We start from the raw sequence: 124,004 nt of genomic DNA on the forward strand, positions 1-124,004 counted from the left end.
ATATTATTAGTTATCAGCTTCTTCCCCCTTCAGCCAGGCTTGCCTCCTTTGGTCAGAAAAAACCAGAGAGCCAAAATCTCCTTTCTTGTCAGTTACCCCCAGAGAGAGCATTCAAGTCCCAGTTTCTCTCCCTGGCCAGCTTCAACTGCCTCCTCCTGGGAACATTCCGTTTGGAATCTTTGTCCTGATTGCCAGACAGGTCCCCAGCCTTGTTTCTTGCATGACCTGGCTTGCAAGTCCTCTCTCTCCATGCTTCTTCCACAAAGGGACATCCAGACCTAAGAACTGATAGAAAAAATTATCAGTTTAAATGGTTGGAGGGGACCCAAGCTTAGCACAGTCTTAAGCCAATCATCAGAAATTCACAATTAACCCAGAATTTAGTTCCCCATTAGTCACCATGGTAAAACTGTATTCACAATCCAGGAAGTTACCAAAAGACCTATCTATAAAGCAAATAATACCTCTGTGTCATATGTGGAATGAATATAGTGATGGAAAGCTGTCATAAGGGGTATTGACCTTTATTAATTATTGCTATTGGTATTACCAATAGTTGATACTGACATGGACAGGCTCTTGAGTTGATCTTGGGTTTTTCAGTTGAGGAAAAATAGCTGCTCAAGCAGCTGAAGAAAAACCAGGCCAGTTATATAAAACCCTATTTATTATAAATATTAAAAGTTTGTATAAAAGGGAAAGGAAAAGGAAAAATAAGTATTGATAAGAAAATATTTCCTATAACTAATAAATTCTAAATAAATCCCCAAACCAATCTTTCCCGCGAGGGAAGTCTTCATGATTACTAAGAGTGATCCTCCTTACTCTACACTATCTAACTAAATTCCCCAAATATTTACCTTTCTATCCTAAATCTAAAATATAATTTTTATAAACAAAATAGAATAAACTGGATTTCTTCTCTCAGCTTAGATGTAGCACAAGACAGACTGTCAGTATTTTTCCAGACACTTCACTACAGCACTATACTGCCACCTATTGGTGAACACACTGGAACTGCAGCACCATTCTTCTCTTGTCTGCTAAGATGTTTCTAGAAAAACCAAGATTTTCTTCAATGCACAGAACAGGTTCCTTAAACCACCTTCCTTAGGAAAGTTCAAAGAGTGAATTCTTGGTCCAACTGTTTTTCCCACGGCTCCTTGAGATCATTCTCTTCCCATCATACCTCTTTGAGATTCTGCTCTGTCTTAAAGAAATCCAGTTCATTCAAACTCATCCCTCCATTCATCTATTACCTAACCTTTCAATAATTTTTTTTATTGCTTGCTTAATTAACAAACACTCATAACAAAGCCTAGTTAACAAGGGCCAGATGATAGAAGTTTCTATGCTGAGAAAGCAATTTGATTCATAAGGGTTTATGGAAATTGCCATTTTAAACAGGGCTATTGATATCTTTAAAGAAGAAAAAAGAGAGAGGAGGAAAAAATGGCTGAGTTTCAAATCTTTCTAAAAATATAAGATGGAAGTCCATTTCTTTTAGTTGAAAGAACTTTAATCTTTGTAAATTAATTAGACATCGAGTTTATGAACTAAATGGAAATCTGCTGTGCATCTCCAGAATTGTGATAGAATGTCAATTTGAAGGCTTTTAAAAAATAAATACTCAAATATCCTAGTAGATTTGTTGGCAGTTTATAACCCCCTATAAATAAGGTACATAAAATAGCATATTCTCCTGTCATTCATTTCCCTAAAGAGTGACAGTTTTATTGTTGAATGTAAGGGAAGAAGATAATTCCACTGATCAGAGAATAAAGCAAACTATGAACTTATTTGAAAGTATTGTCAAAGTTTAAAATCAACTAGAAAAAAAGGTTTTGCAATCAAAAATTAATCTCCTGCTTAAAATCCCTCTACTTCTAATTTTTTCTCCACCTTGGAAAGGCAGAGACTTTCTTAAAGCAGGAAGCAAATTGAGAACAAGTAAAATTTAATTAGGAAGAATGTTTGCTTTACTACTATATTTTCTTCTGAGTGATTTTTTAAAGTTAAAAAGGAATTTATTAATGTACCAAGCAACAGCCATTTATGCATTAGCCCCTGCCATGGGATTCAAACTTAGAGCTGCTTTTATAGGCAGGAGTAAACATCTTCCATATAAAGGCAAAGGTATTTTTATTGGATTATACAATCATGAGAAGACAAGATTATTGTCCTTTTAGCTTCACCTTAAGTATCCTCACACACACCCCCACCCCTCACCAAAGAAGGAGATGGGGTTAGTGAAAATGCAAGTGGCATGTAGTCATTATGAAGAGATAGGTTATTGGAATTAGAGTATATGTGTGTTGTCCTCTGCTACACCACTGCCCTCCCCAAAGTCAAGCAAGGTTAAAACATAGGGTCACTTTAGAATGACTGCATTAGTGACTGATTTTACTTAATATTCCCCCTTTGGTGATAACCTTGTTCATAGTGCCTTACCACAATCAGATCTTTATTGTCTCTTGTAAAAGAGAATTCTTTACTCTATTGCCTATCCTGAGTTAACACTAAGTACCTCACTAGATTGTGAAGACAGGATTACTTTTCCTTTGTCTACCTTTTGACTGAATTAACACAAGCCTGAACTAGGTGGAGGAGCTGTAGTAATTAAAATAGTTGTAGTCATAAAATGTAGTGATTAAAATAGTGGAAGACATAAATTGTAGTAGATAAAAGAGTGGATGAGTAAATTGTGACCGCAGAAATTATGGTTCAAGACAGTGTCTTGTTTTAATCAAATATAAGGTGGTCGCCAGGGGAAAATTCCCAATTATTAAAATATACCCAAGTCAGCTGGGTTTTATAGAGATTTTAATTAATACAAATGAGGAATTAAAGAAGAGGAGAGAGATAAAAGGGGAATAATGAGAAAAGGATAGGCTGGCCCAGGGCAGCCCTGGCCAACCCAGGCCTAAGCCCTAAAAGAAAGATCAGTCAGTCCTTAATCACTCACCACAAGATCTGTTCAAGCAAGGATTCTAGTGACATCAGGCCAGCTTCATCTAAGCTGACTCCACCAGCTCAATTCTGAATCTGAATGAATGTCTCTGAATGAATCTGAGCTCCTATTTAAAGGGCATTTTCTCCTATGTCACCTCACCTAAGTCCTTATATCTACCAATCACAGTAGACGTTTTTCAAAGGACAGATCATGCTTAGTTCACACCTGAGTAGACTAATCTTTTGAGTAATTCACACCTGAGTAGACTAGAATCTCTGAGTAAGTTTTCACCTCTTTGTTCCTTGTAAGTTCACAAGTTGCTTGACCTTTATAGGTACTTAGCACCCTTTTGTATTAGTCCTAAAATAGGCATAGCTTAAGTACTTTTGTCCTTATTATAAGTATGGGTTTAAGTACTTTTTTTTATTGTTCAGCAAAGAGTTTATAACTTTATCTTCCCCTAAGGCATGCTTAAGTATGGTGAAGTAGAGTTCTCACATTCCTGAAATAAGTAGAGTTCTCACATTCCTGATCTAAGTTACTTCATTGTTTAAAGTGGGGAATGGTCTTATCCCAACCTTATGAAGTAGGGTCTGGGAATTTTTTAAGGTTTACAATCCTAACCTTATGAAGTAGGGTTTGAGAATTTTTAAGGTTCACAATCCCCCCGATTGATCATTGGGAGACTAGTCTCCCCATTGATCATTTAACATAATCATCTTATAGTTCTAAATGCACTTCTAACTACAGATATATACAATATTCAATTTTCTAAGAGGAAATTAGAGTAGTGAGGGAGGAAATAGAAAAGAAAGAAAGCAAAACCAATGTTTTTCTTGGCGCATTGACAGAAAGCCAAATTAGGGGCAGTCCCTTTTGGCATAAGTGTTTACAATTACAATAAATGTTCAATCAAAGTTCAGTTCAATCAACCATATCCAAAGTTCATTCTTGATCTTCTTGATGAAGTGTGGGTTTTCCAGCATCTTTCTGCAACAAAATCCAAGAGTCCTTTTCTCCAACCTTTATAGATGTTGGAGTAGTTAACAATATTTGGAATGGTCCTTCCCATGATGGCTGAGTTGCTCCAGTACGCTTGAAATTCTTAATAAACACTTTGTCTCCTGGGTTCAGGTCATGAAGAGAAAAATCTAGTGGTCCGGCTTGTACTGCAGCTCCGGATTCATGAAGCTCATGTAGTTTATGCTGTAATTCCTGTATATAGGAGGCAATGGTAGTATCTCCCCCTAATAGTGAGGTATGTGCAGGGGGAAAAGGTTGGCGGATGTCCAAAAAGCATCTCAAATGGTGAGATGTGTAGGTCTCCTCTAGGCCTGCTTCTAAGGTAAAATAGGACCAGAGGGAGAATTTCAGGCCATTTTAAATGTGTCTCAGTGCGTAATTTTCCAATCATAGTTTTAAGTTCTTTGTTCATCCTTATCTACTATTTGGAGTGGAGACAAAACTGAAAAAGGTTAATTAATATCAACAAAATCAATAGAGTCTAAGAAGAATCACCTTCATTATATTTGGGAAGTTCCTTGGGCACCCTCCTGAAGGGCACCTCTCTGAGGGTCATTAGCACCTCAAGTATTTTTTGGACGAGCACCATTTCTTATATATTGTTGTTGAGTATTATCATTTTCTTCATTTTGAGTCATCATTTTCCCAATTCCTATTTCTATAATTTTGGTTTCTAATGTTCTTATTTCTATATTCATTATAGTTATTTCCATAATCATTATTATAATTTCTAAAATTCTGGTTTCTATGACCATTATCATCATTTCTGTAGTTATCATTTCTAAAGTTGTTATTAAACTGTATATTCTTTCCAATCATCTTAAGAAAGGTTCTACATTCCATCATTTTGTGGCCCTTCTTCTCACAGAAGTGGCAAGTTACTGATTTATTTGTGAATTCCCGCAAAGGGGCTATAGTCTCTCCCTTATTTTTCAATTGTCTCTTTAACATTTCAATTTCTTTCTTTAAATCTTCCACTAAAGTATTGTCTTCCTCAGGTCTTTTTACACGACCCTTATAAACATAGGTTGCTACTCTCCTCAATTCTTCAAGGTCCATAGAGTCCCAATTAGGACAGCTAGTTTTAAAGTAGTGTTTTACCACTGAACAACAATTCTCAACGAATTGCGTACGTATTTGTCTAATGTCTCTTTCCCTGGATAAATCAAGGTTCATATATGTATTTCCTACGTCAATAAGTCTGTCCATAAACTGGGAGGGTGTTTCATCAATATCTTGTCGGGTTTTTTCAAATTTTGACCATTTTTCAGGTCTATCCGAGCATGCTCTCATGGCTGTCAGTAATGCTTCTCTGGCCTGGTTTAGTTTTGTGTGATCTAGTTCAACATTGGGGTTCCAATGTGGATCTTCAGTTGGCCAATAATGTCCTCTTCTACCTCATTTTTGATTAGCCAGAGAGACAATATTATTTTTCTCTCTCTTTGTCAAAAATGCTTCTAATAAATTCTCAACATCCATCCAAGTGGGGTCAAAAGTTCTGAATATGTTCTCTAATTTTTTTTATAATTAATATTAGTACTTCCTCAAATAATGGCATATCTTCCTTCAATTTATTTAAATCCTCAGGGCTAAAAGGTGTATGATGTCTCACAGATACCAAGTTTCCATTTTTATTAAAAGTGAGTACTTCCCTTAAAGGAAATAAGCTATCTGAATTATTTGGTACTCCTGTTTCAAGGCTTCTTGTTACATTCTCAGTGGGGTAACTATGAGAAATAGAAGAGTTGGGCACACTAAGGGAAAGGTTTTGTTGTTGTTCCATAGTGCCAGAAAGATCAGAGGTAGGAAAGGTCTGAGAATTGAATTGAGCAGGGTGGGAAGGAGGAGCCAAGAAGTGTGAAAGGATACAGAGGTATTAGGATTGGAGGAATCAGTAAGGTGTGAAGTGGAGGTATTAGGATCAAAAGTATGGGTAGGATGTGTACTTAGAGTTGAGGGTGTGGGGTCAAAAGCATGAGTAGTGGGAGCAGGGGGTTCTAAGGCCCCTTCACTGCCCAAATGGGGAATGGTCTTAACCCAACCTTATGAAGTAGGGTCTGGGAATTTTTTAAGGTTTACAATCCTAACCTTATGAAGTAGGGTTTGAGAATTTTTAAGGTTCACAGAGCTCACAAACCATTTAGTGAATTCACACCCTACTTCATGCTATGTGAGAAGTCAGCAAGATACTTGGAGAGCTCCACCCTTTTTTCTAACTTAAATAGTCAGAAACTTGTAAGCGTTCACATTCTCAGAAACTGTGAACCCTTTTGATGAATATTCACCCCTCCAGAAGGTGAACTGGTTCCCACAAACCATGCCCCCTGGGAAGGGCTAGACAATTTGGAAGCTGTGATTGGCCCCTGTGAAGAGGGGAGGAGACAAGAAGCCACTATAAAAGGCCCTGAATTTCTGGAGCTGAAGGTAAGTGGACTCTAAGAAGGAAGTCAGCTTCAAGAAGGAGCTGGATTTCAAGAAAGAAGTCAACTCAAGGAAGAAGGTTGGCTCAAGGGAAATAGTCGGCCTCAGGAGTCACCTTCAACTCCAGTCATTGTCTTGATCTGCCTCTTGGAGGGAACTTGGGTGAATGGATAACTGGCTTTCCCTTCCTGTCTTCTGGAAAGAGTTTAATTCCAGTTGAAGGTTAATAAGTCCTGGCTAAGTCAAGCACTGGAACAATATTTAGTTAGGTTAATGTCTTCTCTACCCTTTTGTATTTTTCTACTTTCACTCTTTCCACCTCTTTTGTAAATAAAAGGTTTATAATGTTCATGTATTTAACCAAACCAATATTTTTAATACTTATACCCTCTATTCTCAGCTGCATCATCCTCATCTCTGCTCCTGGGGCCAAATCAATCTAAGTAAATGTCAGTCACTATAAACTAGGGGACTGAAATTTATGACAGAAAACAAGTGTAATGTGAATATGAATGTTACAAAAATCATAATTCCATATTTTCCTTCAATGTCATAAAAGTTAAACAAATTTAGTTAAGCAGATATCTCATATATCCCTTAAGGAGACAAACCTTACTAAATAGGCTCTAAGGTAAACTAAGTCAGGGTACAAATTAAATGGCTTAGAGACTAATCATGTGCTAATTTGAGAGGGGAGATTTATATACAACCAAGGTCACCCAGAAAACTCAATAAATATAAACATCAATAAACATAAATAAGCCCCCAAAAAGCTGAAGTAATACAATTATGGTCATCAATATTAATAACATCATCTCAAAACAGTTTAGTACAAACTCCTAAATCTGCTTTTCTGGTAATTAGTTATTAAAAGTAAAGTATGAGTCTAGCCATATAATTAATTAATTTTTTTCATTATTATATATTATATTACATTTATTATATTTATTATATTATATTAATAGACAGAAAAAGGAAAGGGAGATGGGAGACAGAAAGAGAGAGGGGGTGGGAAAAGAGAGCAAGAGAGAACAACAAATTGGGAACCTCCTAATTCACTTGAAACTTTGTAGAATTTCCGTTTTTACATACTATTTTCTCTTTCTATCCTTACAGAATCCCTGTATCTGATATGGATATATCATCCATGGGCTGAAGGAAGAAGGAAAATGAGCCCTCTTGTCCCCTAATATTATCACAAATATACTTTGAAATTAGAAAAAGAAAGAAGAAAAGATTTTAAATCCTTTGCAATTATTAATGCAATTTTGTATGTAAAATTCTTAATCCAATTATGAGAATTTATTACTAAAACATATTCAAAACCAATATGTGTCATTAGAAAGCAATCAAATATATGTCCTATTTCTTAAATTTCACAGTCTAATCTTACTGCTTTCTCAAAGTTTAATAATAAAATAAAGAAATAAAACCTTTTAAGCCTTTCTCTTATTCCCTTTCAAATATATATATATAATATAATATGTATATATAAATATAATCCTCATATCATCTATAAAGAATGAGATAATTTAAGGATAATAATCTTATACGTGAATTTGCTGCGTCGCCATCTCAGCTGTTGAACCTTCTTGTTGGTTTCTTCCGCCTGTTCCGCCGAAACAGTCTTTACATGCTGGGTGAGCAAAGCCTTAGTTCATCAGGGGTCTACGACCTGATGGCTACTCTCACAAGGTTTGGCAGGCCTGTCGAAGCCCTTGCCCGGGGTGTGGCCACTGCCGCATGCTGACAGCTACTGGGAGCCACAAGTGAGAGCTGGGTGTCAGGTGAGGGTCAGAGGCTGGAGAGCTGCCCTAGGAGGGCACAACAAGCCCTCCATACCAAAGATATTATTACTCCTCCCTGAGCACCCCATACACCCGTACACCCATCAAGCTATATTACCTACAAAATGCAGCAATAAGAGAGAATAAGAAAAATTCCACTTAAAATAACCAGAGAGTATACAATTCTTTGGAATCCACCTGCAAAGAAACATAGAGGAACTATATGAACACAATTGCAAAATGCTTTTCACACAAATAAAGACGGATCTAAGTGAGTAATGAAATATGATTTGCTCATAGTAGTCTGAGTCAATATAAAAAAATGAAAATATTTTCTAAATTAATTTACTTTTTCAGAGGTATACTAATTGAACTATCAAAAAATAATTTTATTGAGCTAGAAAATATAAAAACAAAATTCATCTGGAAGAATAAAAGGTCAAGAATATCAAGAGTCAAAAAAAAAAGTGAACGAAAAGTGGCCTATCAGTACCAGATCTCAATTACTCTACAAGGTAATAATTATTAAAACAGTTTGGTAATGGCTAAGAAGGTTTAGGAACAAGAACTTATTATCTGACAAAAAATACTTGGGAAAGCTGGAAAGTAGTTTGGCAGAAACTAATAGTGTTGGCAAAGATGTGGCACTCATTGTGGGGTTTTCCTTAATGGACCTCCCTGACCAGCAGGGTCCCACAAGGGAAGGGGCTCACCTTTGTGATGGGACCGAGGAGAGGTAGGAACCGAGAACCAGGGTGGAGAATGAAAGACACGGACAAGTCAGTGTTTGAATAGGGCAGGCAATCCCTATGATACTCCCTTTGATAGGAGAGTATGAGTACAAAGGAACACGAGGTGGATGAGGAGATCAAGATAGGAAATGCAGGCTGAGATGGTTACAGCCTCAGGGAAGGAGAAGGTCAAGAGGAGAGAGATAGTCATTGAGGAGCCCAGTGGAGCTCCATGGAAGGGGAGAAAGGCCAAGAGCCAAGAGGAAGTTCATGGGATTGCCTCTGAATTTATTCCTGTCCTGCTTGGGCGGTACTCCCAAGCACGTAGTAACCACATCACAAAGTATAGACAATCAAGATTGGGTGGCAAGGTAGAGGGAACACCTTTGGGCGTGTAGATTGCAAACTGTGGTGCTTTCCCGGGGAATTGAGTCCGAGCATGTTAATGAGTTTGTCTTAGCCAAGGGCCACATGGCCAGTTCAAGGTTACATTCACAAGCCTCATTTTTATAACCTTATGCTTGGAGACACAGTGATCATACAGTCATTTATATTTCATAGATGTGAATATGCTTGGGATGCTACACTCATGGAGGGCTGGCACTTGGAGAGTTGCTCCATTTCCCCTCTTCCTACTGCCTGAGGACATTTTTTGCATGCCCTACCCCTCTGTACAGTCACCCAAAGCAAGCATATTTTCGTGCCAATGAGCCCAGGCTTCCAATGCTGAGAGAGTGGGACTGTCTCTGTGCATCAACTTTTCCACTTAAATCTTCATGCACAAGTGTCTTTGTGCACAAAAATGCACAAAGTCAATGGTCATCCTCGGTTACTGAGAGACTACTACATAGCTTGATGATTTGTGTGGATTTAATTTATTTCCTACAACTTTATAAAGATGTTCAGTGTTTCAACTAGTTTTTTTTGTTGTTGTTGATTCTTTAGGGTTCTCTAAGCATGCCATGATGCCATCTACAAAAAGTGCTAGTTTGTTTTATTGTTGCCTACCCTTATTCCTTCAAGTTCTTTTTCTTGTTTTATTGCTATAGCTAGTATTTATAATCCAGTATTGAATAATAAGGGTGATGATGTGTATTACTCAGTGTTATGGAAAGTATAAAAGACTTTGTAAATTCTCATTATCCTATAAAGTTCTTTGGAGATTTACCAGATTTTCAGTACCCTAGACCTTCAGCCTTGGGGAGATCACAAAATATTCTGTGGAAGAAGTTGCTGGAAAAATGTTGTGAAACTCTTAGATAGAGAATTGGTTTACTGAGAAACCAAAGCCTCCTCCCCAATTCTGTCACAAATACTCATAGTTATAACAACCCAGTCTTGCGGTTGCTATATACTTTTTACCTGTGGGTAATAACCTGAGAAGGAGAAGGGAGACTAAGGGAAAATGGGTGAATAATAATGACTCAAAGACAAGTTAAAAGATATGGGGAGAGGCGCTTTCTCCTTAATGTCTTCCTTGGATAATTAATTAAAGGAAAACATGAGAAATAAGAAAACACGTGGGGAGTAAGAACTCCTAGATAGAAAGCATGGGGGTGACAGTGTCCCGAGGAAAGATAAAGATCAGCAGGAAATGGTTAAGAAAGAGAGACTCTGAAGATCCAGGGAAGTAAGAGGGAGATCAGTGCTCTTTCCCCAGTATTTATTGGTAGTTCCAGGAATGTGGATTGGGAGGTGATTAATGAATATGTAACACGACATAGGTTTTAAAATTGGTTGAATTGACAATGATGAGATCAAAGAGGTGGAGATTAACCTGACATGTGCCTTTCAAAGGAATGTAGTTTGATAAGGTGAGAGCTAGGCCTTTGTGGCGGTTCAGGAATTTTCCTGCCCTTTGGACTGTCTATACAATGATTATTAACTGATCTGACCATGTATCTGGTAAATGAGTATATATGCAATACATCAATTATACTTCCCAAATGTCAACATGCCTGGTATGCTACACATAGTTAAAGGAGGGAGGGGGCTTACAAGTTTGATTTTAGTGAAGAAGAGATTTATATGATGATTTTTCTGATTACTCATTATGAAAATTATGAAAGTGCTTCAGGAGTACTATGTATTGAAGTTATGTCTTTGAGCTGGTTTAGATTTGATAGACCCCAGGTTTAAAGGGCTTTGGGTTTTTTTGTTTGTTTGTTTGTTTTTTGTGTAAGGGTTTAATATGCAATACCTTAAGATATGGCTATATTCCTATTCAAACAAACAAATAAAACACTAGACAGCATAGAAAAAAATGGAGCTTTTCTCAAAATGATAAGTAATATCCATCCAAAACTAAGATCAAACATTTTCAGTAATGGGGATAAACTAGAAGCCTTTCCAAATAAATCAAGGGTGAAGCAAGATTAACATTCAAGCATATTCTCCCTCAACTCTCTCTAGTAATTTGGGCTCACAAAGAGCTTGAATTTGCCCTCTGGGCACTCAAACTCAGAAAAGGTTTACCAACCAACACCTCACATTGTATGTCAAGATAAGGTCAAAATGGATACATAATTTAGGCATGAAGGTTTATCATAAGCAAATTATGGGAGCATAGAAAGTCATACCTGTCAGATTTATGGATTAGGAAAGAATTTATGATCAAATAAGAGACAGAGAGCCTTATAGAGGATGTGGGAAAATTGGGATACTAATGCACTATTGGTAGAACAGTAAGCTGGCCCAACCATTCCAGAGAGAAGTTTGGAACTATGACCAAGGGGCTATAAAAACTGTGCATGACCTTTGATGGGGAGAGAGAACTTGGAAATGAAAATTTTTTAATGAATGTTAAACATTTTTAATTTAATTGAGAAATATTTAACATATTAAATTAAAATATATTGGGGGAAACAATCTGGTACTGGATAAGAAATAAAGTGGTTGATGAATGGAATAGATTAGATCACAACTTGAAAAAGGAAATAATCACAGTAACCTGGGATTTCATAAATATTGTAATAATTAAAATAGGTTTGACAAATATAAGAATTTAAAAATTATCATGGTCACTGTTTATAAAAGTTAACTCTTAAGTCATGTGGCTGTTAGTAGCTTTATTAGCTTTATTACAGCAAGGTAGAAATAGTAAAGGGGGAAAGGTAGGAAGGAGGTAGAAAATACTGCCTAGCTAAATACACTATAATTGCTGATCCAAAGAAATCCAACTCAACTCTGATAAAGGCTCCTTCAGGTCCCAATCTCCATGGTCATGGTAGTCTTTTCAGCAAGATCTTACCAGTGCAGAATCAATCTTCAATGTAGAAGTCCAAGGCAGAAGAATCCCTCCAACACAGAAGACCCTCCAACACAGAAGTGGTCCAATGCAGAGACACCCACGCAGCAGAATCCCTCTTTTATAAGCAGTTTTCTCCACATCACTTCCTGTCTCTCTGGTTTCTACTTCTTTTCACTGTGGGTTGGACTATCACATATCAGGAACCAATCATAGTTTCTTAATTTTCCTGGCACTGCAGTGCCTGTGGGGTCTACCTCCTATCCTCTGAGAGTATGAACTTTTATCAAAAGGATCCTTAAGTTTCTAACTGATTAAGTTAAAAAGGATGGAGCACTCCAAGTACTTGACTGATTAAGTTAAGATAAAAAAAGTTCACAATCCCCCCCCCCCAATTCTATTGGGACCTGAGCATGCTGAAATCTTCCAGATTTACATGCCTAGTCTCCCCAATGAATCATTTCAAATAACCAGCTTATACCTCTAAAGATCTTCTTACTAGAGGTGTATAAAATATTGTACTTTCTAAGGGTAAATTATAATTTGGGGATAAGAGGGAGGGAAAAGAGAAAGAAAGCCCCCCCCCAAAAGTAGATTCTCATCAATCCCACAGGGATTTTTGGTCTCTTTGAGCTTGTGCTTCTTGTCACTGTACAGTGGCTCTTTTGTGATCCCTTCTTCTAGAATCAGACACAATTATTAGTAGAAGTCCCATAATATTTAACAATCAATTGCAGGTTTCTGTAGTCTAAAGCTTTTTGGTATGCACTGATATTAGGGCTAATGGATATTGCAAACTTATCCATCAAAATAAAAAAACATAAATACTTATTCCATATACTTCAAGTATAAAAAATAAAAAAGGAAAAAAATCTAGGTGGAGCACTCCAAGTGCTTGATTGATTAAGTTAAGATAAAAAAATCCCTTTCACAATATTAAGATCTCAGCTTTTGAAATAAGAACTCACTATGTGACAAAAACTACTGAGAAATCTGGAATATAGTCTAGAGAAAAATTAGGCATAGATCAGCATCTTACATTATATACCAAGATAAGCCCATGAATGTGTGATTTAGACAAAAATGGTGATATCATAAGTAAACTAGAGGGAAATGGTGGTGGGGATACCTGTCAGATCTATGAGTAAGGGGAAAATTCATCTCCAAAGAGGAGATGGAGGATCATGAGAGGTAAAATGGAGAATTTTTATTATAGTAAATTAAAAGACAGAGACAAAAAACAATGCAGCCAAAATTAAGAAGAAATCAGGAAACTGAGGGAGGGAAATTTTACATTAAATTTCTCTGATAAAAGTCTAATTTCTCAATGGCATAGGGAACTGAACCAAATTTCTTTCAAAGGAACAGTTATTCCTCAATTGCTATATTGTCAAAGTATATGAAAAGGCAGTTTTCAGATGAAGAAATTAAAGCTAGCCATAGTCATGTAAAAAATGCTCTAACTCACTAATACTTAGAGAAATATGAATTAAAACAATTGTGTAAGGTACCACATCATACCCTTCAGATTGGCTAACAAGTCAGAAAAGAAAAATGACAAATTCTGGAGGGGATGTGCAAAAATAGATACACTAAGACACTTAGTGGAGCTCTAAACTGGCCCAATTGTTTTAGAGAACAATTTGAAACTTTGCCCAATGGGTATAAAATTATACATACATTTTGACCCAACAATGTTGGGGGCCATCAGTCCATGATGCCTTGACAGAGTCACACGTGGTAGCTGGGGAGACCACAGAGTGGTCCTTGGAGAGATGTGACTGCCCACTCTATCCCCCTTGCATGACTTCTTTCATCAATGCCCCTTACCTATGAATTGACATGATTATTATTCCCTCTAGTCTCAAAAGAAATAATGCAAGAGCAAAACACATGTACCCTTATTCCCCAAAACATCACCAAAAGATCAGACCCTCAAATCCATCCCAAAAGACTATGATGGGTTAACTTTTACTTAGGTACATAATTCCCAGCAAAACTGCAGCTACAGACCAAGCCCAAAACTTTCTCATGCAGCCAGCACACAAATCAATCATAGAGGCTCATACAATACATACAGGTACAGTACAGGTACACTAAGCTTCAATATGCCTCAGTGACTCAATTACACAAATCAGTAACTCATACTCCCTGTAAGCCACCTGTGATGATATCATTTATCTTGTATTCTGTCTGTAATCACAATAAAAAAATATAGAATGTTAATCAAGTGATTTGTTAAAAGTTAATATATCACTTTTCCAATTATCTCTCTTTGAACATGTGTGTTAGGTAATATAATCTGCATGCCAAGAAAATGGGCATAAAAATAAAGATCAGACATCGGGATAGTGGAGCAGCTGAGATGCAAAGCAATTCCATGGCTATTATGATTAAGCTGTCTTCTGTTTGTTATTTATTTTATTTTATTTATTTTGACTGATCGTTTGGCATCTGTCGGGAACTCTGGAGTCGTGAGTGAGGCTGGACCCTGACTGCAGCACAATAGTTCTACTAGATCTGTACCCCCAAAAGAGCAAAGGGAAAGGAGATATGTGTATGTATGTATGTGTATATATATATATATATATATATACACAAAAAAATATTTATAATAGCTCTTTTTTGTGGTGGTAAGGAATGGAAAACTAAGGATAAATCCATATATTGGGGAATGTCTAAACATGTTTGTTTAGATTAAAATTGTGAGGCTGGCCATGGATTTTATTATTTTACTTATTCAGAAAGGAGTAGGGGAAAAGGATGAAAAAAGAGAAGAGAGAGAGAGAAACTACTTTCCTTGCTGCTCCATTTGATTTGCTATTCTGTAGTCTAGTCACACTAACATAGAAGTTTAACCAGCACCAAAAGAAGAGAAGACCCCAAATTGGCTCTTGCCTTAGTTTATCAAACTTTTTTGCCATCCACAGACTCTCACACCTCACACCTTGGGAGCCAACTGAGGTTTTTCTATTTTGCCTGGGTTGCTTAGAGTCAGTCCAGGTGACGTCCCTCATAATCCCTTATCTCTATTGTTGACTTTTCCAACTGACTACAGGGGGGCACCAAAGGTTCCACTCCATTCTGGAGATCAAAATCCCCTCAACAATTTCCTTTTTTTAATTTTATTTTGATAGGATATTGTTTGGCTGTCAGTAATAATTAAGGGGAGGTTTTAGAAAAGTCTGGGAAGACATGATACAAAGTTAACTGAGCAAAACTAGGTGAACATTTTACACAATAAAAGCAATAAAATCAACTATGAAAGTCTTAACTACACTGATAAATACAACAATCCATGACAATTTCAAAGGATTCACAATGAAAAGAGAAAGAACTAATGAACTCTGAGGGAATACTGAAGCAATTTTTTCCTTTATTTTTCTGATGTTTTTCCCCCACAACATGCCCAATGTGGGAATCTTTTGCATGACTTCATCAATATAATGAGCATCTTATTTAGTGCCTTCTCAATGAGTATGAGAGGTGGTGGAGGGAGAGAGGGAATTCAGAACTGAAAATAAAAAATTAAAATAAAAAAGGTTGGGTTTTTTTTGAGGTTATAATGGCCAGTGTTTTTACAGGTTTTTTCCTGAATGAATTGTGATGTCATGTGAAACTCCAGAATGTGATAATTTTTTTTAATTTGGAAATTTTTATTTAATTAGTTTATTTAGAATATTTTTCCATGGTTACAAGATTCATATTCTTTCCCTCCTCTCCTTCTACCCCCTCCCATAACTGACAGGCAATTCCACTCCGTTTTAGGGGTCACTGATCAAGACCTATTTCCATATTATTGGTATTTGCACCAGGGTGATCATTGAATCTACATCCCCAATCATATCCCCATCAACCCATATGATTAAGCAGTTGTTTTTCTTCTGCATTTCTACTCCCACAGTTCTTTCTGTGGATGTGGATAGCATTCTTTCTCATAAGTCCCTCAGAATTGTCCTGGATTATTGTATTGCTGCTAGTAGAGAAGTCTATTATATTTGATTGTACCACAGTATATCAGTCTCTGTGTACAAAGTTCTCCTGGTTCTGCTCCTTTCACTCTGCATCAATTCCTGGAGGTCATTTCAGTTCACCTAGAATTCCTCCAGTTCATTATTCCTTTGAGCACAATAGTATTCCACAGAATGTGATTATTTTTAATTTTTTCTAATGACTAATTTTTATACCAAGATGTATTTAAACTAAAGGGGGGGAAAAGTAAAATGGTGATTGAAGTATTTTGTTTTTTTTTAAACCCTTACTTTCCATCTTAGAATCATTACTGTTCCGAGGCAGAAGAGTGGTAAGGGCTAGGCAATGGGGGTTAAGTGACTTGCCCAGAGTCACACAACTGGGAAATGTCTGAGGCCAGATTTGAACCTAGGACCTCCCATCTCTAGACCTGGCTCTCAATTCACTGAGCCACCTGCAGCTGCCCCCTAAAGTATTTTAAATATTCCTTGTATTATTTAGTAAATACTGAAGATAAATATTTTTATTTGCAATTATTGTTATCTGTTATTTCAACATAAAGACTCCCAACTATATCTTGATCTAAACTAAGAGAAGAAGAATTGCTGTGTGAGACAGAACTTTGAGAGCTGAACCAATGGTCTCTCAGAAGGTAAGGGTTCTCTGCCCAAGGGTGAAGGTCCAGTTGAATAATGGAGTGAGAGACACTGTATGCTCAATCCTACATGTGTAGGCATCATACAGTGTTAGAAAAGTCACACAGAGGGGGTTTAGTGGGGGCCTCATTTTCTGGGGGATGCAAAGCAGCCCCCATATCCCCAGACTGTGACTCTGTCAGACAGCAGGAGTGATGACTTCCCACAATGGAAAAGTTGATTAAAGGAAGGACTAGTTAAGCAAAAAATGAAAATAAAAAGACTGAGTGTAAAGAAAATATTTAAAATTTTTTGAAGTGGAAAATATTTAGAACATTAAGGCAAATAATGAAAGGGGAAATAACAATTCCTGTCTTCAAACTATATCATAAATCAGTAACCATGTGGTGTTTGTTAAAAATAGATCGATGGCATAGACTAGGCAGGGGAGAATCACAAATAATAGAACTCAATAATTCAGTGAGGAAAAAAATCTTTGCAATAAGTTTCTCTAATAATAGTCTTATACGGAAAACACAAGAAATTGATAGAAATTGATAGAACTAGGGGTAGCTAGGTGGCTCAGTGGATGGAGAACTGGGCCTAGAGGTCCTTGATTCAAATCCAGCATCAGCCATTCCTGAACTGTGTGACCCTGGGCAAGACCCTTAATCCCAGTTGCCTAGCCCATATCATTCTTCTGTCTTGGAATGGATACTTAGCATCACTTCTAAGGTAAGGGTTTAATTTAACAAGAAAAAAGAAAAGAAAAGAAATTTATAAGACTAAGAGTTATTCAGATCAAAGGATATGAAATGTCAGTTTTCAAAAAAAATAAATCCAAGCTATCCATAACTTTATAAAATAAATACTCCAAATAGAGATATATAAATTAGAGCAACTCTGAGGCTTTCCCTCATCCCCATTAGATTGGTGAAGTTGGTGAAAAAAGAAAACTAGAAAATGTTGTGGGGGGGCGGTGCTGTGAAATTGTCTAGCCATTCCAAAAGGTAATGTGAATATTTGCCCCTCAAATTTACTAAACTGTATCAATATCCTTTGGTCCAACTACATTATTCCTAGACCTATTCCTCCAAAGGCACCAAAGAACACAGGGAAATGAATTGTCTATATAAAAATGCCCCGGTCTCAAATCCAGCCAAGCCCAGGGGGTCCTTGGCAGGTGGAACAGCTAGGCAGAAATGAAAGATGGAAGGGAGGTGTATATGATAGTTTCAGAGGAAACTGGAAAGATTTATATGAATTGAAAAAGAATGAATAATGAGCAGAACTAGAAGGATTTACACACTATTATGAAGAAAAATTACTTTAAAATGTTTTTTTTTTTTAATTCTGGCAAATGCAATAAAGAAACTTAAATCCAGAGGATTAAAGAGAAATTACCTTATTTGCATCCAATGGCAACTTGTTTGGCCATTCCCCCAATTGATTAATATCCCCATAATGTTCAATTCTTTGCTATCAATAAAAGAACTGCTATAAACATTTTTGTACAAATAGGTCCTTTTCCTTGCCCCCCCCCTTTAATTTCTTTGGGATATAGACATAGTAGGATTATTGCTGGGTCAAAGGCTTTTGGATATCATTCCAAATTGCATTCTAGAATAGTTTATTCAGTTCACAACTTCGCCAGCAACACATTAGTATATCAATTTTCCCACATCCCCTCCAAAATTTATCATTTTCCTTTTATGTCATGTGAGCCAACCTGATAAGTATAATATGGTACCTCAGAATGATTTTAATTTACACTTCTCTAATCAATAATAATTCTGAACATTTTCAATATGACTATAGTTTTGATTTTTTCATCTGAAAATTGCTTTTTCATATCTTTTGATTATTTATTTGGCAATTGAGGAATAATTTGTATACTTATAAGTTTGATCAGTCCTCTATTTGAGAAACGAGGCTTTTATCAGAGGAATTTGCTGTAAAAAAATTCCCCCAGTTTTCTGCTCCCCTTCTAATCTTATTTGTATTGTTTTTATTTGTTCAAAGATTAAAAGCATATTTTTTAAAATCCTTACCTTCCATCTTGGAGTCAATACTGTGTATTGGCTCCAAGGCAGAAGAGTGGTAAGGGCTAGGCAATGGGGGTCAAGTGACTTGCCCAGGGTCACACAGCTGGGAAGTGTCTGAGGCCAGATTTGAACCTAGGACCTCCCATCTCTAGGCCTGGCTCTCAATCCACTGAGCTACCCAGCTGCTGCCTAAAAGCATTTTTAAGAGTTCTAACTATTGTATACATAACAGCAATATTGTGATGATGATCAACTGTGAAAGATTACTCTGATCAATACAACAATCCAAGACATTTCCAAAGGACTCATGATAAAAGAATGTATTTCCCTTCAGGGAGACAATTTGAGAACTCTGAGTACAAATTGAAATATAATTTTCTCATTTTCTTTATCTTGATTTGCATTATTTCATATGTATAATTGATACATTGCCTACCTTCTTAATATATGGGGGAAGGGTTGGAAAGAAGGAGAGAATTTGGAACTAAAAATTTTTTTAAAATAATATTTTATTTGATCATTTCCAAGCATTATTCATTAAAGACAAAGATCATTTTCTTTTCCTCCTCCCCACCCCCCATAGCCGACGCGTGATTCCACTGGGTTTCACATGTGTTCTTGATTCGAACCCATTTCCATGTTGTCAATATTTGCATTAGAGTTTCGTTTAGAGTCTCTCCTCTGTCATGTCCCCTCAACCACTGTAGTCAGGCAGTTGCTTTTCCTCGGTGTTTCCACTCCCATAGTTTATCCTTTGCTTATGAATAGTGTTTTTTCTCCTAGATCCCTGCAGATTGTTCAGGGACATTACACCACCACTAATGGAGAAGTTCATTAAATTCGATTGTACCACAGTGTATCAGTCTCTGTGTACAATGTTCTCCTGGTTCTGCTCCTCTCGCTCTGCATCACTTCCTGGAGGTTGTTCCAGTCTCCATGGAATTCCTCCACTTTATTATTCCTTTTTGCACAATAGTATTCCATCACCAAAATGTACCACAATTTGTTCAGCCATTCCCCAATTGATGGGCATCCCCTCGTTTTCCAATTTTTGGCCACCACAAAGAGCGCAGCTATGAATATTCTTGTACAAGTCTTTTTTCCTTATTATCTCTTTGGGGTACAAGCCCAGCAGTGCTATGGCTGTATCAAAGGGTAGACATTCTTTTGTCGCCCTTTGGGCATTGGAACTAAAAATTTTTAAATGAAAGTTAAATATTAATAAGTAAAAGTATTCTTTTAATAGTAAGCTTCATGTCCAAATACAATGGGTTTGAGTACATTAAAGTTAAAAATGATTTTTAAAAGCTAACAGAAATGGGAAATGTTCTACTTGAACAAAAATATTGATAGTTGATCTTTTTTAAAAAATGTTTTTCCATATTTACGTGATTCATTTTCTTTCCTTCCTCTGTTCCTTGCTCCCTCCCAGAGCTGACAAGCAATTTCACTGGGTTGTACAAATGTTATCACTTGATATTTATTTCCATATTATTCATTTTTGTATAGCTGATCTTTTTTGTGGTGTCAAAGAATTAGAAACTAAAGAGATATCCATCAATTGGGGAATGGCTGAACAAATTGTGGTATATGATGGTGGTAGAATACTATTGTGCTAAAAGGAATAATGAACAAGATGATTTCAGAGAGAGCTGGAAAGACCTATATGAACTGATGCAGAGTGAAATGAGCAGAACCAGGAGAACATTGTACACAGGAACAACAATAGTGTGGAATGATCAAATGAGATAGATTTAGCTACTCTCAGCAATAGAGTGATCCAGGACAATTCTGAAGGACTCATGACAAAGAATGCTATCCACCTTCAGAGAAAGAACTGTTGGAGTCAGAAGCACACCATTCTCATTCTTCACTTTGTTTCCTCCATGAATTTTTCTTTAGTGTAAGTACTATGTGTCTTCTTTCAAAACATGATGGATGTAGAAATATGTATTATATGATAACATATGTACAACCTATATCATATTACCTTCCTTCTTTGGGAGGGGGGAGGAGGAAAAGGGAAAAAGAATGAGATACTGATTTTTTAGGCATAGCTAATATGAGAATTTGTTTCTCTTGGGTAGGCGTATTTATTACAATCTATTATATGTAACAAATCACATGTATGTTATTGTTATGCTATATGTTATATGAAAAATAAAAATAAATGGTAACTGAAAGACACCTATCCCTCCCTCCACCCCGAGGACTACTTGAAAAGCCCCGAATCTTGTTCTCTCTCCTCCATGGGCGAGGCGGATGGCTATCCCGGCACTGGAGACGCGGTGAGCCAGAGAGGTCCCCAACTCTTCCCGGGCGCTGGGGCCGATATGACCAGCTCCTGCAGCCGGATCGCTTTCTCTGGAAAACTCAGAGTGGACCTCTGCAACCATTCCTTATGGCTCAAGTTTTATAAGGAGGAGAAGAAATGATCGTGAGGGAAAAAGGTCGGTAGGTGGGAGGCAGTGTCCTCGAATGTCTGAAACCTCCAGGAGCCCAGGAACCATAAAGGGGTCTCTCTTTTTCTAAGTCTCCCTCAAGTTCATTCGAAACTGGCATTTAGTATGGAGTGCTTGGCGTCCTTTTTAGTGGGAAGTATGGGGAAAGGAGTGAAACGACCTCTGGGCTACCAGCTCCCCACTTTAAGAGTATATGTCCCAAAAAAGGGGGGGACACGCAGTTATGTAGGAATATAGATAGAGTGCCAGACCCTGAGTTGAGGACCTGAGTTAAAATCTAACCTCAGACACTTCTTAGCTGTGTGACCCTGAGCAAGTCACTTAACTCCGTTGTGGGGGGTGGAGGGTGTGTGTGTGTGTGTGTGTGTGTGTGTGTGAGAGAGAGAGAGAGAGAGAGAGAGAGAGAGAGAGAGAGAGAGAGAGAGAGAGAGAGAGAGAGAGAGATTTGGAAAGGAAAAGATAACAAAGGGAGCCAAGGATGCTCTTCAGCCAGAAGGACAAGGGCAGATAGGTGAAATAAGCTCAAAGATCCAGGAGCCTACAAAGCCTGTCTCACTTATCTTTTGGGATAACTTCTGAAGTATTATTAATTACCTAGAAATGCTCCATTCCCTCTTTTTCCTCCTGGAGAGAAATGGCAGTGAGTGGATGCTAACTACTAACTGCCAGGTGGGCCATAGCATTTGAGGCAGACTATGCTGCTTCCAGTTAGGGGCCTCTAATATTACCAGAAGAAAGTGAAACTTGCAACCTACTGGCAATTGGCTAGTAAAAAACTGCTGAACACAGATTTTTGCCACTGCTATTTGACCCTTTGGGTTATTTGTTTTGGGAAACAAATTCAGGAATGGGGAAGTGAATAAGCATTTATATAGCTCCTACTATGTGCCAAGCATTATGCTCACCACTATTAAAAAAGATAAATGTTATTTCATTTAATTCTCACAACAAACCTGTGAAGTGCAGTGTTGTTAATATCCCCTTTTTACAGTTAAGGAAACTGAGGTAAATAGATAGGTTAAAGGACTTGCCCAGAGGTACACAGCTAAGTATCTAAGGCTGGATTTCAATTTGGTCTTCCTTATTGTAGGCCCAGCCAATTATACTCACTGTGCCAGCAGCTGGTAAGGATTAGATATAATTAGATATACTCAATTGTTGACTATTCTGCATCTTTCTTTGTATGTTCTTTAAGCTTTAATCAGCTTATCATGTTAGGGTCTGAGTGGAAGACCACCCCAAGGAACACACAGAGACAATGCAATTCAGGCAAGGGGAGGTTTATTACTAGCAATGCTAGGGGAGCCCAATCAAGGGGTTCCCAAAGAGGCAGAGGCAGAGTGGAGTTTATATTGGTTAAAGCAGTCATAGTTGAGTTACTTGATGGGGAATGACAATATTTTTAGAACATTCTGTTAATGATGTTGGCTAGGTTAGCATAATAGGTGGGTGATGCCAGGCAGACATGAAAGGCAGGCATATCAGGTGGGCCCTTGGACAGACATGAAAGGTAGGTAACTACATGCCTATTGGCATACTTCAGGGGTCCTGTAATTCCTGGGACCTTGCCCAGAACATTCTGCTGAGGGACATTCTGTTGTCCCTTACAGAGTGAGGGTCAGTTGATTTTTACCACATAACATCACCCACTTCTGGTTGTTCATAATGAGGAATCTTACTCGTGGCTATATCGTTATTACATAGATTAGGGGGTTGGTACTGTTGCCTTAGTACCACGAGCTGGACAATGTTAATGTGATCCTTCACAAACCAAACCAAGTGGTTAAGGATACAGGGTCCAAAGGTCAGAAGAAGAACAAGAATCACCAAGGATTCCAGGAGGGTGGAGATGAGTGTAATAGCTGCTAGTACCATGGCTGGCCTGTTGCTCAAGCCTTTTCACTGGAATCTAGGCTCCTTTTAAGTTTGACCACTGATTCTCTGACTATGCCAGTATGGTCTGTGTAGAAGCAACACTCCTCCTGAAGGGCAGCACAGAGACCACCCTGCTGAAGGAATAGAAGATCTAGCCCTCTCCAATTAAGACCTTTGAGTCTAAGGAGCCTTTAGCTACACAGGGGGCCAAACCTGAAAATGCACACAACCATTGGGCACCTTCAGGTGGGAGAAGGTATTTACTGTTACTAGGAGTCACAAGGATGTAAAGGAGCAGAAGAATTTCCCTGACAATAGTCTTCCCAAGTTTCTGGGTGCAATGCCCATGTCATCTCCCCCTCTCCAAATATCTAGGGGGAAGGGGGTGATGGTCTCAGTCTTCTATAGTTTCTTCAGAGCTGAGAATAGTTGTAGAGTTGTCCCTGCTTATTGTTAGGAGAGAGAGGTATTGACAATGCAAGGTTCACATCTCCCACAGGGGAGTGGCCAAAACTTGAACAGGGAGGGAAAGGCTGCAAACACAGGGCCTTTAGGGGCATGTCCGATGTAGCAGTCCACCCCTAGATATGGGCAAGGGAAACTGTTGGTATGTACAGATTGTCTTAGAAGAGAGCATGCTCAGTCTTGAGCATGCTCAGTATCGCAGGTGGCTGGGGAAGCCTCTGACCCTTGACCCCAGCTTCCCCCAGGTTAGGCGGGAACACAGGTTTCTTTGTGCTCACCTGGTTAAGAGAAACCACACCTATACCTTGTCATTAACCAATGAGAATCATCCCTATGTACTGTGTATATTTGCATATCAAAGATTATATTTAGCCCAGCAAGCTCCGCCTCTCTCTCTCTCTCTTTCAGGCTAACTGATGGCTGAACCTTCTCCATTTCTAATCTTTCTCTATCATCTCTCTAACCTGTGTGGTATTAAATGTGGATCTCTGGACTGGTAAAAGCTTTCAGAAGGGTCCTTTGATCAGAGCTTAGCTGTGGCTCATGGAAAATTAATAAAGACTCATTCCTGCCACCTCATATCTCTAATTTGACTCCGTCATCCCCCTTGTGGTATCTAAAACTTCTATCCTGTCTCTATCTTTCTACCTTAAAGCTTCTTTCCCCTCTGAGGAAGCTTTATATAGTGCCCACCTGACCAGGACTCACACCTGGCACTTTCTCGTGGCATTCAACCCTTTTATTTCGCACAGCTGGTGAGAGGACACGTCCCTTCACACGAGGGTGAGGAGGCTTGGTGGTGGCTGAATCTGAGGGAGTTTGCACGGTTCTCTTGGCCAAGAACAGTAAGTCTTCCTCTGCTCGAGGTGGTTGATTGGTTCCTGTAAACCCTGCTCGACTCTTAATGTCGTTGCTTGATGGGGGAGGAAGGGAGGTCTCAAGAGCTTAACTGCCTGAGACTAAGATTGGAAAAATATCAGGATGAGGAAAGCACATGGTCGGTCAGAGCATGATTCTCAAACTATCTCTGTGGGGGAGTGCCATTCCCCTCCCCCACCTGGGCCTGCTAGTACAATGCTATGCTGTGGCCACCTCTCCCCTACCTGGATCTCCAGAGGTTAAGAAACACCTGAGGAGTGGTCTGAGGGGGAGGGGGAGAAAAAAATCTGACCTAGCAAAACCCTCACCAGGGGCGATTGGTAACTTGGGAAATCTCGGTCTGAAACAGACAGTTGCTAGAGCATAGTGAATTTCGAAAGGAGCAACTGGGAAAAGAAAAAGCAGGAGTTAAGATTTCATTAGGAAAGTTCAAAGTCAAATTTACCGGCTCCTAAGACAAAAGCTCAGAGAGCCAGGCTTCTATTCATAGGCAAAAACAGTCAGTTTAGCAAAAGTGGGAAAGGCTAGCAGAAAAGAGACAAGGAGCAAGCTAATCTTCACAAGAAAATCCCTGAACCTTTTCAGAAGAGGTCTGTCTCGGATGCATTTGAAAGGCTTAGCAGGAAGTGGTTGCTTTGACTCAAAGCAGGGCACTTAAAGGATTGGAATCACTTGGCAAAAGGGATAAAAAACAAAAAAACTTTTTCTAATAAAACTGCAGGTTTCAGCGAAATTAATGAATCAAGGTAATAATCCTGAATCATCTTAAATTCAGAACACCTAGGTTGTAAAGATATATTGCCATTCTGTAACCAAAGGCACAAGATTTAAAAAAAAAAGAAGAAGAAGAAGCAAGCCTCTACACTCGTTTAGCATTTGAAAAAGGTCCTAGGAATTCTTTTGTTTGAGGTCCGGCCAGGTAAAGGCAGACTTTACCTGGGTGATTGCAAATGATAAGAAACACAGTGAGGTGAGATCTGGGAATTTGAATCGTTTTAATTTGGGTTGGATACAAGCAAAATTATAAAGGAATGTCTGCTTATATTTCTTGATAGAAGGAGTTAAAAAAGAGAATTAATGATCTTTCTCTGACTTTTGTCATATGTCACAGAATATCAGGACTAGAAATGTTTTCTCTGTAGAGAAATTTTGGTATAAATCACGAGGTAATTAAAGTGCAAACAGAAAATTTTTAAGGTTTGGACTTAAATCTGAAGCTGCTTGAATTTTTTCTCTCTACTGTAAACCTTAAAATTTCTTAGACTTATAAATGTTGGAAATTTCACCATTGGGAAATTTCATACTTGAAAAAATTTCCTACTGATAGTCTATTGGAATGTGAACCCCATTGGCATGGGAGGGTCCTTCTCCTCCCTACTTAAGATTACTTTAGGACAGAAACCTTTTGCTGAACAATGGAAAGGGCTTTGACCTATGCTGAAGCATAGAACAGGAAGTTCTTTGAGTCATGATTGATTTTAGAATTGATACAATAGAGATACTTGGAATGACAGAACCAGGTCTTGGAACTTCCAATCTCCACCCTGCTCAGGGTAACAGGATTTAGGAAGGGCTGCAGCAAAGGATCAAGATTTAATTATTTGAGAAAATGACCTTCAACAGACATGTGCAAAGCCACAGACCTCTGGGCGGTCCTGGGTTAAGCTAGAGCCACCATTGGCACAGGGAAGACATGGACAGTGATTGGTAGATGTGAGAACTGAGGGAGGGAACTTGGATGGTTTCCTTAAAGATAGCAGGGTCTGAGGACTGAAGGAGGTTGGAGAGGTTTTGCTCTGAGAGGTTGTGCTCTGAGAAGCTTGCTCTGAAGGAAGCTGGAGGTGGAGGCCCCTGAGACTGTTTCTCCATTTTGGTCACGTGAGTGATAGGGACTGATCTCTTTTCTTTGCCTCAGCTATCTAAGGGCTTGGGCCTTTTGGCCCAGCCTAAACAGAGGGGGTATTTAAGCCCTATTCCCTTCTCTCTCTCTCTCTCTCTCTCTCTCTCTCTCTCTCTCATACCTTTCTTCCTCCTGTTTGTAATTAAACTCCATAAAAGGTTGACTGCTGACTTGAATTTTCATTAAGGAATTACATAGCTGAATTCCTTGGCGACCTTAAATTAATATATATCAGTCTTTTAAAGTGATTTCCTTGTCACACTACCGGCCACGTGACTTGAGCCACGTGGAAGATAGCATCATAGCAACTGAGGTTCCAAGTTTTTATCACTAACGCTGTAATTGGCTAGAAGGAAAATTTAATACTAAGATATACTAAGCATGAATTGGAATATGATTTAAAGGAATTTCTAAGGCTTTCTAATTTTAACTATGGAGGAATTATTAACAATTTTCTAAGCAGGACATAAAGCAACAAGATAAATATTGAGCAGAGATTATTTAAACAGCCTGTATGCAGTTCAGAAACTTTTTAATAGGCATATTAATATGCCTGTATCCAGAAAGCAAATGATTTATAACTAGAATAGCTTTTACTATGGAAAAATAAGACACATGCTCAGCAGAGTGAAAGCATGGTTAGAAGGATTCAATCTGTTTACCAGTGGTTAATTATTAAAGTTATCAAAAAATTCGTTACTCAGTACAGTGATTTATTAAGGATTTGAAAGAGGCAATCCTATCATTTATTTAAATTGTAGATATTGAAGCTGATCATGATATTGAAAAGAGACCTATGATGATAATGCAAATTCAAAGGTTACTGGCACAATTTGATTTATTTCTGCAGGGAAGATTTACAGAATTAACAGATAAAAGCAATAATTCTAGTCACAGTATCAAGATCTTTTCAGTTATGAAGTTAATTGCAGTAGTTCAGAAATAACATCTCCTGTGCAACTGTTTGGTAATTCTGTGCATACTTTTACAGCATAAGACAATGCTATAATTTTAATAACTGCATAATGTGAATTTTTTTAAAAAAAGCAAAAAGTGTGTGCAGACAGACAAATGCTTAAGATCCCAGCACACATGGGTCAAATCATACGTGATTTATAGAATGATGTTTTTATGATTATGGGTTTGAAAAAGCAAATATTTAAGCATCTATACATGCTGTTTTGCAAAGGCAAAGGTGAAACTGCTGTTTTGAGGAAACAGCTGCTAGCATTCTCTGCTCTAGCAGAGGGCCAGATCTATTCTACATCTATATCCTGTACAAGCATGTGATATTGCTTATCAATGCAAACTGTTGTGGATTAATTTCACCCCTGATAGATATCCACTGTATATTTTGGAGCAAAGGATGCACTTCAACATGCTCCTGGCATAAAGGTTGAACTATGAAAAGTGATGGGAGATACTTACTCTCCTGGTTTATGGGTTCAAGCTCAAATGAAGAAGTGAGCAAAGTGATTACAGATTCTATAAATATCTGTGCACTACTGTCTATTCCAAATAGCTTGGAATAGCAGGGCTTTTAACAGCAATGCAAGGGCTAAATTGCATAGCTCATGGCTTACATGCAAGCTATGGTAAATAGAGATCAAAGGAATTCATGAGCCCCAAGGTTCAAAAACTGAAGGTATATATGTTCTGTCACTTTTTAACTTTCTAAGACCCAATGAGGCTTTCATTTGGGGTCGAGGTTTTCTGTTTATTTTCTCGGATACGTGAAGTCCATGGAAGATGACCAAGAGCATCTGATGGCAAGAAAATCTGCCCAGAAGAAGGACAGATGGCAGAGGTGTCTGGCACAGGACACCAGAAATGCAGCACATGCACTGTAAAGGCAATAACATAGCCTTATAGGCAGGTTTAACACACTATCCACACAAATGTACTTGAATGAAAAACAATTTACATGCAGAAGAGTATCATTAAGTCATGGACAGATATTCTGTTCTATGAATATATGGTTATTTGGTAAAAGATCTAACTTTATTACATGCCTGAAAATTTTAAATGGTATTGGTACAATATGTAACTTGCAATCATTTTATTGAAATTGTTCCATGTTAGCCAAATTTGATCAAATACCAAAGGGTATAATTGGGAATGTTATGACAGTATAATGAATGCTGTCCACTTGCAGCACAAAAGGGTATTACTATCCAAAATGTAATTATGATTATTGTCTTAAAGGGTACATTATATTTGCAAACAACATGTCTTTATTAGAATCAGACTTATCTAGAAGTCAATGTTGTTAAGCTGTGACTGTTCCACTTTCATAAGAAAAAGGGGTGGATATGGTATCACTAATCATCTATCTCTTCTACACCCCAGAAGGAATATAAGTTAAAGCTATGCAATAATCAGTATTGAATGTAATGATAAAGATCACAGGGTGTGAGATACATGAATTGGGTTTAATATCATCAAGATATTAAGACTGTAAGGGACCCAAGGGGATGATAACATTGGGTCGAGGTCTTGTTTGTATGTTCACAGATAATGAAAACATCTGGTCACCCACGTCATGCTTCATGCCAGCTGACACAGACCAGGAAGAGAAGCAGATGGATGCTGTTGTCATCAGCTGACTACATGCCAGCCACAATCCAGACTCGCTGGAAGGACACTTCGTTGGTGACTAATATCACTCCAGAACAATGACATTACACTATTAGAGACATTTGCTATTAGACCACTGATGGACACTTGTCATGCTGACATCCATTGAGATGTGGTACCCAGAGCAACATCAAGTATGCTAACTCAGAAGGACTGAAAGACACACTCATGTCTGTATAAGACACCAGATACATCCCACACTCCAAAGACTTTACTATGGGATTGAGATGAAATAGCTACAATTGTTTAGCTACTAATGTATACCTTGTATTTTGTATATGATACTGTCAAAAGGAATGTATATTGTATGCATTGTAAATCTACCACTTGTATTGTAAGAAATGCTGTTATCAACAAGGGTGTAGACCTTGGTATGACTCTCCAAAGAGTAGGAGATAGACAACTTTCATTCATAGCATAGATCTGATACCTCTGACAACAAAAATGAGGTGCTAAGCAGAAAATGCTGCACAGGCATGTCTAATGGACAGATGACACTGATGTTACTCTCAAGAAAGGATGAGAGATCAGGCAAAATACACTATGAAATCTTTAAACAGGGACCTGAGTTATTGTAAGAGATCATTGACATCTAGGCAAAGATTATGTTCCTGACAATACCAGGATGGACATTACGTACTGACTACCATAGATGTAGTTAAGTGTTACTACCATTGTTAACCATTACTCCTGATTCCCTGTCTTTGGGGGTAATATCTTAATAGGCAAGATTTCTTGCTCTCTCCCAACAGTCCCAGAATTCAGACGGCCGCTGGATTCGGGGTCTATTGGCTTCCCTTTCATATACTGGAAGACATTCTGGCATATGGAAGTAAGACCTCAGGAGCGAACTGAGGACTCTAGGTTTGACAATTTCTGTGGACGCGCAGTCATTGTCTCTCCTAGGTGGAAAAAAAATTATTATTGCACAAAAACATGGAGCAAGGGCAAAATATAAGTTAAGTTTCACTTTTTGGAGTATGGATTGAAAACATGACACAATAGGCACAGATAAGCTTGTAGAAAGAACACATTGAATATTATACACTGACAACTAGGAATGAAAAAGCTATGTCAAATTCTATAGGTACAAGAAACTGTAGAAATTGTTTCTACGTGAAAAACAACTTAAGCTTCTATTTACCCAAACATTGGTTTGGTAGAATGAATTTTGCAAATATTGGTAATGTTATATGCTTGGTTATCATATTGATGGGTTTATTTATACAAGCAGAGATTTAAATAAGGATGACTTGAGAAATATGCAGTCAGAACTTGAAATATTACTTCCTTATCACCATCATGGTTATTTAAGCTACAAATCAGAATGTAAAGTGTATGGGAATATTGGTATTTGTTAAAAATTGCACTGTGATTGTTGTATTAATGTTTTTGCAAGGCCTGTAATGGTACAAAATTATGTTCATATACAAGGCGAATTTTGATCTATTTAGATCAGGAATTAGAAATCATTTGGAATACAAGTTCTGATATTACACATTGGCTCAGTTTCAAAGATACCACATAGACAGTGAGCCAAGAGTCTAGAATTTTGTATTAATTTTGGGATCAGGTTCCCAGGATCATTTGCTAAGATCATTTGATAGCTGACAACATGATCCTCCAGGATTGTTCAGAGAGGATGTTTTTCTTTGAAGGGATCTCTCCCAACACACAAACAAAAAAGTAAAGGGAGAGGAATCTTATAGATATCAGTATGTTCATTTGAGAGAACACTTTTGATTCATTTTCAAGTATTCAACTTTGATTTTTCTGTTGCACAATTATTGCCAGAATTTTTAAGTACAAGGAAAGTAATATTGATGCTCTGATCCAGAATTACAGAGGTGCAAGTAGGTAACTGTTTCAGCCACAGGGGGTTTGAGACTGCGAGAATTATGACAGCAATTGTTAATTTTCAGATGACCATTCTGGAGAGTGATGTCTGATTGCATGTAAGGGGAATCATAATGAAGCTTTCATTATGGACCAGACAGCCTCAGCCATGATTATACACTTTCCATATGAAATGGATGTTTGAGGTTGGGAAATGCAGAGACATGGCGTACTGACACCCTCAGTCGCTGGATGTTCTGGCATCGAGCTACCAACCAGTTTCCTATGTGGCAGGCATCTGGCAGTGAGCACAAATAGATTCCCAAGATGCAGTATCAGTACGAGAGAAAGGAAGGACTTATCCTTCATCTCCAGAGATAGTATTTTGCTAACTGTTGAAAAGGCTGACAACTTCTGATAGTCCAGACTGTGAATGGTGGCATGTTTGATTATTGCACCTGTCATGTGAGCCATAAAATTCTACCTCATTAAACCAGGATCAGTGGTGTGGAAATTATTTTCTTAACATTTTTATATCTGCTAAGACTGTTGCATTGATTGTGAAATGCAGACAGGCAGATAGAAAGATCAGTTTGGGATGTTTAAGATTGATCACTGAATCAGTTTATGCTGAGGTTCACTCTTGATTGTTATATCTAAGTTATACAATCTGGTTTGGGTTTTCATCTCTGTATCAGAATATGATTATGCACCAGAGTGTTTGTATTTGTTAATGCTGTAATGTTGCTACATTTTGATATTGATATTTATTGTTATGTCAAACAAAAAGGGAGAGATGTAGCAGTCCACCCCTAGATATGGGCAAGGGAAACTGTTGGTATGTACAGATTGTCTTAGAAGAGAGCATGCTCAGTCTTGAGCATGTTCAGTATTGCACATGGCTGGGGAAGCCTCTGACCCTTGACCCCAGGTTAGACGGGAACACAGGTTTCTTTGTGCTCACCTGGTTAAGAGAAACCACACCTATACCTTGTCATTAACCAATGAGAATCATCCCTATGTACTGTGTATATTTGCATATCAAAGATTATATTTATCCCAGCAAGCTCCGCCTCTCTCTCTCTTTCAGGCTAACTGATGGCTGTCCTGGCAGGAGCTTGGCCTCTGGCCAAGCTCCATCTTTAAACCTTCTCCATTTCTAATCTTTCTCTATCATCTCTCTGACCTGTGTGGTATTAAATGTGGATCTCTGGACTGGTAAAAGCTTTCAGAAGGGTCCTTTGATCAGAGCTTAGCTGTGGCTCATGGAAAATTAATAAAGACTCATTCCTGCCACCTCATATCTCTAATTTGACTCCGTCATCCCCCTCGTGGCATCTAAAACTTCTATCCTGTCTCTATCTTCCTACCTTAAAGCTTCTCTCCCCTCTGAGGAAGCTTTATCCTCAGTGAATGCCTGGGTCCTATGTAGGTGGGGACCTGCTTGGAGATATGAAGGATGTCCAGCAACTGCTTCCCCCGCTTGGCAGACAGGTCACAAGGGGGCAAGTCAGCCCCTATGATAGAAGTGTAGAAGCCAGGACTGGGGCAAAAATTAGAACACCAGATAGGAACAGAGAAAATGAATAGCAATTGGCATTACATTTCGCTTCTGGGTATCTTAGCCAACAGACTTCTTCAGATCTTCTGACAGGAATAGATCCCTTTAGGAAATCGAATTCCTGAGTTGTTTGCAGAGTTGGTATGTGGTGTTTCTGTCAAAGAATATCCCTTTACAAAATATGTATTAGCTATAAACATCTATAACAATATTTTACAGATGAATTTCTTTACCTCAGACTTTGGGGGAAATTCAAGATAGCTTTGAGCTATTTTTCCAAGCTCAAGATCCAAACTTCAACTTGGGTAAATTAAGGCTACAAATACAAGTCATCTATGAATAAACTTCACCTACTTCTCAAAGCATGTTCCCTAACAATTTAAGAATTTTCAATTATTAACCTAATAGGTTGTTTGAGGAAATGGAAACTTTAATTTTACAATTTGCATTATGTGCTGATTATGGGAATGTCACAAAGGAAAGGCAGGGAAAACATTTCCTCATGTCCCAAGGGACACATAGTGAGGGCTTCACGTTCAGGCCAAAGCTATCACTGGCTCATGCCATCATTGTTTCACTCAAGGATTAACAGCCTAGATGGTCAGAAAAGGTCCATTCTCAGGTGAGCCCAGAATATACCTCTGTAACCATCCCAGGACATTCTCTGTCCTTGGTGTACTTTGTCACCACTAAATCCCAGAAGCCTTCTTTTGCTTTAAAAGACAAGTCTCACCCATTTTAGCTGAGAGAAGTTATGCTTATCAGTCAATAAGAATTTCCATACACCTCAAACAAGCTTTTCTGATCATTTACCCTCTCTAAGGATTCCTCAAAGCCTATGAGTCTACCTTATAGCAGTTATCCTTACATATTCTGGCAATAATTTATATATCAAACTTTAGTCACAAAACCTGAAATAAAGAACATGAGTGCTGAATTGAGTAGCTCCCTAATAATATAAATCAGGGTTGTATCATCTCTTGGACCTAGGCCATCTGAAAGACTAAGACAAGGCCATACAGGAATCACTTCAGGGTAACTGTCCAGAGAAATTATAGAATCATATGTGATTTTCCCAGAACACATACATTAATTTTATAAATCATCCCTAGGTCAGGGATCCAATTATAATAGTAGAACATCTATCTGTTCTCTTTTACCTCCCTACTCATCTTTAAGTCCTATCACACAGTGGTTGTCAACTCTGTGAGATCCCTATTTCAATCCCTAAGTATCAATGTGTAATAACTATAAGCACTTCTTTCTCCTTCCTGTGTTCAAAGAAGGGGTTAATAGCTTGTGAGTAATTTATCCTAAGGCTGCTTGACTCTATTTAGATTTTAACATTGTCCCATCCTTCTTTAACAAGTGGGCTTAGCTTAAAATTTTGAATGCATCAAACCCCCTTCATGATAATTTACTCTCAGTGGATTAGTTTGAACTCCACAATTTCCAAATAATTTTGATTAAGCCATTTAGTAATCTCAGTGTGTAACCAAACTGAAGTTCAAAGCATTTACCCGCACTCCTCTCAAACCTTTGTCTAAAGTAGAATAGAACCTCCAGCTTAGTCTTCTTTTAGCTCAAAACATTAACACATATCTGATTAAATTCCATCAACATTATTCCAATTTATAATTTGTTGTATCTATTTCACACTATAATTCAAGCCCTTCTTGATTTCAGGGCTGGTCAAATTTGTCTTGTTAAAGACATACAGTTTGTATATAAACCCTTAACCTTTTTAGGTGGTACAAATATAGTACAAATGCACACACAATTTATATCTGAATACATGTTCATCTCTAGATCACAAATTCCTTTCTATGCATTTTGCACATTTTTAAAAACAATTCATATAACCTTAGTCAAAGAAAACATCATTTACCTCAGTACTGGTATTATTAAATCCTATGCACAGATTACCCACTTTAAAAACTTTTTGTGTGTCATATGAGTATTTGTTGCTAGTTCTGACAGCACATACATGAAAATAACATCTGATTTGAAAAATCCCAAGTTTAAATTCTAGAATAAGTTCTTCTCAACAACATAACAACTCTTTCTGGATGACTTTTACATCTATTAAGTAGCCAGTACAATTTCTGTCCTTACAGAATAAAACATTTCTTCTCTGTGTCAGGCTGGCTATCAATCACATTTGGACAATTCTCAAATTCACTGAACCCATTATACATTGCAAGATCTAACAAAACAAGCCTCTAACCATGAGTTTTTGTGCTCAATAAAAATCTGGCTAACATTTCACATTTAACTGACAAACAGTAATACATGAAATTACATTTGTACCATATCAAAATCATTAGCAATCCTCCCAAGTTGCATGTATCAACCCTTAGAATTAATCTTTCGGAAGGAGAGAGCCATTGTGGAAGAAGGGGGGTTGTTCTCGGAGGGGGGTAGGCGAAGGAGGCGGCATCGGGAGAAAGGATCTATAGCCATGCACAGGACAAACTTGTTACCCTTCTTCTCTGGGCTCACCAACCCTTAGGGAGAGCGAAGATTTTCCCAGGCAGAAACCCCAAATCCTCATCGATTGTCCTAAAAATCCACACAGGCCATGGACTTGTCCTCCCATTTCCGCCCACCCAACCCCAGCTCCCACCATCTAGCCCATCCGGCTCTGAGTGGGTTACACCTGGGGCTGGGGAAGGGCTCCTCTGAGTGTCAGTAGAGCGGAATGGACATGGCAGGGGGCCAGTCCATTGCTCCACTGGGTTTTTGACTTAACTCCTTTTCTGCCAACCAAGAGTTCTACACCAGTAGCTGGAGACTGGGAAGAGAGGAAACTTAGGGATTTGATCGGAGACACAGATAATAAAGAGAACAAGACAGACAAAGAGACAGACAGACAAAAAGACAAACAAAGAGTCCTTTTTGTGGAACCACACAAAATTTGTACAGGAGTTGGAGCTTGCTCAGGGCTCCAGCCCACCTTCCCTGGTGTCCTTCTAAAAAGACCCAGTGTCCCTTTTACTTGTCCTGCACCTGCAGTACACAGTGTCCTTTTACTTAATCTGTGCCCGTAGTGCATCCACTATGGGGCTTCCTGGAATTTAATTCTGCCAGGGACTCCAACCCTGGGCTCCCCCTTATCTCCCAGGGGACAGAAGGCCTCTAACCTCCTGAAGCTCCATATATCTGTCTCCAAGCTTCCATAGGACTCCTTTCCCACCCATCTAAATGGACTCCCTTCCTGACTTTCCTGACCTGGTCCCTTGTGGGGAAACAGAAACTGTAGTAGTTGCCAGTCCACACTCACACACAGGTGGAACCAGACCACTTAGCGGAACTGGGCTTAGTGTAGGTCCCCTCGTATAAACCCCGAGGCAGAGGGGATAGCCAGACCACTTAGCCATATGCCCTAATTCCATGATCTGTTCCCCATCAGTCATAGTCACACAAGCAATTACACTGCACAGACACTCTGCTCACCTCTGGAGAGTCTCCACGAAAGCTGGGAGAGGACTTCCCTTGTCCCAGTGGTCCTTAGGGGGTCATTTCCATCACGGATGAGCCCCCATATGTTAGGGTCTGAGTGGAAGACCACCCCAAGGAACACACAGAGAATGTAAGGGGAAGTTTATTACTAGCAATGCTAGGGAAGCCCAATCAAGGGGTTCCCAAAGAGGCAGAGGCAGAGTGAAGTTTATATTGGTTAAAGCAGTCATAGTTGAGTTACTTGATGGGGAATGACAATATTTTTAGAACATTCTGTTAATGATGTTGGCTAGGTTATCGTAATAGGTGGGTGATGCCAGGCAGACATGAAAGGCAGGCATATCAGGTGGGCCACTGGCATACTTCAGGGGTCCTGTAATTTCTGGGACCTTGCTCAGAACATTCTGCTGAGGGACATCCTGTTGTCCCTTACAGAGTGAGGGTCAGTTGATTTTTACCACATAACAATCAAAGGTGAGGAATGTAGTTGACATGTCTGACCTTCCTGTTAGCCAGGATATGAGATGGGGAAGACCACAAGGAGACATGACCTTGAGCAAATTACTTTCCTTCGATGGGTCTTCTGTTCCTCATCTACAACAAAAGGGGAATAAGACAAGCTGATTTCTAAGGTGATTTCTATCTCTTAAATTCATGCTTTCTCATCCCGCAAGTAAATGACATGGAGAATAGAAGAGGGAATTGTGTTTGATACTGCTTGAGGGAGGCAAGAAATCACCAGACAGTTCTCATGACCTCTATTTCCATGAGAAAAACTGTACAATGAGGAAAGTTGGGGTAGAATCCAGTGCAGGTAGTTTCAATCTGCAGAATAACAATGACTATAATTCTGTGTGTGTGTGTGTGTGTGTGTGTGTGTGTGTGTGTGTGTGTGTGTGATATATAGAGAGAGAATGAGAGAGAGCAAGATAGAGAGACAGAGAAAGAGACAGAGATGATGAGAGAAATATTGGGGGACATCAGAGAGACAGAGAAATAAACTTTGGATGTGGTCTTTAGGTAGGTAATTCACCCTCCTTCCCCCCAGCATCCACCTTCCAATACATAAAGACATACACTCATCCTGAAGGAGGTCAGAACAACCTCCCTCTGGGGGCCAGGGGTAAATTCCTGCCTGAGTCAGCATAACCATTCCGGCAGCTAAGCAGACATTCCCTGTATTGTGAACCCCTCAGCTAGCTGCAACTGCCAAATCAGGACATCCTATGGTTCAACATTTCATGCTAGCCCCCTATACTATAAAAGGTGTTCCCCTAGCCAAGCCAGTGCAGTTCCTTCTTTGGAACAGCCCTAGCATGCTAGAAATAAACCGTGTTCCTTTGCTTACTTGCATTGTCTCCGTGTCTCCATTCCTGGGGGATTTTCTTGGACCCTACGATCCCTGCCCCACTAGAGCTCATTTGGGTCTACCTGTCAGTACTATGAACTTCAACTAGTACTGATCAGTAACTGAAAAGATTCATTCCCATCCATTTGCTCTTAAGTTTGTCCAAGTATGGTAGAGGAAGAAAAGGGCAGAAGGAAAGGTTTCCATGTCAATAGCTTCTGAATTTTGGTGGGTAGAATGGAAAAAGGCTTCTCATAGGCCAACTAATGAATTTTAATTGAAATCTGAGGAAACTATGGCCCAGAGAAGAGAAATTATTTGCTCAGGGTCACACAGGCAGGTAGTAAGTGACAGAATCAGAAAAAAATGTCATGGATCCAGGAAAATGGACAAAAAAGGGCTTTGTCCTATCCTTCTCCCATCCACCAAGCATGATGGACAATCCCAGGGAACTAGAAGGAGGTGGCAGTTGTATGGTACAATTTCATTCTCACTGGGAAGAGGAAAAAGGTCAGGGCCTACACAAGCCCTGCTGCCTGCTCTTTTACCAGCAAATGTTCAAGACCGGTCAAAGTGGCAAGTTGAAACTATTAATGAGTCCCAACTGGGGGTGGCTTAAAGACATCCAGAGGAAAACTGACCATTATTACTGCCCTTTCCATTCTCAATTTACTTCCACCCTCCCAGGTCATTTAAAAAAAAAAACCCTTACCTTTTGTCTTAGAATCAAAACTGTATATTGGTTCCAAGGCAAAAGAGCAGTAAAAACTGGGCATTGGGGGGTTAAGTGACTTCCCAAGTTCACAAAGCTAGGAAGTATCAGGGATCAGATTTAAACCCATGACCTCCCATCTCTAGACCTGATTCTCAATTCACTGAGCCACCTAGCTGCCATACTTTTAGGTCATTTAAGAAATACTTCTCTTGGAGATGGAGAAATACAGACCAGCTCTTCCTTTTTGGAAGTAAGGTTCATTTGGGAACCTGTTAACTGATACTGGAGACTGTATGTCAGCAGAAAGTTTATTTGTATGCCCTTATCTTCTGTCATAGAATCAATACTAAGTAATTGATTCCAAGGCAGAAAAGTGATAAAGGCTAGAACTTGTCCAGGATCATCCAGCTAGGAAGTATCTGAAGTCAAATTTGAATCCAGGTCCTCCCAACTTCCTGTCTGGCTCTCTATCCACTTAGCCATCTAGTTGCCTCTTAGTAGAAAGTTTCTGACAAAACTGGAATTTTTGACAAAGCTGAAAGAGCCCTGCACTTGTTATCCTCATACCCACTCACCCTTCCACTGATCCTCCCAGGTATAGTCCCTGAAGAGGTGAAATTTCTGAGGTTTTAATATTGGATCTCCAATAAGCTTCTTGAGCATTTATCCCTTCCTCATTTCCTTTTTCGACTCCTCTCCATTCCTTTCTCTAGTTTACCTTGCCCATTGTGTCTCCTAGAAAGGACACACGGATTAGTCCTTCATAGATTAGAACCCAGATCCTCTGGCCCAGAACCTAGGACTCCTGCTTCCCCCAGACAAAGAGATCTATAAGTTAAAGTCCTGCTATTTCGGGAAAGATGAGAAAAGGGAAAATTATGTTATCTATGAGTAATGTTTCTGCTTAGCCTGTGTATGAGTGAAGGGAAGTGGAGACAATAAGTGATTATAATTATTTGTTTATTGATTGATGGGAAATCAACACCCATTTAATAGGAAAGATTAATCAATCAACACACATGTTATACTCTTATTGTTCCTCTGCCAAATGCTGGAGATATAAAGAATAATTTAAAATAGTCCATACCCATGATGGCGAGCCTATGGCATGTGTGCCAAAGATGGCACACAGAGACCTTCCCATGGGCATGTGTGCTCTCCCTGGCAGAGTAAGTTACTGGAAAGACAGAGGGACTCCAGAAAAGCTGCTCCCTTCCACCTCTCCACCAAGCCTCCCCACCCCTCTGTGCTTCCTTCCTCCCCTGAGCAGAGCACTTGGGCCACTCCCCTCCCATTCTCCCTCCCCTGTCTGAGGGGGGGGAACTGGAGGGGGAATACTACATGCCATCTTGGGAAGGGTGGCAAGTGTGCTCTAAAAGGGCAGGTGGTCTCTAAAAGGTTCACTATCACAGGTTTATACCTAGGGCAGAGCCCTGCCTAATGCAAACTACTTTTGAACACCTGGAAGGAGGTGAGCTGAGCAAATTCTCTCCCACTTTTCCTTCTCTCTTCTTTCCCCCCTTCTTTATAGACAAATGTTCCCATTCCTGGCTTACAAAATTCATGGGTTGAACCCCATTGCTCATTATCATGTTTGTGGACATGGTACCAACTGATCAATATTACTTGTGTTTTCAGAATGGTGAATGGGTTCATTTCAATGGAAAGGAAGAGAACAATATTCCAGGTATGGAAGTATGGAAAGCTGGTGGGAATGAGGGAAGGGGCAGGTACCTGGGTGGATCAGCTAATGGGATATTGTTTCATTTGTCTCTGATGTTATGGTGCCCTCTGGTGGGGTCCCTAGCAAACTCAACCAACCTCTTTTCCTTCTGGTCCTTCATCACTCCTCCATACTTATCCCATTCCTCTACTTCCCCTCTCCATTCCCCATCTTTCCCAGCCCAAAATGCCCTCCTCCTATCTTTTTCTTTTCTTTCTCCAAATCCTTCGCTTTTCTTTTCCTGACTTTAAAGTCTTTTTTTCTTATCTCAGTGCCAAATAATTCTGTAGTCAAGCCTCAGAGAAATCATAGATACCTCCTCCTACCCCAGGGTTCTCTGATGAACCTCTCCAATGTCAGGAACCCCCAAGATTCTCTCCCTAAGGTTGTGAATTGATCCAACCATTCTGGAGGGCAATTTGGAACTATGCCCAAAGGGTACTAAAAATTGTCTGCCCTTTAATCCAGCCATAGCACTGCTGGATTTGTACCCCAAAGAGATAAGGAAAAAGACTTGTACAAGAATATTCATAGCTGTGTTTTTTGTGGTGGCAAAAAAATTGGAAAATGAGGAGATGCCCTTCAATTGGGGAATGACTGAACAAATTGTGGCATATGTTGGTGATGGAATACAATTGTGTTATAAGGAATAATGAGCTGGGGGGATTCCATGTGAACTGGAACAACCTCCAGGAATTGATGCAGAGTGAAAGGAGCAGAACCAGGAGAAAATTATTCACAGAGACTAATACACTGTGGCACAATCAAATGTAATGGACTTCTCCATTAATGGCAATGCAGTGATCCTGAATAACCCGGAGGGATCTACGAGAAAGAACACTATCCACATTCAGAGGAAGAACTGTGGGAGCAGAGACACAAAAGAAAAACAATGGCTTGATTACATGGGTCGAGGGGATATGGCTGGGGAGGTAGACTCTAAATGAACATCCTAATGCAAACATCAACAACATGGAAATGGATTTTGATCAAGGACACATGTAAAACCCAGTGGAATTGAGCAGAAAGGGTGAGGAGAGGGAAGGAGGGAAAGAATATGATTCTTGTAACCAAGGAATAATGTTCTAAATTGACTAATTAAATAAAATTTTTTTAAAAAGGTTCTCTCCCTAAGGGACAGAGAGGCCTAATAGATATACTCTTTTCTATAGGGAACCAGTTGTATAGACACCAGAATTTTCTGATAGTAGCAGGACAGAAAATAAGATCTTAAGCATGAAGTTTCCATTGCTCATACTTCCAGAAGTGGTGGAAGAAGTTGTAGAAGGAGTAGGCAGAATCTATTCTAAAAATGGGTCCTCTTATTTTCTATGGAGTCTCAGATGACAAGAGGTCAGTTAGGTGGCACAATGGATAGAGTGATGGTTCTGGAGTCAGAAAGGCCTTAGTTCAAAACCTAGCATAGACACTTAATAGTCATGTGACCCTGGACAAGTCATTTAACCTCTGCTTGCCTCAGTTTCCTCAACTATAAAGTGAAAATATAGATCATATCTCATTCCTTTTGGTTTCTATCATAGATGATCATTTTGATGTCCTGTCATAAATACCAGCCAAAGCTTCACATCGAAGAGGTGAAAGATGGAAAGCATGAGACCCCAGGTTCCTCCTCCTCCTATATCTTCACCTTCCTGGAAACAGAATTCATTGCCATGACTAAATATCAAAACAGTGAGGTAAGGGGCAAACTATTGGAACAGCAAGCCTAGGCTCTATCAGGAATGGTAGTTAGAGGAGAAAACTGGCAAACAATCTTTTTCTAAAGTACACACTGTGGGAGGCAGCTGAATAGCTCAGTGGATTGAGAGCCAGGCCTAGAGATGGGAGATCCTAGGTTCAAATTTGGCCTCAGATACTTCCTAACACTGTGACCCTGAGCAAGTCACTTGACCCCCCATTGCCTAGCCCTTACAGTTCTTCTGCCTTAGAACCAATCCACAATATTGATTCCAAGATGGAAGGTAAGGGTTTTTTTAAAAATAAAATAAAATGAAAATAAAGTACACACTGTGTGCTAGGGATACTCAACTTGAAACAGCTCCTGCCCCTTCAGAAATCTATATTCTTGGGCAGCTAGGTGGCTCAGTAGATAAAGTGCCAGACCCGGAGACAGGTGGTCCTGGGCTCAAATCCAACCTCAGGTACTTCCTAGCTGCATGACTCTGGGCAAGTCACTTAACCATAGTTGCCTAGCCCTTAATGTTCTTCTGCCTTAGAACTGATACTTAGTAACATTGATTCTAATGCAAAAGGCAAGGTTTTGTTGTTGTTGTTTTTTAAGTTTATATTCTAACTAGGAAAGCAACAAATATGAGGGAAGGGATTTTGAACAGGGAATGCTTTGTTCTAAATTAAGGGTTCTTACCCATTGTGAATCTTAAATTTTCTCAAACTCCACCTTGGAACATTATCTTAAGGTTATGGTTAAGGTTATTCCCCGTTTAAACAATGGAGGTACTTGGTCAGGAATGTATTGGGAACTCTAACATTACTCCACCCATACTTAAGCATACTTTAGGGAAAGATAAAGTTGTAAACTCCTTACTGAACAATGTACTTGTTCAGTACTTAACCCATACTTGTAGTGAGGCAAAGAAAAAGTACTTAACCCATACTTATAGTGAGGCAAAAGTCCTTAAGCTAGCTCTATTTTTAGATCTAATACAAAAGGGTGCTAAGTACCTATGAAGGTCAAATTAATCACTAAAAGGTCAGGCAACTTGCAAGGGGCAAGCTTAGCAAAGAGGTGTGAAGTACTCAGAAGATATAATCTACCCAGAGAAGGTGAGAACTAAAAACTAAGAATGGGCTATCCTAGGGAAAGCGTCTACTGTGATTGGTAGATGTGAAAATTTAGGGGAGGTGACACAAGAGAAATTTCTCTTTAAAAGGAGCTGTCTGGACCAGATCGAGGGAGTTCGATTTAGTTCAGCTTTGGAAGCTGAATTGGAGGTCAGGAGTCAGAGGAGGCTGCTGGGTCTCTGAACACTAGAGTTTTGCTTGGAAAGATCTTGTGGTGAGTGATTAAAGACTGACTTAGTTTCTCTCTTAAAGAGAAAGGCCTAGCCTTTTCATATTATTTCCTCTTACTCTGTCTCTCTCCCTTTCTTCAATTCCTTTATTCGTATTAATTAAAATCTCCATAAAAACCCTGCTGACTTGGGTTTTTCATATTTGGGAATTTTTCCCATGGCAACCACTTGTTTTTAATATAAAATCAAGACACTAAAAATTATTTTTACAGTTTTTGGCAACTCAAAGTCTTGAATCCACATTTTCGCAGTCACACCATTGATGTCATAGATACTTTAGGAAGAATGGCAAAGGCTATAGACTCCACTACAAAATGCTTGTTTTTTAAAATCAATAATTGAAGGGAAGGCACAATTTCTGTTAGAGATCAATGAAAATAAAATTGGATTTTTGTTCCCATCCAAGTCTGCAGATCCTCTGAAATCCAGGTTAAACTTCTGGTTTGGGCAGTCACAGGGAAAAGGCATTGATGGGGAGGAGGGGCATACAGTGTCAGAGACAAAGACAAGGCATCCCAGATGGGACATCTGATGGATGTCTTAGAATTGTTAAAGTATTCTTCTTCTCTTGTTTTACAGATGAATAGCATGAGGTAGCTTCCGCAAGGTCACCTAGTTCATCAGAGCAAAGACTAAATAAAGTTAGTTAGGTCTTTGGCTTTCTCTGGTTTCCAAAGAAGAGAAGCCCCCTGCTCACTAGCTTCTATTTCCTTTCTCTCTAGATCCTTCAACTAAAAATTCAGTACAATTCCTTTGCCAACAGATTTAGACAAAGGATATATCCAGGAGAAAACTAAGTACTTGTGGATCTCAGCTCCTTTTTTTGTCTCTATCTCTCTCCAAATGTTCTAGGTGATACCCATTCAGCCTACTCACTCCTATCCTCTACCTTCTCCCAGAATTCTTTGTATTAATACTATGAGTAGACAGGGAGGAAAATTAGTTAAATAAGAAGCAGACTTGGAACTTTGGCACTGGTTGTAGGAGAGGTATTATAGAAGATTATATTGTCTTTAATTACATCCTTTCCCCACCATCTTTCCCTTCAAGGTGCCTTCCATCTTGTAGAATCCAGGGCTACTACTAAGACTTTCCTGAAAGTAGTTCTGGTGGATACTTATTAGAGCTACAAAAGAGTGCTTACCAAGCCAAAGATTCTGATTCCCTAGATCTTTGTTCAGGCCCATTGAACCACCCTTAGACTGCACTCCGAGCAGCAGCACCTTCCTTCCCTTGATCATGAACAATATGAATTTGAACTTCTGTCTACCTTTGATGCCTTCCCAACCATAGATAGAATACTGTAGCCCTTCTATGGGATTGGCCAACTTCTTTCCTATATGATTCCAAGGTAAATGGGGGAAGGCTGTCTCCAATCTGTACCCTGCCTCTGAGGAAGAGAAGAGCACTGAAGAAGAAATCTGGACATATAATCCCAAATTAGATAGACATGATTCATGTCTGGGTGAAGGATATGTCTCCCAATGATTCAAGCAAGGATGAAATGTCTTTATTGTGGAAAGGAAGAGAGCGATGTGCCAAAAAGGGACTCATTGGGACAGTCTGGATGGATCAGCCATCAAGTCTTGAAAAATCCAATCAACTCCACTCATACAGTTCTTCTTCCCTCCTTGTCCTTCCCTATCCTTTATTTCCACTTCTCAAATCTCATCTTTCATAGCCAATTCTTCTCTTCCTGTCTCTTTTCTCTGCCTGGACCTGTCCATATTTTCCTCTTATCTCAATGACACAGAATCCAGTTGTCCAATCCCATAGAAACCAAAGACAACTCCTCCTCCCTTTTTATCCCTTGCTGGACTTCTCCAATATGGACAACCCAAGTTTATGGAGTGTCTGGAATACAGGTTAAAAACATCTGGTCTAGGGGCTCCAAGATGGCTCAGTGGATAGAGAACTAGCCCTGGAAAAGGGTTCAAATCTGGCTTCAGACACTTTCTAGTGTCTGCCCTTGGGCAAGTCACTTATAGCTCTTCCTGCTCTTCTACCTTAGAAACTTAGTATCAATTCTAAGACAAGGTAAGGATGGGGGGAATGTGCTCTAGGCTATCATAGGGACAAAGTGGGTCAGAGAAATGACAAGATATTCCATTTGTATAAGCCTTTAGAATGATCCAAGTATTCTCTTTGTCCCATTTTACAGAAAAGAAACTGAGGTGACTACCTCAATGTATCAGAGCAAAAACAAAGGCCAATTCTTTGATCTTCCTAGAGGGTAGCCATAGGCTTCCAAAAAGAATACCTTGAACTCACTGGTTCCTATTTCCTTTTGCTCTGAGGCTAAGCAGCTAAAGTCACTGCAATCTCTGCCAACGATTTTAAAGAAAGCTTGAATAAGCTTATGGGGTTCAGCTCATTTTTATTTGTTTGTTTCCCCCTTCTTTGTCCTCCAGGCTCCAAGTGTTCTGAGTAGTGCCTACTCAGCCCTGTCCAGTTCCCTCACCTCCTTTCTTCCATGTCTGTGCCAAGGCTGTGGGTAAAGAGTTAACTGATTAGATAAGAAGCAGGACTGGAATTCTGATGTTGGGGGTAAGGGGATTGGGATTCTGGAAGATCCTATTATTTTTAATTACATGGTATTTTGGTTTTTTTTCCAAGGTGACTTCCATCTGTAAAATCCAGCATCACATTGATATCTCCCCAGAAAGAGTTTCCACTAACAAAGCCCTTGGGCTAGGTCAGGTGCTTGCCAGGCTAGGGAAGAAATATTTATGACTCTTTGCCTCTAGATCTGGGATCCTCAGGTTCCTTTGGAGTATACCTGTGACACCCACTCACAGTAGCAGCAGCACCCTTCCCTTAGGCATGAATGATATGAAGCTAGAATTTCTATACTCTACCTGCCATGCCTAACCATTCCAGACAAAATGTTGTGGTTCCTCCTAAGAACTGGCTTACTTTCCTTTTGTGTAATTCTAGGCCTACAGTGAAGGCTGACTCTAATCTGTACCCCCAATGCCCATTGACTCATTCCTACGGCCTAGAAGAGAAGAGGTCTAAAGAACTCTGAATATCTTCAAATTAGATTCTAATTATTCAGGAATGATCGAGACTTAAAGGAGATGTCTCTCAAAATGATTCAATGGCATTATGAATTAACCCTGCTAAATTTTTTGAAGGGAGGAGAGCTGGAAAAAGTAGACTCTTATTTGTTAGGACACAGCTCATTTTATGCTTAAGTTTTTTACAAATGCCTCTCTTTTTAAAAAATGTGGTCAGCTGACCTCCCAGGTGTCCTTAGAGTGGGCCTGCTAGGTGCCTTCCTTCAGAGGGGACATCCTGGAATAGAAAGAAATGAAAGTGACAGTGGAAGGAGGTCTTATATTTTGTCTAGATATTAGGAGAGGGGAGTCTATTTTTTTAAAAACCCTTACCTTCCGTCTTGGAGTCAATACTGTGTATTGGCTCCAAGGCAGAAGAGTGGTAAGGGCTAGGCAATGGGGGTCAAGTGACTTGCCCAGGGTCACACAGCTAAGAAATGGCTGATGTCAGATTTGAACCCAGGACTTTTAGACCTGGCTCTCAATCCACTGAACCACCTAGCTGCCCCCGGGGAGTCTATTTTTTAAAAGCTATTTATTGTCCATGATATAAGACGCCAATATCTTTGGTTTATTTACTTTTAGAAATAAACTTGGAAAAGGCTGCCTGTCTCAATGCGAAGGGGACAAAAGTGAGGAGGGTACAGGAGATGGCAAAAGAATTTGAGCCTTCCTAGGGCCCCATGGAGAAAATGATGGACTCCCTTTGGGATTACAATACATGAGTGCAGAGATCAGCTCTCTGGCTTCCTGAGCCGTCTCCCCTTCCTGCTAAGCTGTCTCATTTTTGAAAGGGCAGAGGGACCTGAGTACACCACATGTTCCCTTCCCTGTCTTTCCTGTGTAGTGCTCATGCTTGGATAAATTGGAACCAAGGCTGACATAAAGCAGAGCTATGATTTTGGTCTGGGCCCCTGTTATAAACCTGTTGAGGACATTGGCTCTAAAACTAGAGGAGATATTTACAGATCCTGTGGTTATAGACTCATAATAATAACATAGAGCTCTGAAGTCCTGGGAGAAGGTATTATTATCCTCACTTTACAGATCAAGAAAATAAGTTTTGGATTTGTTCAATGATTTCCCTATGGTCACATAGTCTGTGTCTGAGTAAGATACTAAAAACCAATAGATTGAGCTAGAGGATACCTTAGAAACCACCTACTAATCCTCACTGGAATACTGAGGAAACTGCCCAAGAGAGAGAAATGATTTGTCCAAGGGTCACTGGTGGTAGGCAGCAGACTAGGAAGGTAGGTTCAAAATCTTTGCTCTTTTCCCTTCACTACATTCCCTCTGGTGGGGAGAGTCACACTCAGAGAGGAAGTGACAAGCAGCTAGTGACAGCTGGGATATAAACCAAGGTTCTCTATATGTCCCATTCTGCCTCATGTAGAGATGACTCCTCACCTATCAAGGGTCCCTAGTTCAGCAGCACCGTCCAGCAACCAAGAATGGATATGAGATTGAACTAACTCCAACGGTCATAAACTTTAAATATATAGCTGCAAAGGAGGCAGAAGACAGTGGAAGTCTGGGGTTAATTTTATTGGAGCTTAGAAAGTCATAGAGATTCTCCTTAAACAGAGAAGGTATGAAGTGGAAGAGAGACCTGGAAGTGCAGGGTCCAGCCTTGAGGTAACTTCCCTCTGCCTAATCATATCCTCTCAAAAACATACATGTAGGGGCAGCTAGGTGGCTTTGTTGACTGAGAGCCAGTCCTAGGGATGAGAAGTCTTGGGTTCCAACTGGCTTCAGACATTTCCTAGCTGTGTGATCCTGGGCAAGTCACTTAATCCCCATTGCCTAGTCCTTACTATTCTTCTATCTTGGAACCAATTCACAATATTGATTCAAAAATGGTAGGCAAAGGTTTAAAATTTTAGTGGATAGAGAACAAGGTCTTGAGGAAGGGGGTCCTGGGTTCAAATTTGACCTCATGTACTTTTTAGTTGTGTGACCCTAGGCAAGTCATTTAACCCCACTTTGCCTAACTTCTACCACTCTCCTGTCTTGGAATCTATACATTTTTAAGACAGAATGTAAGGGTTTCAAAAAATATACACATCTGAAAAACAACTCATAGAGAAAATGCCTGCTTCTGTTGCATTTGGCCCATTACAATTCATGGGAACTGAAGCTCTAGTACTTGTGGAGTGGCAAGGAAGTGAAGATGATAGGAAAGGGAAGAGAAAGTTTATTGAGTAGACTCTGCTCTTCCAACAGGAACTTGCAAGCATATGAGCAAGGCAGGGAAAGAGGAAAGGACTAAAGAAAAAAAGAAAGGGAGGAAGAAAGAAAAAAGATGAAAAGGAGAAAGAGTAAGAAAAGGGGGGAGAGAGACAGAGACAGAGTGAATGTGAATATTGGAGACAGAGAAAGGAAACAGAGATGGAGTCAGAGGCACAGAAACAGAGACGAAGACAGATAGACAGGGAGAGAGACAGAAAGAAAACATAAGCCTGGGAGACAGACAAAGAGGGGTGGGGATGGGGAGGAAGGAAGAAAGGAAATAAATTCGCAGAAGAGGGAATTTACTGATGGGCTTTCTGTGTGGGATTGGAAGTCGAAAGAGGCAGGTTTAAAATTGGGCCAGGGGCTGCCAAAAAAGAAGTCGATTCAGAAAACTATCTGCCATTGCCAGCACCCGGGTAGAAGAACCCCAAAGCTCAGCCGCCGGTCCTTTGGGATTCATCCTTCTCCTCCGAGAAGTCAGAAAGACTATGCCATTTTCAGCCAGTCGGAGGAGGAGTAGCGAGAGAGACAGTCTTCCCCCCTGCACTTCATTCCCCACTAACCCAGGGCAGGCAACTAACTGTCCGTCGTACAGTCATTTAAGGCTACAGCTGCTGGGAGGCAAATGCTCTGACAATCAGAGGGGAAGCGGGAAGCTTCCAGGGCTTCCCACTCTCTCTGTTGCCCACTCCTTACCAGTCGGAGAGTCCAGAAGACTCGCTCTGAAGCCAGTTGATGTACTGCAGAATGAGTGCAGTGCAAGGCCGCTACCTCCACTAGCTGGAGCAGGAGTCCCAGTTGGACGCCGGAAGAGCTGACAAAGACTGCAGAGGCACCTACGACTGGGCACAGGACGTCACCTACCCCGGATTCTCGATGGTGCTCGTGGGCACCCAGTCAGTCACGAGCCGGGGGCCGCTTCCAGACCGCCAGTGCCTATCCTGGCATCATGGACATGGTGGTTGGAATCCATCACCAGGACTACCAGCTCTTTCCTAGTTCCGAATCGAATCTGTTCTACGGATCCAGGAACACCAAATGCTTTCTCTTGAAAACAGATCACGTTCTCCGGAAAATCATTCCTTTGACTCAGGTTTTGGGGACAGCAGAACGAAATGATCCCCACCTAGTAAGGCGGGTAAGTGGATGGCTGTGGGGTGAGACGTCTTAATCTTCCGGGAGCTCGGGACCGAATCTCCCTTTCTTAAGCGTTGCCCAAGTTAGCTTCTCTTTTTAGTGTCCGTTGTTTAAAAGAGGCTCCTCAAGTTCCAGATACTCCCTTTAAGATCTTCTTCTCTACTGTCCTGTCCTCTCTTCTACTCTCTTTTCTCCTCTCCTCATGCATCATATTCCCCCACCCCACCCCTCTTTCTCTTTTTAATGACAAATGGAAGTGAGTAGACACTAACCTGATACTGGAAATTGCATTTACAGCAGACAATGCTTCTTCCAATTAAGGGTCCCAATTGTGGGGAAAGAAAAAGAAAAAAAACAAAACAGCCTTGCAACTTACTCGTGATTGTTTAGTAAAAAATGTTTAGCACAAGTTTTTTCCAGTGGCTATTTGCTTTGAGAAAATGGAATTCAGGAGTGGTCTAAGATGTCTAAGAAACTCTCCATTGTTTATTGGAGATTTTGAATCTTTCATTGTATGATCTTTATTGAGACCTTAAAAAAAAAAAAAACCAACCCTTACTTTCCATCTTAGAATTACTATCAGAGCCAAGGCTGAAAAGCAGTAAGAGCTAGGCAATTGGGCTTGTGACTTGCTCAGAGTCACAGAGCTAGGAAGAGTCTGAGGTCAGATTTTAACCCAGGACCTCCCCATTTTAGACCTGGCTCTCTACCCAGCTGCCCCTAGTAAACTTTGATCATCTTCATCAAAGTCAGAGCACAGGATTGACATTTCTTACCTCATCATCCAAGGTAGGAGATAGGGAAGACAGCAGATCTGACACTAAGCAGACAAGTTACTTTCTCTCTATACGTTATTGTTCATCTGCAACAAGAAGACTTCTAAAATCTCTTCCAGTGCTAAGATTCTGTAGGCCTTGAAGGAGTTTAGGTTTCTCTCGGATGGAAGTGTTTAATGAATTGACTAGAAAGCATCCTTTTGTTTTTTGTAAGTTTTTATAAAACTATTGAATTATTATTTTTATTTTTTCCAGATTACAAATTGATACAATTTATTTTTATTTTTACTTATTTTCGGTGTAGATTTTTAATTTAATTAATTAATTTAGAATATTTTTCCATGGTTACATGATTCATGTTCTTTTCCTCCTCTTCTCCCTTCCCCCTCCTGGAGCCAACCAGCAATTCCACTGGGTTTTACATGTGATACAATTTTTAATAGTCATTTTCCAACCTGTTTGCAATCTATGTTATTTCCCTCCTTCCCACCCCTGCCCCCTCTTGAGGAAGACAAGTAATATGCTATAGTTTATACAAAGTGTATCATAAAACACTTATTTCCATGTTTATCCTGTCATGAAACAAGACACTTATTGTTTACACTAGAGAAAAATTTATGGAGGAAGTAAAATGAAGAATGTCATGCTTCAATCTGCACTTGAACTGTTCCTTCTGTGGCAGTAGATATCCTTTTTCATTATGAGTCCCTGGATGCTGTCCTAGATCCTTATCTTGTTGATGATAGTTAAGTCAATCACTACTGATCATTATGCATTATTGTTGTTACTGTGTACAACATTCTCCTGGTTCTTCTCACTTTGCATCTTTCCAGGTTTGTTTTTTTAAGATCGCCTTGTTTGTCATTTCTAATGGCAAATAGTATTCCACTGCAATCATATACCATGACATGTTCAGCTGTTCTCCAATCCTTTTTAGTTCCAGTTCTTTGCCACCACAAAAATAATTGCTATAAATATTTTGATGCAAGTTGGTCTTTTTCCTCTATCTTTAACCTACAGACCACAGTAGTGGTATTGCTAGGTCGAAGGCTTTTTGCAGTTCCATCAATAGTTTATTAGTGTCCCAACTTTTCCATATCCCCTCCAATATTTATAATTTTCCTTTTCAGTCCTTTTAGCCAGTCTGATAGGTGTGAAGTGGTACCTCAAAGTTATTTAATTTTCATTTTTCTAATTAATAGTGATTTAGGCATTTTAACATATGATTAGTTTTAATTTCTTTATTTGAGAATTGCCTATTCATTTCCTTTGACCATCTGTCAATTGAAGAATGCTTTGTATTCTTAGAAATTTGATTAAATTCTCTGTGTATTTGAGAAATGAAGCCTTTATCAGAAATACTTGCTATATTTTTTCCTAGTTTGTTGTTTGCCTTTTAACCATGGCTGCATCAAAATCTTGGCTGTATTGATTTTGTTTGTGCAAAAACTTCTTAATATAATGTAGTCAAAGTTATCTATTTTATACCTTGTAATGTTCTCTATGTTTTGTTTTGACATAAATTATTTCCTTGTCCATAGTTCTAACAGGTAAACTATTTTGTGCTCCCCTAACTTGTTTATAATATCATTCTTTATTTCTAAATCCAGAGGTCTATCAAGTCTAATTTTCCTATGATTCTATTTAACTCTTTAATCTTTTTCTTGTTTTTTTTTGTTTAACTTATCCATGACTAATATGACTAATATAGTTTTGTTGTCATTTTCAAGGATGGAAGGTAAGAGTTTAAAAAAATCAATTTTTTCCCTTTTAGCGCTATACTGTACTCATTTTTTTTTCCTGGGTAAGTTATTCTTGATTGTAAGCCTATATCCTTTGCCTTTTGGAATATCTTGTTCCAAGTTCTCCACTTATTTAAACTCCTGGCTTTAAAATCATATATATGACCCTGATGGTGGCTCTTTGGTGCATAAATTCTTTCTTTATGGCTGCTTATAGCACTTTGTCTTTAACCTAAAAGATCTGGATTTGTCTATAATGCTCCCAGGAGTTTTTATTTGGGGGGTTTCTTTCAGGAGGTAACCATCGGGTTCTTCCTATTTCCACTTTGTCCTCTGATTATAAGAGATCTAGACAGTTTTCTTTTAAAATTTATTTAATGTGTGTTTTGTTTTTATAAAATCGCTCACAAAATGAACAGTATCGAAATATATTTTGCATGATAATATATGTATAAATCAGACTGAATCACCTACCAGCACCAGGACAGGGAAGGGAAGGGAGGGAGGGGGGATAAGTTTGATCATATAATTTAGGAAAATTTGTGTGGACCATTGTTATTACATGTAATTGGTAAATATATGTATAATATTACAAATAAAATGCATTAAATCTGATGGTTTTTTTATTCATATCTTTTAGGTAGTCTAATGATTCTCATACTACTTCTACTCAATCTGTTTTCCGAACCAGTTTATTTTTATTATGAGGTACCTCCTAAATATCTCCTTTTTTTTTCAGTCTTTGGATTTTGTTTTATTATTTTTGTTGTCTTGTGGAATCATTAGCTTCTATTTGATCCATTCTAATATTCAGGGAGTTTGTTGATTGAATAAGATTTTGAAGGTCTTATGCTGAGCTGAGCTATTAATTCCTTTTCCATTCTTCTTTCTTTTCTCATTCCCACCCCCCAGCAGCCTTATTTCATGTATGAAAACATTAACTTTTTAAAAACTCTGGCTTAATCTTTTCTAGGAAGTCTATACCCAAGTTTTGTTTAGTTTCGTTGATTTTTGTTTGTTTTTGTTTGATTGGTTGGGTTTTTTAAGGGCTTTGCTTACATATGTTTTGGAATCATTCTCTTTTGGGTTTATGCCTTAGCTGTCCCTGTCACCACAACAGGTTTTTATGATGGGTTTCTTTTGTTTGTTTCTTTGCTCATTTTTCCAGTTTACTTTCTGAATTTATGATAGGGTAGGGCTCTATATACATATAGCGGGAAGGTCTAGGCTGGTCCTCTTGCTGCTTGATTGGTGTATTGAATGTTGTATTATTCCAGGTTCTCCAGGACATTCCAGGAGGATGACTTGCAAGCTTTCTGTTCTCTTAAAGTGATCTGATTCAGGACAAAGTCTAATCACTGCCTCCCTAGTCTTAACTCTCAAATTTCCTGACCTGGGTTGGATAGGAGTAACTGTAGACTGCTGCTAGACTTTGTCTCTATCAGCCAGCTAAGAACCTCTTCTGGTTCAGAGTGACAGAACAGTAAGATTCTCTGTGGTCTTGAATTCATTTCCAGGTTATTCCTATATAGACTTCAGATTGGATTAGAAGTCATAAATAAGACCCAGCTCTACTCCTAGGGTCCTAGTCATACTCTGGGTACTTGCTTCTTAATTTCCTCCTTTCTCAGCACACAGACTAGGTAGGGTCCATGATTGTTCCTTTCCCTGGAATGATGCCCCTAGAAATCAGTCCCTTTCTTAATCCACCATAAATCTGTGACCTAGAACTGAGAAGTAGGCAAAAAAGTTTCTATTTACACATGCTCCCTTTCCCTGAACACATGAGATTGCTATGTCCTGGTAGAATCTTGGACCTCTTCTTCCCATTCACAGCCTCTCTTTCCCTCCACTTGGACTGTTCTTGGCCAAACCCCCCATCACTAGTGCCCACAGATCTCTCTGTTTTTCTATGCCAACGTGGTCTTGAAAATGATGCATTGTAATTTTTTTTTTATTTCCCAATTAGGATTAGGTCTGGAACATTTTTTAGGCTTATTTGGAAAAGTTTAAGGGAAGGGGCAGGAGTCTCTCTAGTGTTTCCTACTGCTTTTCCATCATGACTCTACCTTTTAATGGTATGACCTATAAGATGTCTTTTCCCCTTCCTCTCTCCTCATGGTGCCTTACAGCTATGGAATTCAGTGTCAATAACTTCTCTGAACCAGCTCCTGTTGACTAAATTTATCCCTTAGAACTAAAAGAGAGCATTGACCAAGACAAAGACAAGGTGTTTTGGACTTCCTGGCATTTTATCTAGGTCCCTAACCCACCCTTGTAAGATGCTTATAACTCACAACAGCAGCACCATCCTGCCCTTTGACCTTGATGACACGAACTCTGGACTTCTGCCCTCCATTTCTATAGCTGCCATACCTTATGACTTCAGACCGGATGCTCTGGTCCCACTATGGAAGTGACTTCCTTTTCATGGAACTCTATGGGCAATAGTAAGGACTGTCTCCAATCCTATCACTGAAGCCAGGAAGAGAAAGGCTTCACAAAGAACTCTGACTTATGCCTTCACTGGGTGAAGGAAATCCTAAGATATATTTATTTCTTGAAGATTCAGGTATGGATACAAGGTGTTCAGTATGGAAAACCAGGGAACAAGAGAACAAGTAGGGATTTACTGGGTCATCTTAATTGATGAACTGTAGAAATTATTTTCTCTTGGTTCTCAGGTTGAGGTGCCATCTCTTGGGTTCCAAGTTAACCCAATCAATCCCTTTCTCTGAGGCACACAGTCTCTCATCCCATCTTCTCCTTCTTTCTACTCCTTCTCCTACCCACCTCCTAGCATCTTTCCCAACCCACTCCTCCATTCCCATCTTTTTCTTATTACAACTCCCAGGTCTTCTTTGCCTGGATCTGTCCATATATTCTTGCTCTAGTTCTAAATTAGTCTGTTCCAGTCTCATAGAAACCAGAGACATCTGCTTCTACCCCCAGTTCACATAATAAACCTCTTCAATAGTGCAAATCCTAGTTCATGGAGTCCCAGAAACCCTAGTTTAGATATAGACACTTCTTAGTGTCTTAGTCACTTCTCTTCCTCCTTATATCTGCTCTCCCAGAAGTCAATAAAAGAAATGGTGTCTGCATCCTTCATACTTCTCCCTGACCACAATCACCTTTTCCTGGTGTTGCTTCCAAGGTTGAACTTTGCTTATTGGATGCCTGTGTGTGGATGCTGAGGGGAGATGAGCCCTAGGCAGATGGCAAGATGGGTAGACCCTAGGAGAAGACTTGGAATAGTTAAAATATTCTCCCGCCCTCACTTTTCAGATGAAGTAACTAAAGTAGCTTCCCTAAGGTCACCCAGTGTATCAGAGCAAAAAATGAAGTTGGGTTTTTCCAGAGGAAAATTCTAGATTTCCAAAGAGAAGACTGCCCTGATCCTACTGGCTACTTTTTCTCTGGATCACACAAGTCAAAATCTACTACAATTTCTTTGTCAAAGGCTATAGAGAAAACTTTCATTCTGGAGAAGGCTTGGATGCATAAGTACTGGTGGGACTCAGCTCCTGTTTTGTGTCTCTATTTCTTTATCCACCAGACTCCAAGTGTTTTGGATGGTACCATTCAGTCTTACCAAGTCTTCTCCTCTACAGTCTCCCAGGACTTCATGTGGTAAGGTTGTGGATAGAGAGAAAATAAATTGCATAGATAAGGAGCAGGCTTGGAGCTCTGAAGCCAGGGAATTAGTAGAGATTAGATTCTAGGGCAGTGATGGTAAATCAAAGATGGCACACAAGAACACTTTATGTGGGCATGAATGCATGCTGCTACAGCCCCCTCCCCCAGAAAGACAGAGGGACTGGGGCAGAGCTTCTCCCTTCCCCCTCTCCACTGTACCTGATGACAGTTTTTCACATCCCCTACTCCTCTGCCCAGCAGCCCAAAGAGAGCACACAGGGGTAAGGTGGGCAGCTCACAGGCAGCAGAGATGGAGGGGTGTTGAGTGCTTGGGTCATTCCTCTCCCTCTCTCTACACTGGCAAAAGACATTCCTCACTTCACCTGCCCCTCTGCCCAGCAGCCCAATGGGAGTGCTTTTTCACTCCTTTGTGTGGGGTAAAGGGGGAGCAAGCTGGCATGTTGGGGGGGGATGGCATATAGTCTCTAAAAGGTTCACCATCACTGTTCTAGGGACAACAAGCTGTCTCAGTGGATAGAAAGCCAGGCCTGGAGACAGGAGGTCCTGGTTCAAATCTGATCCCAGACAGACACTTCCTAGCTATGTGACCCTGGGCAAGTTAACCCTAATTGCCTACCCCTTATTGCTCTTCTGCCCTGGAACTGATACTCGGTGTTGATTTCAAAACAGAAGGTAAGAGTTTAAAAAAAATTCTATGAGACTGTATGAATTTTAATTTCATTCCCCCCCCCTTCTTCTCTCCTCAGGGTAACTTACAGATATAGAATCCAATGCCTATACCTCCCCATAACCAGCATCTGATAACTAGAACTACCCACTAAGAAAAGAGGGTAACTGAGAAGACAAGGATAAATTCTGGACTCCTTGGTATTTTATCCAGATTCCCTGGCCACCTTTGGCAGATATCTATGACTCAACTCACAGCAGCACCATTCTGCCCTTTAACCTGAATGGCATAAACCTTGGCCTTCTGCCCTCCACTTCTCCACCTGCCATGTCTTGTGACCCCAGACAGGATGCATTGGTTCCACTATGGAAGTGACCCACTTCCCTCTCATGGAACTCCAAGGGCAACAGTTTAGACTATTTCCAATCTGAGCCCCCAAAACCTATGGACCCTGCCACTGAAACCCAGTAGGAGGAAAGACTTCTAAGAAAGCTCTAGACCTACACCTCTAAGTCTGATTCTGATGTCTCAACTGTTTGAAGGAGATATCCTAAGCTAGCAGGCATGACTCCTCTCCTGCCCAGGCTCCCTCTGGGAATTCCTCTTATAAGGGGAAGTCACTTGGAGCCTTAGTATATTTTTTAAATTGAGAAAAGGAATACTTACTTTGACTGTCAGTGGAGGGAATGAGGGATGTGTAGTGCTGACCCATGAGAGTAGATGGGCACATTCAAATTAACTCTGCCTGGCCTTAATACTATCTCTGCAAAGCAGAAGACCCACCTGGGGAGAAGACTCAGGACAAGACCTCCAAGAGTATCTTTTTTCTTGTTCCTCATGCTCCCCTAGAGCATGCTTCTCTAGAAGTCAATAAAAGGAATGGTGTCTGTGCACTTCATAATCCTCCCTGACCACAGTATGGCTGTCATGTAGGTGCTGAGGGGAATTGGAAGGGAAGGGTAAACCCTCACCTATTTCTCAGGTCACTTCATTCATTTTTTTCTAGGCAGAGCAAGGGAAACATCCTGGGTTTCTTTGATAGCATCTGGGTGCCTTCCTGCCTAGGGGAATGGGAATTCTGGAATAATTGAGTAGAGTGAAGTGTTATTTCACCTCTAGTTTTAGAAAAATATATCTTCTTTTTTTAAAGAGGTCATTTATTGTTCCTGATATAAAATACCATTATCTTTGGTTTATTGTTTCTTTTAACAAACTTGGGAAAGGCTACCTATCTTAGTATAAAGGGAATTGAGGATGAGATGAGTACAGGGGACTGATTATAGAATTTGAACTCTCCTAGGGTCCCACAGGGAAAGCCAAGCCCAAAGAAAAGGTATGATTTCCCTTGGGATGTGTGATACATAAGAGAAGGGATCAGGTCTCTGATTTCCCAATTCCCAGGCTCTCTTTCTCTCTTGTTCTTGGTGGAACCTTCTATGCTGTCTCACCTCTGCTAGGGCACAGAGAACTAGGCCAGTTATGTCCTCTCTTCCTTGACTCCCCCATTTGGCACTGCTACTTGAATAACTGGGAGCCAAGGATACTATAAAGCAGAGTTGTGATTTCTTTCTGGGAAGCAACATGAGTTCTGGAAGAAAGGATGTCCTTGAGTTTTTCTCCCATCCTGCCTATGGCCCTGAAGTCCAGGAGGTAATAGACCCATGGTGTAGTATACCTGTCCAGCTCATGGGTTCTAAAACTGGAGAGGATCTTTAGAGATCCTATAATACTACTCTCATCATAATAGCTGATATTTGTAGAGGTGTCTGAGGTGGACAAAGATAGGTGACAAAAGAAATAAAGTTCTGTGCCTGGAGTGGAAGATCTGAATTCAAATCCGACCTCAGACCCTAAGACACAGAATCACGTAACCTCTGTCACTTAATCTTCACTTAATCAGTCACTTAACCTCTGTCTGCTTATGGTTTCTCAACTGTGATATGGGAGAAAAACACTCATACCTCCCAAGGTGATTGTTAGAATCTAATTACATAATTGTAAATTTTTAGCACATCACCTGACACATAGCAGGCACTTAATCAATGTTCATTTTTTTCTACAACTTTTGGAGACATCCTTCAAGGGATATTATTATTCCCATTTTACAGATCTAGAACTGAGCTTTGGAATGATTAAATTATTTACCTACATAAGGCAAGATTCTCAGAAACAGATATCACACATGAGATGGAAAAGTACCTTAAAAGATCTAGTTCTCACTGAATAGATGCAGAAAAGAACCTAGAGAGGAAAAATTATTTACCCAAAGTCATAGTGGAGGGAAAGAAGCAGAAAAGATTTCAGCCTAGGTCCAAATTCAGTGGGGTTTTTTCCCCTTTGCCATACTGTCTTGGTGCAAAAAAAGGTCAACCCCAGAGAGGGAGAAGTGATTTGCCCAAGTTCCTAGGGTCAACAGCAGATCTGAGATTTGAACCAAGGTCCTCTGTGTATCCCATTATGTGCCAAGTGAGTCTCCCCATTTATTGAGAGTTCCGCTATATAAGGTGCAGTATCCAGAAATCAAGAATGGGCATGAAATTGGATTCTACATCCAAATACTATGCATGGGATTTAATTATGGATATAGAGAAAGACTGAAAAAAGACAACAGAGATCTGGGACTGCCTTTATTGGAGCTCAGAAAGTCATGGTAATTCACCTTAAAACAAAGAGGGCCTGAAAAGAAATAGTTACCATGGAGGAGGGACCCAGGATCCCAGTAGTCATTCAAGAGGAAGCCTGCCTGCCTGCAAGCAGCTTCTCTACTCCTTTCTCAACCACATCCTCTCTCTCTCTCTCTCTCTCTCTCTCTCTCTCTCTCTCTCTCTCTCTCTCACTCACTCACTCACACACACACACACACACAAACACCCATATCCCAGCCCCACCTCTGACTCTCAAGTGCTGCTAAGCTTCAGTTCTCCTATAATTCCTTGTATCTAATGCACACATCCCATTGATCCCATAGCTAACACATGATTGTCGGTGGTGGAGTCAAGGGACAGCAAAAGCAAATCTAAGGGAGAAGCTAGTGTGATGGTTGAGGACAATGGATGGGAAGTGGAAATGGTAGAGGGATGCTGGCAACAAAGGGAAGGGCAGCAATGCAGAGGCTGAGACCAAGGACTGACCCCATCTCTGCCAAATCTGGAAGGATTTGGTGGTGGGACAAAGGAGGTGGAGAGGGTCATGGGGGAGAAGGTCACAGTCACAGAGTCCCTCATGTCCAAGGCACTGGATGAAAAAATAGCAGGTGGAAAGTTTGAGGTCTCCCTCCCATAAGCCAGAGTGGGAAAGCAAGATGGTATGGGGTGGGGGGATAAAGACACATCTTGCATGCCTGTTGCTGGTGCAACAAGATTGGGGTAGGGGAGACACCACAGGCTTGTGACCCCCCCCCCTCAAAAAATCCCACATGATGGGATCCAGTTCCTCCGGACCTGCAGAGGAAATGAGCCACAGGCTGGCCCATTTGTCTCCAGGGAAAAGGAGATAAATGTTCTGCCCCATTCCATGCATCCATAGTGTTGCAAGGCAATAGGAGGGACAAGTGGTACATTGCCTTTGAGGAGTGCTAAAGGTCTCTGCATCCCCCTCCAGAGGCCAGGGTTACCAAAGCACAGCCCCATCCAGGTTCCCATAGCCAGGCTCAGCCCTAAGTCTCCAGTAGGTGTTATTGGTGACCCACCACTCCTTTCCATTGCCATCTGTCTGTCTCCTGCAGGGAGAGAAGGGGAGACATGGGGGACATTCAGTGAAGCAGTCATGAGGTCATACTTCTCACATCTTCCCTACCCATTCTACTGAGTAGCTCTCCCTGACTCCAACTACAAGTATCCCCTGGCCTAGGTGGCCTAAAGGATCTGGAATGGAATTAGGGGGGAGGATAAAGACAACAGGACATGAAGATGGAAGAGGCCCAGGAAAAATAGGGACTTCTTTGGTCACCTGAAGAATCGGGCCTGGTGGGTGATGTTATTCTCCTCCATCACTTTGCGGCGGTCTCGTTGGAGCTGTTCAATTCTCCGTTTTTGGGATTCAGCAGCTTGAATATTCCCCTCCTCTAGATACCTGAGTGAACAAAGCTCCATCAGTAACAACGCTCCAACCCAAGACTGAAGTGCCCTTCCTCCCACCTTCTTGGTCTACCCTCAGCAGAGGGTACCCTTGCAGAGAGATCCTAGCAGGTTCACTACCCAAGGGAAAGCTCCCTTGTCTGGGCAGGTATGGGGAAAGGTACATGAGGGATCCTGCCCCATTTGCCTTCTATATCACAGAAGGGAGCAGCAGGGGCCTGAAACCAGGACAGGGACATCAGACAGGCAGTACACTTGGTCAGCCAGACGCCTTAGAGCAGGGAAAGCAGACTGTCCAGGGATGCCTGACCTCTGGTCTGGCCGAAGCCGGGTATCAGTGGAAGGCAGAGAGCGCTTCAGCTCAGCTGTCAACTCATTCAACTCCAGGGCAAACTGTGTAAAGCCAAAGTTTCGCTCATGGTCTTGAGGCATCAGGTCTGGGAGTGAAAGGGGTTTGGGGAAGAAGTTGATTAGAGCTGGAAAAAGATTGGCCGTGGAGCAAAGACCTCAGCCTATATCTCTCCCCACTAGTCCCTCTGAACCTTCTCCAAACCCTACAATACCCTTCCAGCCCTTTGGTGGTGAGTACCATTGAACAATGCCACAGATAGAGAAAACTGGAGAAAAATCCATCCCAGGAAAATAGGCAAACTTTCTCCTTATCCAGACCAAGTGGCCCTGACCTGGGAGGGATGAAAAAAAGTGGGGTGCAGAGAACCCTGCCTCCCCCATCTCCACTCTGCATGGCTACTTCTCTTACTTGGTTTCCAGATGCACTGGCCACCAGGTGGGGGGCCCCGGTAGAGGCCCTCATGCCACTTGCCAAAGAGCCTGTGGATGACTCGCCCACTTCTGCTGAACACAGCGCCTTGCACCTCATGAACGCTGGAGCTCCAATACTTTGCCTGGGAGTGGGGGTATTGGGAAAGGGAAGGAAGAAGTAGACAGTCCAGTGAGTAGACTCAACAGGACCTTATAGAAGTGGAAGTATTCAAGCAAAGGCCTCCTACCTTACAGAAGGTGATCTTGCAATGGCAGGAGCTGTCCTGAGTGTTTCGGATGAGTACCTCCCCATAATGTTCAATCCAGCGCTGACCACTTAGGATGTTATGGATACAGGATGTTACTTTGTTCCACTCAAAGTGGTCCCCAAACCTGGTGGAAGCAGAGCATGCAGACAGCTGGGACGGGTTGATGGATAAGGTCCCAGCCAACAGTCAGCCTTCTAGTCCAGCTTCAAGCAATGGCCAAAGCTACTGACATAGAAATTTCCTTATGTCCAGGATTCATCAGTGTAGTCTCTCCTGTCAACCTCCATCCACTGACCCAGAATATAGACTTTTAACGTCTTAGCAAACAGTCCTCAACGGCAAATTCATATCCCTGTGGCCAATCTGCTGATTAGAACCTCTGACCCTCACTAGGCTAGTCCTTGGACAACAAATCTACAGATTCATTACAGACCTGGACTTGAAACCTTGCCAAAACCTATGTTCTGTTGGCTCATTTTCGGAGAGCCCAGAAGGAATAAAACACCAATACAGGAATTTCATATCCTTTCACATTATAGTTCACCTTTATTTAGCTATTTTCTACAAGGCCCTTTCCTTATAACATCCCTGGGAGGTAGATATTGAAAGTAATATGAAGCCATTTTACAGATGAGGAAAATGGAAGCCAGAAATTTTAAGAAACTGGCCTAAGGAAAAGAATCTAGTAAGCTGGATATTTGAAACCCAGAATTTCTGACAACTAGGTCTAAAACATTAAAAAAAAAAAACTTTCTTCTTCTTACCTTCTTCTTAGAATCAATACTGAATGTCAGTTCTAAGGCAGAGGAGTGAAAAGAGCTAGACATTTGGGGTTAAATGACTTGTCTAGAGTCACACATCTAGGATGTGTGAGACCATATTTGAACCCAGGACCTCCCATCTCTAGGCCTGGCATTCAATCTATTTAGCCACCTAGCTGCCCCCAGGTCTAGAACTTTTGCCATTGCAATGACATCCCTGTTTCACTCTGGCCACTTTGGTGTAAGTTAGGCATCTTCATCTGGATTTCCACTGTCTCCAGTTCCCTGAGTTTCACCCCTTTCTCTGTACTGGTCTCCAAAGATCTTGCCCCTCTCCTCCATGCTCCCACAAAATCCAGCCTGCAAAAATGCTTAGTTGGCCTTATCTTGGGTAGGAACCACTCACCGAGGAAGTCTGACATTCACAGTCCCCACTGGCACAATCTCCAGAGATTTCCCCCAGAACTTGTTCTTCCATTTCATATCTGGATTTGGGGATATGGGAGAAAGGCAGAAGGGATGTTGGAGAGAAATTCCTTCTGGGAGAGCTTGAACTTTGCCATACAGCCTTCAATCTCATTTCACTCCGACGTTATCCCACCACTGCTCTCCTGTCCCCTGCCTCTCCTGCCCTTCTCCTCTCACCTTGCCAGAAGATGAAGTTATCTGACTCTGCATGACAAGCAGATATGGGTGGATGGTGGGAAACCTGAAGCAGAAGACAATGAGATTATTTCTGGGTTGCCTTTAAGGCTCTTCCTGCACCCCTTTTCCTCACTTACTCTCATCACCTGATCTCTACTTCTTTCCAGACTTGACTTCTCTTATTTTATAACATGAAAAATAAGATTATAGATTTAAGTTTAGTTGAGAAGAGGCTCAACATGATTGATGGAGGACTAGCCTTGGAATCAAGATCACCTGGGATCAAGACCTACGCACATATAACAAGTAGCTGTTTAACCCCAGAGCAAGGCATTTAACCTCTTAGTGTCCCCAGAAAGTGCTCTAGGTCTACAAGAGGCAGATGAGTTCTCTATCCGTACTGAGGCAGTGCGTTCCCTAATACTAATGAAATCCCAGGTCCATTCACTCACCCTCAGTTCTGGCTATCCACACACTTGTGCACACCCCAATCTATATTGATGAAAGGGAGTGCCCCTCATTACTAATAAAATAACAGGTCTGGCTCTTCGACTCCCCCACCCCAAAAAAAGTTATGTTTGTCTACACAGGGAAACTGGTAGAATTTCCTCAACAAGCCTTCCCCACACCAGTGAAAAGATACATCCGGGTCACACAGTCTTGATGGCAATGTTAATTAATTAAGACTTGCAAAATTCCAGTACCTCTGTATGAATGAATGAATGCATGCATGCATGTGTGTGTATTTGCACGTATGTGTCTACACATGCCGCGTTTGGAGGCGTATGTATGCAGATTGTGTACCTATGTACGTATATCATTTTCCTGGGTGGCTCCAAATTCTTCCGCCCTGGCTCACGCCCCTTTCCCTCCCCACTCCCGGCCCACACACCTGCTCGCTAATGAAGCGGAATCCTCGATCTGGCCGCTCGCACTCGTAGGTTTCCCCCAGAACAGGGTTGAAAGGTTTGCACCCGGCCCGATGATAGGTAGAGGAATAAGCAGAGACAGCAAAGGCTGCAATGTATAACTGAGAAGAGGTGGGGGATGGTGGGGGGTGGCAGACTTGAAAGGCCCATCAGTCCCACGTGAGGAAGGCGGCGGCCAAAGAAGGGGGTCCCTGCTTCCTACCACCTGCTTTCCCCTCCCCTCCCAGACTGAGAGCCACAAGAAGGGACGGGAAGGTCCGAGTGAGGCAAAAGCATCTTGGGGGGAGCGGGCACAGCCCTAGTCTCAAGGCTTTGAGTCCTGGGGTGGGGGTGGGGGGCCGGAGCAAACGCGAGGGCTGAGGCAAACCGCTGATGCCGCTCTGAGGCTCGGTTTCCTAGTCTAGAAAAGGAGGGCATTGGTTTAGGAGCGCTAGTACAGACGTTCTAGGATTCCTGGTGTAGGAGGAAAGTGGTGGGGTGGGGGCGGGGGCGGACGCGGCTCCCCGGCACTCTCGGGAGCTGTGGGAGAGGCGAGGCTCGTACCATGCGCTCGCAGGGGTCCGGCGTGCGGCTCGCCTGGTCCAGCAGGTTGCTATACTCAAGCTCCTCACAGAGCCGCTGAAGGGTGTTGAGAGGCTCGTTGAGCTGCACGGGCATGGATACTTTGGACAGGTCTTTGCCGATGTTGTTGCGCAGAATGTTCCACAGGCTCACGTCGGTTCCTGGGCCGCTGGCTGCAGGCAAGCAGCGCCGCCGAGGGGGTACCCCGGCTCCCTCTGAAATACAGCTGCCTGCCCGCCCCACACCCAGCCGCATCAGCGCCCGGCTCCACGTCCAAGACCTACCTAGGGCAGCGCGGGGATAGGCGTAGTCTGGCTGCTCTACTTTGCAGGAGGTGGGGCAGGTGGCACCTACTATGGGTATCATCCATTCCCTGCGTTCCCTCCCTGGAGCTGTCCAATTTCCCAGAGAATCTGCCTAGACTCTAGGAGCCTACCCTGACCTCCTACCCCATCGTGCGCCCTGGAGCATCCCCTCCTCATCCTTCCACCCTCGCCCCAGCCCTGGGCCCCCACTGACTTTGAGTATTCATCGTCTTTCCCCAAGCCCTCAGAACTCCTACGTATAGGAGGCAAGAAGGACAGAAAGATAAACAGAGATTGAAACTACCTAGCCTTTTTTCCTAAAGGAGGATAACCAACCTCCTTCAGACCCCCGGACTAAATGTCTTCCCTATTGTCCCTTCAACTTCCTCTGTCCCATACCCCGGGGCTGGCACCTTTCTGGCAGTGCTCAGTGCTCCCAATGTCCAGCACCTCCTCTGACAGGCTGGTGGTGACTTCACTGGTGCAGGACTCTTCCTCTGAGCCCTAGATGAGAGGAAGGTGGTACTTCTCTGGGGGCTCTGGAGCCTATATTCAGGCCTCTGTTGGAAGGGGAACTGGAAGGTTTGCCTTTGGAATGGGAAAGGGGAAAGACTTCCCTGAGCCTCAGACACCTGCTGGGGAGCTTGGTTGAAGAGGAAGTGGAGGGGGAGGTAGAATGAGAGGGTTTAAGGAATTCATAGGCTCGAAATCCCTAAAACCCACTCTAGTCCTGTGGGGTTCCAGGCCCTGCCACCCTAGGGTCTTCCTCCCCTCTCACCTCATTCTCTGAAGAGCTGGCCGACAGAAAAACCTCACAGGCATCAAAGAACTCTGTGTGGGAGTCAGCCAGAGATAGGACACTGCGCTGGGAAAGCTGAGGGGTTAGCTCTCGACCTTTCATGTATAGAGCCTCCTGCTACAGAAGTCCGAGATATATGTTAGTGCTGGGTATGCTGTATTTTAAGTTTGGCTGAACTACCTAAAAGTCCCAGGTGAAGAGAAGAGGGAGGAGAAGTGAGCAGACTGGTTTTAAGTCCCCTGACAAATTTACTTCAAAAAGAGACAGGAAAGGGGCAGCTAGTTGGCTCAATGGATTGAGAACCAGGCCTAAAGTCCTGGGTTCAAAGTGGCCTCAGATACTTCCTAACTGTGTGACCTGGGCAAGTCACTTAACCCCCATTGCCTAGCTCTTACCATTCTTCTTCCTTGGAACCAATACACAGTATTGATTCTAAGATGGAAGGTAAGAGTTTGGAAAAAAAAGAAAAAGAAAAGGAACAAGAAACCAATCCCTCCCCCTTCTCATTCTATGATATAGTCTAAGTGGGATCTTCCAAGCAGAAGACAAGTTGGGGGGGGGGGGCAGGGAGGACAGAGGAATTAGGAGCTAGGATTGCTGGGCTTCACATTCCGGGGCTTTAGTTGGCTTTTGGACATGAAAGGTAATGGTGAGGCAGAAGGAAGTTGGGGAAAGGGATTTCCAGGGACCCCACTCTGACTCCTCTCACCTCTTCAGGGTTGAGGGAGCTAAAGGAGTCAGCTGTGGTGTCAGAGGAGATGGACAGCGTGTGGGGGCGTCTCTGGCCAGCTGGAACCTCAGAAGCCTGTAAGGGAGACGCATGAGGGAACATCAAGGCTAAAGGAAGAGTCTAATTCTTGGACTAGGTAGGGAATTCCTGATTCCAGTCCCACCAGTTTCCTCCTCCTGACTGCACAGGTAAGGTCTCCCTTAATTCAGACAGGCTACACACACACACACACACACTCACTCACTCACTTACTCACTAGTAGTCCAGCCCCACTAGCTTAGCTCAGCTTCCCAGGTCTCTGAATTGTAACTTTTTGGTCTTTGTGCATCCCTCTCCCTTTACCCACCTCAGCACCTCCCGATTCCTTTGTTTCAACAACACAATTCCCCGCCTCACCCCTAGTCTCTGCATCTCTGAACCCTGGTGACTGGCTCGAAGACGATCCCATTCAGCAGTGAGGGCAGCCAGGACACTGCTGAGAGAACCATGCACTGCAGAGGGATGGTGAGAGTCAGGGTCCCCTCTCCTTCCTGAGGTCCTTTCCTCTTTCTACTTCCTCTCCCCCTCCCCCACCTGGCCCCAGAGTCCTGAGCACTTACCCTTCTGTGCCAGGACCCAGAAATTCCGCTGCAGGTGAGCATAGTCGGTGGGAGGCAGCCCTCGAGGAGTAGAGGGCTCCCGAGATTCCAGGTATCGAGACAAGTTGGGAACTGAGCCATGAAGACGGCCCACCTGGGGTCAGGGAGGAAGAGAAGGATCCAACGGAGAAAGAGCCCTTCAGATTTTCTCCTGCCCAGATCCCCTGCAATGTCCAAAGGCCCCATCTTTACCCTACACTCACCCTTCCAATGGTGTCATCCTTTGCATAGCTCTGGGTACACCACATGCGACTGGTTCTCTTCCCCTTCTTGGGTCTCTCAGTGGTCCCTGAGGCCTGGCAGGGTGTGTGGAGGGGTGGGAAGTCAGTTGGGAAGGGAGCTGGACCTGGGGAGTGGGGTGGTAAAAGAACAGCAACGTACAAACCCCAGGGAGAGGAGCAGAGAGATATATACGCAGGAAAGAACATAGCAGATGAGTAAATGGACAGACAGAGAGCAATGGATGCTTTCAAAGAAACAGACTGGAAGACGACGCTAAGGGAGGGCAGAAGAAAAAGAGGGAAATGGAGCTAAGTTAGAAGTCGAGCACTAACTATTCAGGACTATGGAGGCTTCCAGGGATTGGGGCAAGGTGGTGAGTGGGAAGGAGCAGCCTCCTAGAGCCCCATTGCCCTCCCCTTGCCTTCACTTCACCTGGTTTGTGGAGATGACAGGAGCAGACGGGATGCGGTGTAAGGACTCCAGGCTCTGGAGTAGCTTATGCAGCTCCTGAAGTTTCCCCTGGCATTCGGAGAGCTCTAGGGAAGAGAGGGGAAGGGAAGAGAGGGGAAAGGAAGGGAAGGGAAGGGAAGGGAAGGGAAGGGAAGGGAAGGGAAGGGAAGGGAAGGGAAGGGAAGGGAAGGGAAGGGAAGGGAAGGGAAGGGAAGGGAAGGGAAGGGAAGGGAAGGGAAGGGAAGGGAAGGGAAGGGAATGAAGAATGTTCTACCTCTCCAACCACATACCCTTAAGGTCTGAGCCTCTTGCTACAGCTTGAGGGATCAACTTTCTAAATTATTATCCTTGTCCCTCAAGGTGTGGATTTTGGCACCCAAACTGAACTACTTGACTTAGCCTTCAATCAACCTTTTAGCAAGTCACCCTTCAGTCCCCTAGGGCTTCTGACTTAGACTTTATCCTCTGTCACTAGCCCTTATATAACCCTTCTTCCTTGAAACTGGTTATTTTCATAGCATATAATATTCTCCCCTACCTTCCTCTCCAACTCTAATAATAATATTTATAGAGTGCTCACCATGTGCCAGGTACTGTGCTGAATGTTTTACAATTATTATCTCATCTGATGCTTACTACAGCCCTTTGGTAGAAGAGACTATTATTATCCCCATTTTGCAGATGGAGAACTTGAGGTTAAGTGGCCTGCCCAGGGCCATACTGCTATTAGAATATTAATTCAGTTCTTCCTGACTTCAGGCCCAGGTATTCTATCCACTCTGCCACCTAGCTTCTACATCTGATCTTTCTTCTCCATTTTTAATCCTTGTTGGCTTTCTCCAAGAAGCCCAACTAGATTCACACAGGTTTTCCCCAGATTCCTCCTTTCTATTCCCTTCCATCCCCCAACACTAAAGTTCAGGCTTCACTGTGTTCACCTGACCTTGTCTTTCTCTCTTTGAGAGTCCTCTTTCCCCAACCATCATGACCACATTTGTCAAACATTAACTGTGTGCCTCCTATATGTAGGGAAGGAAACATTAGTGCTGAGGTATGGATCAGGGGTCACAAAGGCCATAAGGCCATAAGGCACAGTCCTTGCCCTCAAGCAGCTTAATCAATCAAGCAATTCACAACTATGTAGTTAGTGTTTACTATGTACCAGGCACTGTGCTAGATGCTGGGGATACAAAGGAGTGAGACATTCCTGTAAGGGGCTTACATGCTAATGCCACATATAAAGGAGAAAGGTGTCTGGAGAAGGGCTCCCCTTGAGCATGTCCTAGGGTTCCCCCATCAAACAGGGGCTTTTGTGAGGATAGGAACTCAGGATGGTGCAGCTTTTAAAGGGAAGGAGACTTTGATTCTAGGGGCTCCCCTCACCATGGGAACACCGATCTAGTCCCTCACTATCTTTCAGCCAGGTTGACACCTTGTCCCGAGAGCCAAGGGCAGGCATATTGTCTGTAGATGCCAGGCGGGCACTGGATGTCTGCAGGAATGAAAGCAAGAATCAAACTGGATGGGTGCAGTCTGAGCCTCAGCCATCCCTCTCCCACCCTAACAACATTTCTGCTCTAGGATTTACCTTCCAGTTGGTGCTACTTGCTGGGAGCTTTGGGCATCTGGCCATATCTGGGCGCTGTGCCATTCGGTGGGCACAGAGCCGGGCCACCCAGCTTTGGAACAGCTCCTGGGATTTGATCTACAGGAGAAGAGAGGGGGAGATATAAAGACAGAAGACCTCTAGGAGTGCAAAGTGGGATGATCTGAGACCCAGATCCTGGATAAATAAGCATCAGTCCATTTTGAAGCCCCAATCTTAATGAAGCTGAGCAGCCCTGTTTATTTATCTCCCCAAAGTGCCAGAGCAGCTGTTTATTCATAAATGAGAGGGGAATGTTAGTATACTCTTTGATATATGACAATTGCCCTTTCCTCCAGGCCCTGCCTCTTCCCTCCCACTGCTCCTGCCTCAGCAGGCTGGGTTCCATCTCACCTTGAGGTGGTAAATGTTATCCTCAGTGTCGAGGTCAATTCGCTGAGCTTTTTTGTTGATCGACATGACAGAGGATCGGACGTCAATTGAGCCATGGAGTTTCCCCTTTGCAATCTGGAGGAATTAGGAATAAAGTGAGCTGAGGAGAACCATACCTCAGCCCCACAGAACCACTGTCACCCTTCCTTTGACCCTAGCCTCCTCTAAGTCTTCAAAGGAGGGTCTCTCAGGTTTTCCCACAACTCACATTTCTAGAAGAATTAAAAAGCACTTTCCCAAGTGCTCTCCCCACAACAATCCCCCAGGGTAAGCTATACCTGTATTATTATTCTCATTTTACGGATGAGAAAACTAAGGCCATGAGAAGTTCTGTGATCTGCCCAAGGAGAGATTCTGGGGCACCTCCTGGAGCTTCTTCTTCTGGAGCCTCCCCCTCCCTTCCTCCTTCTTAACTCCTTCTTCAAGACCACCTTTATTACTACCAAACCACAATCATACCCCACCTCCATGAGAAGACAAAGAATTCTCTTTCTTTTCCCACTTCCTTTCCAAACCTCTCCTCCAAGGAATGTGGAGTCAGAGACCATTCACTCCACCACCCCACCACCCCATCACCACCACCCTGACTCCTTGACTAGGGCCCCAACTCACATCCTGCCTAGTGTTTGCATATCGAAGAACTCCATCCTCCAGGACAAAGTATCTCTGTGGAACAATCCAGGAAGGGGAGAGACAGACAGACAGACAGACAGAAGGAGGAAGAGGGAGAGAGAGAGAAAAAAAAGAGAGAGAAAGAGAGAGTGGGAGGGAGAGAGAGAGGGAGAGAGAGAGAGAGAGAGAGAGAGAGAGAGAGAGAGAGAGAGAGAGAGAGAGAGAGAGAGAGAGAGAGAAGGTGAGAGAGAGGGAGGGAGAGAGAGAGAGTGTGTGTCAGTCAGGTAGGAAGGAAAATAATCATAGGCTCATCTTTGTAAATTCTTCTCTTTTTTTAGACAAAAGTCTTTTGCTGGTGAGTGAGGAGCTCCTCCCCTTACCTTGTGCCAACCCTTCAGGGGCCACTTCCTCTTCTTGAGCAAAGGACCTTCTTGCCTCCCTGGCTGGGTCCCTTCTGTACCCAATCTTCCCTGAGGCTCTTCTACTAACTCCCATAGTTCCAGTCCCTGGAGGCAAAGGAAGACTTTTACGGGGAGACCTGCTTCTCAAAACCTGTTATATCCCAGTTCTTCCCCAGCCAGGACCCAGGGGCCTGCTACCCAGTTCCTGCCTCTCCTGTGTATCCCCTCCTCCCTCCCTTTGGAGTTATCCCCAAACCCTCATTGACATGACTGGTTTGAGTGCTTTGCATCTACCCCTTCCCACTGCTAATGACAGACCCTCGGACCTGCTGGATGATGTACTTAGAAGGCTGGGTGCTGTCTGAGAGGGAGGGAGCAGCAGCCCGACGTGGGGAGCCAGGGTCCCTCTCCTGGCTATCCATTCAGGAGGAATGAGGAAGTGTCCAGTCAGAGAAGGGGGGAGGGGAAATGTCACCTAATGGTCTGGAGACTGTCCTGGAGGAAGAGAAAGATCATCTTGGATAAGTCACCTTTTTCATTCATCTCAAGCCAGTCCCAAACCTTCAAGGGAAATAGAATAGGGAGCCTCAGCCTGTCCTTGCTGGAATCCAGCATCACCTTCGCCCTCCCTATCACCTTTGTCCCATTTTCTCCCTTCCAGGCCAACTCCTGACCTCCGGCTAGAGAATGGGAGATGGGAATCTGTGGGTGAGCTGATTCTAAGAAAGCCACAAGAGGTGTGCCCAACCACACCCTGGGCACACACCATCGGGCTCTGGAAAACACTCTTCTTTGGCAGAGCCCTGGGGGTGGGGGAGGAATAAGAAATAGTACTGAGAGGAATTGGGGGCAGGATCTAGACAGAGAGGGTCTAAACAAAGATCAAAGGATGGACTGCCATTTATTAAGTACCTTCTATGTGCCATGTCTAATCGACTTTTCCCCAAGGAGTTCACTCCCCTCCTTCCATTGTCTGGTGACTTCTCTGCCATGATTACCTGTGCAAAATCCTTCCCACTTTCTCTTCCCTCTCCTTCCCTGACCCTCCCCCCATCATGCCTAGTGGAGAAACTGAGGCGTCTTTCTCTCCCTGCCCACCTGTTCCCCTCCTACTATTCATTAACAATTCCCTGAGTTCTTCCACACCCCTGGAGCTTCTAGTGCCTCCCCCACCCTTCCTCCTTCTTAACACTCCTGGACCCAAGTCCCCGGGACACAAAAATAGAGGTGCTATCCATCTGCTAAAAGAATAAGGATAGAAAGGAAATGGAACTAGAGTTGGTGGGGAAGCTGTAGGTGGGGACAATTGGTGGACAAGAACAATTCAAGGTCTTCTCAGGTCCTACAGCAGTGCCCACTGGTGCCCTTGGCACCCACACTGGCCATCCTGGCACCACGGCTTGATCAATAATGCATGAGCATGTGTGGTGGTGGTGGTGGTGGTGGTGGTGGTGGTGGTGGTGTGTGTGTGTGTGTGTGTGTGTGTGTGTGTGTGTGTGATGGACTGAGGAAAGGAAAAGTGTTAGCCTGAAGCTAGGGGTTGTTGCTCAGGTGAGCATGAGACACCAGGCACCTGAGGAACAGACACTAGCTAGGTGCTAGTGACATGAAATGTGAGTGTTGGAAGGAGGGCTGCCCCAGCGGCACAGGGTTGGGCAGAAGGCTGAGCCATGGGGAAAAGCTTCAGGATCCAGCTATGGAAACTTCCCCAAACTCTGCCTATGGATTTGGGGGGATTTGGCCTTGAGGTGGGTCCTGGCCTCACGGAGGCAAGGGAGATGGGGGATCTCTGCCTACACTGAGCCAAGGGGGAGGGGAAGGTGGGATAAGGAATAAGGTGGACAGCTCCCTCCCTCCCCATGCCTAGGTAGGTAGGCAGAGACCGCCCACTTTCAGGCAGAGCTGGACCCCTTTCTCCTAGGATGCCAGGTGATGCCAACGTGGCCCCCTTACCGTAGTGCCCATGGACTGCCGGGTCTGCTCGCTTGCCTGCTCGCCTGCACTGCCTCTGAGTCACCGTCTCCCTTTCTGAGCTGAGCAGCGGCAGCAGCTACTGCAGGAACCAGGAAGGAAGGAGACGTCGGAGCCTCCACTCGAGCCGGATCTCCCCACCTCCTCGGCCCCCCTCTATCCCCCCTCCCGCCAGGCCCTGGGCATCCGGGGCTCAGCTCTGCCCCCCGGCTCCCGGGAGGACTCAGGGCCCAAACGGCATCCCAGAGGTGAGGTGGGGGTGGCAGTGAATGGACACCACCCTCTCCATCCGGAACGATTCCAGGAATACCAGGAAAGGAGGGGAATGGTTAAAGGAGGGGCCTCCAGGCAGAGGAGGCAACTCGCTTCTTCAGACTGCTGCTGCCTTGGCCCGGATTGGCATCTGGCATTAATCTGACCTAAGCGTGGTGCCTGGTGCTATTTTGACATCAACACTCACCCATATCTTATTTAAGAACTGAAAAGGGACTAAAGATTTTTGGAGCTTTGGTTGTCAGATTGGCCCTTGAAGAGACAGGTGGCCTCAGGACCTGGGTCTCTGGGGCAGTGCTGGGACTGCTCCCTGGCACACTTTGCCACTCCCAGGACAATAGTGCAGTCTAATGGTGAGAGCTAACCAGGAAACAGAATGTCTAGGCTTCCCCCTATGAAACTGAAACCTGTCCAAAATGGGGTGATACTGCATAAACCTGAGAGGAGACAACATGGATGAGGAAGGCACTAGGAGTTCTCCTCAGAGGTTCCCAGGCTCTCCCATATTCAGGGCTGACATGAACACAACTACAGAACTTCTCTTAGAGAAAAGTGCCCAGGACAAATGCCAGTCAGTCCTAGTTTTTTTTCCCCCTTAGGGGTGAGGAGGTAAAGGAATCCAATGTCCTTTGACCTCTCAAAAAAATTGTTAAATTTTTTTGTTGACATTTTATTTATTATGTATTTTTTTATTTTAAAAATGTTTTCCCATGGTTACATGATTCATTTTCTCCCCCTCCCCTCTTTGGTTCCCCCTCCTGGAGCTGGCAAGCAATCCTACTGGTTTATACATGTGTTATCACTCAATACCTATTTCTATATTATTCCATTTTGTAATAGAGGAATCTTTTAAAACCAAAAGGCCAAATCATAGATCCACATAAACAAGTGATAAATCATATGTTTTCTTCTGCATTTCTACTCCCACAGTTCTTTCTCTCCATGTGGATAGCACATTCTTTCTTGTAAGTCCCTCAGGATTTCCTGGATCATTGCATTGCTATTAGTAGCAAAGTGGATTACATTTGATCGTTCCACAGTTTCAGTTTCTGTGTACAATGTTCTCCTGGTTCTGCTCATTTCACTTTGCATCAGTTCATGGAGGTCTTTCCAATTTATAGAGAGATCCTCCAGATTATCATTCTTTTTTTTTTAATTTTTAAACATTATTTTATTTGGTCGTTTTCATACATTATTCACTGGAAACAAAGATCATTTTCTTTTCCTCCCCTCCCCCTTTCCCTCTCCCATAGCCGACGCATGATTCCACTGGTTATCACATGTGTTCTTGACTCGAACCCATTTCCCTGTTGTTGGAATTTGCATTATAGTGTTCATTTAGAGTCTCTCCTCAGTCTTATCTCCTCCAACCCTGTAGTCAAGCAGTTGCTTTTCATCGGTGTTTTTACTCCCACAGTTTATCCTCTGCTTGTGGGTAGTATTTTTTAGATCCCTGCAGATTGTTCAGGGACATTGCATTGACACTAATGGAGAAGTCCATCACCTTCGATTATACCACAGTGTGTTTGTCTCTGTGTACAATGTTTTCCTGGTTCTGCTCCTCTCGCTCTGCATCACTTCCTGGAGGTTGTTCCAGTCCCCATGGAATTCCTCCACTTTATTATTCCTTTCAGCACAATAGTATTCCATCACCAACAGATACCACAATTTGTTCAGCCATTCCCCAATTGATGGGCATCCCCTCATTTTCCAATTTTTGGCCACCACAAAGAGCGCAGCTATGAATATTTTTGTACAAGTCTTTTTCCTTATTATCTCTTTGGGGTACAGACCCAGCAGTGCTATGACTGGATCAAAGGGCAGACAGTCTTTTATCGCCCTTTGGGCATAGTTCCAAATTGCCCTCCAGAATGGTTGGATCAATTCACAACTCCACCAGCAATGAATTAATGTCCCCACTTTGCCACATCCCCTCCAGCATTCATTACTTTCCATAGCTGTCATGTTAGCCAATCTGCTAGGTGTGAGGTGATACCTCAGAGTTGTTTTGATTTGCATCTCTCTGATTATAAGAGATTTAGAACACTTCTTCATGTGCTTATTAATAGTTTTGATTTCTTTGGCTGAGAACTGCCTGTTCATGTCCCTTGCCCATTTGTCAATTGGAGAATGGCTTGATTTTTTGTACAATTGATTTAGTTCTTTATAAATTTGAGTAATCAAACCTTTGTCAGAGGTTTTTATGAACAGATTATCATTCTTTATAGCACAATAGTATTCCATCACCATCATATACCACAATTTGTTCAGTCATTCCCCAATCGAGGGACACTCCCTCATTTTCCAACTTTTTGCCACCACAAAGAGTGCAGCTATACTGGGGGCAAGCAACCTCAGCAAGACAGTATATGACAAACCCAAAGATCCCAGATTTTGGGACAAAAATCCACTATTTCATAAAAACTGCTGGGAAAATTGGAAGACAGTGTGGGAAAGATTAGGCTTAGATCAACACCTCACACCCTACACCAAGATAAATTCAAAATGGGTGAATGACTTGAACATAAAGAAGGAAACTATAAGAAAATTAGGCGAACACAGAATAGTATACATGTCAGACCTTTGGGAAGGGAAATACTTCAAAACCAAGCAAGAATTAGAAAGAGTTACAAAATGCAAAATAAATAATCTGGATTACATCAAATTAAAAAGTTTTTGTACAAACAAAACCAATGTAACCAAAATCAGAAGGGTAGCAACAAATTGGGAAACAATCTTCATAAAAACCTCTGACAAAGGTTTAATTACTCAAATTTATAATGAACTAAATCAATTGTACAAAAAATCAAGCCATTCTCCAATTGACAAATGGGCAAGGGACATGAACAGGCAATTCTCAGCCAAAGAAATCAAAACTATTAATAAGCACATGAAAAAGTGTTCTACATCTCTTATAATCAGAGAGATGCAAATCAAAACAACTCTGAGGTATCACCTCACACCTAGCAGATTGGCTAACATGACAGCTATGGAAAGTAATGAATGCTGGAGAGGATGTGGCAAAGTGGGGACATTAATTCATTGCTGGTGGAGTTGTGAACTGATCCAACCATTCTGGAGGGCAATTTGGAACTATGTCCAAAGGGCGATAAAAGACTGTCTGCCCTTTGATCCAGCCATAGCACTGCTGGGTCTGTACCCCAAAGAGATAATGGACAAAAAGACTTGTACAAAAATATTCATAGCTGCGCTCTTTGTGGTGGCCAAAAATTGGAAAATGAGGGGATGCCCTTCAAATTGGAGAATGGCTGAACAAATTGTGGTATATGTTGGTGATGGAATACTATTGTGCCAAAAGGAATAATAAAGTGGAGGAATTCCATGGGGACTGGAACAACCTCCAGGAAGTGATGCAGATCGAGAGGAGCAGAACCAGGAAAACATTGTACACAGAGACTGATACATTGTGGTACAATCGAAGGTGATGGACTTCTCCATTAGTGTCAATGCAATGTCCCTGAACAATCTGCAGGGATCTAAAAAATACTATTCACAAGCAGAGGATAAACTGTGGGAGTAAAAACACCGATGAAAAGCAACTGCTTGACTACAGGGTTGGAGGAGATGAGACTGAGGAGAAACTCTAAATGAACACTATAATGCAAATTCCAACAACAGGGAAATGGGTTCAAGTCAAGAACACATGTGATAACCAGTGGAATCGTGCATCGGCTATGGGAGAGGGAAAGTTGGGGGGGGGGGGAGGAAAAGAAAATGATCTTTGTTTCCAGTGAATAATGTATGAAAACGACCAAATAAAATAATGTTTAAAAATTTAAAAAAAAGAGTGCAGCTATATTTCTGTACATCACTAATTTATTTGAAAATTTTTATTTAATTAATTTTGAATATTTTTCCATGGTTACATGATTCATGTTCTTTCTTTCCCCTCCTCCCACTCCCCTTCCGTAGCCAATGAGCAATTCCACTGGGTTTTACATGCATCACTAATTTTTTAGAAAAGATTTTATTTATTAAGATAGAATTCAGGGGCAGCTAGGTAGCACAGTGGATAGGATCAAAGGTATGAGGTTGAGAGGACCTGGGTTCAAATCTGACCTCATGACACTTCTAGCTGACCTAGGGAAGTCATTTAACTGTTATTGTCTAGCCTTTACCAATCTTCTGTCTTAGAATTGACACTAATAGAGAAGGTAAGGGTTAAAAAAAATTTTTTTTTAGTTTTAAAAAAAGGTGAAATTCACTGGTAGCCAACATTCCAAAGAGTCACCATCCAAATTTGTATTTCAATCTTGAGCTAAAACAGAGGCCTTTCTGGGGTGGAAATGGAGGTGCCCTTCAGAAGGTCTGCACTGTTTTGGTGGGGGAGTGGGGATGGGGTCTCAAACCTGCAAAATAACACAGGTTAGGTACCCTCAATCTACCCCTCTGACAATAGACCATGAATTTAAAAAACAAAAATTTTTATAATTGTATTTCTACATAATTGTTTTCATTTGTTAATTCTTTGCATATTATTTTATGTATTTATAAACATTCTAAGAAGGGGCCCACAAACTTCACCAGACTGCCAGAGGGGTCCGTGACACAAAAAAAGAACGAGAACTCCTGCCCTGGAGATTAGCCTTCTCAGATGTTTGGAGATTGAGGAGGCAGAGATGAGTAACAGTGCCGACTGACACCCTGAGCAACTGCTGTCTCACCATGGAAGAAAATGGGTCTGAGAATAGGACACTCAACTCTTGGGGGACCACAAGAATTTAATATGCCATTTCCAGACAGAGGGATTGACAACTTTCCTGGTATGAGAGGCCTGGAGCCATATTAAATCTACTCTCACACTGACTGTGTGGTCAGCAATGCAAGGTCCTTCATTGGGCACTGAGGGAAGCTGGCAGCTACAGAACCTAACTGATAGGGCCATTCATCCACTGCTAAGGGAAACTGGGCATTGCTTTGGGCCTAGAATCAAGTGCTGCTTTGTTTGCCCCTGCTCTCCTCTCCCATTCCCATTCTACCTAGACCAAGGATTACCATAATGATTTCTATTTGGAGCTGCTCTCTTCTGCTCCTTAGATCAGGAGCTTCTAGCAAGATAGGAAGTCTGGTGCCACTAGATTCTCCAAAGGCAGAGAACTAAGTTTCCTTCTTACCCTCAGTGCTCTAAGGGGACTAGGCACTCCATACCCAGAGGATGAGTTCAATATTCCTCCTTAGCTTCACCCCTCCATCCCCCAGTCCCTTCTTCCTTTCTCATCCTCTTTCCTTTCCAGTTCAGCTATTGTAGAAAAGGGAGATACTTCATCTAGCAATGGTGGAAGGAGCAAATTACTCTTGAATGCCCATGATGCCTCTCTTCCTCTACCTAGATCAGGTTTCTGATGGATCAAGGAAGCAAGGTGACTGGGCCCAGTGAAATGTGTGTTATTAGGAGGCCCTGGGTTTGAGCTCTGATAATTACTAGCAGTGTGGGTCTTATGTAATCACTTAATCTCACTGAGCCCAATTCCTCCCTTGTGAATGCGAGACAATACCTACATTACCAATAGGTATATTCTCACAGGGATGTTGTGAGTAAAGTGATTCATAATTATCTAAGAGATATTATTAGTTTCAAATTAGGAAGACAGGTGGCAGCAACCAGGCCTCTGGTTTCCCAGCTTTGCTTTGAACCAAGGGTCAAGGAGCTCCTCTCCTTCTCTGCTTCATTTTCATTTCCAACTCCAAATTCTGGCCTATCCTGTACAGAGGACAGAGGCAGGTAGGTGGCTTAGTAGTTAGAGTGTTAGTCCTGGAGTCAGGAAGACCCGAGTTCAAATCCAGTCTCAGATAGTTCCTAGCTGAGGGACCCTGGACAAGTCACTTAACCTCTGATTGCCTGATGAAAGGATCCACTGGAAAAGGAAATAGCAAACCCTTCCAGTATCTGCCCAAAAAACTCCATGGATAGGTCCATGGGGTCACAAGAGTAGGACACAACTGAACAAGATGACAAAAACATCAAAGGCTCTTTTGGGTCAAAGAATATTTATAGAGCAGGTAAGATGTGCCCAGCTAAGTGTCTGTTACAGGGTCTGAGGAAGCTGGCTCTCCACTGCTGGGCACTGTGCTATCACCATCTTTTTGCTGCTGTCTGATATACTGATCCAACATGGCAGTCAGCTGAAGGGGCTGGCGCTGTAGAAGGGAGTGGGTCTGAGATGTCAGAAGGGTCAGGCCCCCTACCAACTCCCCTTGGATCAAAGCCTGGGAGGGCAGTTTGGAATAGTTCAGGAAACCTTGAGAGCTGAGGATGGTGTCATCAATGCAGCCACCTGGAAGAAAATGGAGAATGTCACTCACTAGGTATTTTGGGGTTTTTGTTTTGTTTTTTAGAACCCTTATCTCCCTATGTCCCTTGTGTGTAGCTAGTTATCTACATATTGTCTTCCCTATTAGAATGTATGAAAAAAAAAAGTATGATTCTTAAGGACAAGGATTGTTTTTTGTTTTCCCCCTCCCTAGTTTCCAGAGTATATAGCTCAGCGCTTGACACATATGACTTCAAAAATGCCTCCCATTAAAGTGGTAAATGTTGAAGGGGATGTTGCAAAATTGGGACACATATACTGCTAGTAGAGTTCTGAATTGGTCCAACCATTCTGGAAGGCAATTGGGAACTATTTACAAAGGGCTTTAAATGACTGTCTGCCCTTTGATCCAGCCATACCACTGCTTGGTTTATATCCCAAAGAGATCATAAGGAAAAAGACTTGTACAAGAATATTCATAGCTGCACTCTTTGTGGTGGCCAAAAATTGGAAAATGAGGGGATGCCCTTCGATTGGAGAATGGCTGAACAAATTGTGCTATCTGTTGGTGATGGAATACTATTGTGCTCAAAGGAATAATAAACTGGAGGAATTCCTTGTGAACTGGAAAGGCCTCCAGAAAGTGATGCAGAGTGAGAGGAGCAGAACCAGGAGAACATGGTACACAGAGACTGATACACAGTGGCACACTCAAATGTGATACTTTTCTACTAGCAGTAATGCAATGACCCACAACAATCTAGAGGACTTATGAGAAAGAACGCTATCCACATCCAGAGAAAGAACTGTGGAACCAAAAATGCATTAGAAAATATATGATCGACCACGTAGTGCAATAGGGATGTGATTAGGGTTTTGATGTTAAGGAATAGCTCTACTACAAATATGAATAACGTGGAAATAGGTTTTGAACAAAGATACTTGTATAAGCTAGTGGAACTGCTTGTTGGTTTTGGGAGGGGGAAAGAGAGGGTTGGGGGGGATCATGAATTATATAATCATGGGAAAATATTCTAAATAAAAATAAATAAAACTTAAAACATTTTTAAATGCCTCCCATTTCTGGGCCTGGCAATAGGCATTTTTGAAGTACATATGTGCTAAGTGCTGGGCTATACTCTGGAAAGGAAGAGAAGGGAAGCCAAAAGATGGAAGTGAGAAGGCAGAACATTGTGGGCCTGGGGGATAGTCAGTGCAATGGCATGGAGACGGGAAATGCAGAGTGGCATTGCAAGAACTGCAAGTGAGTACATGGAGGGAGAGCAAGTTATAAAAAGGATGGAGAGCCAGGATGGGGTCAGATGATGAAGGGGTTTAGATGTCAAAAGGAGGACTTTACAGGGGAATCTCAAAAGTTTTAGTGAAGTTTTAAGCTTTCAAAGCAAAGGGGAATATCAAAAGGAGCCACTGATTGGAGTGGGGAAAGATTTGATTTGGGAAGATCATATAGAAGGCTATTGCAGGAGGCCAGGGGAGAGAGGAGGTCCTGAATTAGGGTGGTAGACTGTGGGAATGGGGAGATGGGGATGTATACAAGAGATACTGTGCAAGTGGAAACACCAAGATATAGTAAAGGATAGAATATGAAGGTGAAGGTGAATGAGAATGAGAATTGAAGATAACACTGAGGTTCTAAGCCTGGAAGGTCAAGGGACTCTTTGCTGACCACCATCATTGAACCTCTTCTGGATTTGTCTACTGAGTCTAAGAGCACTTTTTTACCCCTACCAAATAAAAGGAACTAACATTTATAACTAGCATTTACATAGTACTTTAAGGTTTGAAAAGCACTATCTCATTTGATCCTCACAACAAGCCTTTAAGGCAGGTCCTATAATAATAGGACCCCATTTTATCCCCATTTTACAGATGAGAACCCAGGCAAGCAGAAGCCCAGTATTTTGCCAAAGGTTAGTGTCTGATGCCAAATTTGAACTCTGTTCTTCCTGACTCCTGGCTGGCTCTCTGTTCTCTTAGCCACCTGGCTCTATTTATATTGTGCTTTGAAAAAACAAACAAACCCTTATCTTCTGTCTTATGTGAAGATTGGATTTGGTTCTCCCCAGATTGTAACAATAAAGTACTTAGCTCTTCCCGGATTGTGAAGATTTAAATTGTAACTCATGTCTATTTTTAGATTTTAATCCCCATAAGTGTAAACAACCTACTTAAAAGTTAAGTATGGGGTGGGAGTGGGGGGGGGGGCAGCTGGGTGGCTCAGTGAATGGAGAGTTCAAATCTAGCCTCAGACACTTCCCAGCTGTGTGACCCTGGGCAAGTCACTTAACCCCCATTGCCTAGTCCTTACCACTCTTCGGCCTTAGAGGTGAAACACAATATTGACTCCAAGAGAGAAGGTATGGGTTTAAAAAAAAAAGTCATGTATGAAGATCTGCCCATTTAGATCTAATCACCAAAAGTGCAAATATCCCACTTAATCATGAAGTGGGAGGTCTGTGACCCACTTGTGCAATAGTGGATAACAAATCAGAATTAACTAACTGCCTTCTGGGCAGTCCTAGAGCAGAGCGACAGCTGTGATTGGTAGATGTGAAATTAGGGGAAGTGATGCAAGAGAAAATGTCTTTAAAAGAGAAAGTGCTACACAGAGTTGGGTATTCTTAGAGCAGAGTTCAACTTGAACTTCCACTTTTGCTGGATAAAATTCTTCATGCTTTCGAGTTGATGCTGGTGAAGAGGGGCAGAAGGATCTGCTGACTGGACTAACACGTGGTGAGTGAAAAAGCTGACTCTTAACTGCTGGCTTTTCTCTGAAGAGACCAGCCTCAGGAAAGACCTATCCTCTTGAGAAACTGCAGGGTTCCTCGGCTTTGCTGAGGCTGGATGAAACTAATTCTCCCTGCCTGGAGGGGACAGGAGTAAATTACTTGGTGCTCAGACTAGATATCTTACCTTATGCTCTCTCTGATTTCTTGCTTCACTCTTTCAACATTTTGTAAATAAATTGTAAATAAAATATCTTTGGAATTAATTAAATTCCTGGTGACTACACTCTTAAATAATCAAGTCCAACTCTTTAAAAATTAAGCCCCCTTTCCCCTTACACTTAGAATCAATATAAGTATCAGAAACAGGAGGTCCTGGGTTCAAATCAACTGAGGTTAAGTAACTGGTCCAAGGGTCACACAGCAGGAAAATGTCTGAGGCTAGACTTGAACCTATCTCCAGGCCTGATGCTCTATCGACTGAGTCACCTAGCTGACTCATATATTGTGCTTTTAGGTTTGCAAAACATTGGACAAACATTCTTAATTCCTCTCAACAAGATTCTCTAGTTCTAGCAATATATTTCCCAAAAGCCTCTTCTGCCTCCCAACCTTTGATTAGGCGGTTTTAATGCCTTGAGAAGACAGTCTCTCTTCCACCCTCCATCCTCTCTAGCTAGTTCAGGAAGTCATACATTATTAATTACATCTGGCCCTGATCAACCTATCACCTTAGTACTGAGATTAATGATTTGTCCTCCATTAACTGACATTTGTGTATTTATACATATAAAAAGTATAAGCACATATTTCAAATCTTCACTTATGTGTCCCAATATCTCCATTATATACTTGACAGCAGGGTCCTGGGGACTGTTATACGCAATTATACTCAGTAGAGTTATACTGAGAGGGATATCAAATCCAAGGTATTGAAAAAGACTGAAGTGGTCTGTATAATCTGACTAGGACATTCCCTACAGTTCTCTCTTGGACTTGATGGACTTCCCTAGGTGTTCAATGCCTCACTCACACGAGCCTGGCCAATATATCCAGTGATGATAGCGCCAACTCCATCTCCCCCCTCTGCCAGTCAAAGTTCTCACCAAGTAGTGGTAGGATAGGCACACTCTTCAAGACTCGAAGCATCTCCTTGGCCTTGGGTTCTGAGCTCACCAGCAGCATGTTATGTCCAAAAAAGAGGGGTAGCAGGTTTTGATATTTGGATTCTGCCAAGAATGGCCTCAGAATCTAGGGTAGGAAGAGCATAATTGGCAGACAGGAACAGCACATTAAAAAATACCTGATTATTAATAGATGGCATACTCCTATTAATAAATATTATACTAGGGGGAGAAATGTCTACCACTCCCCAGCCCCCCATATTCAATATCTGTCAGCATGGGGATAAGAAGTGGAAAGGGAACACAGAGCCATCATAGTCATCCCAAGCTTCTTTCAAGACTCCCAAGCAAGTGTTTAGGGAATGAGCAAAAGGAAATGGGCAATGGTACTCTAGACTAGGAAGAAGAAATTAGGGGAAGCTGTGATCCCAGATCCTTCCTTACTGAATTGGGGTAGACTTTCACAAAGATGTTGTGTTTTCGAAGCTGGTGCTTGACAAGGAGTTTGTCCTCAGCACTCAGGGCCACATTCTGACAAACAGCAATCATTCGGTTTTTCCTGAAAATTTCTGTCACCTCCCTCAGGAGCAGTCGATTCAAGCCCGATTCCTAAAGATTCAAGAGAGAGGCAATATGTACAACAGATACTGAGCATTTGCTTGTCTCTTACCCTTAATTAACACACACACACACACACACACACACACACACACACACACACACACACACACACACATACTCACTCACTCACTCACCCTCCTCAGATGGGGCATGGCTATTTCATTCAGCTCTATTTGGAGGCACAAATAAAATGACTTCTGTAAGCCTTTCTAATCTACAAGCTCTCAGAATAAATGAAACACTGAGTACGATTTTTAGTTTAAAGTAGTAGGGGCTTACAAAATGCAAAATAAATAATCTGGATTACATCAAATTAAAAAGTTTTTGTACAAACAAAACCAATGTAACCAAAATCAGAAGGGTAGCAACAAATTGGGAAACAATCTTCATAAAAACCTCTGACAAGGGTTTAATTACTAAAATTTATAAAGAACTAAATCAATTGTACAAAAAATCAAGCCATTCTCCAATTGACAAATGGGCAAGGGACATGAACAGGCAATTCTCAGCCAAAGAAATCAAAACTATTAATAAGCACATGAAAAAGTGCTCTACATCTCTTATAATCAGAGCGATGCAAATCAAAACAACTCTGAGGTATCATCTCACACCTAGCAGATTGGCTAACATGACAGCTATGGAAAGTAATGAATGCTGGAGGGGATGTGGCAAAGTAGGGACATTAATTCATTGCTGGTGGAGTTGTGAATTGATCCAACCATTCTGGAGGGCAATTTGGAACTATGTCCAAAGGGCGATAAAAGAATGTCTGCCCTTTGATCCAGCCATAGCACTGCTGGGCTTGTACCCCAAAGAGATAATGGACAAAAAGACTTGTACAAAGGTATTCATAGCTGCGCTCTTTGTGGTGGCCAAAAATTGGAAAATGAGGGGATGCCCCTCAATTGGGGAATGGCTGAACAAATTGTGGTATATGTTGGTGATAGAATACTATTGTGCTAAAAGGAATAATAAAGTGGAGAAGTTCCATGGAGACTGGAACAACCTCCAGGAAGTAATGCAGATCGAGAGGAGCAGAACCAGGAAAACATTGTACACAGAGACTGATACATTGTGGTACAATCGAAAGTGATGGACTTCTCCATTAGTGTCAATGCAATCCCTGAACAATCTGCAGGGATCTAAAAAAAAAATACTACCCACAAGCAGAGGATAAACTGTGGGAGTAAAAACACCGATGAAAAGCAACTGCTTGACTACAGGGTTGGAGGAGATAAGACTGAGGAGAGACTCTAAATGAACACTATAATGCAAACTCCAACAACAGGGAAATGGGTTCGAGTCAAGAACACATGTGATAACCAGTGGAATCATGCGTTGGCTATGGGAGAGGGAAAGTTGGGGGGGGGGGGGGGGGAGGAAAAGAAAATGATCTTTGTTTCCAGTGAATAATGTATGAAAACGACCAAATAAAATAATATTTAAAAAAAAAATAAAGTAGTAGGGGCTCTCCCAGAGTAAATGAGGCAATGAACTAAATGAATGGAGTTCCAGCCAAGGAAGCAAAGTTAACTTGATCTCAGGCACTCCTCCAGTAACCTGTCCTCTTCCTTACCTGTTGGGATGCTTTGGAAGGGGAAGGCAAGCAACGTGGGGGAATGGCAGGTTTGGGGGGGATATACTGGGTCAGTGCCATTAGCTTCTGCCGCTCAAAATGCATAACTCGAAAATGTCGGGTGACAGCCTTGGAGCCATGGCGGACACTCTGGATGGTGGGCAGCCGGCCTGACAAGATAGAAGAGAAAATTGGTAAGAAAGGACCTAGCATGAATAAAAGGCATGGAGTTAAAACACAGCCTCCTTGCCTCCCTTCCAATAGAGACAATTACAATTCTTATCTCCAACATTCTGAAAATGATCAAAGCCTACCTCTTATTACTTGTTATGTGACCTTGAAGCAGTCAACTTATTGACAACTATCTGACATTTCCTTTTGGCAAGGATGGGAGATAAAGTATTTTAAACTCTTCTGGAAAAATATCACAATGTCACAATCATTATGACTATAAGAGGAAGCATGGTATAGTACAAATAAAACTAGGATTGAAGTCAAGAATGGATGATTTCAGGGGAAAACAAATTGAACAGAATTAGGAGAACAATTTATACAATGATGCATTATAGAAAAACACAACTCTGAAAAACTTTAGGATACTAATCAATGCAATGAGAAATCATGTGTTCAAAAGTATGAAGATGAAGCATGTCATTGATGTCCTGACAGAAAAATGATCAACATTAAATACAAAAAGAAATATATAATTCTGGTTATAGATAATGTGGGGATTTGGGGGAGGGGGAACTAGGTTATGCAACTATATATTGAAGACATTATCCTTTTTTTCTTAATGGGGAAGAGAATAATAGGACCAATTAATTTTTTAAATGTTTGTTTACTGAAAGGATAAAAATTTTAGAATGGAATGCCTACACCAAGTTGTTGTGAGGATCAAATAAGATAATATATGTTGTTGTGTTTAGAACTATAAGGTCTTGGAAGTTATATAAATAACTTTAGTAGTTACAAAATGAGAAGACTTGAACTAGATCACAGAACCATAAATTTTAAGTTTTTGTTGTTCAGTTGTTTCCAATTCTTTATGATCCCATTTGGGGTTTTCTTGGCAAAGATATGTTAGTAGTTTGCTATTTCCTTCCCTAGTTCACTTTGCAGATGAGGAAACTGAGGCAAATAAGGTTGAGCAACTTGCCTAGGGTCACACAGCTAATAAGTGGTGAGATTTGAACTCAGATCCTCCCAACTCCAGGGCTGGTACTCTATCTACTGTACCATCTAGCTGCCCCTTAAATTTTAAGTAAGATGGGGCTCAAGAAACAACCTTAGAGGAAACTGAAGTCCAGAGAGGGAAATAACTTGTCTAAGGGCACTGTAAGTAGAAGAGCTATGATATGAACATAGGTCCACTAATGTCAAAACCCATGCCTTATCCACAACTGGTTTTTAGGTTCCCTTAGAGCTCTAAAATACTATAAAAGTCAAGTTCAGTCCTATTTAAATCTATAAACAGCTGCAGAGGCAGTAACTTTTCCAAAAGTCTCAGAGTAAAGATACTAAAAATCCCTCCTATTATTGTCACAGCAAAACCCACACCTAAACATTCATTCAACAAGCACTTATTATGGTCCAACTATATGCCAGGAACTGGGCTAGGAAGTGAAAATATAAAAGACAGAACAATAGTCCTGGCCTTCAAAAAGTTTACATTGGAAAAAACAACAGGGTCCAAGAGAGAAAATATTTGCAAATACACAAAAAGCAATATATTATAGTGTAGGAAGACCCTAAACAATGGGGCGTGGAAGGGGGGGGGGGGTTGGATCAGGAAAGATCCTGCTTAAGTCATGGGGTGTGGGTTATTTCTTGAAATTGGTTGGTGATTCTAAGAGGCTGCATTGAGGAGAGAAAGCATTCCAGGCAGTGGGAGCAGTCGGTAAAGGTGTGGAGGTGGGAGATGGAATTTCACGTCCAAGGGTGCCAGTCAGCCGAATGTGTTAATAATAAATCTGTTAAGGTAGACTGGGACCAGAATTGTGAAAGGCTTTTAATTTCATACAGGCATTTTACTTGGTCCTAGGGCCAATTTGGGTCCATGAGAACTTCGGTCCCAACCTCCAATGCTCCCAATAATTGGATGCACATTAGTGGTCACTTGGCTTAGAAGCTGGATAACATTGACCGCTGGGGTCAGGAGTCACCAAAGCCGTCTGTAGAGAGCTGGTTGGGTGTAGAGGTTGCTGAGTAGAGGGAGGGATCAGAGGTCGGCAAGGGTGCCAGGGTTCTGGGGTCCTGGTCTAGAGGGCTCTGGGCGTTTCCCAGACTGCTCCATGAGGACGCTGCCCGCGCCTTACCCGCTCGGGGCCGGAGCCGCCAACGAAGAAGCCCAAACACGGCGACCGCCATCTTCGCCGGAGGTCTGTACGGGTCCCGGTTGGAGGTGGAAGTAACAAAGCATTATGGGGACTCCAGGCTCAGAAGCGGAAGTCGTAGCACGGCTCGAGGGAGGAGCCCACGCCAATCTTCCGGACTCCTTTCTTCTCCCTCCCCCCTCCGCCCCGCCTTCTAGAGATCACGTGAGCGCAGGCGCAGATCAAAGCGTCCTTGTCTCCTAGCAACGAGGTCCGGGTGCCGAGAACAGATTTTTCTTTGTGCCTGCAGGGTGCTGCAGCCCCAACCCGCATTGCAGCGCCTCCCCCTGGCGGGCTCCCAGATCGCTGCTCCCTGAGCTCTTCTTTAGATCTTTAACCCTCCATGCCCATTGCTTCTCAACTATTGACACCCTTTCCTTCTCCTCATTGCACCGAGGGTCACCCAACTCCTCTCTTGATACCTTTCTCCCAGACTTCAGAAGTTCCCCTTCCCTCTCCTTACCTCACTCCTGATTCCAGTATCCCCAAGTGTTTCAAAGCTGTCCACTCTGTCTTCTGTCCTCCTACCACTGAACTTTAGTATTACCCACCCAAAGGAAGCCATGCATGGAGGTAACTAGATAAGTGTGCTGTAGATTTTTCCCTGCTTAACCAGACCTTTGAGGGTCATTGTCTCATTCATTTCTAGGAAGAGTATGATTGGGTTCTCTTTTCTTTTTAGTTGTTCCTGCTCAGAGCCCTGTGGGAAGAGGAGGTATCTGCATTTCTGATGCCCTCATTGCCAAGAGAAACTTGGCCTTCACAAATGAGACGGATCCTCCAGAGGTGATGTGAGTATCTAATGGGATGGAAGGTGTTTTAAACTCCAAAACTCTATTCATTAACAAACCCCCTTCACCACTCTCTTTCCACCAACACCCCCACACAATACACTTAAAACAACAAAATATTGCTGAGGTTAGGGAAAGTCTTCTTCTTTGGGCCATCGGAAAAAAGAATTAGAAAAAAAGTGGGTATAGCTGATGGTTTACTGAAATTATCTCCTGGTGTCTCAGGTAGTCTGGGGGTCTCATTTGTTTCCTCTTTTAAACTTTTACCTTATATCTTAAAATAAAGACTGAGTATTGGTTCCAAGGCAGAAGAGTGGCAAGGGCTAGGCAATTGGGATTAATTGACTTGCCCAGAGTCACACAGCTAGGAAGTGTGTGAGGTCAGATTTAAATCCAGAACCTCTAATTTCCAGGCCTGGTTCTCTATCCACTGAGCCACCTACTTGCCCCTCATTTGTTTTTTTTTTTAAGAAAAAAAAATTTAAAAAGAAAGAAATGAAAAACTCTTCAGAAACAATCTTCCTTTATTATCGTTTTCATCAGACTCACTGGAATTTCCCATTGCAATTTTTGCTGCTCTGGAGAACCTGGGTCCAGACTGTGCCAGATCTAACAATCCTTACTACATTCATAAGGACATTCTAGTTGAAAGCTGATTGAAGTCCTTCAGCACTGTTGCCCTCTGAGGGATTGCTATTTCTGGCTTTGCAACACTGAAGACATGGGACTATCACTGTAATATTTGCTTCTCTTCCCAGGGCTCAGGCTCTTGCTGCACTGCAGACTGTCCGCCTAGACGGAGAAGGTATAGGCTATATTGGAAATCTGGAGGGTCTCCAAGCCCTTCATAGTCTCTACCTTCAAGAGGTGAGTTTTCCCAAACAACCAAAGGGACAGTTTTGAAGGGCCTAAAAAGGCCCCATTTGTATAGCAGCCCGATTGTTCCATTGTTTCTTTCTTTACTTCTTCCCACCTCTATGTTTTTCTATTACAGAATGAGATTGAGCGAATTGAGAATTTGGACTGCCTCCCATCCTTGCGGTAGGTAATATAGTCTAGTCCTATGGGTTGTGGGGGCTTTGGAATACTCACAATAAAGTCATGGGTCCGTTTTCAGAACAGTTAGCCTAGCTTTCTCTTCTTTTCCAATATCAATGCCTCCGGATTCCACTGTTTCCCTTTTCCTTTACTACTCTGATTAGCAATTTGTGTCTTTATTTCCCTTTTTCTCTAGCTACCTAACCCTAGCAGGAAATAAGATCCAACAGGTAGAAAACCTTCATGGTCTTCCACAACTGCAGCTCCTGGACTTGTCCCACAACCAAATTGCAACATTGCAACTAGGTAAGAGACCCCTTGTCCTGGCCCAGGACACTGAGCCCCCCTCCCTTTTTTTTTTAAACCCTTACCTTCCATCTTGGAGTCAATACTGTGTATTGGCTTCAAGGCAGAAGAGTGGTAAGGGCTAGGCAATGGGGGTGAAGTGACTTGCCCAGGGTCACACAGCTGGGAAGTGTCTGAGGCCAGATTTGAACCTAGGACTTCCCGTCTCCAGGCCTGACTCTCAATCCACTGAGCCACCCAGCTCACCCCCACCCTCCCTTTTCAATGCTATCCCAATTCCTCAGAGGTTTCAAAAGAACAGGGTTAGGTTAAGAGGAATGTCATACGTGATTGCCAAAAAAAAAAAAACACAACTCTGCACTTGGCAAAGGTGGGAGTGAGAAAGGAGATGTCTTACTTGGCTTTATTTTCTCCCTTCTTCCTGTATAGCTGAACTTCCTCAGAATCTCCTAGTCCTTAGTCTTTCTGGGAATGGTTGTACCAAGCAGAACGGCTACAGGTAAGTAAATGGGAGGGAGTCAGATCTATAGACTAAAGGAACCAAGCAATCTATAGGATAGAATGAACTTACTCTGTTCCTCCACCATTTCCCAATGGTACCCAAAGTTCCATCTCTTCTGGCTTAGACTACTTTTGATTTGGGAAGTGTATAGGGTGTTCAGGGAAAACTAGCACCTCTAGTATTAGGGCTCAGTGAGCCTTTTTCAGGGCTGCTTTCTTCCTTTGGTGTTCACCTTTCATCTGTTCTCACCTATGACTCCAAGAAGCTGTAGCATGTGCAGCAGCCACACCCCAGTAAATCATCTTGGCAAGCTGGCTAAATCAATCTGAAGGTTGATATAGGCTTCAAACCCATTATGAGTTAGTGGGATATGTATGTGAAGCCTTCCCTCTGCAGGATGGGTGGATGAGGACGATTTGTTCCAACAGCCAAGAAGGCTGAAATAGGCACTGTGAAGCACATAGAGCTTGATTAGACAATGAAGAAGCCAAGATCATCCACTTCATCCTGAGCCATCAGGTGTTGTCTTGACTTTTGTCTTGCCACTGGACTTTAATGTCTCTGGAAGACAGAGTGTGACTAAAGACTTTATACAACTTTGCCTCACTTAACTACAATTTGTATGGGAGTCAAAAGACATCCCTAACAATATCATGTTGCTCCTCTTCTAGTACAACAGATAACACCTTGGACTGACTGCTTTATTTCTGTAGCCCACAGCCAGGTCCCAAATGATGATGGCTAGACCAACTACTGAGGAACTTACACCCTTTTACCAGACAGACTGTCGTCTTGAGGGGCAGAGCTAGGGGCTGTTTTTTCCTCTATCTTCTGTGTCTCCTTGCTCCCTTGGAGAAGGGCCCTTGCACACACAGGATATACTTTTCCCACACAATGCTATCTTTTCTTCCCTTTAGGAAAATGGTGATAGAGTCCTTACCTCAGCTTCTGGATCTCGATGGTGAGACAGTGCCAGGATGGGAGGACCCAAAGGAGGAGGACAAAGTGACTGACATCCAGGATGAGTTCCCTGAGTTGAGTGGCCCCTTCTGTACGGAACGAGGTAACTGTTTCCTCCCAAAGCATAAATACCACCAAGCAGATAGTGGTGTGAGAAGGGAATAGGAAAGTCAAGATGTCACCTTAACAAAACATCCCCAGGCAAGAGAGAAGGGACAGGGCAGTTTCAGCAGGCTCAAAAATGAAAAACTATGACTGTAAAAGGTCTTTAGTCATGGAAGTACTTAGTGACATACTCTTGTATCAAACCTCCATGTGTCTAGCCTTATATCTTCATCCATCTCTTGGGAAGGGAAATTTATATAGGAAGCTTAAATGTCTTCCCAGATGCTCACCACATAGAAACACCCCTTCCCCAGTAATCCAGAGCAGTTAACTGGGGCACATGACAGTTGCTGGGCTTCATTCTGCCCCAGCCTGCCAAATTCAGAGGACACCATCAGCACTTATATTCCTTCAAACAACAAAGCTTGACAAATAAGTTTCAAGTATAATTAATTTTTAAAGGCTGTAGATCCAACAAATGCTTTGTGTTTGAATCCCAAAGTCTCCAACTCATGGGAGAGAGTACCACAGTAGTTACTATTGCTTCTTGCTTAAGACTCTGTCATATGTGCTTGTGAGAAGCATGTGCCAAGCCTTCTTTTTTCTTTTCCTGTAGAGGAAATAAATACCTATCCCTTCCTTAAAAATAAAATCAAATAATGGGATAGGATGCAGACGCCAGATGAGTTCCTCTTTGGCCCTGCTCTTCAGCCTATGGTAGGTCCTCTAGCTATATTTCAGGCTTTTGACCTAGAGATTGGTTTGTGCAGCTTATCCCAGATGAACAACAGCTAAGTAGAGTTCTGGATCCAGCCTCCTCTTTCTGAATTCAAGGACATAGGTCTGTGTTTCCTTCTCTTACAGGCTTTCTAGAGGAATTGGAACAGGAGCTGGCCAGTCATAGGGATAGGAGACTAAGGGAGGCCCTGATGGAACATCAGATCAGGATGGCATGTAAACCTGTACTCACTGACCTCTCATCACTACCAGGGGCCCCTCTGTCCAAGAACCACAGCCCACCCCCAATGCCTGGGAAAGACACAGTTGGGGCCAGCCCCACTGCCAGTTCCCCTGGGCAACCTTCTGCCATGAGGAAACCCTGTGGCCTAAACAGCCAGGGGCAGAGCAACAGAGTTCAGGTGGAAAGAAAGGGAAAGCAGACCACTGGCCCCCAAGCCAAGACTCAACATGCTACCCGAACAACAACGATAAGAGCCAAGAAATGAATGACCCCAGCCTCTTTAGAACCCACCTTTTCTCGGCCAGCAAAGCTATAGGAGAGATAAAAGGGTGGGAAAGAAGAGTAGCCAGGTCTTTAAATTCCCATTTCCTGATAAAAGCTCATTCCTAATAAACAGCTTCTGGCATCCAGTTGCTCATTTCACATTACTGGCTAGGGAAATTAGATTGGGAACTCCAGTGACCTGCATGGCCATTCTTCCCATATCAAAGGTTTAAAATTCAGTGAACAAGGAAAAGAAAACAAGTTTATTGAATCAGCACTATTAGACCAGAGCAAGGTTCAGAATGAGGGAAGAAAAAACAACAACTCTTCAGCCTGAATGAGGACATCTGGGCCCTAGTGAGAGGCTATAATTGTTGGCCATAAACCTGGCTTTCCTTTTCCACAAAGGCCTGGAAGAGGCTGGCTATCTCCTGGGGAGACAGAGACTGTTCCCCAGCTAGTAGTTTCCTCAGAGTCTCCTGTCCTTCCTGCTCCAGATCCTGCTGTTTCTTCTGGAGTTGCTTTCCCTCTTCCTATCCAAGAGAGACAGAGATTAACCCTGAGAATCAACATAGAGGTAAAATGGGGGGGGGGGAGATGGAGAGAAAAGAAAATTATCTCAGATATTGTATTGCATCACTGGTAGTGGCACAATGAATAGATTACTTGGTGTGGAATCAGATTTATCTTCCTGAGTCCAAATCTGACCTCAGACAGTTCCTAACTGTATGACACTGGGCAAATCACTTAACCTTTTTTTGCCTCAGTTTCCTCATCTGTCAAAAGAGCCGGAGAAGGAAATGGGAAACCATTCCAGTAACTTTGCCAAGGAAACCCCAAATGGGGTCACAAAGAGTCAGACATGACTAAAAATGACAACAATAGCATTAATCATCACAGAAATGGACCTGGCCAGCTCTGGAGCCTCATGCCTAGTTCCCCTTCCAAGGACCGAGCTGACCACAGTGATGAGGGAAAAAGCATTCTTCCTCTTCCACTAAACTGTCAGAATAACTCCCTTTCCTCACCTGGTCACTCTCCATCAAGTCCAGAGCTGCTTGGTGCCCACAGTAGAGTGGGTGTCGTCGATCCACCTGGGTCTGAAATCGTGGGTGAGTCCGGACAGGATCTTTATCCCCAAAAGTAGGGGAGAATACCTGGGGGGCCTGAGTCACCCCCACCCCAAACACAAAGGGCTTGAAAACTGACCTATAGAGAGAAGGGAAACATGAGCAAGCCAACAGGCATATACCCTGGCTCTTTTTTCTAAACTCTAGTGGCTTCACTCATTTATTGCCTCTCTTAAATTCCTTGGTTCTGCCTACTGCCTTCCCCAAACTCCCACCTCTCTTTCCCTGGCACCTGCTGGGGTCTGGTGTGGCAGTGAGGAAATGGACACAGGGCTTGGAGGAATCCTGAGGCAGGACAGACACCATGCTGGCTGTAGTTCGGAAGCCTCCAGAATCCATACAGATACCACTCTCCTTATTCCGAAGGATGCCCATCATTGTCGTTGCTGTGATGCCACCTGCCAAGGTCACAAATAAAGTGGTCAGCCTGACCCCTTAATGCCACTGACAGAACCCAGGGCAGGCGGTCACAACTAGGAACCCCCAGAGCAGAAGGCAAAGACATTGGTGTGACCCTATGCCTGTGCCCTCACAGCCCTGAGCCAACCCCATCTGTACACCTTGATATTGCTTTAGGAGTTCCCGGCCAGCCTTAAATCGAGCCTTGGCAGCCTCCATGCGCACAGGTTGGTGGACCAATGAAAAGACGTGGGCAAAATCAAAGGTGGTTTGCCCATCCCACCATCCCTGTTTCTGGGCATGGGCCCGAAGCTCTGGGTGTTCATCGGTGATGTCCGTGCCAATGCTCAGCTGATTGGAGATGTTCCTGGCACCCTCTGTGGTGTTGGAGAAAAGGAAAGAAAGCCAGAGTCTGTGGGTCTAGTCCTGCTCCTTCCACACTCAGTATCATCTCTTCCAGTGGGCTCACTCAATAGTCTCTCCTCCTGGCTTCTTCCTCACCTCCCTAACCCTACCTCAGCAACTCTCTTACATTTTTCTGTTTGCTCCATCCCAGGGTGCCTAAAGCTAAGCAAGGCATAATCCCTCAAGAGAAATGGGTGGGATCCCTCACCTTGAATCCTCTGTGCAGCCCAAAGCTTCCCAGCTGTTTCCAGCACCCAGGCCTCTTTTCGGTCAGCCAACAGAAAGGTGTTGTGGTAGCAGAAGGGGGTGGGGTTCTCTCGGCAGCTTCCCCCCTGCCCATATTGCTCCAGCAAGTTGGTGATAACCTTCAAGGCCTCCTGGGCTGAGCTGCCCCGTTCTAATCCTAGTCTAATAAAGAAAGTAGTTCAAGGGAGAGGCACAGGGACATCTGGAACAATTTGCTCAGGTTTACACAGTCCAATAGCTGGAATTAGCTACTCTAACAGAACCGTATGCAAGGTATATGCTGAACACAAGACTTAACTCTAGAGAAAAAAAAGGAGCCAGTTCTTGCTAGTCTAATGGGAAATATGGAAGTCTGAGCCTTCAAGGAGTTCCAAGTCTTCTGGGATCATCCTTGTAATGAGGATGGGAACAGAGACTCATAAGCAGATTCTCTAGTCAGCTAGAGGGAGAAAAAGATGTACAGAAAGTCAAGGGACACTTGTTATGTTTACTCATATTAAAACTATGAAGTGGCAAGAACTGAAGTGTTGAAATGGATTAAGGGAGACACTTTATTCATATCTCTGCTCATTTCTGGGAGATAACAACAGCTAACATTTATACAATACTTTATGATTTCAAAATGTTTTACATACATTTTCTTATAACAACCCTGTCAGACAATTAATGGTATAATTTTACTCTAGTTTAGATTCAAGTTCACATCTTGCCTCAGACACTAGCTGTGTAACTTTGACTAAATTGCTTAACCTCTATTTGTCTTAGTTTTATCTTCTATAAGAAGGGGATAATAATAGCACCTATCTACCAACATGGTTGTAAGGATCAAATTAGATGTTTGTAGAAGCCCTTTGCAAACTTCAAGACTAAATAAATGCTAGCCATTATTTTTGAAACCTTTACCTTAAGAGTCAATACTGTGTATAGATTCCAAGGCAGAAAAGTGGTAAGTGAAGTGACTTGCCCAGGTTGATACACTAGGAAGTGTCTGAGGCCAAATTTGAATCCAGGACCTCCTGTCTCTAGGCCTGGCTCTCAATTCACTGATCCACCTTGCTGTCCCCCTTCTAGCTATTATTATTATCTCCCAGAACTGGAAACTGAGAATCACAGAGATAAATAACTTCCCCATAGTCACCCATGTAGTATCAAAGGCAGAATTTGAACCCAGTCCTCTCCTGACTCCAAGTCAGGTACTCTCCCCAGTATATATGAAGTTGTTCAATAATGTCCAACTCTTCATGGCCCCATTTGCCCATTTCTTGGCAAAAATATTGGAGTGATTTGCCATTTCCTTCTCCAGCTCACTTGACAGATATGGAAACTGAGGCTTGTCACACAGCTAGGAAGTATCTGAAGCTGGATTTGAACTCAAGAAGAGGTATCTTCCAGAACACAGGTCCCCACACTACCTAGCGGCTCCACTATATGGGGAGGGGAGAGCCTCATTCTCCCCACACTGTGTCCTGGTCCCTCACCTGAGAAGATCCATGCCGAGCAGGGCTTCTTCCTGGCCCACTGGCTCTTGTGTCCACACAGCCTCGTTGCCAATGCAGACACCATGTTCATTGGCACCCATCTCGGCCCCCCACAGCCAGGCTGGCCGGCTCAGGATCACAGCGTGAGTTCTTTCCACTTGGTCCACCTCGATGTAAGTGCACTGGAGAATGACAGGGAGCACCGCCCTCAAGGGTCAGTGAGTTTGGAAGATATTTATTCCACTATATTCCTTTCTCTCATGGAGGGTCATGGGCTCTCAGATCTAGAGCTGAAAAGGGATCTTAGGAGACCCATTAGTCTAACCTACAGCTGAGGAAACTGAGGCTGGGCGTGTGTGAGTGTAAGTGAAATGACTTGCCCAAGCTTCCACAGGTGGTGTCAGTGATAGGATCTGAACCAACATCCTGCCTTTCTACCACACTAAGCCTAGCCCCAAACACTCACCTGGAGCCGGCTCCCCGGGGCATGAGTCCCCGAAGGGACCAGTACCACTTCCTGCACCTCATCCCGAGGCCGGTCCGAGTTCTTGGCAAAGACGACCGCAGGGATGGCAGAAGCCGGTGGAAGAGAGACAAAGCAGTCGCAGGAGCAGGGGACATCGGGCAGGGGTGGAGATGCCATCACCTGTGCGGCGGGGAGGTGGAAATAAGTCCCCACGGGGCTCACCCACTGTCACTAAAGGTCCCTCGTCCCCTACCCATTTCTCCACTGCAGACCCAGGCCTCCCTCTAACTCTCAAGTAGCCGAGTAGCGCCTCCGTCCACCCGCACGGACTACACCCAGGCGCGAGGGGGGGAGAACCCTCTCCGCCTCCGGCACGTGCGCACAGCCTCTTACGGGGACGCAAACAGGTTGCGCACGGGCTCGGCTCTCCTCGGACTGAGCGCAAAGAGACTCGTGGTCATGCTTGACTAGGTCTCCGCCCGCTCCCCCCCCCTCACTCCCCCACTTCCCCACTTCAAATGCACACCCAGAAGACACTCCCAAAACACACACTCTGAGAGCCCTGAACAGCTTCCCTTCTGCCCCTCCAGTGCCCACCTAGGGGCTTCTCTTCAAAAAGCCCCTATGCCCCAGTACCTTCCAAGGTCCCGGGCCATGTGCCGGGCTCCGTCACGTCCTCCGCCTGTGCCCAAAGCAAAGGCCAAGCCAAGGGGGAGGAGCCGCTGACCGGCCCCTCGAACTGCAGTCCCTACCTGATCCACCAGGGTGCGCGCCAGCATCACCTCTGCGGCAGGAACTTTAATCACCTCCCCTCTCCTGTCCCCAACTTGAATTGATACCCAGTTCTGCCCTGATACCAAAGGTGGAGGGATGCGCCTTTACCAAGCACACTTTCATACCTTCTCCAAGAGGATCCTGAGGCGGAAAGAAAGGGTTGGATTCAGGGACGAGCTGGGGAATTCCAGCTATGCAGGGTGTTCCAAGAGCCTTAGTTTAATTTTTAGCTATTAAAAACTTAGTGGCCAGTAATAACACTACTAGATCTGTATCCCAAAAAGTAAAAAAAATGGGGGGGGAGGAACATACTTATGCAAAAATATTTATAACTGCTCTTTTTGTGGTGTCAAAAAATTGGAAATTGAAAGGGTGTCCATTAATTAGGGAAGGGCTAACTAAATGGTGGTATATGATGGTGACAGAATAATATTGTGCTGTAAGGAATGATGAATAGGGTAAGTTCAGAAAGAGCTGAAAAAAATACATGAAGAGAAATAAGCAGAACCAAAAGAACACTGTACACAATAACAGCAATATTGTGGAATGATCAAGGATCAACTGTGATTAACTTCATTACTCTCAACAATACAACAATCCAGAGCAATTTGGAGGGATTTATGCCAAAGAATGCTATCCACCTCCAGATAAAGAACTGTTGGAGTTATAATGCAGATCAAAGCACACAATTTTTTACTTTAATTTTTGTTTGTTTTTTGGGGGGGGGTTGGTTTTATATGATTATTCTCTTATAAAAATGAACAATGTGGAAATGTTTTGTATGTATATACATGTATAACCCAGATCAAATTGCTTGTCAGCTCCAAGAAGGGAGAAGAAAAGGAGGAAGGAAGACAATTTGTATCATATAATTTCAGAAAACTTTATGTGGAAATTTGTTATTACATTTAATTGGCAAAATAAAATATTTTTATAATAAAAAAGTATTAAGCCATTGTTTTTTCCTTTTAAAAACTGTAATATTTATGTCATGTTTTATTGGCATGACTATAATATTCAATAAAAGGACATTTTCATTAAAAAATAAAGTTTACAAAACAAAACAAAAAAAACTCTTATTGGTCATGAAAGGAGGGAGGTAGCTAGGTAATACAATGGATAGAGTGCTGAACCTGGAGTCAATAGAACCTGGGTTCAAATATGACCTCAGACACTTCCTGGCTGTGTTGCCCTGGGAAAGTCACTTAATCCTAATTGTCTAGCCCTTATTTCTCTTTTATCTTGGAATCTTACATTCTAAGAAAGTTAAAAAAACAAAAACAAATTAAAGCTATCCTCAACAAAGGGAGGAAACCAGCATTCCAGGCACTTGATAAATGCCAGGGATTTTATAAAATATTGTCACATTTGGTTCTCACAACAACACTGGTTGTTGCTATTATTATACCCATTTTATAGTTGGAGGAATTGAATCAGATAGAAAGTAGTTGATTTGCCCAGAATCACTCAACTAATTAGTGTCCAAGGTTGGATTTGAACTCAGATCCTCCTGACTCCAGACCCATACTCTAGCCACTTCACCACCCATCTGCCTACAATCCCATGAGGAGCTGTTTCATTTTTGTTGGTGAGCTTAGCATAGCACCTAGTATATGCTTAATAAATGGTCACTGAAAAGGAAAAAGAAACAATGTTGTAATCATGACTAAGATGAGCCCTGAAAAAGAGATGACAAATTGCTTCTCACTCCCTTCTTTGCATTGGTGGGGGACTATGGGTGTGTGACATTCTAAACTCTGCCAAGTTGAGTGGATATCTTGATTAATTTCAATGAACTGCTTTGTTTTTATTCTTTGCTACAAAGGATGACTCTTTTGTAGGTAGGGAGGGGAAGGAAGGATATATGGAAATGGTGATATGAATTTAAAAGATGTCAATAGAAATATTTTTAAATGTCTGTTGAATTGCATCCTCGAACCATTTGGGGTCATTCATTTTTATAACAGTGACAAGAAAAATAGCCAACCTTTTCTTGACCAATGACACATGTAAAACCCAGTGGAATTTTTCATCAGCTATGGGAGGGGGTTGACGGGAGGGGAGGGAAAGAATATGATTTTTGTAATCCTGAAAAAATTATCTAAATTAATCAATTAAATAAAAATTAAAAAACAGCTAACCTTTATAAAAGTCCCAGGTTTACAAAGCACTTTCCTCACCAGGCTGTGAAGTGGATATTTTATTATCTCCTTTTTTCAAATGAGGAAACCAAGGCTCAGAAAGATAAGGCAACTTTCCCAGAGTCACACAACTAGTCAAATGTCAAAGTTAGGATTTTTAATTCCCTCCCCTGGAATAAATTCTTAGGCTTCAAGAGCTCAAAGAGACTTTGGCACTGACTTAGTTCAACTCTGTGTTTTACAACTGAGGAGACAGAAGCCCAGGCTGGGGCCTAGAGACAAGAGGTCCTGGGTTCAAATGTGGACTCAGATACTTACTAGCTGTCAGACCCTGGATGAGTCACTTAACCCAATTGCCTAGCCCTTACACTCTTCTGCCTTAGAATTCCAAGCCAGAAGGTAAGGGTTAAAAAAAAAAAGACCTAAACTAAATTGCTATGACTTCATATGTATGATGAGTATCATATTTTTTGCTTTCTCAATGGAGGAGGAGAGGAAGAGGAAAGGAGAAAATTTGGAACGGAAATAAAAAATTAAAATAAAATTAATTACCAATAGATTGGAGATGTAATTGTTGGCATTTTCATAGTACTTTAAGGTTTGCAAAGCTCTTTATAAGTTCCTATGATTAAATCTTTGTTAATACTTGTTTTTGTAGAAAGTGACTATATTATATATAATTTTTAAAAATTATCCTCTTATAAATATACAGAAGAAACTTTGGCCTGAAAGTTGAGACCTGGTTTCTAATGCCAGCTCTCACAATAACATGACTCTCTCTCTTTCTCTATCTCTGTCTCTCTCTCTCTAATGGGAAGTTTAGAATATGTGATTTCTAAGATCCTTCCAAGCTTTGATCTTTAATGATTCTAAAGAAAAAATATATATTCTTATCAGCCTTGGGTTGTTGCTTTTGGGGTTGTTTTTTTTTTGGGGGGGGGAGTGGGGTCTTATCCTAGGTATCATACATCTAGAGGTAGAAGTAGTCCTCAGAATCCACCAAGCCCAAACACCTCATCATACAGATGGAGAAACTGAGACCCAAGGAGGTTAAGGTCATACAGGTAGTTTCAGGGGGATTATTTGAACCTGGGTAGTACTCTGACTAAGTGTGTTTTGAAACTTTGATTTAATAGAAAGAGAACTACTTTGTTCTGCTTTTGTGTGGAGCTTTATCTGATTTTTATAAGTTGTCACAAATCACTTGTTACCCCATACTTGTGCTAATACTAAGAGAAACACCCCATGCCCCCCAGGCTTAGCCCTCTCCTTATAAGCCCTGCTTGGATCATCCCTTAGGGCTTTTGGTTCTCTTCCTTCTGTAGTTCCCTAGTTGCCCTCTTGGAGGCAATAAAAAAAAAAAGAAAAAAGAATTTAAAAGTTGGAAGGCATAGAACAGCCAAATGATAGGTGGATTTTCTGAACTTTCTTTCTTTCGCTTTCTCACCCTTAAGACTTCACTGACCCTCCTCCCTGGAAGGGATTTCTTCTTCATATCCCAGCTGGGGTGATGGCAGCCTTTAGTGTCTGCAGGCTAACACAAAACTGTGACAAGGACCCAGGTGTCATCCTTCCCTCTCCCCCCACCCCTCCTCCAGGAATGTGGAGCAGGGTCTGTGGGGTCAGAGGTGGCCCAAGGCTTTGGTAGGGGGTGCTGAGCCAGCTGAGCCACATTGCTGCCGCCCCAGTGTCACCAGCCCCACCAAAGGCCCCCACTAAGAATGAAGGTCAGAGGGAGGAGCCAGAGAGGGACAGCCTCAGCCCTGCCCCAACAGGCCCAGCCAGCCCCGCAGCTGCCCTCCTGCCTGTGGGGAAGGGGAATAACAGGGAGGGGCTGCCTTCCTAGGGCCCGTCCACCCCCAGATCTCCAAATGAGAGTAGTTCCTCCAGGAGCTGTGAGAGAGTGAGCATCCTTGTCAATATTCCCCCTCTGCACCCACCAATGGGAAGACAAATACCTGGGCTGGTGAAGAGGATTAGAGTCGATTTCCCAATTCCCTCTGAAGGTCCTTCCCTTAGGCCCTGTATGCCCTCCCAGGTCCCAAGATAGCGATAAACCCTGGCAAACTCGGATCACACACACATGCCTCCGGAGGAACACTAGTTCTACCGACCAGGGTCCAAATTTAGAGGAAAGGTGGAAAATGGGGGAAACCTGGGATCCTACCAGGACCACCTCTTCATTTTGGAAGAGAAAGAAACCACTTAAGAGGGAACATTTCCCCCCAGGGTTCCGAGGAGATGAGTCTCACCCCAATCCAAGAAGCCTTCAAACAACTGGGTGTTTTGGCAGGGTGGTGAAGTGAAGAAAGAGTTCTTCAGAGAATTCCAGGGAATGAGATTGGAGGGAATGAACAAGGATCTGTGTTACCTGTTTCTGTGAATATACCTAAGAATTTATTGTGTAACTGTGTTTCCCTTGGTTTCCAGCTGGGTGGGGGCCCATCAGATATTTCTGCCTGCCTTTCATCAGGCTTGTCCATGATAGGGATCAGCCCTGGTATAGCCAGGGTGAGGAAATCACTGTCAGTCACTCCCATCTCACACACACACAGAAGGGGACACACACACACACACACACACACACACACACAGGGCTAGAAGGCAGGGGTGGAGCCAAGTGGCACTGGGGGAGCCTAGGGTCTTTTCTAGGGGCAGAGAGTGGGGGGCCACTTGTTTCCCTCTAACCAAGTCCTCAAAACCTAAGAGAAAAGACTCCATCTTTGCCCCCACCCCACCCCATATTGCCAAACCAGTAGCAGGACCTGAGTCAGAGACCCTTCCTACCCCAGTGATTTGCCCAGGGTGTCTAGGACCAGGAAAGACCCCACTGGAGGACTCATTCCAGTATACCGCCTCTCCAGGCTCCCCAAACCTCACCAGGAATTCTGAATCAACAAAACAAAACAAAATACAAATCTGGAGAACAAAAGAGAACCAAGGGGTCAACAACTTTATTATGGCATAAACACACACAGAGGTCATTTCCCCTCCTTCCTCCTCTCCTTTTCATTTGAGGGAAATGTGGGTTCACAGCAGTTAAAGAAAAAAATCCTACATATGTCCTCTAGGGGGGCTGCCTCGGAGAGGAAATGTCAGGCAGCCAAGCAACCTAGGTCTATAGGGGAGAGGGACCAGAGGAACCCCTCCCAAAGGATCTCTCACCCTATCCACCATGGACACCCTGTAGGGGAAGGAGGGCTATGTTTCCCAGCTTGGAGAATCCTTCAGGCTACACCATACCTATCCTACATAAAGCAGCCATTCTGGTGGCAGAGGGATGAGATGGTTGGTTTCAATTGGTAGACAAGGGGGAGCCCACACAGACTGGTATCTTCTCTTTCTCCCCCTTACTCCATGTGGCTAACAGGATGAGCTCTCCTGACCAGGTCCCCTCTCAACTGGGCAGGGGATGCTCAGAATAGGGGTAGAATTGGGGAAGAGAAGGAAGAAAGCATTAAATCTCAAAACTACCCCATGCCCCAGAAACAATTCCCCCAAGAAGGGGGTATCTTGTCCTTCTTAAGAGGGAAGGATCCCCCTTTTCTACACAAAAACATATACACATACAACCCTCATCTATGTCCCATTTCCCCTTACCCAGGAGTTACCAATTCATGAATGGATTCAACTCCTGGGAAGGAAGGGGCAGAGGGAGATGCTACTGGAGATCCTAGGCCCTTAGAGCACCCAAGGGAGATGGAATTCTCCCTAAATGGAGACTCCAGGCTCAGCAGAGAACTACATATATGCACTCTCTTTCAAACACTCATATGCACACACATGTACACACACACATACACCCCTAAAATTAAATAAAATACCCTTTACTTATAACTTAAAAATCAAAACACAGCTAAATCTCACACAGGTTTGGGAGGCAAGAGGGGAGGGAGAATCTTTGAAGGAGCCTTTCTCAAACTTTCTTTTGTCCCTTTCCCAAGGGACCCTACTCAGATGGAATCCAGGGTCCTGGACATATCTGGGCTCACTCTTCTCATATCCCTGTTCCCAGTGTCTGTCTCAACTAGACCTTCCCCCTTCCCTCTTTCCCAACATCACAATTCAGTTTCATTTTTAAACATCTAAAGGGGAAGGGGAAAGGGACAGCTTTTTGGACATCTCCCTTGAAGGGAAGCATCTTATACACTAGAGAACAACTACTTCATAGAGAGGGAGAGGGAAAAAGAAAAGACTTGAATCCCCCCCCAAAAAAAGGAGATAAGGGGCCCTTTGGATAGGTTCCCCTATCCCCATTCCCTCTTTAACAGAGAACCCATGATAGGGGTAGGGATGGGGGTGCTTCAGACTGAAAAGAAAGGTGAGAGAAATAAGCTCCCTACAAATGGAAGGGATGGAGAGATGGTTAGGTGAAGAGGTTGGCCCAGCCTCAACTCTCTCCAGACTAATTAGTACTAGGATAGAAGTAAGGATGAGAGACCACCATCCCCTCCATCTCACCTATTGCCTAGCTATACCTTCTACACCCCTACAAAAGGGAAGCAGATATTTGAGAAAGAGGCCAGAGGAGGAAATGGGGGGGGGGCAGAATGGAGAAGATTTGAAGGTCAACATAAACCCTGGAAATGAGGCCCTAGGTTTAGAGGATTTGGGATACTGCATTTTTCTTCCTCAAAAATCATACTGTAGAGTACTCATTCAGAGTTTAGGGTTTCAGTCCCCTCCCTACACCCCCAAATCTGCTGACAGCTTCTGCTAGAAAAGCTCCCCGCAATGACCCCTTCCCCTAACTTGAGAAGGCTAAGGGCATCCTCCAGCCCAGCCCCCTCCTCTCAACCCCCACTTCACAGTCTCTAGCAGGGTGGTTCTGGAAGGGTTATGGAGATCAAAGGAGAGTTATTTCTCCCGCAACAATCTGGCTTTCCCTTCCTCCAACGCCCAGCCAAATGCAGACCCCGCCCCATGGGGACCTCAAGCCTCCCCCTCCGGAAACCCCAAGGACAGGAGGAGCCCTGTAAGCGGGATGAAAGGGGCCCGAGCCCGTGGGGAGGCTCCGGAGGCGCTTTCATGTCCCGGTTCCCAGGCACTAGGGACGTGTTCAGGCAGCTTCCCCCGCGCCCCGCGGCTCGGCCCCGCTCCTCTCTGCTCCCGGACGCGACGTCTCCTCTCTCTCCCTCTCTCTCTTTCTCTCCTGTAGGTGCCCAGGCTGGGGGATGGGGGTTGGGGTGGGGTGGGGGGTGCCGAAGACTCCTAGGGCCTGCACGTGTTGGTTGGGCTTGGGGCTGCGCTCAGAGGTGCATCCTACAGGGCCCCAGAGCTCTGCCCGGATCGCCAGGCTGGCCACTTCCCACTCCCTGCAGCTAAAGAACCCAAGCGTCCTGTCTCCCAGACCCATCCTCGCCCCCACCACTAACACGCTGATTCCGCCTCCAAATAAATAACCACTTTTCCCCTCCCACCAAAGCCGCCCTCCAATCCCAGAGGAAAAGGGGGCTCTCGTCTGAGACCCCAGAGTGGGAGAGGACGGTGCACTGGAGCTGGTGGGGGCGTCCAGCGAGGATGGCTCAGTTGGACAGTGCGGCGCCGGCGCTGCCCCCGCCGCCGCCCTCCGCTTCCCGCTTGCCTTTACCCCCTGGGGGTTCGGCAGCCGCTCCCGATTTCCCTTCGCACTGTGCTCCGGTCCCCGCTGCCTCCTCTTTAGAGCCCTCGTGGGTTTTCATGTGCTTGGCCAGGTGGTCGCTGCGCATGAAGACGCGGCTGCAGACAGCGCAAGGGAATTTCTTGGTGCCGGTGTGGGTCTGGAGGTGGCGCTGGAGCTCGTCGGAGCGAGTAAAGCGTTTCCCGCAGAAAAGCCAATTGCACACGAAGGGGCGGTCTCCGCTGTGCCAGCGCAGGTGCGCTTTGAGATGCGACGTCTTGGCATACGCCTTCCCGCAGCCCGGGATGTGGCAATTGTGGAGATGTTTCTTCTTGGCCCCGTCTGGCCCGCAGGGAGCCCCCAGCCGCTCCGCCTCCAGACAGTTGGGGCAGCGGCACACAGCCTGGCCTGAGCTTCGAGGCACCGAACGCCGGGAGCCCTTGGGTCGGGCCGCCCCGTCCAGACTGGCATCCAGCCCGTGGGTCTCGGGAGCTGTAGCTTCCAGGGGCTTAGCGCCGTCTGGCGGCCCTAGTAGATGCTGTCCGCCGGCAGCGGGGAGGAGATGATGTGGATGAGTGTGAGGCTGTGGCGCGCAAAGCTGATGATCCCCTACATAACCACCAAGGCCGGCTTGCAGCGCTCCCGGGTGACCTGAAGAGGCCAGAGTGCCTTGGGCATGAGGAAGGTCCATCCAGCTGGTACCCGGGTGGATGTCCCACCAAGAACCGTCCTCCGTGCCTGGGTGGGATGGCCGAAACCAGGATTCATAGTGATGAGACATGTCTGGCTGCAGAAGCTTGGAGAAAGGGCCCGGGGCCAAAGGGCTGTCGCTCTCCAGGTCCTCACAGGTTACCCGTGAGGAGCTCCCAGGCAGCTCATAGCCTTGTGAGAAGTCCACCTCAGGCCCCAGTGGTAGGTTCTGCAGCTCCCCGGCCTGGAGTGGGGAGGGGTAATCCCCTGTCTCTGGGCTTGTATGGCCCTGATACGTCTGAAGTGGCTGCAGATCGAGGCGCGGTGGGGAGGCACGGGGTGCTTCCGTGTGCTGGCTGCCCAGAGAGCCGCACACAGCGGTTAGCATTGCCGGAATCCGGGATGAGGAACAAGGCCTGTCAAGGTCGGCTCAGGTAGGACCTGGAAAAGAAAAAGGAGAAAAGAGATGGGAAAAGTTAGGAGCTGGCATGAAGACCTATTGCTCTTGCTCCATAATCTCCTGCCTATTTTACAAACCCTGGCTGGGGTAAATGGCCCCACTAAGAAATTCTGAGGAAAGGTTAAGAAGATTTAGGGTCCCTCTTAGTAGGCCATTCCTCTCTCCAGCCAAAAACAAGAAACAGGAGCTAACTAGGCTGGAAGTACCTGGAGACCTAGATCAATGGTACCAAGGCAGTCCAAGCCCAGAGTACTTTCCTCTTCAAAAAATTCCTCCCACAGGACCCGGCACATCCTAGGAGTTGGGTAATTACAGGCTCGGAGACCAGGCTGTACAGCCCCAAGGCGGGAGAGAAGTCCTGCGGCAAAACTCACAGCCCCGGGCTCCCCCAACCTCTTTCGACCAGCCAAAGCTGCGGTTCCACGTCACTTGCTTCCTGCCCCAATTGGGGGACCTGGCTATCCCTGAATTGCTCTGCCTCAACAACCTAAGGAGCCTACAAAGAGCACCTCAAAGCTCAATGATCCACTCTTGTCAAAGCTGAGCAGGTTCTGAGATTTAAGGAGGCAGAGTAAACACTGCCTCCCTTCTGTGAGTAGAGGGTTTAATCACCCCGCTTTCCATCTACTAGCCTGCCCCACCACTCTCCCCTCCCACACCCTGGCCCCCACCTTTTCCCCTAGGGCAGGGACTTCACCCTCCCTGGGGTGCAGATGCAAGTAGAATTAGGAGGGGCAGAGTTTCTCATTTCCCTCACCCCACACACAAACCCCAGGAGAATCCCTTAACTTTTCCTAGGCAGGAACATTTCTTACGTTGGCACCTAGTTTCACCACCCCCCTCAGCTGGTCCCCTCCCTTAAGGTGATGAAAACCCAGGTTGGAGAGAGAAAGTGAGACACTCTGCTCTCTGCAGGAAAAGCAATCGCTAGAGAAAGGCTTGTATACACCTCCTGAAAAAGGCAAAGGAGGTAAGAGTGGTGTAGGGAAAAGTTCGAGACCCTGAGTCAGAGCAAGCAGCTGGAGTCATCATACGGTTGCCATACTATGGCCTAGGCTACCTGTTTCTCCATCTCTCCCACCTCCTCCAGTTTTGGCCGTCACAAAGTGCTTGGGAAATTTGGTACCTTAGATGGCGCGTATGTGACTCTGTGAGGGGGCGGGGGGCGGGGGGCGGGGGTCTTCCTACCCAAAGTACTGTCAAGTTGCCTCCTAATCCGTTCCTGCAGACTTTGCAAAGAGAAGGATCGAGGGAAGTGGAGGCGGCGGCAGAAGCGACTGGGAAGGGTCCGGGGTGGGATGGGTCAGTCCGTTGTCTCTTACGCCTTCACCACAAGAAAGGAGAAAGGCAAAGCGGCAGGAACCGAGCTGGGGCCAGGGCGGGGCATTATGGAGCCGGTGGTGGGCAGGGAAAGCCTAGGGGGCGGGGCAGGTCAAAGACCCCAGCCACATCCAGGAGCCTGGGAACTCCCGGGGGAACCAAAGGGAACTGGAGCGAAGTTTCGGGCTAGAGAACCCGACTAAAAGCTGGAAAAATACGCCCTTCCGATCTTGTCTCCAGTCCCCGATTCAGAAGCAGAAAGGAGGCGCCTCCGCTCAGCCCTGGTACTCAATAGCCTGCTTGCTCACTCAGGTCGCCCCAGAGAAGAACCCCCGGAGCTTCCCGGCCCTACGCCTCCAAACCTGCTCCTGTGAAGCTGGGAAGAGAGATTCTCTGTTCGGAGTCGCCCAGGATCTTTACTCCCAAGCAATCCCTACCTAATCCCTAAAACACCCCCAGGCGCTTTTCTTCTGGGGCCCACCGAGGTTGAGTCCGGAATCCAGGAGTCACTGATTTAAAACCATTGAATCTCTCGGCCCCTCGGCTTGTGTAGCTTCCCATCACCTAGGTTTCCCGTCCTCCAGTCGTCCCAGTCCCTCCAGTTTCCCGACTTTTTATTCTTCTCAGTTTCTCCAGTCTCGCCAGTTTCCCCAGTTGCTCCAGTCCACTCCCATCCCACTTTCTGCAATGTCTGACCCTGCCCATCCTGTCCACATCTCCAGATCTCCTCAGTGCTCGGATCCCTGGACTCCTCTCCCTCCGAAGGGATTCTCCCCTTTGCCCTCCAACCATCGATCTCCTCCCACCCTCCACTCTCCTACCTCGGGACCCGGCTCCGCGAGCAGCAGCCGGCATACACCCAAAAGAGGGGCGCTCAGGGACTCCCAGAGTCAGTGATCTCTCAAGCCGCGAAGAGACCAGACCTTAGAGCTAGAGGTTCGATGGAGTGGGGTGCAGGAGGAAGACGAGGAGGAGGAGGAGGCAGATGGAAGGAGAGAAGAAGGCGAGGGGGAGTGAGCGGGGCCAGCTTCGCCTGTGACTCACGCTGTCTGCCTTCATCCTCTTCCCTTCGCTCCTTTTTCCCCTGGCTTCGGGCCACGCCCAGCTTTACCTGCGGCCGCCTTTAACCCTTCCAGGCTCGGCCCCAAGGAAGCTGGGGCCTCGGAGGAGGGGGCGGAGATGCGAATGGCTAATGAGGCAGTGCCCCACCTCCTCTCGGTCTCTCTCCTCCCTTCTTCCTCCCTCCAGCCCAAATCCCCCCAACCCCGCCCCAGATTTTTGGGCTAGGCTGTGGGTTTGTCAGGTTTTGCGTCACTCCCCCTTGGGGCTTAGCTGGTGGAAACTTTCCCCGAGCCTGAGAGAATTCGCCGGAGATCTCAGAGCTGTGGCCCCTGAGGGGAGGAGGGTGGGGTCCGAGCTCGATCTCACCACCCCCCCCCCCCACGCCCCGGGCAAAAGGGTCACTTCTCTAAAGCTTCCAAGGCGCCAGGTTGCCTAAACTCACTGTCCTAACCTAGTGCATGAAGGGATAAAATTGGGGAAACAGCGCCACCCCCCCAACCACCCCGTTCCCCAGGACTTCGAGAAGAGAGGAAACAGTTGAGCGTTAAGTATGTTTTAGGTCCTAGACCCGCAGGCCTAATCCGCTGGACTTTTCCCGATTCTTTCTCCCAGGTCTATTTTTTCCATTCCTTTCTCTTTCCCCCATTTTTATCTTTCCTTTGTTTGATTTCCTTCTCACTTTCCCTCTCTTTTCCGTCTTTTGTCTCTTCCCTTTTCTTTCTCTCTGTTTTTTCTCCCTCCTTTTTTCATTTTTTTTTGCATTTTATTCTTTTTTCTTTCTCATTTTCTTTCATCCTTTCGACTCATTTTTTCGATCTTTACTTTCCCTTTACTTTCCCTTTCCTCCCCTAAGGTGCCCACTCTTCCCTAATTGTGATAAGCCTTCCCCTCCTCCTATCTCTCCTTAGTGGGTTACTTCTCCTCCTGCCCTGGTTCTTGTTCCCATCCCTACCCCACCACCCCTTCCCTTCTATTTCTTGGTCCTGTCTCTAGCTAGATGTCTGTCACAAGCTTCTGGCGCCTTGAATCAGTGTCCACGTGGACCCATCAGTGGTGCCTTCTCCTCCCCAAGGATAGCCAGCCTGGCAAGAGGTGGTTGATAAAGCAGAGACCCACTCTGGCTGGCTGGAGTTTGGAGTGACAATCTAACCCGGGCCAGGAGATAGTGTGCTTTTTGTGGGTATCGATTTCCTACCTGGCCCACTCCACGAGGACTGAATTTGAATGCGGAAAATTACATATTTACGCAGTCATCCCGTGGCAGCCAGCCCTACTCTACCACTCTCAACTGGCTCACTCTTGATTATTGCCTTCAGTATTCCGGCATTCAAACAGTCTTTGCTCCTAACAACTCAGGAACACCCGCTATGGGATCCACTCCCAGAATCCGCTAAACTCAACTCTTGGGGGCCCGAGTTTTCCAAGCGAGTGCCAAGGGGCAGATTGCCAGCCACACGCGTACGGCACGCTACACGCCCCGACTGAATACGAGTGTTATCTATCTATCTCGCTATCTAATGCTGTGTCCATGCTTTGGTTGTAACATACGGATGAAACTGACCAAGAGTCGGTCCTGCTGCTCTAAATTCCTTTTGACATTCAGTATTCCTTTGAGGATTTCCAGTTGGATTGTTCGCTTCGACTTATGTTTGTTTGCGTAGCTTATTAACAGATACTGACATTTGAAGTAGAATTTTCAAGATGTTTGCAATCCTGTGACAGTTTATTGAAGACCCACCCTATGAAGATTTATTTATCGGTCTGCGTTCGAATTCCAGAAAAACCTCCTTGATCGTGAATTGTAGGGAGGGTATTGTATTAGCCACTCAAGTTTACATGCCTATCGAGGGGTGCCCCCCAAACTAATGAACCCGACTTCCACCAGCCACACACGAAAATAAGTCCTGTTATGTTTATTCTTCCTAGAGGTCTACATCCATATTAAAGAGATCTGGCTAGGGAGTCAGAAGGTCGGGATTCGAATTCCAGGCCTTTTTGGTTATGTATTAACTATGAGTGAATCACTGAACCTCAGTTTCGTCACCCCCAAAAGCAATAGTAAATCCTACCCTGCCGAGAATGGGAAAGCACCCCGAAAAATGTAAGCTTTGATTATTGTTTTGGCTATTGTATCCGATAGTATTATTCCTTGACGAAAAAGGTTGTCTCACTTTTGTCTCTGTATCCCCATTGCCTAGAACGGTGCCTGGATCATTGTAGGGCAAATGCTCCTTGAGTCATTGATTGCTTCAACTGTATAGGGCGATGTGGATTTCAAAGCACTTTCACGTACTACAGTCACTTTCGCATTGACGACACGTCCTGCAGAATTCTAGCCATAATTTTTAGATCCATTTTCCCATGGATTCCTGCCCCTTTGGGTCTTTTCGAAATTAAGGCTATCCTACCTCCATCTGTTTTAAGAATCTACATCTATACTACGTCGATACCATCTACACCTGTGCTCATCTTCTCCGTAGATCCGACTACACCCATTCAAAGCCACAAAGCATTCCTACAGTGACTCTTACGTGGTCTTCCTCTCTCGGATTCGTTTTCCGTCCTGAGAACAGCCCCAAAGCCCCAAGTTATGACCGGTAGAAGCGGAGCGTTTGTCCTCTGCTTGGTCTTCCGCCCCCAACGTCCGCTCGGGAATTCTCTTTCAGAAACTCAGAGTCGGGAATGCAGTCTCAGAGTTGCTCAGGGAGAACCTCGAGAATTCTCTTTCAGCTCCTGGCCACGGCCAGCTCCCAGGAGACTGAGATGCCCTTGTTAGCATGCACAAGTTCAGGGTCCTTCCCGCTCCCACCTCCTCAATCTTCCCTGCCCTGAGCTCCATAAGGTGGAATGAGATCTCGCAAGAATGGGTGTCTGGGGGCCGGGGAGGGGGAAGCCCGAGGCCCCGGAGCAGCTATTCTGCTGCTGATTCCCTCATGCTCCACGACCCCGAGGCCCTTAGTCTCCATTGAGCCTCTTCAGTCTCCTGCTAGAGCAGATTATCTCTACCCGTCATATTTCCTAGTTTTGCTTGGAAACTTTCATCCCTAATTTTAAGTCTCTGATATATGTCGGCTGTGTGACTCTGGGTAAGTAATTTAATTTACCAATGCTCTAATCGACTCTGGTGTAGAGAAGGTGTATTGGTAGACAAAGTCTCTTACTGGCAACTCCCGACCCCAGTGAAATCATAGTTCCAGTCCCTACCCATAAACCTTTATTCACTATGTTTTAGGAAGAGTCATCATTCCCTTGAATCCTGTGACCTCATTCTGGGGAGCTTGTGGTTCATCATATTCTCCTCAGGTCCTATCACCATAAATATCTCCAAACTAGATAATAATTCTTGATAAAAAAAAATTTTTTTTGGCAACACTTACCTTCTGCCTTAGTATCAGTTTTAAGAAAGAAGAACAACAAAGTCTAAGCAGTGGGGATTAAGTGGCTTGCCCAGGGTCACAGAGCTAGGAAATGTCTGAGGTCACATTGGAACTGAGGTTCTCCTAACTCCAGGCCTAGCACTGTGCTACCCAGCTGCCCCTAGAACTAAACAATGGTTCTTGTCCCAAGATAATGTAAGATACTCCTAATTTTTTAGTTATTCAGACCATATTTTACAAGTGGCTGATAACTTCCTACTAAGAAACTCTCCATTAATGTACACCTGCAACAGTTCTTTCATTTATACTCAGTGATTTGGGTCGGAGTGGAGAGGGAAGAGAGGAAGTGAGAGGTTAAATTACATCCCCAGCAGAACACAACCAGAATGGCATCAAAGGCAGGACTTGGATCTTTCTGAATCAGAGCTATGCCACCCAGCTGCCCACCTACAAATCAATAGATATGTTCATCTGTAAGACTCTCAGTTCTTCCTGGGATGCATTTTAACTGGGATTTATGCCCAGAAATTAATTCAGCACTCACAGATTGAGCTCCAAGGCACTGTATTGGAGGAGGGAAGATACAAAGATAAAGAGGAAGCATCCTACCCACTCTAGAAGTTTCCACCTTATGCAGGGGAGATGAGAGACTGACACACAAAGATATGTGCTGATTGATTGATGCCAGGAGGCAGTGAGGAGGACAAAATGCTAAGTGAAATCTGTTTCTAAATCTCTGTCACTTTCTGAACTGGTACCTAGAGCTGCTTTCTAGACCACTCCTTTGCCTAATTTCTTTTAAGGTAAAGTTGAAGGATTTTGTTTCTGATAAAATAACGTATTAAAATTTTTTAAAATAATTTGTTTCTGATAAAGTAACATTTCTCTTTGCCTATCCCAAGTACTGGTTTATGTCATCTGTTCTCAGTTAAGCACCACCACCCCTAACTCCTCACCATGCTAGAATCACACTCCATAAAAAGACAGAATCCCCAACACTGCTCAGGGTAATTCCTTCCTTTAGCAAAAAAAAAAAAAGCTATCTATATGTCCCCTCTTCCTCTTCCCCCGCCCCCTGCAGGCAGTCATTGCCATGGACCAATCTAAAAATGTTCCCCACTTTCCAAAGATGTCAGTCAGTCTTTTCATTCAGAAGGAGACATCCCCAGATACTGAGGATTGTGTTGACATCATAGCATCATATATTTAGAGATGAAAGGGGACATCTAATCCAGGATTTCTCAGTCTGAGGCCATGGTTAGATTTCAGGAAGCCCATGAGCTTGGATGGGAGAAATCACTTTTCTATTTTCACCAATCTCTAATTGAAATTCAGCATTTCCTTCAATATTTCTTATGAATATAGACAATAAAGTGTTATTCTGGAAATATGTCCATGGGCTGCAAAAGGAAATTTTTTATGTGTCTAATCTCCTCATTTTAGAGATGAGAAAACTGAGTCCAGAGAGAACCGAAAAGTTATATACCAGAGAGAAAATGACATCTACAGAATTGGAATTGGTCTTCTAATTCCAAATCCATACTCTTTCCTAACATATTCTCTCTCTCTCTCTCTCTCTCTCTCTCTCTCTCTCTCTCTCTCTCTCTCTCTCTCTCTCTCTCTCTCTCTCTCTCTCTCTCTCTCCCTCCCTCCCTCCCTCCCTCCCTCCAAAGACAACTTCCAAGCAGATTCCCCAACATGGCTCAGGGTAATCCCCTCCTATACTAAAAGAAGAGCTACCTGTTGTGCTTTTTAAAAACCTTCACTTTCCATCTTAGAATCAATACTATATATTGGTTCCAAGGAAGAAGAGTGGTAAGGGTTAGGCAATGGGAGGCAAGTGACTTGCCTAGGATCACACAGTTGGGCAGTGTCTGAGGCCATATTTGAACCCAGGGCCTCTTGTCTCCAGCCTGGCTCTCTATTCACTGGGCTCCCTAGCCACCTATACCTTTTTTGTATCACCATGTTTCCCCACTTTCCCATTTCTGCCCACCAATCCTTGGGACTATCCATGTCCAAGGCTCTGCACCAGAGTTGAGTATAGTCAACATGCTATTGCCTGATTTCTTGTTGTATATGTGTCTTTGCCTCTGTGGTATATATATGCAACTCTACATATTTGTGTCCATTTATCTATTGATGTCTATAAATCATCATACATACTGGACAGACCCTAAAAATAACCTCTTCAGAGTTATCCATTAACCACAACCTACTTTCCAGTATTATCAATTCACTCTAAGCATTTCTCATCAATCCTTCAAAGTATACAGTTTACAAATGATCTGGAAATCTCTGCCCCTTGAACAAGTCCTGCACATTTTCTGTCTCCAAGCCTTGACTCATACTGTCAATTATTCCTAAAATATCCCCTCTCCCCCCTCCTTTGCCTTTTTAAACTCCTACCTATTCCTTATTTTGTTTTAATCTCATTTTCTTTGATATTTTTTGTTTTTACATTCATTTGAATTTCCAAATAGAGACTTCCCTATCTTCCCTACCCATAGAACCATCCATCTATCCCAGATAACAAAGATCAGTAAGAAAAAGAAAGAGAAAAAAGGAAGTTCATTAAAACCAATCAACTATGCCCAACATTAAAGGCCATATTCCATGTCCATAGTTTCTGCAAAAGAGGGAAGAAAAAATATTTTTTTCATCTTCTCTGGAGCCAAGCTTGCCTGCTCATCCCTTAAAATGCCAGTTCTTCTCTCCATTAAGCCTTCCCTGATGCCTTTGCTCAGAAATGACCATTCTCCCTTGGACCTCCCATTGCACTTTGTTTTGAACCTCTGGTGCATTCATTATATATTATTGTATAGTATAGGTATTTGCGTTTTTTCTTTTTGTCTCAAAATGTTAGACTGAGTTTCACAAGAGCTGAGATCCTTGTTTTGGCTAAATCGTGCATTCCCCCAACCCGTGCCTAAAACCATTCTCTGCACACAACAGGAGCTTAATACTTATCTATTCAATCAAATTAACTTCTTATGATCTGTGGTCAGGACCCCCCCCCCCTCCACCCTGACGCACACACAAATACACCTTTATTACCTAGACCAATCCAGGGGCTTCGGAAATCTTCCCATACACCCCGCTTACCCAAGAAAACCCCCTTTCAGAAATAGTTCCTTCTTATTAAAGGGGAGTCCAGCCCTTCCAGACCCCTCTTCATTGGTGCCAAATTTTAAGCAAGGAGCCAGATGCTGCTGGTCTCAGTGTGTGTGTGTGTGGGCTGCTGGGGAAGATTCCTCTCTCCCCTCGTCCCACCCCCACCTTCTACTCTACCCCACGTCTACTGTGGACAGGGCATAGCCTTCTCCTTACCTACCCATGGGCTTCCAAGCTGGCAGTTGCAGTGGCAGTGGGGGGATGAACAGTGCCAGGGGGGTATCCTGGCTTTATATGTGGAGGTGACAGACAGAAGGGGGAGGTGGGATATGCAGGTGTGCTGCCAAGTCCCCACGGCCTCGGAAGCTTTTAGGATAATCCAGGAAACAGTGGCCCCCTGGTTCCCCTGGAGGAGTGGTGGGGGTGAGATCAGAGTTTCCAAGGTCTGGCAGGAAAGGAGGATTTCAGCTGGAAGAAACAGCTGGTGGGGGTTAGGGGGTGGGGGGATGGACTTCCTCCAAAGGAGATGGAGATGTGTGTGTGTGTGTGTATGGGGGGGGGGAGCTGAGGCTGGGGGGCAGGCAATAAGGAAAGGGATAATAAGTGGCTTTGAGGGGGTTAGTGGGATGGAAAGTGGGTGCTACTGTGCATTAATTGCCTGTTGGAAGAAAGAGCTTAGCTGGGTTGGAAGTCCTTGGTTCTCCAGATCCTATTCTTTCTGCTTTGGGCACTTTTATTCAGAATAGAAGGAAAGGGGTGTGGGGGTGGGTAGGGAATCATTTAAGGAACTGAAATTGAATATAGTGGACAATAGAGTCCCATTCCCCTCCCTCGCCCCAGGACTCTTGCCAGTCTTTGTGATGGAAAATTGGCTTTCTCTTAGGGAGAGGGATGTCCCCAAATTCAGTTGGGAACTTTATCCTTTTTTTCTTCTTTTCCCAGAGTTTCTTTCTTATAGCCTAGAGATTCCCAACTTTCAAGGCTCATATCCCTAGGGAATTATGGGAGTTATTATAAGAAGTCCTTGAATCTAAAAGGGAAGTCAAACACTTTCATTTTGTCATGAAGTACTTTCTCCATCTTTAACCTCTTTGTCTTTGGATTTTTAGTTCCCCATATCTATAACCCTTTCTCACCTCTGTCTTGTAAAATTCCTACGGGGCACATGTCACCTTCCACAACAGGGCTTTCTTGATCACCTACCTACTCACATCAACAGTCGTTATCACTCTTTCCCCCCTGAAAGCCCTTTCCAAAAGTCTTGGGGCAGTTTTAAGCTTTAAGAATTTACAACTGGGAGTGGGGGTGGGGGGTGGTAGCTGGATAGCTAGATAGCTCAGTGGATTGAGAGCCAAACCTAGAAACAAGAGGTTCCAGGGTTCAAATGTGGCCTCAGGCACTTCCTAGCTGTGTGACCCTGGGCAAGTCACTTAACCCCCATTGCCTAGCTCTTACTGCTCTTCTGCCTTGGAACCAATACACAGATTCAGAGGAGAATAGTAAGGGTATTAAAACAAAGCAGAAGAATTTACAACCACACTGACTTTGGGACATCTTATACTTCATATTTGTAGAGAGGAAGCATGGTCCTTAATAATGGATAGAGAGCCAGACAGGAAGTTCTGGGTTCAAGTCCTGCCTCTAACACATATGATCCTGGGCAAGTCACTTAACCTCTATTTGCCTCAGTTTTCTCTAATTTAAAATAGGGATTATAATACCACCTATCATTCAAGATTGTTGTAATAATGAATGCGATAATTTTTTTTTTAACATTTAGTGCAGTTCCTGGTAAATAGTAGGCCCTTAATAAATGCTTGTTCCCTATTTATCCCTATATTTTATATTCACCTACTTTTACATGTTGATTCCTCCTAGTAGAATAAAAGCCTCTTGAGGGGAGCTGATTCATCTTAATCTCAGTAACTTTAGACTAGACTGAAGACAAAATGGATTACTGGTTTTAGAATGGGGCAGATAGGGCACTGCAGGCCAGAGATTCAAACCCTACATGGGGTACTTCGTTCTATGACCTTGGGCAAATTAACTTCCTTCTCTGGAGAAAGTTCCTTCATCTCTAAAATTAAGTAGCTAGATTCTCTTTGCCTTCTATGGTCCCATAAACCTCTAAATCCATGAATTCATAATACATAGACACTTAATAAATGTGTTGAATTCTGTATGTTGGGATTTTTTACACCCTTACCTTGCATCTTGGAATCAACATTGATTCCAAGGCAGAAGAGTGGTAAGGGTTAGGCAATGGGAGGCTTGCCCAGGGTCACACAGCTGGGAAGTGTCTGAGGCCAGAATTGAACCCAGAACCTCCCATCTCTAGGTCTGACTCTCAATCCACTGAGCGACCCAGCTTCCCCACCCCATGTTGAATTCTTGGTCAAAGGACATCAGTACGAACAGCTGAATCTGTTTCTTCACAATTAAAACAGTGGACTGAGCTAGAGTAAATAGCAGAGTTCTTCAGTCGGATCTTTGTGACCACATTTGGGGTTTTCTTGGCAGAGATTCTGGAGTGGTTTAGCCATTTCCTTCTCTAGCTCATTTTACAGATGAGGAAACTAAGGCAAACTGGGTTAAGTGACTTATCCAGGGTCACACAGCTAGGAAGTGTCTGAGGCCTGATTTGAACTCAGGAAGAGGAGTCTTTCTGATTCCAGGCCCTTCCCTCTATCCAAGGCACCACCCAGTTGCCCTAGATAGCACATATCAGAAGAGACAAAGTAAAAGCATATCAGAGACCTGAAGCAGAGCTAGCCTGTGAGGGGACACAGTTTCAGAGCACCTCTCTAGCTCTCACCGTCACTGGGGTCCTCTCCTTGATGTGCATCCCACCCTAGGGTCAAGCCATCCCAGAAGGCTCTGGAGACTATCATTCACCCTAGAGGGAAGCCATGGGTCTTATTTACAATAAGGGAAAATAAGGGAATCTCAATGCAACCCTGCTGATGTCCCAAGTACTGGCTAGGATGAGTCTATGTCTGAGCCCTGTCCCCCAGGGAAATTAATAGGGTGCTGAGGCTGGAGCCCAGCCAGCTACTTTCACAGACAGAGTCCACTTTGTGGGGCAACAATAAGGCAGTATAAATAAGAGGAGGCTGGAGAGATGGACAAATAGAAGAGATTTTTTTTCCCCATAAAATATTATCCACAAGAGCTCTTTTTTTTTCTTCAGCAAATCACCAGTTTGGGTACTTAGGGTAGACAGAGGAAGGAGAGATGCCATTTGAGGCCCTCGGGCCATACCTGAGGCAGAGGGGAGAAAATAGATTGGCACAACAACCAAAGCATCCTCTTTTGCCTAGCTTTTGGGATGTTTCTTAATATTGGGAATTTGGACTGGATTCTAATAAATTTGGAGCTATGATGGGAAGGTTTCCCTCCTCCCTGTGTTGATGGGGCCCCCCCAGTCTTGGTCTACTCCCTGATGACCACCAGGAAGTGCTCCCCTTTGCAAAGGACCTTTCCCAAGGTCTGTTCCCTCAATGACACAGGCTCATATGTCTCCCTCCTTTAGAGGTCTCCAACAGAATGAGCCAGGGAAGCTTCATCCATTTCTTCTTCCTCAACACTCCTCCCAACAACCTCTGTCCTGGGGATTCCCCTTCCCTTGATTAATGTTTCTCTAATTAGCCTGAAAAGGCCCCAACAAGTCCCTCCTCTCCCCATTTCAGAGATGGGAACATTAAGGCCTCTGAGAGGGCAAACAGTTCTATTCTACTGAGAGCCACCCAGAGAGTAGAAGGTGGTAGGAGGGGGAAGCAGGGACTATGGGTCCAGTAGTACAAGGTGAATTTCAAACTCCCTTTTTTATTCTCCATGATGCCCCCCTACCTCTTGCCAAGGTAGGAGGAGGAAGCGAGCAGAGCTGCCAGTGCCTCTTCCCTGGGGAACCCTGGCATCCAGAGTAGAGGCAGGCTCTGGCAAGGGGGCTTCCCCATCCCTCCCCCAATCTGAAAGTCAGAAAACCCAACAGAGAGGGGGGAAAATTCCGGGGGGAGACCACACAGGTGGAGTAAATAATGTTAATACAGAAGCATTATCACCAGGGCATTTCCTCATGGATAAATGTCTCAAATACCAAAGGATGCCTTCAAATTACAGTTAATTACAGAGTTGATTTGCATAAATTATAAGGTGAGAGTACAAATTCTTTCAATGTGTTCCATATGTTTAGGTAGCAGGTCCAGTCCCAGAGTTGAGGGGAATCATGCTTAGGGGGCCAGTACTCTGGGCTCCTTTTAGAAAAGAGAGATGGAAAATATTCCCCAACCCTGACCTGTCCACCTATCACCTTTCTCACCTCTCCCTCTGCTAGGAAAGAGGCCTCTTTCTTGGACTTGGAATGGGAAAACAATGGACTTTTCTGCCCCATTTCCAATGGGCACCAATTTGACCCCATTCTTTAATGGGGTGCTGACCCTTCTTCCTCCTGCCCCTGTCTTGGGTTCCTATGTGATTTGAGAGAAAGAACAAGGCAAAGAGGGGGTTTGAGATGGCCACAGTAGACTAGGGTCAGTCAAACAGCCAGGAAGCATTTATTAAATGCCAGTATCTGGGGAGGGTCTGGGAAGCCAAGACCTCTGGCTCCCCATCTTCTCGAAACTCAAAGTCACTCTGGAGACTAGGGCAGATCAGAGTCATACTGGGGTGATGGATGAATCCAATCTCATCTGGTACCCTTGGTTCAACTTCTCCCTCTCCCCCCCCCCAACACCCCCACCCACCCCCATCCCCATCCACCTCCTTACTCCAGCTCCGTCTGTCAGAGGTGGCCCTGCCCTCCCAAGTTTGATGTTGCCGCTGCTGCCTGCCTACTCCTTCCAGGTGGCTCCTAAGGGGCTCAGACGCCCAGACTTATGTCTCCATCGCCTGGGCTGCTTTCCCTTTCCCTTCCTCTCCAATCCCCCATTTCCCTCCTCCCTTCTCCCTGGCTGCTAAGACTCCATTTCCTCCTCCAGCTCTCTAATTTGTTTCTCTCCCCCACCCTCAATCCCCCACTCCCACTGCTTTGCTTTGGAGGAGCTTGGTTCGCCTTTTCACTGCCCACCTCCAGCCCAGGGGCCATCTGCTAGCAGGTCCTCACTTTTCCTCAATTCTGCCCTTTCTTTCGAAGCTCCTCTCTCCTCCCAGCTCTAGCTCTGCTCTTTCTCCTTTCCCCTAGCCTCTCTTTCCTGATGGACTGGCCTCTTGCCAAACAGCCTTCCCTAACCTCAGCCCTACTCAACTCTCCCTTCATTTCGATGGGCTCTTGCTCCCAGGGCAGTAGTGACCAGGCATAAGCTGGAAGGGTACAGAGCTAGAGACCACATCTTCATATATTGCTGCCCCTGGAATTCTGTATATACCTAATGACACATAAATATGTATATATGTGTCTGGAGAGAGAGAGAGTGTGTGTGTAAGAGGAGAGAGAGAGAGAGAGAGAGAGAGAGAGAGAGAGAGAGAGAGAGAGAGAGAGAGAGAGAGAGAGAGAGAGGGAGTGTGAGAGGAGAGAGGAAGAGAGAGAGAATATGAGAGAGAGAGTGAGAGGAGAGAGAGAGAGAGGGAGGGAGGGAGTGTGAGAGGAGAGAGGAAGAGAGAGAATATGAGAGAGAGAGTGTGTGTGAGAATAGAGAGAAAGAAAGAGTGAGAGGAGAGAGAATGAGAGTGTGAGAGGAGAGAGGAAGAGAGAGAGAATATGAGAGAGAGAGAGAGAGAGGAGAGAGAGAGAGAGAGGGAGTGTGAGAGTAGAGAGAAAGAAAGAGTGAGAGGAGAGAGAATGAGAGTGTGAAAGGATAGAGGAAGAGAGAGAGAGAGTATGAGAGAGAGTGTGTGTGTGAGAGGAGAGAGAAAGAGAGGAGGGAGGGGGGAAAGAGGGAGGGAAAAAGAGAAAGAGAGGAACAGAGAGAAGGATTCATGAACCTATGGGGTCATTCAATCTGGGAGGCCAGTAAGCCTGAAAACAGCTGAACGAGAGGAGGCCAACTTTAAATTCTAGATACAAACAACTGATTCCATTCTCCCAAACCTTTCATTAACTCTGGGACCAGGAAGGACTCAAGGTCAAGAAGGGAGGGCTTGAGCCATTGGATAGTGGCAGGCTGAAGTAGGTGTAGGAGCCAATGATCAGCAGATTTGCTTGGTTGGATCCCTGAGAGCAAGGGTAGAAGGTCTGGGTACTTAGAGAGGAAATGAATGAAATAGGAATAAACATCCGCCCCATTGGATTTGTAAGGCTTTGGCATGTCAGAAACAAACTCTCACTGGAAAACTGCAGCATCTTCCTAGATTTTTACTGGCCTGTATTTTAGTTCCTTTTTCAACTTATAGCCAAATTGATCTTCTGAATGTATGTCAGTCAATCTCCTTTCCCAAAACCTTCAGTGATTTCCTATCATCTATTGATTGATTAAAGTCCAAACTCTTAGCCAGACATTCAAGGCCTTCTACAAACTGGCCGGTGTCACCTATCTTAATTTTTAAAAATAATAATTTAAAATATTATAGAGGGCAGCTGGGTCACTCAGTGGATGAGAGCCAGGCCTAGAGAGAGAAGGTCCTGGGTTCAAATTTGGCCTCAGACTCTTCCCAGCTATGTGACCCTGGGCAAGTCACTTAACCCCCATTGCCTAGCCTTTACTGCTCTTCTGCCTTGGAACCAATACATGGTATTGATTCTAAGATAGAAGTAAGGGTTTTAAAAATAAATTAATTAAAGTATTATAAACCTAGTAACCATCAACAAATGCTGAAATGCACAAATGAGAAATTTTAAAAGACTATACATGAATCTGTAAACTTCTTTCATCTTTCCATTGGGGGAAAAAAAAAGCCCTGTATATATATTTTTTCCTGTACTATCTTTAACAAAATAGTAACAAAATTTTCCTGTTTGTCTATGTCCCCTCTTAACAGGTATTGAAGTAGATGAGAGAGAAGCTTAGAGTCAGGAAGTCTCACGATCAAATCCAGGCTCAAATACTTACTAGCTTTGTGGTCTTGGGAAAATCACTCAACCTCATTTACTCAACTATATAAGAGGGCAGTTTTGTGGCACAGTGGATAGAGTGACAAGCCTAAAGTCAAAAAGACTCATCTTCCTGAATTCCATTCTGGCCTTAGACACATCCTAGCCCTGTGACCCTGGGCAAGTCACTTAACCCTGTTTGCTTCAGTTTCCTCATCTGTCAAATAAACTAGAGAAGGAAATGGCAAACCACTCCAGTATCTTTGCCAAGAAAGCCCCGAAGGGGGTCATGAAGCCTCTGACATGGCTGAAAAACTGAACAGAAACAACAAAAATGGAGCTAATAATAGTACTTTCCACATAATGTCATGTGAAGATTAGATGAGAAAAGATACTATTCATATAGTGCTTAGCAGGGTGCCTGGCACACAGTAGGTGCTATATAAATGTTTATTCCTCTCTCCTTTCCCCTTTTAAAAAAATTAACTTTTACTTTCTTTCCTAAAATTAATATTGAGTACCAATTCCAAGGCAGAAGAGTGATAAGGATCAGGCAATTGGGGTTAAGTGACTTTACCAGAGTCACACAGCTAGGAAGTATCTGTAGCTAAATTTGAACTCAGGTCCTCCTACCTCTAGGCCTGGTTCTCTATCCACTGAAGTACATGCCTTCCCACTTTTCCCCTTATTCTGGTTTTTCTTGCTTTGAATTGCTATCATTTACAAGTTATAGGAAATAAATAAATATATGTTGAGGACCTACTATGTGCCAGGTATTTAACCATATTATCTCATTTGACCCCAAAAAACCCTGGAGGTAGGTGCTAATTATCCTTATTTTACAGTTAGGAAAGCTGAGTTTAAGCGATATGCCCAAGATCATACAATTTGTAAGTGTTTGAGGCTGGATTTGAACTCAGGTTTTCCTGCCTCCAAGGCCAAGTGCTCTCTCCACTGAGCTGCCTAACTGCTTCTAGTTATGGTAAGTCTGTCTTCTGTTATTGTAATTCTACTTTATCTTTCCATTTTTCTTTGTATTCTTCACTTTTTTTTTAAACGACAACAGAATATTGTGAGGCAGGTTTTAATGGCAGGGTTAACATCAGAGATTTCCCCCTTTTTTCTGTAAGGATCCCTTTGGCAGATTGATGAAGCCTGTGTCCCCTTCCTCAGTCCGAAATAAAACTCAAATGATTACAATGGGACCCAAGTGTAATGAAATTCAGTTGTTAAAATCTTGAAAAAACCCAAACACACAAATTTGTGGGCTCCCAGGGAAGACTCTACCATCTGGATAGATTTGAATTTGCATCTTATCTCTGCTATTTCCTTGGGTAACTCTGGACCATTTACTTAACCTCTATATTCTTCAACAACTTCATCTGCAAAATGGAGACAATACTGGCTGCTGAGCCTCCTGTCAGGATTATTGCAATTAACTACACCTAGCTGGGCAGGATGGTAAGGTGGCCCAGTGGATGGGGTGCCAGGCTCCAGAAGACTCCTCTTTGTGAATTCAAATCTGACCTCAGACACGTTTTAGCTGTGTGACTCTGGGAAAGTCACTCAACCTTGTTTGCCTCAGTTTCCTCATCTGTAAAATAAGATGGAAAAGGAAATAGCCAACCACTTCAATATCCCTCAAGAAAATCATGAAGAGTCAGGCGTGACTGAATAACAACAGCAAGTTGGGAGCAGCTAGGTGGGTGGCTCAGTGGATAGGGTTTTGATATTTCCTTGTCTAACTCTGGTTAATTTATTTAACCTCTCTTCTTCAACTACTTCATCTGAAAAATGGAGACAATAATGCTTACTTGTACCGCCTGTCAGATGCTTACCAGCTGTGTGACTCTGGGAAAGTCACTTAACTTCTATTTTCCTCAGCTTCTTCATCCATAGAATGGGGACCATAATAGCACCAACCTCCCTGGGCTGTGGTGAGGACCAAAAGGATAATAATTGCGAAGTGCCTCCGTGTAGTAAGTGCTCTATGAATGTTGGCGAGGGATCATTTCAGCTGTGTTTGACTCTTCATGACCCCATTTGAGCACTTTGCCATTTCCTTCTCCAGCTCATTTTAGAAGTGAGGCAAAGTCTTCCTGACTCCAGGTCTGACACTCTATACAAAGGGCCATATAGCTGCTCCATAGAAATGAAATAGAATATCATATTAAGATAATATAACATAGCATAACCTAATACAATATAATATAATTAATATAACAACATAATTTGATGCAATCTGATGCCATATAATAGATTATATTTTTACAGTAATATATAATATATAAT

The 124,004-nt window shown here is 43.3% G+C and overlaps 5 protein-coding genes across 14 annotated transcripts; 1 reads left to right on the forward strand and 4 right to left on the reverse strand.

The window, feature by feature from the left end:
• Positions 1-58,620: 58,620 nt before the first annotated feature.
• OSBPL7 (oxysterol binding protein like 7) lies at positions 58,621-72,585 on the reverse strand. 2 transcript variants are annotated; one of them, XM_056816833.1, is made up of 23 exons: positions 72,158-72,585; positions 70,531-70,699; positions 70,184-70,309; positions 69,804-69,857; positions 69,153-69,266; positions 68,742-68,858; positions 68,537-68,645; positions 67,136-67,239; positions 66,685-66,777; positions 66,443-66,575; positions 66,240-66,334; positions 65,823-65,918; positions 65,093-65,230; positions 64,728-64,818; positions 63,992-64,239; positions 63,412-63,549; positions 62,520-62,583; positions 62,281-62,359; positions 61,093-61,237; positions 60,843-60,987; positions 60,393-60,519; positions 59,955-60,077; positions 58,621-59,724 (listed from the first exon to the last, which is right to left on the reverse strand). In XM_056816833.1, exons 2-23 carry the CDS (start codon positions 70,624-70,626, stop codon positions 59,616-59,618), a joined length of 2,544 nt encoding a protein of 847 aa, XP_056672811.1. In that variant the 5' UTR covers positions 70,627-70,699; positions 72,158-72,585; the 3' UTR covers positions 58,621-59,615. The 2 variants fall into 2 exon arrangements, with proteins under 2 accessions (XP_056672811.1, XP_056672812.1); XM_056816834.1 differs by having other exon boundaries at positions 65,093-65,227; positions 72,158-72,438.
• Positions 72,586-76,267: 3,682 nt separating this feature from the next.
• On the reverse strand, positions 76,268-87,326 carry MRPL10 (mitochondrial ribosomal protein L10). The gene is made up of 5 exons (XM_001372456.4): positions 87,104-87,326; positions 84,789-84,958; positions 83,036-83,200; positions 82,574-82,718; positions 76,268-78,744 (listed from the first exon to the last, which is right to left on the reverse strand). The coding sequence occupies exons 1-5, from the start codon at positions 87,153-87,155 to the stop codon at positions 78,485-78,487; spliced, it is 792 nt and encodes a 263-aa protein (XP_001372493.1). The 5' UTR covers positions 87,156-87,326; the 3' UTR covers positions 76,268-78,484.
• On the forward strand, positions 87,258-92,229 carry LRRC46 (leucine rich repeat containing 46). Its single transcript, XM_001372496.4, has 8 exons — positions 87,258-87,733; positions 87,843-87,951; positions 88,710-88,818; positions 88,946-88,992; positions 89,186-89,295; positions 89,725-89,794; positions 90,715-90,860; positions 91,727-92,229. The coding sequence occupies exons 1-8, from the start codon at positions 87,724-87,726 to the stop codon at positions 92,086-92,088; spliced, it is 963 nt and encodes a 320-aa protein (XP_001372533.1). The 5' UTR covers positions 87,258-87,723; the 3' UTR covers positions 92,089-92,229.
• Positions 92,230-92,327: 98 nt separating this feature from the next.
• On the reverse strand, positions 92,328-96,945 carry SCRN2 (secernin 2). 5 transcript variants are annotated; one of them, XM_016430516.2, is made up of 8 exons: positions 96,848-96,945; positions 96,212-96,391; positions 95,746-95,952; positions 94,230-94,429; positions 93,778-93,993; positions 93,450-93,615; positions 93,116-93,296; positions 92,328-92,620 (listed from the first exon to the last, which is right to left on the reverse strand). In XM_016430516.2, exons 2-8 carry the CDS (start codon positions 96,364-96,366, stop codon positions 92,453-92,455), a joined length of 1,293 nt encoding a protein of 430 aa, XP_016286002.2. In that variant the 5' UTR covers positions 96,367-96,391; positions 96,848-96,945; the 3' UTR covers positions 92,328-92,452. The 5 variants fall into 5 exon arrangements, with proteins under 5 accessions (XP_016286002.2, XP_007482400.2, XP_016286003.2 ...); XM_007482338.3 differs by having other exon boundaries at positions 95,746-95,927; positions 96,848-96,944; XM_016430517.2 differs by lacking the exon at positions 96,848-96,945 and adding an exon at positions 96,484-96,617.
• A 5,113-nt stretch (positions 96,946-102,058) lies between these two features.
• SP6 (Sp6 transcription factor) lies at positions 102,059-108,321 on the reverse strand. Of its 5 annotated transcripts, none has more exons than XM_016430520.2 (2): positions 108,240-108,321; positions 102,059-105,856 (listed from the first exon to the last, which is right to left on the reverse strand). In XM_016430520.2, exon 2 carries the CDS (start codon positions 105,801-105,803, stop codon positions 104,652-104,654), a length of 1,152 nt encoding a protein of 383 aa, XP_016286006.1. In that variant the 5' UTR covers positions 105,804-105,856; positions 108,240-108,321; the 3' UTR covers positions 102,059-104,651. The 5 variants fall into 5 exon arrangements, with proteins under 5 accessions (XP_016286006.1, XP_007482404.1, XP_056672813.1 ...); XM_007482342.3 differs by having other exon boundaries at positions 108,017-108,316; XM_056816835.1 differs by lacking the exon at positions 108,240-108,321 and adding an exon at positions 107,677-107,969.
• Between the last annotated feature and the right edge of the window lie 15,683 nt (positions 108,322-124,004).

The sequence above is a fragment of the Monodelphis domestica genome, chromosome 2, assembly GCF_027887165.1.
Source record: "Monodelphis domestica isolate mMonDom1 chromosome 2, mMonDom1.pri, whole genome shotgun sequence".
NCBI lineage: Eukaryota > Metazoa > Chordata > Mammalia > Didelphimorphia > Didelphidae > Monodelphis > Monodelphis domestica.

Bases quoted from the DNA above. Each gene is read 5' to 3' on its own strand.
- OSBPL7 (XM_056816833.1), bottom strand. From the start codon at position 70,626: ATGGATAGCCAGGAGAGGGACCCTGGCTCCCCACGTCGGGCTGCTGCT. The intron at 64,240-64,727 runs GTGCCAGCCCCG...TGGGGCGGGCAG, and splicing joins CACTGAGCACTGCCAGAAAG to GCAGCTGTATTTCAGAGGGA. The intron at 62,360-62,519 runs GTGAGAGGAGAA...CCCCAAATCCAG, and splicing joins TAACTTCATCTTCTGGCAAG to ATATGAAATGGAAGAACAAG.
- MRPL10 (XM_001372456.4), bottom strand. From the start codon at position 87,155: ATGGCGGTCGCCGTGTTTGGGCTTCTTCGTTGGCGGCTCCGGCCCCGA. The intron at 84,959-87,103 runs GTAAGGCGCGGG...CTATCTTGTCAG, and splicing joins GCGGCTCCGGCCCCGAGCGG to GCCGGCTGCCCACCATCCAG. The intron at 82,719-83,035 runs GTAAGGAAGGAT...TTCCTACCCTAG, and splicing joins TGAAAGTCTACCCCAATTCA to ATTCTGAGGCCATTCTTGGC.
- LRRC46 (XM_001372496.4), top strand. The intron at 88,993-89,185 runs GTAGGTAATATA...CTTTTTCTCTAG, and splicing joins GACTGCCTCCCATCCTTGCG to CTACCTAACCCTAGCAGGAA. The intron at 89,296-89,724 runs GTAAGAGACCCC...CTTCCTGTATAG, and splicing joins AATTGCAACATTGCAACTAG to CTGAACTTCCTCAGAATCTC.
- SCRN2 (XM_016430516.2), bottom strand. From the start codon at position 96,366: ATGTCCCCTGCTCCTGCGACTGCTTTGTCTCTCTTCCACCGGCTTCTG. The intron at 93,616-93,777 runs GTGTACAGATGG...TGACCTTGGCAG, and splicing joins ACTCCTAAAGCAATATCAAG to GTGGCATCACAGCAACGACA. The intron at 92,621-93,115 runs GTGAGGAAAGGG...TCTCTTGGATAG, and splicing joins ACTTGATGGAGAGTGACCAG to GAAGAGGGAAAGCAACTCCA.
- SP6 (XM_016430520.2), bottom strand. From the start codon at position 105,803: ATGCTAACCGCTGTGTGCGGCTCTCTGGGCAGCCAGCACACGGAAGCA.